Source organism: Callospermophilus lateralis, chromosome 3 (genome assembly GCF_048772815.1).
Source record: "Callospermophilus lateralis isolate mCalLat2 chromosome 3, mCalLat2.hap1, whole genome shotgun sequence".
NCBI lineage: Eukaryota > Metazoa > Chordata > Mammalia > Rodentia > Sciuridae > Callospermophilus > Callospermophilus lateralis.
This window is the reverse complement of record NC_135307.1, coordinates 121,420,589-121,539,864: the sequence shown is the minus strand read 5'-3', so window position 1 is coordinate 121,539,864 and position 119,276 is coordinate 121,420,589. Positions and strand designations below refer to the sequence as shown.

General features: G+C 38.8%; 1 protein-coding gene across 2 annotated transcripts; it reads left to right on the top strand.

Annotated features, from left to right (window-relative positions):
• Window positions 1-18,667: 18,667 nt before the first annotated feature.
• On the top strand, window positions 18,668-72,524 carry Mthfs (methenyltetrahydrofolate synthetase). Of its 2 annotated transcripts, XM_076848730.1 has the most exons (4): window positions 19,156-19,180; window positions 19,859-19,916; window positions 24,565-24,826; window positions 71,771-72,524. In XM_076848730.1, exons 2-4 carry the CDS (start codon window positions 19,911-19,913, stop codon window positions 72,001-72,003), a joined length of 501 nt encoding a protein of 166 aa, XP_076704845.1. In that variant the 5' UTR covers window positions 19,156-19,180; window positions 19,859-19,910; the 3' UTR covers window positions 72,004-72,524. The 2 variants fall into 2 exon arrangements, with proteins under 2 accessions (XP_076704844.1, XP_076704845.1); XM_076848729.1 differs by lacking the exons at window positions 19,156-19,180; window positions 19,859-19,916 and adding an exon at window positions 18,668-18,910.
• Window positions 72,525-119,276: the final 46,752 nt, after the last annotated feature.

The window sequence follows — 119,276 nt, the reverse complement described above, 5'->3', positions numbered from 1 at the left end:
AACCCAGCCCTCCTAGACAGTTACATAAATTCTCTGACTGATCTTGTCTGATTGTAAGTCATAAGACTTATATAAGCCAGGTAGGCTCCTGCCATAACTGGAAGGAAGGATACTACTCAGGCCAACAAGAACCTGAATAGACAGCCTTTACTGCCCACCCACGAGACCATTAATATTAGATCATACTCTTGTTTCATCAGATCTGTGTGTGACTGTACCCATTTTGTTGAACCTAAGCATAAAAATGGACAGTTCACCTTGAGTCTTTGGATCTTCAACCTGAGGTTTCCCATGTCATGTACAACTATGACACATTTGTTATCTTTTTCTCTTGTTAACCTGTCTTTTGTTGGGTGTTGGCTGTGATCCTTCCCAATAGGAAGCAAAAGATCCCCCTCTCCTTTGCCCCTACAGTAGGAAACTCTGGATGGTTTGAACAAAGACAATGAGGTAAATGATTCAGTACTGGGCCATTGTTAAACATTTTTTTTTCTTGTAAAAATTCACAAATTAGTAATCTTTATCTTTTGTTAGAACCTGTGTTCAATTTTTTTTTTCAAGAAAACCAGTGGGGCTGGGGTTATATAGCTCAGTGATAGAGCATTTGCTTAGCACACATGAGGGCTATCCTCAGTACCACATAAAAAATAAATGAATAAATAAAGTTAGGAAAAAAAAAAAAGAATACCAGTGATTGTTTGTGTTCTAACTTTTAGGCCAGCAAAACCAATTGCAATATGGCAACCCTATATCTTGTCCTCGACCCACCCCACCCTCAATCTCTACCGGTTGGGGCTTGCATTACCTTTCCTAGGAAACTGTCGGTAGATCTAATAAAGAAACTAGATCCCCTCTCTCCCAAGCTTCATGGGGAATTTCAGTTAATGCTTTACTCCCATGGTGGGATTCCTAACGGTGGAGAAGTGGAGATAGTGAGGTGAGGACGGGAAGGATGAGTCACGGGGGGCAAGTCAGTAGGGAAGTCTTTGTGGCCAAGGTACCTTTGGCTTACTTATGAAATCTGAGACGCAGCTACTTATGCCGTCTGGGGCTTGTGTCTACTGAGGGCAGGATAAGATTCCACATTTTCTTTTATTTCTTCCTGTTAAGGGTCTCACCCACTCCTGGAACTGCTTTTGTTTTAATTCATTTTTGTATTAATGAAAGCTATGTGGTGGGAATGAACATCAGGAGTGGACATAACAGGAAGTATGCATACTACTACCTGGAATACGCTTACACAAGAAGCCCTAAAATCTGACTTTTACACAACAATTACCTCTTTAGCAATGTGACATTGGGAAATCAGTGACCCTTTTGATTTGGTCTATGGCCTGATCTTGTAAAATACACCTCACTGTGCATTTGTTTATTAAATTAACTTTAAAAAAATGGTTTTATGAACCTCAACTCTTACTGCATACCCAAAAATTAAATTGAAACAGATCATAGACCTTAATGTTTGTTAAAACTGTACTTTTAGAAGTAAATATAGGAGAAAATCTTCCCAATCTTGGAGTAGGCAGAGATTGTTTAGAACACAGAGAACCTCTACCAGATTCTAAATGGGTAATTTAGAAGTCACTGAAATTTAAATATTCTACTTTTAGCCCAGTGAGGGGGCCCACGCCTAGAGTCTGAGCATTGGGGATGCTGAGGTGCAAGGATCCCTCAAGCTCACAGTTCCAGGCCCATCTGGGCAACATAGTGAGAATCTGTTTCTAAACAAACAAACAAAACCAGGACTGAAGCAACAACAACAGCAGGCAAACCCCAAAATTTTACTCTTAAAATGACACCATTAAGAACTGAAATGGGCCCAAGTATGGCGGCACACGCCTGTGTTCCCTGACACTTGGGAGGCTGAGGCGGGAGGATGGTCAGACTGAGCAACTAAGTCTGTCTCAAAATAAAAAATAAAAAGAACTGGCGATGCAGCGCAGTGGCAAAGTGCCCCTAAATTCAATCCCAGCTACTAAATGGTGGGGGAGGGGAAAGAACTCAAATGGGGCATCTGAATTATATTTCAATAAAGCTATAAAAAACCCCAAACAAACAAAAAATAAAACCTCTCAAAAGGCAAGCCACAGAATAGGAGACAATTTATATCACATTAATCTCTAAGGACTTGTATCCAGAATATCTGCAATGATCTTATAACTCAATAGTAAGAAGACCATCAACCTAATTTTAAAAATGAGCAAAAGATTTGGACACTTTACTAAAGCAGATATACAGATGAACAATGAACAGAGAAAAGATGCTTAATGCCATTAGTCACCAAGGGAAGCAAACTAAAACCACAGTGAAAGTTGGGATGAGTGGCTTGATCCTGTGGTCCCAGTTACTCAAGCGACTGAGGCAAGGGGATCACTTGAGCCCAGGAATTAGAGACCAGCCCTGCTAATGTGGTGAGACTCTATCTCAAAAAACAAAACAAAACCAAAGTACCACAACTTGAGACCACTATATATCCTCTAGTACAGCTAAAATGAAACTATTCAGTTTTGGAAAAATGCGGAGCAAATGAAACTTTTACAGACCATGGTGACAATGTCTACTTTGGAAACAGGTTGGAAATTTTGTATAAAGTTAAACATAAGGGGCTGGGTTTGTGGCTCAGTAGAGCGCTTGCCTAGCATGTGGGAGGCACTGGGTTCAATTCTTAGCACCGGATATAAATAAATAAAACTCCATTGACAACTAAAAAGTATTGTTTAAAAAAGTTAAATATACTTACGCTAGGATCCAGGATTTCTACTTCTATACCAGTCATAGCAGCTATATTCCAAACAGGGAATAACCTAAATGTTTATCAATAGGTGAGTAGAAAAAGCAATTTCAGAATCTCCATAAAATAAATTTTTTAAGCAATAAAAAGGAAAATTACTGATACATGCAAAGGAATTATAAATCTCAAATACATGGTGAGCAAAAGGAGCCAGGTGCCAAAGGGTACCTAGCATATTAGTTCATTCACATGAAGCTAGAGCAAATCTAATACAGTGTTGCAGAAAGTAGATCAGTTGTTGGTTGGGCTGGGTCGGGAGTTACCTGGGAGAGGACTTTTCAGGATGATAAAATGTCTACATCTGGTGGTAGTTCCATGGGTGTGATTTGTCAAAATTCAGAGAGATGTACACTTAAAACTGGTGCATTTTATTGTAGATAAAAAAATGTCTTCATGAAGTTGATTTAGAAAAGAATCTTTGTTTTTGTGGAAAATCATCAACCCTCATCATCAGCAATGTAAACAATACAGAAAAGTACAAGAGAAATAAAAATCACTAGAATATTAAGGTGGAATGTTATTAATGGCCAGAGTAAAATCATGGAAACATTATTATTTTTTTTTTATCATCCAAAAGGACCATCACCTTGTCATGGTGAATTAAATCCCTGCTGACACTCCAGTAGACCTTCCTCTCCCCATGGTTTGCTCCCGACTTTACTTGTCCCTTTTCCTTTCAATTCTGTCCTTCTTGGTGGTCTGTCTCTTCTGTAGCTCTCCTGGGCTGCTTTCAACCTTCGCCACAGACTTTGGCACCTTATTGCCTCTGCCTGGACTGCTTTCCTGCCTCCTCACCTGGTTAATGTCTACTTGTCCTTCAGCTCTCAGTCCACAGGTTGCCTCTTCAAGAATGCTTTCCCTGATGAGATTCAATTCTCCAGTGACAATCTCTCAAAACCTCAGCTACAAAACAAGCCCACTGTTACAGCTGTAGGATTTTAAACTCAGTTTAGCTGTTTCTCCAACAGCTAGTTCCACATGGGCAGGAACCATGGCTATTTTGACTTACCATTTTATCTCAGAGTCTAGTTCAGAGCCTGGCAAGAGTTCAATAAATACATGCTTAAAAAATATATGAGAATAAAAATTAACTTGTTTGGGCAGAGGTAACTGTTAAACTATGACGCAAAGAAAAGACCACCGACTCCATTTAAATCAAAATTATTCTGACCGGCTGGGACTGTCCCTCTCCTGAAATCTGTGGGAATAGAAGACAGTATCCTGGCTCTCTAGGAGCGCAGTTTTATAGCACAAAAAATTGCAAAAGGGGGGTGTCTTGAGAACTTGCAGATAACAGGATTTTGACAAGCATAATACAAAGGCAGGTAGTAGGTTGATGGTCTAAATGGTTCAGCACTTAGGGAGTAAATTTAGATTCCAACATCATAATTTATGAGGCGCCACTAAGGTTTCAGAGAGGGTTGTTATCTGGTCAGGGAAAACCAGGCCTGGGTGAGTTCAAGGCACGGGCAGGCATTCAAGCAAGTTTAGAAATCTCAGTAATTTATAGTAAAGCCGAAATGAACTTTTCATGCCTTTGTGATGAGATGGCTCCTAATCTTAAGAGGGAATTAGGCTGGGTTTATCAAACACACGAGGCTGGGGTGAGTTGGAACATTATGTTCTCCGCAATAGTATGGAAGAGAGGAATGGCTGTTCACTGGTTATTTTTCATGTGCTAGGAACTTTATTGTTTTGGTGCTTGATGAACTTTGGGGATTGATGAACTTGGATAGAATTCGGTTAATAAAAAAAAAATTATTAAAATTACAAGTGAATAAATCTTCACAAATTGAACCCAGGCCTTTACACTTGCTAAGGAACTTTAGATAATAATGTCTTTTAATACCCCCTGTGAGGATGGCCTTAGGCCTGAGCCTAAGCAACTCCATTTTAAAACTCCATTTTGAAACCTCCAGTCTCACGGAGCCCTCCAGTGTGGCCCTCAGGCACAAAAAGTCACTTCTCCCCACCCTGATAAACTCAGGGTGACCTCACCTGGTAAGAGGGAAAGTCGCTGGATTAGAGGGAAAGGCGTAGATGTTTTAACCCGGGGGTAAATGATGTCACTGAGAAATACGACGGCAGCTGATAAGGACTGAAAGGGGGGTCAAAAGCCCCCAAATTTGCTATAAATAATAGAACAACTGAACAGACATTCAGCCAGCCCACAATGATGCCCTCCCACTGAGAGCCTGGTGAGGACCTGGACTGACATCCCAACCCTTTTCATGGTTTGCTGATCCTCTGCGTCTTCCTCACCACTCTCAAACTCTATAGCCATACCGTGACACCTTCTTCTGGACTGGCCATCAGCTCCAACCCAGGAGAAGCCTCCCATGGTCTGAGTGAGTGTGCATCTGCTGGACTTAAAGCCTAAGGCTTGAGACTTTTGATCTGACAAACTTAGCACGCAGAGGGAATGTCTGTCATTAGCCTGTCATGATTAAGTGTATTTTGCAGTGCTTAGAATTAATCTAGAATTATTTGCTGTGAATTAATTAATCTAGAATTGTCTGCTGTGAATTGATTATGTCTATTGCAGTGCCTAGCATTAAGGATTGTGGTTTTCTTGACTAAGAACCTATAGAGTGCAATTGTATTCAGTGATTTGAGTGAATAAAGCATTGACTAGGGCAGAAGCGCGTAGACATTTTTTATTTCTCCCCCTGAACTGCATAAGCCTCACTTTTTGCCCATTTTGACACCCCCCACCCCCACCCCACCCCACCCCTGCCCAGTACTGGGAATATAACTCAGGGCCACGTGCATGTTAGGCAAGCACTTTACCACCGAGAGTAACATCCATGACCCCTTTGATGTTATTTTGAGATAGGGTCAGGATGGTTTTGAACTTGCAATCCTCCCGACTCATCTTCTCAATTAGCTGAGATTTCAGGTGCATGCCACGGTGCCTATCTTAACTCTTTTAATCTTCACGACAGTCATTTGAAGTAGATAACATCCCCATTTTACTGTTGAAAAAAAAACAGGCTTAAAACAAGTAAGAAACTTGCCCAAGTTTATAGAATTGGGTGAGTGTGTCAGAGGTGACTCTGGGCCTCAGGGAGGGCTCCAAAGCTCAGGCTGGTCCTCCCTTCCTGGACCTCCTCCTATTGCTCTACTTACTCTGATCTCATGGAGCTGCCCAGTCACTCTCCTACTTCCCCACCCCTTTCACAAGTTGAAACTGCGTGAAGGCCAGCTGGGTGGAACTGGCTTCCCCACCAGTGGGGAGGACCTTTGGTGGCCAGCTGGGTGTCTTCACACTCACTCATCATCACCCCCCAACTTTTTTTTTTTTTTGATCCTCCCTATGGGATCACCCCCAACTTGAACTGACTGCCACTATTTTAGACCTAGAAACTTTTTGCAAAGGGTGCAAAGTTGCTGACAGGGAAACGTTGCTTTGTAACTTCCCACAGAATGTGAAAATAAAACAAGCTTTCTCATTGGGAGTTCTCTGTGGCTATTTCTGCGGGATGATGCTGTTTAGGGTCACATCATCAGGAAGGGGCATGGCCAAATCATTTTTCCATGGTGTCGGTGGGTTTTCTCTGGTTCATCTGCCATAAGACCACGGGCAGCATTTTTAAGAGAGCTGACGGAGCGCAGGGCTATGATTTATCGCTTTAGCAGAGTGAATTAAACCAGCTCACGCAAGATCCAAACCCATGACCAATGTTTAAGCTGTTTTAAAGTAGAAGGTGGATGACTCTGCTGTTTGAGCCATAGAATAATGTATATATAGAGTCTAGTGTTCTAAACACTTGCAACACAACAATTTCGAAACAATTTCATGGTCATTGAGCTTGCTTCCTATTTTATTAACAACTTCCATATATCCTCTCCGCCATATCTACTCACCTACTCTGCATCTGTATTTTCCTTTCTTGCTGCTATTGCCAATCAGTTATTCCAGGGCCAACCTCTACCCTTGGGTATCAGACCTCGTTCCTTATTCCCTCTGCAGGACGCCTCTTCATTCTTACTCTTCTGCATCACACAGTTTCCCTTCTATACCACATCAGTCCTGCTGGCACACAAACGTAATGTGATTTCTCCTATGGTAGAAACGAACAAGACACAAGAAGACAAAACAAAGGCCAGGCACAGAGGCAAGTGCTTGTAGTCCCAGCTACTCAGGAGGCTCGGGTGGAAGGGTTACTTGAGCCCACAAGTTGGAGACGAGCCTGGGCAACATAGTGAGGCCCTGTCTCAAAACAAACAAGCGAGCAACAAATTAACCTAAAAGAAAAAAAAAAAAAAAGGCAAAACAAAACAAAGCACATAGTCTCTTAGCAGATATTCCATTTTTTCTGCTTTTTTTCATAGAAAAACTGCTCAGTGATAGAGCACTTGCCTAGCATGCAAAAGGCCCTGGGTTCAGTTCCCAGTACCTCACTCCAGTCAGAATGGTCATTATCAACAATACAAGTAATAATAAATGTTGGTGAAGATGTGGGGAAAAGGGTACCCTCATATACTGCTGGCAGGGCTGCAAATTGGTGCAACCACTATGGAAAGCAGTTTATTTTATTTATTTATTTTATTTATTTATTCCTCAATAAACTGGGAATGGAACAACCATTTGAAGCAGTTATCCCACTCCTTGGTATATATTCAAAGGACTTAAAAATCAGCATACTGCAGCAACACAGCCACATCATGTTTATGGCAGTATATTTATAATAGCTAAGCTATAAAACCAACATAGATGCCCATTAAAGATGAATGGATAAAAAAATGTAGTTTATATACACAATGGAATATTACTCAGCCATGAAGAAGAATAACTTGATGACATTCACTGGTAAATGGATGGATCTGGAGACTGCCATGCTAAGTGAGATAAGCCAATCCCCAAAGACCAAAGATTCAATGTTCTCTCTGATATGTGGATGCTAACCCACAACAAAGGGAGTAGGGAGGAAAGAATAGAAGTTCTGTGGGTTAAAAAGGGGGAATAAAGGGAAAGGAGAGGATGCAATAGGGAAGATAGTGGAATGAAACTGACAGAACTTTCCTGTGTACATGTATGAATATACCACAGTGATGATACAGTGAATCTCAACATTTTATACATCCACAAGACTGGGATCCTAACTAGAATAAGATATATTCCATGTTTGTATAACTATTTCAAAATAGAGTCTACTGTCATGTATAACTAAAAAGAGTATATAAGAAAAATTCTCAGTACCACAAAACAAAAAACAGAAAAAAGACATCTATACTTGCTGTAATTCCTCTCTTCTTATTGTGTTGTGGACATTTTACATTCAGACTTTTATCCTCACTACCAAGTTCAAGGGTGAATTCTCAGTTCTGGGTGTGGTGGCCATGCCTGTAACCCCAGTGGCTCAGGAGGCTGAGGCAGGAGGATTGCAAGTTCAAAGCTGGCCTTAGCAATTTAGTGAGGCCCTAAGCAACTCAGTGAGACCCTATCTCTAGATAAAATATAAAACAGGGCTGGGGATGTGGCTCAGTGTTAAAGTGCCCCTGGGTTTAAACCTTGACGTTTCTGTATTTGGATGATTAGCAAGCATATCAAATCTGCTATGTCCAAAACATAGTGATTTTCATCAATTCCCACTTCAAACCTATAACCCCGGAGTCCCTCCCCATCCTAGTTGATAGGATCTCCATTTTTCCACCCGCTGAAAGTGGAAATCCTTTAGACTCTGGTTATTTTCTTTATTTCCCTATACACATCCAATCATCAGCAAATAGTTCTATCATCGAAACATACCCAGTATTCCACTGTTACTATCTTCACTATTGCCATACTTATGTGAGCTACCCAAATCTCTTGTACAGATTTTGTAGTGACCTCCTCTTCTTTCTTATTCCTTTGACTCTCTACAGTTTATTCCCAGCATGCAGTCAGAAGGAACCTCTAATATAAGACCATACTGACATTAGGGATTATGCATTCTTGATAAGCGCTCTATCAATGAGCTACACCCTCACTCCAGCTGATCATTGTTAGAGGCCTCTGATCACGGTAGAGAGCCATCCACTGTAGCCATGAGCACCCAGAAAAACAATGCCTCCAGAATTTAGCAGAGGCATCTGACCCATGGCACTATTTCTCTATTACTCTGGTGTTTCCTCCTTCAGGAGCCCTCAGATTTCTCTGCTTGCTTATTTACTATGTCCTTTTGCTTTCTATCTTAGTAATATCTAACCAGCTGCTGGAACCAGAAACATTTTTTTTTCTGGGATCATCCTTGAATATTCCTTTGATTCTCCAAAAATTGATAGAATCTTGGCAATAATTCTTCTTCTTCACCCAAAACCTTTATTTTATTTGTTTATTTTTTATGTGGTGCTGGGGATTGAAACCAATGCCTCAAGCATACTAGGCAAGTATTCTACACTAAGCCACAACCCAGGCCCAATTTTACTTTTTTTTTTTAAAGAGAGGTGGGGGGGGGGGGAGAGAGAGAGAGAGAGAGAGAGAGAGAGAGAGAGAGAGAGAGAGATAAGAATTTTTTAATATTTGTTTTTTAGTTTACAGTGGACACACATCTTTATTTTATTGTATGTGGTGCTGAGGATAGAACCCAGCACCCCGCGCATACCAGGTGAGCGCACTACCGCTTGAACCACATCCCCAGCTGCAATTTTACTTCTTAATATCTCTTCATCTACTCACTTCCTTACTTCTCCCTAACTCCTTTGTTAGTCCAAGCCTTTGTTAGTACCATTGCTTCCTGCCTGGATCACTGCAGCAGACTTTTCCCTGGTGTGAGACATTTTTAGCCCTCTCTGATAACATTCAGCATATTAACCTTAGAATGTAAATTTGATGTCACCCCTTTGCTTAAAATCAGTCAATGACTTTCCGTTATTCTTAGGAACTCAACTTCTTCCCCCAAATTGTGTCATCCTCCCACCTCCACTACAGCTTGAGTTGGACTTAATGACGTCCTTCCAAAGAAAAGAGCATACAAAGGGGAAGCAAAGTGACTCTGCCGGGGAGAAGCCTGGTAGACCAACTCTGGTCAAGTGATCAAGGTTATCACCACCAAGATGGATCGATAGCACCCCCCTGTTACATCATGTGATGAGAGGGGCATTTAATATATGTGCTATTGTTCCTCCAAACTTCAACCCCAAGGAAAGCATCAAACACAAATTGAGAGACATTTTACAGAATACCTGGCCTAAACTTTTCAAAACTGCCAAGATAATGTAAAACAAGGAAAGTCTGAAAAATTATCCCATTCCAGAGTTGTCATGGAGACATGACAACTAAACACAGTGTGAGATCCTGGATCCAAAAAGAGATATCAGTGGAAAAACTAGTGAGATCTGAATCAAGCCTAGACTTTAGTGAATAGTAACACACCAGAGTTGGATTCTTAGTGTGACAATGTTCAATGGTAATGAAAGATATTAACATTAACATCTGAAGAAACTGCATGAGGGATATGTGGAAACTCTGTATTACCTTTGTGTGACCCCCAAATTATTCTGAAATGAATTTAGTAAAAATAAGCTCATGCTGGGAGTGGTAGCACATGCCTATAATCCCAGTGGCTTGGAGGCTGAGGCAGGAGGATTGCAGGTTTGAAGTCAGCCTTAGCATTTTAGTGAGGCTCTAAGAAACTTAGTGAGATCCTATCTTAAAACAAAAAAATAAAAGGGCTGGGGATGTGGTTCAGTAGTTAAGCACTCATGAGTTCAATCCCTGATTCCAAAAAACCAAACAAAATCAAAACATAAAAAGAAGCTCATGTCATCCAGACACTGATTTTTCAGACACTGATTTTTCAGTCTCATCTGCCTGTCTCCTCCTTGCTCTGTGTTGATTAGCCATTCTGGCTATCTTGGAATTCCTCTAAAACATCATGCTTAGTTAGGACCTTTGTACATACAGTTGTTTCTTCCTGGAAAACTCTCCAACATTCGCTTCCTCTGCTATCTCTACTCATCCTCCCACCTAGTGAATACTCACAAAACCTTGAGATTTCAGCTGAAAAGTCCCTTCTTGAGATGGGAGTGGGGGAACAATGGGGTTCACCAGGCAAACTACTGATCTGTTGAAATGGAGAGAATGCTAACTCTGTTAGGGCTTCTATTTCTTTATACAAATCTGTACTTGCTGTATACACTGAGCTATGGTAGTGCTTCTCAAATTTTAATATGGATACAAATCACCTAGGACTTGTGTTAAAATACTGATTTGGACTCTGTCAATCTGGGGAGGGTCTAAGATTCTGCATGTCTAACCATCTTCCAGGTGACACTGATTCTTGTTGGTACATGGACCACAATCAAGTAACAAGTATTGGTAAACAAATCCTGTTTTGGACATAGGTCTATAAATTTAAGAATGGTCCAGACCATGAATGAATTCAGGGCTTGTTTAACCTTTGACAATAAGAACTCTGTCTATTCATCTTCTCCTTCTGCCAACTTGCCCTGTCTCCATGCACTTAACTTTCAAGTGGAAATAAATTAACTAGTGACTACCTTATGGTAGTGGGTTATTGGCTCTCCCTGATGATCCTAGCTTTTCTTCTAAATTTCCAAAATGGCTACTACAACTCCTTTGCTTGACCTTGAAGTGTCATACAGTAAGTACTCCAGCTGTGGTTCTATCAGTGAAAAAGACAATGATGTTCCTTTTCTTTCTTTATTTCTTCTTCTTCTTTTTTTTTTTTTAAATTTTTTTAGTTGTCAATGAACCTTTATTTTATTTATTTATATGTGGTGCTCGGAATTGAACCCAGTGCCTCACACATGCCAGGTAAATGCTCTGCCTCTGAGCCACTATCCCATCCCCCAGAGTTCCTTTTCTTGACCTGGACTTTCACCAGCAGCTTGAGATAATTATTGGCATAATCAATTGCTCTCCTGCCTGATTGGCTCAGAACACACCCTTCACTCACTGACGCAACAGATATTTGCCAAATACCCATCGATCCCAGACCTCATTCTGGGAACTGAAACAGAATTATAAAACACAGTTCCAGTTGCATTCTCTACAGGGAGAACAAGAGCAGAGTTTATGAAACACTTCTGTGACAAGAGAGGAGGTGGTTTAGTGCTGCCGTTGGAGATCTTGGGTTAGAATCTGATTACTTCCATGTGGTAGCTAGGTGAGACGGGTGTGCCACGAACCTGGATAGCAAGGGCACTGGGGTGGGCAGTCTGCCTGCTTCCATCCCTAAGACAGCACTGCCTCTTACCCTGATAGGAGGAGTTTGGGGTTACAATCTACACGTTTCACTAATTTTAAAATTGGGGTGGGCAAAGGGAAGAGCTAGAATTACAATGACTGTAAGTGGATCTTTACATCCCAATTAAGGCTAAATACTATATTCTGAAAATGGACCATTTCTATTTCTCACAGTATGGTTTGTTTTGAGGAACATATGGAACATGTAAAGAAATTAGCTTAGTATCTACCATATAGAAAGCTCAGTAAATGGTACGTGTCATCATTACTAGTAGTGTTGTCTAATCCAGATATTGGCTCTCCCATCCCCCAGATATTGTTCATACCACTATAATCAGCATTACATTCACATACAACTGTGCAATAGGGACCACTGAATATTCTGGGGAGGGAGGTTTACATCATATTCAATAGTATACACTGGAAAAAATTCTTCTTAGACATTTTTGTTCTTCCAAGTTCCTCTTCTGGCTATGTTGCTTCCAGGGACTTTCCACCTGCTTCCATGCTTTTCCCGCCAATATAGGGAAAACCAGCCTCATGAGCTCTACAAGTCTTTATTTCTATTTGAATCACTACCCTCCTCTCTGCCCTTTGAAGAACACATCACTTTGGGGACCACCCTTTTATCACTTTGGCTGTCCTTTTCTACCCAAGTGGCTTATGAAGTAGTTCTTCAAAACAAAACAAAACACATGGTACTTTTTCCTGGGAGAAATTTTGATGAAAAAAGGGTTTCTTCATATCAACACATCATGATACCACTGAAATCAGCTATACACAGGGGCCTATGGAAGGGTGGGAGTGACAAGTAAGAGGTGGAGCTGCAAAGGTAGTCTATATCTTGGCTGAGGGGAGTCTCATGGCCCATAAGAAGTATTTTTTTCTGGGTGTGGTGGCCATGCCTGTAACCCCAGTGGCTCAGGAGGCTGAGGCAGGAGGATTGCAAGTTCAAAGCTGGCCTTAGCAATTTAGTGAGGCCCTAAGCAACTCAGTGAGACCCTATCTCTAGATAAAATATAAAACAGGGCTGGGGATGTGGCTCAGTGTTTAAGTGCCCCTGGGTTTAAACCTTGGTAATTTCCCTCCCCCATACATGCACACAAAAAGAAGTTCTTACTGAAGGCCTTTTCCCCCACCTTTTTTTTTTTTTTTTTTTTTTTTTTTTTGGTACTGGGGATTGAATCCAGGGGCACTTCATCACTGAATTACATCCCCTGCCAATTTATTTAATTTATGCTAAGACACAGTCTTACTAAATTCCTGAAGCTGGCTTAGAACTTATGATCCTCCTGCTTCAGCTTCCAGAGTTGTTAGGATAACAGGTGTGGGCCACCACACCAGGTGTTACTAAAGGCAATTTTCAGAGAGATAAGTTAGATTAGAATATTCTCTAAGGATGCCAAGTTCAGGAGTGGTGCGACCAAGTAGTAGAAGAGTTTAATAGTGAGAGACTGATTAGCAGTCTAGTAAGGAGAGTTAGTACATTTATTAATTTGCACTTGAGGTCAACTAAAACTTCCAGAGTTTTCACAGGATGAGCCCTCCTATTGCATGCTTTCATAAGTTTATTTGTTACCTCTGCTTTTATTTTTTGACTTTTTATTTTGAACAAATTTTAGATTTACAGGAAAAATTGCAACAAGAGTAGAGATTGCATACATCTATCATCTAACTTCCATTAACATTAACATCTTATGTAATTATGATTATCCAAACAAGAAAATTAACAATGATATGATACTATTAACTAATCTACAAACCTTATTTGAATTTCAACAGTTTTGTCACTTATGTCCCTTTTCTGGTACAGGGCTTAATCCAGGACAGTGAAATTGAATTTGGTTGTCATGTCTCCTTAGGCTCGGTAAATCTGTGACACTTCTTCAAGAGTCTTTGTTTCTCATGACTTTGAGACTTTTGAAGAGTACTGGTCAGGAATTTGTAGAAGGTACTTCAACTTGAGTTTGATAGTTTTTCATTATTAGATTGAGGTTCTATATTTCTGGTAAGATTACCATAGATATGAAGTCATGGCTTATTCAGGGAATGGTATCAGGGATCACATTTGTTTTATGATTGGTGATGTGAACACTGATTACTAAGTTTCTTCATGATTAAGTATCTTGTGGGGAGATATTTTTGAGACTACAAAAAAGGTCCTATTTCTCTTTCTCATCATTCTTCCTCCCACTAATTTTAGCATGTCCCATCTCTCTTATTTATTCATTCATATAAATGGATACCCATTTTATTCCATGGACTATAAGATTATTGTAATTTTGTTCACCACATTGTCCCAGTATTGGGCATTGGGAACTCCAATTTGGATCCTGGCTGCCTTTTAACATGCTCCCTTCCATTTTTGAACACATTCTTACTTTGTGGTACCACAAAATGTACAATTTAGTGGTTTTAGAATATTCAGAATATTGTGCAATTATCACCACAGTCTAACTTTAGAATGCTTTCCACCTCAAAAGAAAACATGTATCCTATTCCTTTCTGCCTCTCAGCCTCAAACATCCACTTATCTCCCTTCTATTTCTAAGGATTTGCCTGTTCTGGAAATGTCATGTAAGTGAGATCATAAAATATAGCCTTCCCTGTCTGGCTTCATTTGCTTAGTATATCACTTTCAAGGCCAATCCTTGTTATATCAATGTTTTATTTTTATGGTTGAATAATACTCCAATATATGGACATACCACATTTCATTTGTACATTCATCATTTGGTAAAAATCTGGGTTGTTTCTGCAATTAGATTGTAAATAATGCTGCTATGAACATTCAGGTACATGTTTTTGTGTGACCATTCTTCAGTTCTCTAAGGTTTAGAAGTAGGAGTGGAATGAATATGTTGTATGACAACTCTATGTTCAACAATTTTTCCAAAGTGGCTGCATCATTTGACATTCCATGGGTATGAGTGTTTCAATTTTGCACATCTTTACCAATACTTGTATTCTCCATTTAAAAAAATTCTAGCCATCTCAGTAGGTGTGAAGTGGTATCTCTTTGTGGTTTTGGTTTGCATTTCTTGAATGACTAATGATGTTCGGCATCTTTCATGTGCTTTTTGGCTATTTATATAACTTGTATGGAGACATGTCTAATCAAGATCTTTGACCACTTGAAAATTAGATTTTTTTAAATTGATCAGTCCTAATAGTTCTGTACATATTCTGGATACTATTCTTTATATATCCTTCTCAGATATATGATTTGCAAACATTTTCTCCCCTTCTGTAAGTTTTCCTTTCATTCTCTGGTTTTGTCCTTCAATATTTAAAAAAAAATTTTCACTTTGATGAACTCCAACTTACCTATTTTTTTCTTTTGTTGCTTATATTTTGAGTGCTATTGGCCAACACAAGATAATGAAGATTTATGCCTGTTTTCTTCTAAGAGTTTTATTGTCTTAGTTCTTATATTTGGGCTTTTGCTATATATTTGCTATATATTAATATTTGAATATGATTTTAGGTAGAGGCCCATCTTTCTTCTTTGGCATGTGGACACTCAGATGTCCCAGCACCATTTGTTGAAAAAGACTATTCTTTCCTTATACAGTTATCCTGAGCACTCTTTTTTTTTAATTGGTTGTTCAAAACATTACAAAGCTCTTGACATATCATATTTCATACATTTGATTCAAGTGGGTTATGAACTCCCATTTTTACCCCGTATACAGATTGCAGAATCACATCAGTTACACATCCACGTTTTTACATATTGCCATACTAGTGTCTGTTGTATTCTGCTACCTTTCCTATCCTCTACTATCCCCCCATCCCCTCCCCTCCCATCTTCTCTCTCTACCCCATCTACTGTAATTCATTTCTCTCCCTTGTTTTTTTATTTTTTCCCTTTCCCCTCACATCCTCTTATATGTAATTTTTATAACAATGAGGGTCTCCTTCCATTTCCATGCAATTTCCCTTCTTTCTCCCTTTCCCTCCCACTTCTCGTCCCTGTTTAACGTTAATCTTTTTCTCATGCTCTTCCTCCCTCTGAGCACTCTTCTTAAAACACCAGTTAACCATAATTGTAGGGAAAGATCCCTTAACCTTAGATTTCCCAATCCCCAGAACTGTAGACTGATGAATTTCTGTTCATTATAAATTACTCAATCTCAGGTATTGTTAGAATAGCAAAATAAGAGTAAGACATTTAGTATTAGGGAAAGTGGTCCTTTGTCTATAGCACATGTTGCAAATATTTTCTCCCTGTTTGTCAGTTGTCTTTTTGCTTACTTTTTATGCCACCCCAATTTAAAATACTTTTGTCATCAAATTTATCAAACTTTTTTATCTTTTATTGCCTCTGGATTTTGGGTCACAGTGATAAAACCTTTCCCTATTTTGAGGTTAAAGAGGAATTATCCTATGTTCTTTTAGTAATTGTATAGTCTCAGCTTTTACCCAAGACTCCCAAAACAATGTGGATTTTTTGTATGCATAGTGTGAGCAATGGATGTAATTTTATTTTTCTTTTAAAAATATAGCTATTTAGTTGTCCCAGCACCATTTATTAACAAGTTCAAGTGTGCCCCAGTGATTTAAGATGCCATCATTATCAACTATTAAATTGCCATGTAGCAGTGGAATGGTCTATTTCTGTACATTCCATTCCATTTCACTGGTTTCTTTGGACATTCAACTCTTTCAATTACAGAGGCTTTATGGTATGTTTTAATGTCTGGAATGGCTAGCTCCCATTACAGTCTTTCAATTACAATGTTAACTTTTTTTTTTTGGTGGTCCTGGGACATTTTACTAATGAGCTATGCCCCTGGCCCATTTTATTTTTCATTTTGAGACAGTTGTCGAGACTGACATTGAACTTGCAATCCTCCTTGTCTCAGACCATGGATTAGCTGGAACAACAGGTATGTTTCAGGTTTCACTACACTCAGCTCCTTTTTTTTTTTTTTTTTTTTTGGTACCAGGGATTGATCCTTCTAAAACTTATTCATTGGATTACTGGTGTCAACATGTGATGGGGGTATAAATCTGATGCACATGGACTCTTCTGTATGTCCACTTTTTCCATTGTTACCATATTATTTCCTCTCAACTGGGGTCAAATACCCACTTGGTTTCTCCATTTTCTTATCATCTGATTCTGGAGAGCTCTTATGGTAGGAGCAAGTTCCAATTTTTCTACAATGACAGTATTGTTGAAGTCTAGACTAGAATGAACAGGGTAACTTATTGAAGTCCTGAGTTTTTCAGAGGTGATGAGACATCCTGGTCTAAGAAGGGCAAGTCACTTGCGGCATCAATGTCCTATCCAGTCCATAGAAACAAACCCACTGACTGAAAAAAAAAAGAGAGAGAGAGAGAGAGAGAGAGGGGGGGGGAAGGCACTGCAAGTGTGTTTAACCTCCTTTAACCAGTAGAAGTTAAGTTTCCAATTGGTACCATATATATTTTTCAATCTGGCCTGCTAATGGACAGTAGGCTGTGCCTTGCTCTGAGGTACTCTGTGGTGTATATAACAGTAGTTTTCAGGTTGTGTCCAGCCCTTAGTCACTCCATTTTATAAAACAGCAGATTGTCATGAGCTACTCCATATTGAATACAAAGTAGAAAGATTCTAAAACTTGTTTGTACAAGTAAACAATCACCAGCTGCAAGCACAATAATAAGGCACAAACTGATAAGTAAATTGTGCTAATAAAAAATAACCACCTGTGAATTTACTGAACTACATCCAAAGCACATGGACACATGGACATATCAAACCCATATCAGAAAAACCAGGCCTGTGAGCTTATCAATCTTACCAGATGCAACTCCCTCACATAAAAAGAGAGGCACCTAAGACAGTGGTGTGGAATCACATCCATCAGACAATCTACTGAACACATCAGGAGGTTGACAGGCATTGAAAACCCAACTCCACCCCCAGGACTTCAGCTTAGCTTGATTGTCCTGCTTGATATGGCTGGCCCACTTTGAAACTGCCTGTTGTCTGCCCCCGTGAAGAATAAGTTCTATCCCCTGAAAGCTCTGCACCCAGAACTAGTTCTTAGGCTGGTTCATAAGCCACCTGCAGTGATTTTTTTGAATGAGTATATGCTCTGCCTCTGTTCTTCAAAGGCCTCTTGCAACCCTGGGGTCACCTAACCCTTTCATAGCCTTTCTTGTAACACACACACACACACACACACATAATTTGGTAGAATATGATGTAATTAAGACTGAAATGGAATAAGAGAATTTGTGATTGTTTCAGTCATAACACCAAGAGAATCAGGAGATTTTTTTTTTTTTTTTTGGGTGAATTAAAGCCCATGAAAATGATGTGGCTTTTCACTTTGTATTCAATAAACTCTGACACTGTGGAAAGACACAAATATGTCTGGTTTACATTAATGGCATAGCCTACCGAGAACACCGGCCTTAGCCTTGTTTTTAACTCCCTTCATTGCAGTAATGCACTACAACAGGTGAGTACCAAATCGGGGTGTATTGTGAGCTGCCTGTGGAGCACCCCTCGCAGTTGTATTACCATCTCTGAAGGGGTGAAGAGTTAGGCCGCGTCGGGCTACACAACACCATCCTGGCAGGGCCAACAGAGCATACTGCCATTCGCTATCAAGGGCCCCGAGAGGGGCGGGGTCTGTCCATCAGGCAGCGCCGAGGCTGGGAGGCGCGCAGGGGGCGTGGTACCGGCCTGCGATCCGCAGGCAGGGGGCGCGCCTCGCAGGGTCCTGCTGCCCACAGGTAGGCGGATCCAGCTGTGCTCGACCAGGGGCGGGAGCCGAACCAGAGGACGCCAGCGGGCTGACTTCGGCGGGATGGCGGCGGCAGCCGTGAGCGGTGCCAAACGGAGCCTACGGGCCGAGCTGAAGCAGCGGCTGCGGGCAATCAGCGCCGAGGAACGGCTGCGCCAGTCCCGCCTACTGACCCAGAAGGTGCGAAGCCCCGGGGTTGCTCACGCTACCGCGGACTCACTGGCCGAATTCCGCTTTGCCCGGGCTTGCGGGTCCACGCAGGCGCAGCACCTTGAGCCCGCGCACGTCCCCTCGGGTGCACGCACGTTCCCCGGCGCGCGCACGCGACACTCACTTCTCGTGCCGTGGAGGCGCTGTAGGCTCAGTGGCTACAGTATGAGAGGAGCCCATGGTGTGGTGTGGAGTCGTGGAACTAATGAGGAAGAGGGAGGAGGCGTAGTTCTTAGGATGGTGAATGAGAACTTCTGAATGGGGATAGTGGAGATACTGAGGTGAAACCAGGGCCAGAACACGAAGTTCCGGTGAAGGAGATGGGTGGACGATCCCAGCGCTGAGGTTCCTTGAGTCTTAAGGAAAATGAGCCGCGGCCTGAGAGGCCAGGCATGTCAGTAACAGGATCAGAGAAAGATGCGTTTAGTTCAGTCCAAGGCACACCCCAAGAGGGTGCGGAGGTGCCAAAGGACGGAAGACAAGGTGAATTCTCCCCTGTCACCACGTGGACGTCTGGGGCTGTCTAGAGCCTCCAGGCCTACTGTTTTCCTGTCGCAGAGTGGGTGAACAGTCCTTTTTTTGAATTCATGAGGAAGTGATTATCCTACTCAGGCTTCTCAAGAAGGTAGGAAGCAGAAGAGAGGCATAGGAAAAATGAGGTTCCCCTTTTGTTTTATGACTTTGTCTAATTGACTTGCTGTACATTTTCAGTTTGCTATGAAAAACTTAATAAAGTGACATTCCCACTGTCGTGAAAGCATGCTTTAAAGATGTTTGGGAGGCTAGTTTTTGTTGTATGCAGGAGGGGGGCATCAATGCCCAATGAATAAGTATATATTAGTAATTCCAAGTTAAACTAATGATTTTTGCCCCTTCCCCAGTACCCTATCTTATGATCCGTTATTTTCTCAAATTCAGGTTTCCTATGGGGTAAAGCCTTAAAACAAGTACACACATTTCATCTTAATAAATGAAGGTATGCATGAGGGAGTCTGTAGATGTTAGTTCATTCAAATGGAATGATTTTAGCTAATATTACGAAGGCATATCTAGGTGCTTTAGTAGATATTGAGAATACCGAATCTTGTCCTTATATTAGTTGCTTAAAATTTAGCCAATTTATTCACATATTGAACACCACTATACACTTTGCTATGTACTGGGTTGTAGGAAAGAGAAAGATAATTGTTGCTTTAAAGCAATAGAGAATATGAGAGGAAACATGAATTGAAAATTATAATGCAGTTAGAATACGCTGAAGGTAAATGTCAGTGTTGTGGAAACAAGCCTTTGACAGGGGATTTGGAAACTTGAGATGAACTTTGAAGTATAGATGAAGTTTGTTAAGTGAAGGAAGGGAAAGATGGGGTGGGGAAACATTTGCTGAGATATGTAGGCAAGAGAGGGCAGGGCATATTTAAAATAAGCTTTGGAACTACACAGATCTGGATTTAATCTGGCGCCACTCCTTTTTAAAAAAAAAAAAACTGCTTATATATTAGACAAGTCCCCTAATCTCTCTGAATATGCTTGAAGTTCTGTTGTGAGATTGAAGTGGTGTATAAGGAATGTATTCAATATTTTTTAATAGCTCCTATAGGAGAATATGTTGGTAGCATTTGGATAATGGGTTGGGGAGGGAAGACAGAAAAAAAAAATATGGAGACCAGGAAGGGGCTGTTTTGATAATTTAGGTGAGAGATAATAAAGACATAATCCAGAGGATGGGCAGTGAAAAATGGGGGAAAGGAGATAAGTGGGAGATTGTGTAGTGAGAATGGGCAGAATTTGGCAGCTGACTGGATAGAGGTTAGACAGTACTGAAAGGAGAGGGTCACCATTCCAAAGTTTAACATTACTGAATTTATAAGGAATGTAGGAGTTAGAGTAGATTCTGGAGAGGCATAGGGAAAATAAATTCAGTTTTTTTGTGTGTGTGTCCACAGAAGTTTTTTTTTTTTTTTTTTTTTTTAAATAGGGTCTTGCTGTGTTGCCTAGATTAGCCTTAAATTTCTGGGCTCAAGCAGTTTTTCCTCCTCAGCCTCCTGAGTAATGTCTGTAAATTATAATTCATAAACTCTATTTGGAAATAGTAGATTTATAGAGGGAGAACTACTGGCAGCAACAGAGTGACAACTAAGAACTGGCATCAAAGAAGGAGAGAGAAAAATTTAAAAAACCATATAAGCACATGTACACATACAAGGACTTTGTTTCATGACTCTTATTATATGCAGTGAACTTTAATATTTTCCTTTATATGTCATTTAAAAACACTGATTATAACTCACTAATTATTTCATGGCCAACCAATGGATCATGTCCTGAAACATTGGTGTACTGTGACTAGAACAGTGTTTTGCCTTAGTGAATTCTCAGTAAAGGTATTATTAAGTGATGTCTTTATCTGAATCATAAAAAAAATTATTAGCATAGCACCTTTTTTATAATTTAAAAATTTTATAAGGAAAGTAATGTATGGTAAAGAAATTCAACTTTATGTTTTATTTTGACTTTCTAAAATGAGAAAATTAGTACCTCTTTTTCGCTTTGTTTTTAATATTATTTGCCAATTTCTTTGACCTATTTGATATTGTCAAGTTTTAGATGTAAACTATTTTCTGTAACTGTAATGAGTCTACTGAGTGATAATTGTGGCTTATTTCCAAACTTGAAATTTTGGTGAATAGTACTTAAGAGTATTTTTGTTTTATAGATTATATTCACAGTAGAACCAAGTTGTATAATTGAATATATAAAAAAAAAGAATATATAGTTTTAGCTCACTAGATATGTGTGGTTAAGAGGATTATTTCAAATGTTGATACCCAGTATATTCTCTTTTACTCTGCTCAAAACCATGCCACATTTTAACTTTGTTCCTATTTGGAACCCGTATCTAATTTAGCTCTGTATATTTCCAGGATTTAAAAATTGCCTTTATTTTTACTTTTTGACAAACAAGAGTATGCCTTTGTCTTATCCATAGATTGTTTTTCATTTTGCCTGTTAGAATATAGATCCACTTTCTTTTTCAAGGCATCCTAGCCCCTGTTTCTTTGTGATCTGGTTGTACAGCCGTTGCCTTGGAATTTCTGCTTACTTTTCTGCTGAATTAGGGCTATTTTCTGAGTTTAAATTTTTTTTCCTTCTTATTACAGTATATCCTCAGGAAAAAAATCTATGGGGGTGGGTAAACTTTTTATTGATTTTTGCATTACAATGTTTTACCCTCATTGATAATTTGAATTTAAAATTTAAAATTATTTTCCATGTCATGTTCAATGCTTATAGCCTCCATTCAATCTAGATTGGCATCTTTATTCAATTTCTTTTTCACCTTTGTGGAATTCTTTTTAATTATTTTTATTTGTAGATGAACATAATACCTTAATTAATTAATTAATTAATTAATTTTTATATGGTGCTGAAGATTGAACTCAGTGTCTCACATGTGCTAGGCAAGTGCTCTACCACTGAGCTACAACCCCAGCCCCACCTTTGTGGAATTCTTGTTAATCAGATAATAACCTTAGGTTGGTTTTCTGTGTCTCTTTACATTTTTCTCATTTTTCCTATTTTTGCTTATATCCCCTTCTCCAGTACTCTCTCCTAAATTGTTTTTATTTTGCTAATCATAATTTTAATTTCCAATGATTATTTCATAAATCTCTGATTGCTTTCTTCCTACAGCAGTCTCTTGATAGTTTACAAATGCAGTTATCTTTTTTAGTTTGAGAAAACTAAGTAGAGTTAAAAAGAACAACAACAACCACAACTCTGTTCTTTAACATATCTCAGTTTTCCATTGGGCTATCCCCACTCACTCCCCTTTTATTCTTCTACTTTGTATTTTGGCTTCCAAAAGATTTGTTGATCCTTTGTAGTGTGTACTTATTTATGGATGAAGTTGTATTAGCTTATGGGATTTCCTCTGTCTTTAGTAGTCACTTTGGTGGAGAGCTTAAGGGAGGAATATCTTCTCTCTCACCTGTATCCCTGTTTTCAGTGTTGTGATCTGCTGTTTTGTTTGTAAATACTGTCCCATCCACTCTCTGTCTTACAGGAATTATTCAATCCTCTATTCTCTTATTCTCAGTTCTATAATGGATTGTTTTCATGCTTCTTTGCAAAGGGATTTGAGGAAGAAGATTATATGCAAAGTCTCACACTGCATTTTTTTTTTCACACTGCGTTTTAACTGATCTTTCTTACTGCTTATTCAGCTCTTGCTTTTCTATATTCTGCATTTTAGAGAACAAGAAAGATAAATTCTGTTCATTCATTCTTTTTTTTTTTTTTTTTTTTTTTTTGGTGATATTTGGGACTTTATGCATGCTAGGCAAGTGGTCTACCAGTTTTTTTTTTTTTCTTCTTCTAATTTTGAGACAGAGTCTTGCTAAATTGCCCAGGTTATTATTTTTAATGAGTTTTCATTCTTACAGGAGTGGTGTGCCAGAAAAGGTAAAAGAATCAGTGATCCTTCTGCCTCAGCCACCTGGCAGCCAAGACACACAACTTTCTCTTATAGCACCTGAATGCCAAAAGCCTCAGGCTTGCCTAAAGTCTGAGTTTCACATTTCCATTTTTCTTTGCCTGTGTCAGGTCTCAGCAACTGTGCAACTTTTCAGAAACCAGGAGTTAACTTACTTCCTCAGCAGTAGCTGGCGTTTTGTATCTACTTAATTTTCCTTTTCCTCTTTTTAATAGCAATAACTTGACTTTCTATGCTTGTGTATTTTTGCCAGTCATATTTATAAGAGGCTTTTGCAATGTTTTTCTTGGCTTGAAGGACAGGGGAAAGTAGAAAAAGAAAGGAGAAAAAAAAGAGAGCTAAGGGCCAACATCTGAGTCCAAGTTCCTTAGATTGTTGACTTTTTTATGATTAACAAAGCTCAGCCCCCTTCTCCTGCTTGATGAATGATTCAGCTGAATATGGATTCTTTTACAATGACCCCCACTGCCATCTTTATTGACAATTTAACATTCCGTAAAATGGAATGTTGTGGGGGTAGAGGGGCTGAGAGAGAATTATAAGGCGTGACCTTGGGGAGCTTATGAACTGGTTCAGAATACTACATTTGGAACTAATAGATAATTAGTGATCAACTCATGACAATACAGAATTAAGTGTTAAGTTACCTATCAACAGTAGATGCAGTGAGGCTCTGCAGAAGTTAGGAAAAGTTAGGGCTTGATCTGTGCTTTAGTTTAGAATTTAGAAGAAGAGAAATTGACAATACAGGGAGTGAAGTTTTGGGGAGCCAAGGCTCAGAAATAGAATAAAACAAAGACTTTAGGGGAAGCATGTGATATGACTGGAGATCACTAAAATGGGTAAGTGGGGTCAAAACTGAAATTCTCAAGAGATGATGACTTTTTAATGAGTTTTCATTCTTACAAGAGTGGTGTGCCAGAAAGGGTAAAAGAATCAGAAGTCTTGGTCCTGAACTAAAAGTCAAGTTTCAGGGCTTAGCATTGTCTAGCTTATTATACATTCTGCTTTCTTTTGGAAAGTTAAAAGAAGTTGGAAAAGGCTGAGAGAGAAGGGAGAAACTCTTAAAAGTCTCTAGTTTTTTAAAGTATAAACTTAGAAATTATAATTGCTGTCATTTCCTGTTTAGGTGATGGCCCACAGTCAGTATCAGAATTCCAAAAGAATTTCCATCTTTCTGAGCATGCAAGATGAAATTGAGACAGAAGAGATCATCAAGGACATTTTCCAACAAGGCAAAATCTGTTTTATACCTCGATACCAGTTCCAGAGCAACCACATGGATATGGTAAAATTAGAATCCCCTGAGGAAATTTCTTTACTTCCCAAAACATCCTGGAATATTCATCAACCTGGTGAGGATGATGTTCGTGAGGAGGCTTTGTCGACAGGTGAGTCTTTTGGTGTTAGAATGGATGTCTTAGGATGTTGTCAGCTGTGATGAGATTTTAGATCTCAGATCCACCTGTTATGTTTGGGTCAGGGGAATTGTTTTTCATCTATGGATGAATTTGTATTTCACTTATATTTCAAAACACCCATATTACCTGGGTTAGGATATGGTACCTTCTGTAAGTTATGAAGTATCAACTATAATAGTAAGGTATCAAGCAAGGTATTGTTTTCTCATAGGTGCTTGCCCTAGATTTATGGGTTGAGTAATTTTACCCTTTCTCAAGTTTCAATTATAGTCTGTAGGCTAGTAAGTGTATTATTATTAATGCTAGTGCCTTTATATATCCTATCAACTACCCTCTGGGCATTTCTACTTGTATGTCATGTGGGTATCTCAAATGCATCATATTCCAAACTGAATCATCTTCCTTTCAATCCTGACTACCACATACCAATCTCAGTTCATGGTACCATCAGCCATCCATTTGGCTATGCCAGAAATCTTAAGTTCTTGATTCTTCTTTCTTTTGTGCCCTACATGCATTCTGTTGCTAAGTTTAAGATGCCATAGTCTCTTGCCTGGGTTACTGTAACACCCTCTAACTGTTCATGTCTACTTCTTGCATCCTTTCCTCCCTCTCAGTCCACTATCTCTACATAGTAATTTATTTATTTTGGGGGGTGTGGTTGGTACTGGGGATTGAGCCTAGAGCTTTACACATGCTAGGCAAGCACCCTGCCACTCAGCTACATCCCCATAGTAATTGAAACAAGATATCTAAACATCAGTGTGATCTCTTCTCTTGCCAGTTCATAGTCTTTTGGTGACTGCCTGCTGCCTTTAGGTGAATAAACACTCCTTTAACGAGGCTCTTCCTGATCTTGGTCCTCCTTATCTTCCATTTTCATGTTTTTCAACACTTGGACTTCATAGTGTTAATTTCACCCACTCTGAGTATACTCAGTTTCTCAATTCAACTCTGCTTTCTCTACTGCTGGCTCTTTTGGTAGCAAGCTTTTTTGTTTATTTACTTATTTTAAGGAAAACCCACGAAAGGCACAAGGAACAGACTGAAAGAAAAGTTATGCACATTGTCATTGTTACTGCAAAAAAGAAGCCCTATCTTTTGCAGTAATTTAAATTTACTTTTTTAAATAAGTAAATTTATTTTTAAAATTTTGTTATATATGGAAGCAGAATACATTACAATTTATATTATACATATAGAGCACAGTTTTTCATACCTCTGGTTGTACACAAAGTAGAGTAACATCATTCATGTCTTCATACGTGTACTTAGGGTAGTGATGTTCATCTCATTCCACCGTCTTTCCTATCCCTATGCCCTCTCCCTTCCTATCCCTCCTCTTTGCCCTATCTAGAGTTAATCTAATCCTCCTATATTCCATTGTGTGTAAATGCCACATTTTCCTATCCATTCATTTACTGAAGGGCTTCTAGGTTGGTTCCACAGTTTAGCTATTGTGAATTGTGCTGCTATGAACATTGATGTGGCTGTGTCCCTGTAGTATGCTGTTTTTCAGTCCTTTGCATATAGACCGAGGAGATGGATAGTTGGGTTAAATGATGGTTCCATTCCCAGTTTTCCAAGGAAACTCTATACTGCTTTCCATATTGGCTGCACCAACTTGTGGTCCCACTGTATGAGTGTACCTTTTCCCCTACATCCTTGCCAACACTTATTGTTGATTGTGTTCTTAATAGCTGCCATTCTGACTGGAGTGAGATGAAATCTTAGAATAGTTTTGATTTGCATTTCTCTATTTACTAGAGATGTTGAACATTTTTTCATATATTTGTTGATTGTATATCATCTTCTTAGAAGTGTCTGTTCAGTTCCTTGGACCATTTATTGATTGGGTTATTTGTTTTTTAGGTGTTTAGCTTTTTGAGTTCTTTATATATCCTAGAGATTAGTGCTCTGTCTGATGTGTGTGTGGTAAAAATTTGCTCCCAAAATGTAGGCTCTGTATTCACCTCACTGATTGTTTATTTTGCTGAGAAGAAAGCTTTTTAGTTTGAATCTATCCCATTTATTGATTCTTGATATGAATTCTTGCACTATAGGAGTCTTATTAAGGAAGTTGGGGCCTAATCCAACACAATGGAGATTTGGGCCTACTTTTTCTTCTGTCTCTAGTTGTATTCCTAGGTTCTTTATCCACTTTAAGTTGGATTTTGTGCATGGTGAGAGAAAGGGGTTTAATTTCATTTGGTTGCATATGGATTTCCAGTTTTCCCAGCACCATTTGTTGGAGATGCTATCTTTTCTCCAATGTATGGTTTTGGAGCCTTTGTCTAATATAACTGTAGTTATATGGGTTAGTCTCTGTGTCCTCTATTTTGAACCATTGGTCTACAGGTCTATTTTGGTGCCAATACTATGCTGTTTTTGTTACTATTGCTCTGTAGTATAGTATAAGGTCTGGAATAGTGATGTTACCTGCTTCATTCTTCTTGCTAAGGATTGCTTTAGCTATTCTGGGTGTCTTATTTTTCCAGATGAATTTCGTGACTGCTTTTTTGATTTCTATGAGGAATGTCATTGTGATTTTGATTGGAATTGCATTAAATCTGTATAGTGCTTTTGGAAGTATGGTCATTTTTATAATATTAATTCTGCCTATCCAAGAGCAAGGTAGATCTTTCCATCTTTTAAGGTCTTCTTTGATTTCTTTGTTTAGGTTTCATTGTATATATCTTTCACCTCTTTCGTTAAATTGATTCTCAAGGTTTTTTTTTTGAGGCTATTGTAAATAGCATAGTTTTCCTCATTTCCCTTTCAGAGGATTTGTCACTGATGTACAGAAATGCCTTTGATTTATGGGTGTTGATTTTATATCCTGCTACTTTGCTGAATTCATTTACTAGTTCTAGAAGTTCTCTGGTGGAACTTTTTGGGTCTTCTAGTTATAAAATCATATCATTGGCAAATAGTGCTAATTTCTTCTGGTTCTTTATGCATACTGTTTTTAGTCCATGGCTGCTTAGGAGATTTTATTGTTATTAAGCAGTCAAAGAGCTGCAAGTAAAATAAGCTAAAGGTGCCTGTTTGTATTATAAAGCCTCAAACTCATCATAGAAGTGTATATTCTGATTAAGACTTAAAAGAAATTTCATCACAACTTTATGCAGTCTTATACTAATATCTGTTTCATTCAATATAACGCTATGCCTTATAAAATCAAAATGGTAGAGCTGGAGGTGATAGGGTTAAGGACTTATCAATTTTGTTACTTTAACTTCTCCTGTATTTTCCAGTCTTGAGGTTTGCTAATTCTGAGGCATGAAAAGCATATTCAGATCTACATCCTTCATGTCTTTTATCATTAGACCAGATGAATGTCAGCATTATAAAACTCTTTTGTGTCTTCAGGGGGAAAGATTGTAAGCAATTTGATTACAGTGAGACAATAAGGGAATATAGCATATCTTGCAGGGGATGGGGGGAGCCCAAGTTTATAAGATAAGGAAATACAGGAAGTTTTAGGCCTTGACATTGCTCAAACTTAAGCTACTTCTCTAGACTCCCAGGTTCTAGGACAGAGCTCAGAGTATGTTCCCAATCTGGCTGACTATGTAAACTGCTCCTCTGGTGCTTGCATTATTTCTGTAATGTACTTGCTAAATGAAATTTTGCATGGTTTTCTCCAATAACCAGTTCCTCCAAAGGCAGCTCGTTCCTGTTAGAATAGCTCTGTCCTTTCTACACTGTCTTCCTTGGGTTAAACTAAAATATGTTCTTTTGAACTTTTATACATTTGTTCATTCCATTCAAGTCCAACAGTGGGAAGAGCTTTAACTTAATTTTTAAGAGATTGGAATAAACTCAGTTCAAGTCAGTGAGCTAAATTATCCATATATATATGTTTTTTAGCATATAGGAGCTGTTCAGTAAATGATAACTACTATTTTTTAAGGAAAGCAAAATTTTGCTAGCCAAGGATTTCATGTTTTAATAAATTTCCATCAGATATTTTCTGAGCATGTGTTTTGTGTCAGGTGCTATTTCAGATTTAAGGTTCTGGACCTCAAGGGACTCACAGTCTACTGGGATACAGAAATTGTATATTAAAAGAATAAGTATCCCAACCTGTAGTATATGTCAAATATAAGTGTCAAATGAAAAGTCACTGAATATTAAAAACACAGAAGTTTGGAGATTGATCCTGAATTTAAAAAAGGCTACACCCAAAACTGGTTGTTAATTTTTTTCTCTTCCATGGTGTTTATCCATGCTGTATGTGTGATAGCTATGCTATATTTGTGATATCAGTGGCTTTATTCCCATGCACTTTTCTTTGTAGATACTTGCAAGCTGGGTTGCAGAGGATGGGGATTATACTGAAGTTTCTTGCCATTGCAGTCTGGGGGCCTAAGGTCCCCAATGTTGTTTATAGAAACGTTGAGTAGGCAGTTCTCTGCTGTTTGTTATCTCCTGGCATCACACTCTGCACTGTGGATTTTTACTAGCATCAGCAGCTTAGAATGTGGCAACTTCAGTGCTAAAGCATAAATCTAACTTCACAGTGTTTGGGACAAGCTGATCAGAGCTCAGATTGTTCTCGGTGTAGCCTTTGTAGTCTGTTTATCTTTTTTGTTTGCTCATGTTATCTCAGCTTAGAAAAGAGTGAGCTTTGGTGTTCTCAGTTGCAATTTTAAGTTTCTAAGTAAAAAATTTATTTTGTATATAGCAAAATAAGCCAATTAGCAAATGAAGTAGAGGGACTGCCTCTGTACTGAAGTATCTTCAAAATGAGGGATGCTTGGGCAATTAGAGTAATCAGGTATCGTTCCATTGAGAGTATATAATCTGATTCAACCTGGCTTATGCAAAAAATGGGATTTTATTGGTCCAGAAACTGAAGAATCCTAGAGTTGTGTCATTAGAAGTCAGTCTTTCTCTTTTGTCTCTGCTTCCACCTATGTTGTCTTCATGTTGTAAGGCCACATGGTAGTCCGTGGAGACTCAGGTTTCTACAGCATCTTTATTGCTAGCAGTCCTAGCAGAATAAAAGCAAGTCTGTTTTCTAATAGTTCCAATAAATCCTCATCCTAACTCTGATTGAACCAAGTGATCATCCCCAAATTAATCACTTATGGCCAGGGATATGGAATAGACTGATGGGCTTATGCTTGAATCTCACATGCCCATCCCTGACCTGTTCTCTAGGACCAGGGAGAAAGGGCTTGTTGATGGACTTATACTGGGTTGTATGTCCCCATTTCTGCAGCCTTGCTCAAACCGTGGAGCTAAGGGTCGAGTGAGAGTGATTCACCACCTGAAAATCCCATGCTATTTCCAGAACAAACAGGGATGGATACTAGAGAATAAAAAATCAAGTTCACCTATGCTTCCATTCATTTTTGAAATGATATACTCTAGCAGACCCTTGTAGTCATAGCTTTGTCAGTAATGATTTTAAGTTTCTGATCTTTCTGGAGGCTTTATGGGAATTCATATCTATGTGTGGATATATAAAACTTAACCTAAATAGATGATCATTATGTGCACTTTGTCATTTTCTACCATAATAGTTTAAAGTAATTAAATGGGACAGCATCAAGGACAGTTTTTGAATATACCCTTCTAGGCTGATTATGATCAGTACTTTTGGGAAGGTTAGGATTGGTTGACTTCATTTCTTTCTTTACTAGGGCTCCATGACATCTGTAAGAATTAAAGTTAATGTGTATAGATTCCATCAAAACTTTTGACATAGTCATGATTTCCTTAAGGATAGACAGAAGACATTTGGATTACACAATAACACTTTATTCAGAAAATATTTCCTGAGCATCTAGTCTGTGAGAGGTATGATGGAATACAGCAGGGAATGAAATGGAGTTGGTCCCCAGTGTTCTGGAATTAACTAACTGGTCATCTTCATTGAGGCAGGGTTGTATACTAGCACCGTCATAGGTCTCTTTCCTCATGCTGTCCTGTTCAACTTCTGAGATATCCCACTGTCCCTTAATTTCAATACGTTGGATTCATTCTTATCATTCTCTTCATGTTTTTTATATTTCTGTTACTAGTCAGTGTGTGAATATAGGATTATCCTCACCCCTTTTTTACCCATCCAGGTATCAAGTATTGCTAGATTTTTCTTTGTGGTGTTTTTATCACCTGTGTCTCTCTAATTCCAGCCATCCTTCTTCAACAGTTTTGATTCTTCATATCTGTTCCATTGGAATAAACTTCATATTGGTTTCCTGGCCAAATTAATTTCACACAAATACCTTTCTGTGCAGGTTACCTACACTGTTCTGAAAATTTGGGATAATGACAGGCCCCATTCACTGTGTTGATGAGAGGATGAAGTATAATGATGTGTGTAAAGTGTGCAGCACAGTCTGATTTGTTAGGGATCAGTGAGTTATTATTAATACTAAGCAGTAAGTATTTTCCCTGGCTGCCTCCAATACGCTAAACCCTTGCTTTTTTAATCCTAACATACTTGGCACTCATCCTCATGATTTATTAATACTCCTTGGGAGCATTTCCTTTTCTTTGCAGATAGATTTAGTATCTTTAGGACTTCTTCTAAGTCATTGTATCATGGGGATCTAGTATTACATGGTTTGCACTGTAGTCGTTCAGTAAAAGTTTTCTGAAGTGAAGCTAACATTTATTATGAATTCCAAGAATATTTATACAAATGCATATACTTTATAGCTGTGAAAGAAAACCAGGATTTAAAAAATTATAAGCAGAGAGGGAAACTTCAAAAAGTATAGCAGATGCCATGACATTTTTATTTGGTATTTGTGAGTAAAACATTAACATCAATCCAGGTCTGAGCCAGGCTTGCCTGGGGAAATAGCCTTGATATTTTTCTTCCTGTAGTGTGGTTTTGGGAAAGCCTTAGAGTTAAGATGAATGTGGAGTGTTGTATTTGGCTGGCTGTTGGTGCTGCCACATCTGTGTTGGGAGTTGGCATGTGAGCTTTGGATCTGTGAGACTAGAGCTATATGAAAGATCAGTGGGAAACAGAGGCTATAGCTTGTGTCAAGGTGACTCTGCTTTGGCTCTTGCTGCACAGTGGGGAGCAAAATATGCCATGTACTCAGGTAGTTGCTGGACCCTGGGTGGGATGAAGACGGCGTACCTGCTGTACTTCCTGCTTTGTATTCTTCTATAAGGCTAAGTACCTCTGGTGTCACCCAAGATTCAAACACCACTGCTACACAAAGGACTTGTCACATGTTCATTAGAATTTTTCTGTTTAATTTTTACTAAGCCAAGAAATGAGTAGTTATAGATCTTACATGGTTTGATATTTTGATATGATTACAGCACCAGCTCATGCTGTTACTGGAACTGGAGTTTCTAAACCTTGAACATGTGTGTCTTTTGCTCATCAGAAATCCTCCTCATTGATTTTATTTGAACTTTTGAAATAAATTATCCTAACTAAAAAATAAATTAAAGCAGTTTGGAATGTGTTTTTGCACATTACATCTGCCATGGCAGGAGTTTTGGGTGACTTCCCTCTCTGGACAATTGAGAAAATTGCCTTCAGATTTAGGCACTGTGGGAGGCAGAGCCTTACTGTCCTTGCAACATCTTCACTGTTCAGATGGGATAACTGCACTGCAGGGAGGTCAAGTGACTTCCCCAAGTTAATGAGAGTGTGAGGTCACTCATTTCTCCTGTTTTCCATCCCAGTGCCCTCTGAAGTGCTATCTCTTTTCTTTACACCTCATTCATTAAGGTTGCTTTTCTGCCTGAATTTTCCTTCTCTTTCCTGATAGCACACTGCATTAGAATCATCATTCATGGAACAGGTACCCTTGATAGTTGTATACATGGGAATATTATTATATTTTCTCAAGGAAGAACATGTATTGAGCCAGATGTGTCTAAATACACTGGTCATGAAGTTAAGCTTCCCCCCCCCCCCCCAGTCATTTTGTACTCAACAAAATACACAGGAAAAACAACTATGGCTTTCATTTATAAAGGGCCTTTCATTTGAATGCTAAGTGTACCCATGATAGGCTTCCTTGGACCTGATCCAAAATTGTCTATTTTATCTTTTGCAGCAGGAACTTAAGAATATATTCTCATTTCAGAGAGTGGTAATTTACTTCTTGTTAACTCCCAGCCCATTAAGATTAAAAGATACTTCCTTGGGGTTATGGCCTATTATTCTTGCCAAAATGGGTTATCCTGCTAAATGTTCTATTCAAGCATAATGATTCGTTGACTGTGCTATTGAACCCTTAAATATCTTTAAAAGAACTAACCCAGGTGACTTAAACTCCCTTCATATAGAACTTCATTCATTTAAACTGCTTTTCCAAATCAATTTTTATTTTATTACCTTTAATTGAAACATTAAATTTTCTATTAGGTTTATGTAGGTTTTTGTACACATTCAATTCAGAGAAGTGGCAGAATTTTTAAGAGAATTCTGAATTAGAAAAAAAAAATTGAATAAAATGAGTTATAATGTTCTTTTTTTCCAGAAAAGTGAGCTAGGGATTTTTTTCCATTGAAGTATCAGGACAAGATATGATTTCAAGGATTTTGTCTCCATAAATGAAATTTTACCTTTGCCTCCATTGACCTGTGCAAACATAGGGGTCAAGTTCTTTGTTGTAGGTTATTGCAGTGTTTGCCTAACTGGCCACATTTTTTCAAATTCCTGCTGAAGTGACCTCAGTTCAACTAGATTGAGTTACTCCACCACTTGAAAATGCCTTCATTGCCTAGAAAATAAGTCCAGGTTCTATTGAAAGATTCAAGGATGAGGAAAAGAGGTGCTTTAAAAATTTTCCTTTCTGTTTTTGGGAAGGTCACTTTGCCTTTGCTCACCCATCTTTTTTCTCTGCCTGTTGTACTCTTAATCATCCTCAAGGTTCAGCATGAGTATTGCTTCCTTCAGAGGACTTCCTAGATTCCTTCATCAGATTTAGGTACTTCTTCCATTGTATTTTTCTCTGTGTTATTATCCAAAGTCCCATGTGTTGGAGGCTTGGTCCTTAGCTCATGGCACTATTGAGAGGTGATGAAGCCTTAAGGAGTTGGGGCCTAGTGAGAGGTCTTAGGTCAATGGGGGTGTGCCTTTGGGACCCTGCTTTCCTTTTTCTTTTTCCTTCTCATATCCTGGCGTCCTCACCATGAGGTGAATTGCTTTGCTCTGCTACACACTCTCTACCCTGGTGTGCTTCTTTACTGCAGAACCAAAAGAAGTGGGTCCACGAAACCATGGACTGAAACTTCCAAAACTGTGTGCCAATAAATCTTTCTGCTTTATAAGTTCATTATCTCAGGTATTTTGTTACAGTGGCAAAAGCTAATATATAAAGCATATGCTTAGTAATTATATGTTAAATGAAATAGCTGTTTGCAATTGAAAAGAAATTCAAACATAATAACATATAATCATCAATGTTTATTTTTTGTGCTAATTGTTATCTACAAGCCACATAGGTATTGGTTATTTATATAAAAAAATGAGAACATGCTAATACTAGTCTCCTCTTATCATTGGTTTTATTTTCTGTGGTTTTATTTGCCCTTGGTCAACTGTGGTCCTAAAATATTAAGTGGACAGTTTTTGAAATAAACATTTCACAAGTCTTAAAATGTACATCGGGACTGGGGTTGTGGCTCAGTGGTAGAGTGCTTGCCTCACATGTGTGATGCACTGGCTTTAATTCTCAGCATCACATATAAATAAATGAATAAAATAAAGGTCCGTCAACACTAAAAAAATATTTTAAAAATGTACATAATTCTGAGCAGCATAATGAAATCTTCTGACTTAGTTTCTGTCCCACCTAGGATGTAAATCATCCTTTTGTCTAGGTTATACATGTTGTATACACCGCTTGCCCATTAGTCCCTTAGTAGCTGATATGTTTTCCCACTGTCTGTTCAGTACTTATGTTCAAGTGACCCTTATTTTACTTAATACTGGTCTAAATGCACAGAAGTGGTAATGCTTTGGCAATTCAGATAAGCCAAAGAGAAGCCCTAAAGTGCTTTTTTTTTAAGTAAAAAGGCAAAAGTTCTTAAGGAAAAGGAAAACAAAACAAAGCAAAAACCGACATATATTATGATTGCAGAGATCTGTAGTTCAATAAGATTTTGATAGAGAGCATGTTCATATAACTTTTTATACTATATTATTATTATATATTAATGTTAGTCATTATTAAATTCTTGCTATGTATAAATTATAAGTTAAACTTTATCATAGGACTTTATGTATAAGAAAAACCACAGTATATGTTTGGTTTGGTACTATCTGAGATTTTGTATATCCACTAGGGGTTCTTTAAATGTTTCCCCCACTGATGAGGGGGACTATTATATTACTGTTGGAGGATGTAAGCAGCAAACTGTGATATAGGAATTGAACAGAAACAAAAAGTACCTTTTTGACTGCCCATGTCATTCCTTTGGGTTAAAACACTCAGATTCTCTATAAAATTTTAAGTGCTCTTTGGGTATAGTGATACAGGCAGCCATAAGAAGTCCTTAGCTGAAATAGTTTATCAGATTGTCTAAATGAATGTTTTCAAACTGAGCCATGAATCATTAGTAACTTTTAAAATTCAATTCAGTAGCATTAAAACAAACTAAATGAAAAATAAAACGAGAAAGAAATAGGAAGGAAACTTTTAGTTGAGGGTGGGGCGGGATGATAGTGGTAGTGGTGGTGGTGGTGGTGGTGGTGGTGGTGGTGGGTGGGTGGGCAGGGTGGGAAGAGAGTGTATCAAACAGATTGTGGTGTTTTTCTTGCAGTAGGTTCCAAAATGTTTTAAAGCCACCTCCTCCAAAGGACATGAATCTCTTAGGGGCCCTAGCAGTGGGCACACATGGAGCAAAAGGACAATCCTGGAACATTTTCAAGTGTAATTTTGGTGAAAAAAACCCCACACAAACCAAGTCCCACGTTATTTATAAAACAACATAATCACATATATAATACGTAGTAGAAGATAAATAAAACTCATGAATTTTAAGGACTAAACATTTGAAGGTAAAGCACATTATTAAAACAAAACCAACTTGGGCTTTGTGGGGAAGCTTATACAGAACCTCCAGGGATTTCAGCCTTCTCTGCAGTTATGTGAGCAGGAAAGTTTGGGAATTATTGTTCATTTCAAAAACAATATTCACTTGAGAGAGGAAATTTTTTGTGTTAAAATTTTTAATACACCGTTTTAATTCCTCTGTTGATTTTAAGTTCTATTTTATTTATTTTTAATCGTTCTTTAAGGGATTGCATTTTATAATTTAGCACATTCTGCTTCAGATCAGTATTCACCTATTTCCAGTAAAATATAGCAATTTTGCTCTTATGTAATTCCATTCCCCTGCTACTATTTGTGTTATTCTTTAGTAATGTGAATTACATCTACATATACTATGATACTATAATACAAGATAGTATTATAATTATTGCTTTAAAAAGGTCATATGTTTTGAAAAGAGAAAAAAATAATCTTTTTTTTTTTTTTTCTTTTTCTTGAAGTGCTAGGGATCAAACCCAGGACATCACACATGCTAGGCAAGTGCTCTACCACTGAGCTAATCCTTGGCTAAAAATATGGTCTTTTTATCTTTACTTTTCCAGCTGGGAATGTAGCTCAGTGGTAGAACACTTGCCTAGCATGTGTGAGGCCCTGGGTTCCAGCTCTAGCAACACACACACACACACACACACACACACACAGAAAAGAGAGAAGTCAACTGGTCATTTTTTGTTGTTGTTTCTTTCTGTTATCCTGAATGATTTTTCTCTTTGTCTTTTAGCAGTTTGACTATGATGTATATGGCTGTGGATTTCTTTCTTTTTTTAATCCTATGTGGGATTTATTGAGCTTCTTAGTTCTGTAAGTTTAATGTTTTTCATCAAATACAAGAAGTTCTAAGCTAGTATTTCTTCAAATTTTTGTTTTTTTGTGATGCTGGAGAAAAAAATTTTTTCTCCTGTTCATTTGCTCTTTTCCTTCTAGAACAAAATTTCCATGTGTATTGATTTGCTTGATGTTGTTCTATAAGTCTGTGAAGCTCTGTTCAGTTTTCTTAATTCTTTTTTGAGTCAGGGTCTTGCTATGTTGACCAGGCAGAATGATGGGACTCTCAAGTAGCTGGGATTACATACATGCACCACCATGCCTGACACTATTGTACATAGTTGCATCATTTTTTTTTATATTCTTCAGAATGGGTTATCTCAACTTATCTATCTTCAAGTTTACTGATTCTTTTCTTTTTTAAATGTTTAATTTTTAGTTATAGTTGGACACAGTATCTTTATTTTATTTTATGTGGTGCTGAGGATCAAACCCAGTGTCACACGCATGCTAGGCGAGGCTCTACCTCTGAGCCACAACCCCAGCCCAAGTTTACTGATACTTTCTTCCTACTTTTAAGTGCCTCTAGTGAACTGTTTATTTTGCTTATTATACTTTTCAATTCTAGAACATCTATTTGGTGGTTCTTCTTCCTTGTCTTCTATTTCCTCCTCCTTCATATCACTGTAAGGAAATGTTTAAGAGAGGAACTTTTGAATTTGCAAACAAGTGGTATGTGGAAGAGATGCATAATATAGTAATAGTAATAGTGCACTTTTTTTCATTGTTTACTATTGCCAGGAACTGTGCTAAACAAGTTTTCTTCATTACCTTATTTAATTCTTCTATATCCTGCAGAGACATTGGTGCTGTTAATTCCTAGCTTCTTTATTTTATAGATCAGAAAAAAGACTCAGATAAAGTATTATCCTTGGTCACTCAACTCATGATTGGCATAAAAGAGATTAAGACCCAGGTCATTTTGACATAAGGCTGAGTTCTCAACCACCACATCATATACCTAAAGCTGGAGTCTGGCACCAGAAGATATTACAATGGACTAAGATAGTATGATGAGGACTGAAATTTGGAGGGTCCTAAAGTCTGGTCCTCTTCTGCTGTTTTTTACCCCCCTCTTTGTTTCCTGGAGGATGTACTACATACCCTTCAATATTGACTGCATCCTATTACTCAGCCAGCTCTGGTTTCACTGAGAGAATGGACTGGGCCTCCATGGCTGATTTTTCCCCAGTGTTCATTCCCATGGTAAAAAGGCATCCTTCCCCACATGACATTTCCCTGTTTAAATAGGCATGGTCTCTGAGCCCTATAATACCAGAGAGTTCTACGGGCTCCACAGCATTACCCAATTACAGAATTAGATCAGAGAAAATGGAATTTCTTTATTATAGAATTCTTAATGATCTCTGTAGAGATTAAAGCATAAAAAAGCTGTGTTTAGTTCAGAGAATTATTTTTATTAAATTGCAGAATTTCTGTTTGGGATGCCTATTAAAATGAAATGAACTACTTGTAATTTAAACATTTTTAAATTCTAAATTTAAAACATTTTAAATTTTATTTTATTTTTATTTATTTATTTTTTTTTGTGTTACTGGGAATTGAACCTAGGGTGCTCTACCACTGAGCTATATCCCCAGCCTTTTTATTTTGCGACAGGGTCTTGCTAAGTTATATAGACTGACCTGAAATTGTGATCCATCCATCCATCCATACATGCACTACCACTCCTGGCTTAAATTTTAATTTTCAATAGCATTTGAAGTCAAGATTTAATTTTTCTTTCTTTTTTTGACCAAGAATTTTAAACTGTCACTTCAAACATTATACAGATTTTCCTGGAGCTTACTATTTCTGGCCTTTTTTTTTTTTTTTTTGCAGTCAGTGTAGCATTAATATTATCTTTGAGAATATCCATGGTAATTAATTGTTATCATTCAGCAAGACTAAAAATGAATGATTAATTACCAAAGAGGTAATGAAAGAGGATAATATGGAAATTGCATAGTGATTTAATATTTTTACTTTTTACTTTGAAAAGTGTTTTTTTTTTTTTTTTGGGGGGGGGTGGGGTGGGGTGCGGTATTAAACCAGTGTTTAACCACTGAGCCACATCCCAGCTTTTTATTTTTTGAGACAGGGTCTTGCTAAGTTGCAAAGGGCCTCCTAAATTGCTGGGCTGGTCTCCAACTTGGGATCCTCCTGCCTCAGCCTCCTGAGTCACTGTACCTGTCTAAGAAGATTTTGTTTTCTATAGCAAGTTAGTTGTTATCATAAAGTACTGGATGAGTGTGGTGTGTATTTTTTCAATCAGGAACTTGCTCTGTTGCCCAGGCTGACCTCAAATTCTTGAGTTCAGACTGTTATTAAGTGGGGTCTGAGAAGGTTCCCCAGAAGGGAGAAGGGGACTTCAACTCAACCCTGGCAGGTTCTTGATTTATTCCACAGAAAGGAATTTCAGAATGTACCAAAAGAGGCACAAGCAGAGATTGATTTGGGAAAGCAAGCAATAGAGCAGGAGGCCAACTCAAAGGAGAGGGAGTGCAAGTGCTTGAGACTGGGCGATATGCATCTGGGGGAACTTTGTAAATGGTGTGCACGAGAGGTACTTGGGGTCACATCAGCTTAAATGAACTCATTTCTCAATTCTTCTGATCATGGAGCACAGAGCTGGTCACAGTGGTCTGGTTGTTTGTAGAATCTTTAGGTTGATGTTATCTAGTTAATAGCGCTTGGACTGTACTCATATCATGGGTCTCTAACAATATATCTTTCTAGGCTTTATTAAATTGGTCTAAAAATACATGTGTAAGCTAACAAGATGTGTAGGTGCTAATTAACTTACTTCACAATTTGTTTATTTTTGGTTCTTATAAGAATTCTGGCCTGTTGAAAATAGGCTTGGGGACCTAGTGTTGAAGATAAGGGTGCTCCTTGAGTCTTTAGATTTAAAGCTACAATTCTTTTTCCTTGCCTGTTTGTCTCCTTTCTGCCTATCCTTATTTCTTCTGTCCTTCCTCAAAGCCATCTTCCTACCTCAGCCTCCTGGTGCCTGGCTCCCTATTTGCTGTTTTAGTCAATGTTCTCTTCTTCCAGAAAAGTTACAGGAGTATTATATTCCTAATGTTTTATAACTGGCAAGTAATCTAGCCTGGTGACTCCTGGCTTTAGAGTTCACTGAAACATTTGCAGATTTTTCAACTGCCTTGTTTTCTTCCTAACTTCCAGCTGAGATTAGCTATACTAAGGGATTGGGGATTATAAGGGCTGAGTATAGCCAGGTGGGCAGAAGTTGCAGTGGGCTGTTGGTGTTGATAGGGTAGTGGTGGTAGAGGCAAGGACAGGTCAGGGCTGTGGGAGACATGTAGACCTTGAACATTTGAATGAAGACCAGGAAGACAAGAAAGTATGTGGAAAGGGATTTAGAAGGATGCAGAGATCAAGTCTAACTCTTCCTCCTCTCCCTGATGACCTTGCTTTCCTTTCCCATCTCTCCCTCCTGCCCCATTTTTTTTTTTTTTTTTTTTGGTACTGGGGATTGAACCCAGGGCCACTTAACCACTGAGCCACATCCTCAGCCCTTTTTTTGTATTTTATTTAGAGATAGGGTCTCGCTGAGTTGCTGAGGCTGGCTTTGAACTCATAATCCTCCTGCCTCAGCCTCCTGAGCTGCTGGGATTAGAGGTGTGTGCCACTTTGCTTGGCCCCACTGCCCCATTCTTTGTCTTTCCTTCATCTTCTCTTTCTTTCTTTCTCTTCCTATCATCCCTGACCTATTTTTTTTTTAACATTTAAGCAATTAATGTTTTTATCTTTGTTGATTATTGCCTTCCTGCTGTCCTATGATTTGTTTTTTCCCCTGACTTCTTATTCATTTATTTTCATTCTTTTCTGTTTATTAACAAAATTTCATTGTATTATATATATATATGTATATATATGTATGTGTATATATATGTATATATATGTATGTATATGTATGTGCATATATATATGTATATATATATGTGTGTGTGTGTGTATACACACACACACACACACACATATACACACACACGTATGTGTGTACTACTGGACATTGAAGGGGTTCAGTCCCAGAATCATCTACCATGGTTACATCCCCACCCCTTTGTATTTTTTATTTTGAGACAGGATCTTGCTTAATTGCTGAGGCTAGAACTTTTGATTTTCTTGCCTTAGTCTCTGGGATCACTGGGATTACAGGTGTGAGGCACTGTGTCTAGTTCTTCTATTTTATATTAATAGTATTGGATGCTTTGTTGCCTCAAGAGATACTTAGAATAATTTAAAAATTTACTAAAATGTTTTGACCACTTTATTTTGTGGCCTTGGAATAAGAGATTGATACATACAATTTATCACTTTTGGAAATGATTGAAATTTTCTTTGTGGATTGATATATTTTGGTTATTTCAGTTCATTAGGAATTACATAGGACTGTAAGAAGCAGAAATACAGTGAAATAGAGGCTTAAACAAGGAAGGAGATTATTTATAATTTCTTTTCATGCAATAAGAATTTCAGTGCCAGGTGTTGGCATTGGTCTCTTAGCTCAAGCATGATACCAGTGTGATCCGTGCAGTTTTTGGCTTTTCTTTCACAGTTGAATTGACTGGAGACCTTAGCAGTCATTTTATATCCGTAGTGGGCAAGGAGAAGGAAGAATGGGCTGATGACAGTGGTCTAATGTCAATTGTGCCCACTTTAAGGAACTTTCCTAGACACCCTTGCATCTCATTAGCTTGCACAATAATAGAGCCTATCAATAAGGGAGATTGGGAAGTTAGTTAATTTTAAACAAATCATAAGTTTGTTAATAAGGAAGAGCAGATGGAGTGGGTATTGGGTTAGTAATTAACAATTCCTGCCGGTCAGTGTTCTATAAGCTTTGAAAGAATCTCTATTTGTCTAGAGGACAAAGAAAGATCAGTATTTGTATTTTCAGGTCAATTTCATTCCCAGGCTTATAAATTTTGTGGTCTAAACCGATTACTGAATAGTTTTAATTGTATTTATAGATACATGTAAAAATTTGGGGAAGTGTTATAATCTCCCACTGTCTTTAAAGTTTTATTAAGTTTTGTTAATTTCTAATATGTAATTTTTAAAATTATGTGTTTCAACACTATGTTTCTCAGCATGGGCTTCCTAATTATTATATTTAATTGTGGATTAATGTATATATGTATGGATTGATTGATTGATTACAGTACTAGGTATCAAACCCAGGGCTTCAAGCATGCTAGGCAAGATCTCTACCACTGAGCTAAGCCCCATCCTTAGTTATGAAATTTGTATTGGTTATAAGCCAAAATTCTTTTTCCATTTAAAACCCTTGTCTTGAATTCTACCATATCCATTTAGGCACATCTCTGTTTTTGTTTGGATTTACCCTTGGCCCTGTGCTTCTGATTAAACTTTGGATGTCATTTTCTGTGAGTCATGCTTCTTGTAAATGTCTTACAAATGTTTTTTGATTTTTTGCATCCACCTGTGAGTCTTTTTTTTTTTTAAATTAGGGGAGTTCCATCTGTCCTCCTTTTTGTGATAACTGGTATGTTTGTCCTTCTTTGTATTAATTTTATTATAGTTTTTTGGGGAAACAATTGTTTTTTGTCATTTCTGTTTATTTATATCCTTTTTCTCCCTCTAGTACTAGATAGTAATGCATTCATTTCTGGTATTGGTTACATTACAATATTTTTTGAATCTCAAATTCTCACTAGCATTATCAATATAGTATCTATTGACTTTATAACTCCTGTGAAAGATAAAAAATTTAGCTTTTTCTTTCAACTTTTTATCTATATGAACTGGGGTTTTAAACTAGTAATAATAAAGATGTGTATCTATTCTTCTTTTTTAATTTTTTTTACTTTTAGATGAACACAATACCTTTATTTTTATTTTTATGTGGTGCTGAGGATCGAATCTGCTGCCTTCTACATGCGAGGCGAGCACTTTATCACTGAGCTTCGATCCCAGCCCAAGATGTGTATCTTTAAGGAATGATTTTACTTTATTAATAAAGAACAATCACTTAACAATTCTGCATATTCCTGGTTTATGACTTTCTGCTTCTGTTTTTATTATACTATATGCCTTCCTCTTTCTTGATTAATGTTTTTTGATTACTTTCTTGGTCAGAGTTCCTTTAAGTAATTTTTTTCAGGGTGATCTATGTAGGATATATTCTCAGAATGCTTGTATTTTTGATGTCTTTATATACATCCCTGGATTCTTGAATGGGGTAGAATACTTGCTTCATACTTTCTTGTCTTTTTACTCAAGATTATAGTTCAGGAGTTGACAAATATTTTCTGTCAAGTGCCTCTGACAAATTCCTCCTTCCTTCATATTTTGTTCTTTGTAGGCTCTCAATGGATTGGATGATGCCCAGCCACATTGGGAGGGCATTCGCTCAGTCCACCAATTCAAATGTTAATTTTTTTCTAGAGACATCCAGAAATAATATTTAATCTAGGCACTCCATGGGGCAGTGTAGTTGACACATAAAATTAAACATCACATCAAAAAATTACTCTCCTTTTCCAGAACTCTTTAAAATACAACTTATCATATTTCACTTTGACTCTGAGATTACCTTCTGTTCCACACAGAAACTTTATATAGAGTTCCTTCAATGATGACTCATTTTCAGTAGCATAAAACTATATTTGAAGTTGCACAAAATTGACTATTGTATATTGAACACTATGTTAAAGTAGGAGCAGAAAGATTGATATAAGACAAAAACAAGTACATATTTTGCCCTTTTTTCTAATCTCCTTTAGTAGACATTCCTAATTATACTTAATTATACTCCTTAAAACAAGCTAGATACTTGATTCCTAGGTACAATGCCTTGGTTATTGCTTTTACTATCTCCTAGCTCTGCTGCAAATTGCAAAGCATTTAGAAATCATCCCGGCCTCACTTGAATCATAAATCAAAAATGCCAGAGTAGTCTATAGCAACCCTGATTGTTGAACTCCATCCTTCTCTTCCCCTCCCTAAACCTTCAATTATATTCTTCTGTTATCCTAGTTAATTATAGTTCTCTGTTAATTGGAGATATGCTTCCAAGTTACATATTTTAAAAAATTGTGTGGACTTTGAACTTTAGATCCTTAGTGCTGATTCTTCATGTTTGTTTTTAGAAAGTTATAATTTTTAGATTAGAAAAATTACAGATTTAATAGTTCTGATAGCAACTTTCACTGGAAAATTTTCTTAGAATTTTAGAGATTTGTGCTCCACATACACCAGCTCTAGGAATTCATTAGTGACTAAAGCATCGTTTCAGTCAGTTTTTTTTTTTTGCTGCTGTAACTAAAAGATCTGACTAGAGCAGTTGTAGAGGAGAAAAAGTTTATTTGGGGGCTCATAATTTCAGAGGTCTTAGTGCAGAGAATGCTGGCTCCATTCCTCAGGGCTTGAGGTGAAGCTGAACATAATGGCAGCAAAGTGTGGCAGAGGGAAGCAGCTCATATGTTGACTGGGAAACAGAGGGAGAGAAAAACTCTACTCTCCAGATACAAAATATATACCGCCAAATGACACCCCCAATTCCCTAAAAGGGATTAACTGATTGGTATAAGACTCTTACAACCCAATCATTTCTCCTCAGAACCTTCTTGCAGTGTCTCACATGTGAGCTTTTAGGAGACACCTCACATCCAAACCATAACAGGCATCTTTAATAAATGAAGTTGGGAAACTTTTGTTGGTTTTTATGACTATCCTGGCATTTCCCCACTCTTTGTTTCACTTTTCATTTATTTACATTTAAAAATATTTGGAAATGTTTCTGAATTTGATGGGTATAACAAGTTATAAGAAAAAAACAATTTAGTTAGATTACAAGAAAAGTAGTCTTAAATAATAATGAGTACAGATGATATCAGAAAAATTTCATATATGACATGGAAATACATGTAAAGCATTCAGAAAACTTTAATACCTATTTATTATGCCACAAATTTGATTTCTTTTGAAAGAGCATATTGATTTTATTCCACAGAGTTTGGCTTTAATTACCTCAGCAGTTAATTGATGATGGTAATCAACCAAGAATTATACTTCATTTGTGTGATTTGCTAACTTTCAAGTTTCTATTGAATTGTGAAAGGTATTATAATAGCTTTTATAATAAATCTGAAACTCCTTGAAACAGGAATATTTAAAAGATGTCTTAATCTGTTTTTTTTTTCCTGTGGAAAGTATATTTCATAAGAGAGGTGAATTAGTTGGAGGTTGGGGTGCAGGGAAACTGTGAAGAAATTGTTGACATATGCTTTTGCAGATTTTCCTTTTGATATTTGAAGAGTTATGTTTCTATCATTTTCAGTTCTTTTTTAAAGAAGCATTTATTTACTTTTATAGTTGTAGATGGAAAGAATGCCTTTATTTTATTTGTTTATTTTTATGTGGTGCTGAGAATTGAACCCAGTGCCTCACACTTGCTAGGCAAGCGAAGCACTCTGCCACTGAGCTACAGGCCCAGCCCTCACTTTCAGTTCTTGAGGGAAAATGTCTTGGAGGTTGTATGTTGGTACTTATGGTCCTGTATGTGCATGCTCACTAAACAGATTGTAGCCCCGGGGTTTGGCCCACTGAATAAATCTGCACATATAGGTTCTTTTCTGTGGTCTGCTTTACTGTTTTGTAAAGCTACTGTCTGTTATTCAGCTAATATTGTATAGGTGTATACCTCAACTTTCTTTTTGTTAGTGGTTTCTGCCCAAATCTTAACTACTGACAAGAAGTTTTTCTTTAAGTTCTATCCAGGACTCTCTCTTAGTACTATTTTTGAGGGCCGTTAGGCTGCCTCTGAGAAGAATGGACTCAAACTTTCCATCAGGATAACATAGGTAAACCTAATATTTGGAAGATGATCAAGGGGAAACTTAGGATAAAAGGAAAACCTTGAACTCAAAACAGTGATCTTCGGACCTGTAATTAGAGCTTCTCATGGAAATAAACAAAAAACCAAAGCAAAACAAAACACAAATCATTTTAGTTTTGAGGACTGTCCATGTTCTTTCTGCTGTATTTGTTCTTAGCCACTAGTCTATCAAAATGCTGTTGTAACTATCCCACAGGCAAAAAGGCGCTTCAGTTCTTTTTTTAAAAAAATTTATTTATAAGGCGTTAAACTGTAGTGATTTTTCTCTCTTTGTTTACCTAAGATAAATTTAGGTTTGTTCCATATTGGTTCTTCTGATATTAGATATCAGAAGTTATCTTTTAGGTATTATGTGTGGTTGTGTTCAAACCCAGCTTGAGAAAAAAGGGAAAAAGTTTTTTATTTAAAAAAATTTTTTAATTTATTTTTATTTGTTGTTTTTAGATAAATACATGAAAGTAGAATGTATTTTTGATACACTATACATAAATGACATACATAGAGTATAACTTATTCTAATTAGGATCCCATTCTTTTTTTTTTTTTTTCATTGTTTTTGTAGTAGTGCATAGACAGAATGCCTTTATTTTTATGCCGTGCTAAGGATTGAACCTAATGCCTCACATGTGCTAGGCAGCGTTCTGCCACTGAGCTACAGTTCCAGCTCCTGGATCCCATTCTTGTAGTTGCACGTGATGTGGAATTTCCCTGGTTGTATATTTATATATGAACATAGGAAACCAATTCATCATGCTGGAGTAGAAGAGAAAAATTTTAATTTGTCAGTTTATTTTGCCTGAGTGGAGATTCTGAGGGGAGAATGGAGTAAGTTATTATTATAGGACCTGCTAGAGGGAGCTTTGCTACTGTATAAAGTGTTTGTTTTCTGCATAAAATCAGATATTTTGGGGTAGAAGCTCTAGAGCCTGGTGCCTTTGTTAGGAGTCATGGCCATACTCACCTTTTGCTTAGCACATGACATTGAGGGTAAGCTAGGATGGGGCTAAATGTGATTAAATTAACTTTGCACCAGGTGTCTAGTGTCCTAAAAGGGTCAAGATTTGCTTTTTTACTGCTTGCTACACTTAGATCCATCCTTAAGTACATGCCTGCTCCTTTGACTTGGAACTTAATTGAAAGTTCTGAGGTGGCTTTCTGCCAGTTGTTCCCAAAGCAGGGAGCCTTTTCTTTAACATGAGATTCATTATTACTTTTCTTTTTTCTTAAAGTATGTCTTGCATAAATACCTCAAAGTGTCTGACATAGTTATGGCAACCTTCCCTGGTTTCTAACAGTAATAGATATACTTCTCAAGTTTATTTTTTCGCTGGTAAAGTAGAAAGTCAAATATGTGTGCTGAGGTCCTTATCTTGAATGTATTTTAAAATTTTTTGAAATTTACCATGGTACTGGGGATTGAACCCAGGGGCTTTCTACCACTGAGTTATATCCTCAGCCCTTAATTTTTTCATTTTACTTTTTTATTTTTAGATAGGATCTTGCTAAGTGGCAGAGGCTGACCTTGAACTCCTGCCTCAGCCTCCAGAGTCACTGGGATTACAGATGTGTGCAATATTTATTTACTAACAATGACAGTTTCACATGTTGAGGTGTCTTTCTATTTTGTCTCCTCAGGATGAAAATTATATCTTTTACAAATCAAGGTTTTCTTTGTGAACAGTGGGAGTTATATGATTGATACCATTTTTGATTTATCTGCAAAAGGTTACTGAATATTTTCTTTCATTATGAAACTCCTTCCCCTGAAACAAACAGAAAACACATTATAGTATTTGGAAATTTGCCTGGAGTGAACAGTCAATCTTTTTGGCTGTTTTTTTTTTTTTCTTGCTTTAAGAAACTAAGTGGTGAATTTGGTGTCAACATAACCTTATATACAAACAGAGATATGATAAATTGTGGTATAAAGGTGTATTAAGAATTGTGATGCAAAAAATAAGAGAGCTCATATAAAGTGGCAAAATCTGGCGTGAACATACTCTATATACTGAGTTAGGAAAAACTGTGCTGTGAATGGATAATTATGAAATTATTGTCATGTATGTAAGAAAAAAAGGAATTAGATAAATGAAAGTCAGGATCTGAGTCCCATAATCAGTTATGCACACTGTGTATTTTTTTATTTCTTCCTAAAATGTTTTCTCTGTTCACTCATTGTGAGCCTTACCATATGTAGCACTGTGCCAACATGGAGGTACTAAGTTAGCATAAGACCCTGGGCCCTGCTTAGAACAGTAGTTTCTTACCCTTTATTGATGGAAGAACCATGAAGTGTGTAAAGATTTGTGAAAACTCGGTTTCTGTTAATTTAATCCTAGTGGGCAGAGAAAGTGAAGTAATTGTCTCCTAAAGAACTTTTGTGTAGAGGTGGTCATCTGGATAAATTATTAGTACTTACCTTTTGAGTGTCAAGTTCTAAGGATTATGCTAAGTGCTTCTACATATGTAATGGCAGTATTCATCACATTATTACATCAGTTTTGCAGATAAAGAAAGTAAGTCTTACAGATTTCCAATTTTCCCAGCACCATTTGTTGAAGAGGCTATCGTTTCTCCAATGTACGTTTTTGGCGCTCTTGTCAAATATAAGATAACTATAATTATGTGGGTTAGTCTCTGTGTCCTTTATTCTGTACCATTTTAAAGCCCTATCTCTCACCATGCACACAACTCAACTCAAAGTGGATAAAGGACCTAGGAATTAAACCAGAGACACTGTTAGAAGAAAAAGTAGGCCCAAATCTCTATTGTGTTGAATTAGTCCCCAACTTCCTTAATAAGACTCCAGTAGCGCAAGAGTTAATATCAAGAATCAATAAATGAGATTGATTCAAACTAAACAGCTTCTCCTCAGCAAAAGAAACAGTCAGTGAGGTGAACAGAGAGCCTACATTTTGGGAGCAAATTTTTACCACACGCACATCAGACAGAGCACTAATCTCTAGGATATATAAAGAACTCAAAAAGCTAAACACCTAAAAAACAAATAACCCGATCAACAAATGGTCCAAGGAACTGAACAGATACTTCTCAGAAGATGATATACAATCAATCAACAAATAAATGAAAAAATGTTCAATATCTCTAGCAATTAGAGAAATGCAAATCAAAACTCCTCTAAGATTTCATATCACTCCAGTCAGAAAGGCAGCTATTAAGAACACAAACAAAAATAAGTGTTGACGAGGAAATGGGGTAAAAGGCACACCCATACATTGCTGGTGGGACTGCAAATTAGTGCAGCCAATATGGAAAGCAGTATGGAGAATCCTTGTAAAACTGGGAATGGAACCACCATTTGACCCAGCTATCCCTCTCCTCGGTCTATACCCCAAAGACTGAAAACAGCATACTACAGGGATACAGCCACATCAATGTTTATAGCAGTACAATTCACAATAGCTAAACTAAACTAGTGGAACCAACCTAGATGCCCTTCAGTGGATGCATGGATAAAGAAAATGTGGTATATGTATACACAATGGAATATTATTCAGCATTAAAAGAGAATAAAGTCATGGCATTTGCAGGTAAATGGATGAAGCTGGAGAATATAATGCTAAGTGAAATTAGCCAATCCCCAAAACCAAATGCTGAATGATTTCTCTGATTTAAGAATGCTGATCCATAATATGCTGTGGTAGGGGGATGGGAGGATAAAATGAACTCTAACTAGGGCAAAGGGGAAAAGGGGAGGAAGGGGAGGGGAGGGGGCATAGGGATAGGAAAGGCGATGGAATGCAGTGGTCATCATTACCCTGAGTACATATATGAAGACACGAAGGATGTGACTCTACTTTGTGTACAACCAGAGATATATGAAAAATTGTGCTCTATATGTGAAATAAGAATTGTAATGCATTCTGTTGTCATATGTAACAAATTAAAATTTTAAAAAAGTTCATAATAACAAGAAAGTAAGTCTTAGTGCATTATTGATGAACATGCTGCAAAAGGGTTTCCTGCCAGGTCTGCTTTATCCAAAGACATGTTCTTTGTGGGATAGTATTCTCTGCCTTTTGATGCTGCCATTGTGTGCCTTGGATTTGGGTAAAGGGAGAACATGCCTAGCCTATCAGTTAGAATTAGAGTTGGCTACAAATGTCATAAAACCCCATAATAGCAGTGAGATACTTGGAAAAGAAGTCTGGGAGTACTAGTAATAGTCTATGGCTGTCTTGGAGGTCTTGTAGTCATGTGGGACAGATCTTGTCGCATATACTGTGTGGCCCAGCATAGCATTTCAAGCTTCAGTTTTTAATTTTGATTCCAGACAACAGGAGGAAACAGAAGGTGATGGGGACAAAAAGAACATCCCTTATCATGTAAGTCCTATTTGTCAGAACTTTGATATAAGGCCATCCATAGCTGCCAAGGAAGCTGAGAAATGTAGTCTTGCAGTGGGATTCATGGCCTTCTTACTAACGTCCTGATCTACTATTGAGGAAAAAAGGGAGAGTGCAACCAGCAGCTCTTATTACACTCAGCTCCAGGCAGTTTGTGATTCAGTGTATGATCCTGGAGGCCCACATCATGAAATGTATCACATGCCATGCATGAAGGTCTTGAACTTTATTATGCATGTGAGTTATTGAAAGACTTTAATCAGGGGAGTGATGTGATTATTTCTGTGTCTGGGAAGCTTGTTTTTCTGGCACTAAGGAGGTCAGACTGGACGAGATGAATGAAGCCTAAAGAGATTAGGAAATTTGATAGAATGGAATGGATTTTGATACATGCAGAATATTGAGTATCCAGGCCATGGAACTGACCATTTGAGACTGTTTAGAAATAGCCTGGCTTTGCCATCTATGATGCTCTTTAGTGGGGTTGAGAATGCTGGAGGGAGACCAGTTTGGTGGGGGGTGGGGAGCAGATCATGAATACCATTTCAGGTGGCTTGGGGCCTCTGGAGATGTTGATATGTAACTTGTTGGGTGTATACATCTGGAGGTCAGGAAATAGTACATACTGACTCAGGATTTTCTGAGAATGGTAAAGGGGCAAGACCTGAAATTAAACAGGGAGCCTGGTAGCTAGTATGACAAATATAGGGCAGACCAACATTAATCCCTTCTAGATGAGGTTTCTAGAGCATGAAATGTTTTTGAAATTATTTTCTAGACTAACATAACTTATGAATATAAAGGCATTTAGCTTTTTTTCCCCCTGGTATTGCTGTTGAAAGTGAGAAAGGGATGCCTGAATAAGGAATGGTGTCTTTAGATAAGACACCATTTATTAGGGCTGATGTGATTGATGAGAATGGGAAATGAGAAATACAAGAACTGCCCTGCCATTCACCCATCAGCTTTTCCAGTGTCTCCTTCTGAGAGGAATTATTAGCTTTGTACATTTAGCTGCATGTTCAGTTTGTGATAAACCACAAGTAAAAGCAGATTTTACTAGTTGCTTACAGGTAAGATTTGCTTCTTTTGTTTTCTTTGTAGATTTAGCAGGTAAAATGAAAAAAAATGCTGAGTGAAAGGATGATTTTACTTATATTGTATGTAAGTTCAATTTTTTTTTTTTTTGGTGGCAGGAAGAAGCTCCAAATCTTAAAATGAGAATATAGTCTTTGAATATCAAAACTGGATTTAATGCACAGTTAGCCATTTTGGCCAACCTTAAGTTAACCATAATTCATTTTAGTCTGTTTTGATGTTTAAAAAACAAACAAACCCCAAACAAACAAAAAATAAAAGCTCTCAACAATAGGACATTCATTCATTCATTCATTCATTCATAAAAGTAATTATGTGCCCATGGTAAAGAATTTAAATGGCTTAGAAGGGTATGAAATGAGTAAGTCTCACCTCTTGTCTCTCTACCCTATTCTTCAAAGTCATCTATTGTTAACATACTTTTATATCCCTCTAGATCTAATGTATTCTGTAGATATGACAGGTAAGTCATCTATATTTTGTTTCGTATCTTGCTTTTTTATAGTTAATAAACCTTAGAATTCTTTTAACAGCAGCATCTGTAGATCTAGCATAGAAATTTTTTCTTTTTTTGTGTGTGTAGTGCTAGGGATTGAACCCAGGATCTTGTACATGCCAGATGAGTGCTCTACCACTGAATTATATCCTCAACCCTAGCATAGGGCTCTAAATGTTTCCATAGTATTGATATGCACTGATTTATTTAAGCAATCTTCTGTTGATAGACATGTAGATTGCCTTTGTTTTTAAAATATTAAAATAATAGTAAATAATAACAAAACAACAACAACAACAACATCCAGGTAGATTTTTTTGCATACTTATGCAAGTAAGACCATAGGACTGATTGCTATACTAGGGTGGCTTAATTACTATTATTATTATTTTTTAGTTATAGATGGACTTACTATCTTTATTTATTTATTTTTTTGTGGTGCTGAGGATTGAACCCAGTGCCTCACATGTGCGAGGCAGGAGCTCAACCACTGAGCTACAGCCGTAGCCCCCTCTTAATTTTTGATAGATGTTTCCATTTTGTTTTTCAAAAAAGGCAACTCTACTTGATATACCTGTCACCAACACATGGGTGTGTAGACTTTTCCTTGAGTGAATGTACAATTGAAATAACAAATAAAGAAACACTAATGACTATTTACTGTGTGCCAGGCCCCTGTGATGCCCTGAAAACAAAAAGATGAATAAGGGACAGTGGTCTCTGATCACAAGGAGCTTAGTGTTTTGAGAAAGAACAGATGTATGGAGAGAGGATGTAGAGTGGATTAAGGTGCAGGTTTTGGTTTCAGACAAAGCTGGGTTTACTTACTGATTATGTTGTATGCTAGCTTAGTAGTCACGAGTAAGTGCCTGACTCTAAACCTCTGGCCCTTCATTTGAAAATCAAGACAATATCTGCTTCATTGGATTGTTTTGAAAACTAAATAAGAAATTTGCATAAAGCTTTCAGTATAGTGTCTGTTACATAATAAGTGCTGACGGTAATGATGATGTGATATTGATGACTTAATACACATGAACTAGTGATTTCAGTCCTGGTGCTAAGGATTGAAGTGGTGATGTGCCCAGAGTGCTCTAGGGACCTAGGATGGAGAGTTCTTTTTGCCTAGAAGTACTTTGGAAGGCTTCAAAAGGGCAGTCATTTCTGAGCTAAATCTAATTGTGAATAAAGATTGAGTATCCCTTATGTGAAGTGCTTGGGACCAAAAATATTTAGGAAATTTTGAATTTTGGAATATTTGCAAATTCATAATGAGATATCTTGGGGGTGGGACCCAAGTATAAAACACAAAATTCACTGTGACCATATGTATCTTATACACACAGAGTGAAAGTAATTTTACATAATATTTTAGTGTGCCTGTAATCAATACTTGAGGTCAGGTGTGGAATATTTCACATGCAGCAATCAAAAAGTTGCAGATTTTGGAGGATTTCAGATTTCAGGTTTTTGAGTTAGGTACATTCTACCTGTAGTAGTTTGCCAGGAGATTATATCAGGAAGAAGCATGCCCCTTTTAATAAAATTTTTAAGTAAGTATGTTGTAGCACCAGGAAGCTTCACTAATATATTGAAAAAGTTTGCTAATATTCTCAGAAGAAATTTATTTAGGGTGTCTTATGACCCCTGCTGCTTGATTTTCAGCCCTAGAAGAAGCTTAGTTTTGTTGTTGCTGCAGTCCGGCTGCAGCAAAATAACCGTGGGGGGGGGGGGTGACGAACAACTTGTGTAGATTGATACAGCAGGAGTGGAAGCTTTTTATTGTAGGACAGGAGCGGTATTTATACATTCCACACAGCTTATCTAACAGATACAGCAGTCATCCAATAAGGAATCTCCACACTTAATGGCTCGCTGAAGTTACCTCACAAACCACTCCCTCTGGCATTTTGCCAGGCGCCATCCAGACTTGTTTACAGACTATAACATTGTTGTTATTGTTTCTAGTTTTGTTTTGAAGAATTGATCAAAAGGATTAAGTTTTGCCTTAATTTCCTCCTCATTTCTTTTTAAAATTACAATAGTCAGAATATGATTGTTATGGAAAAAGATAAAATATGTAGGGCTTTTGTTTATTTTATAACCTTTCTTCTTGACTTTTTAAGAATGTTTTCATTAGTGAATTATTGTTATACATCATAGTAGGTATTCATTTTGACAAATTCATAGTTGCATATAGCATATATGGTTTGCTCCATATTTCAGTCCCTAGTATGTCTCTTTTCCCTCCTCTCCTTTCCCAACTTCCTTCCTCTGTTCCATTGGTCTTCTTTCTATTTATTTATTTCTTCAATTTGGGCATTATAATATCATGCATTGTGATATATTCATAAATGTACAGATCATAATTTAGTTAACTTCCCCTAGTACTTCCCATTCACCTTCTCTTTTCCTTCCCCCTTTCCTGTCTTTATTGCCTTTTCTCCCTTCTATTTTTGTGATATCCCCTTGTTTAAATTCCCCTTTTCTCTCTAGCTTTCATGTATTAGAGAAAAAATTCAATCCTTGACTCAGTTTGGCTTATTTACCTTAGCGTGATGTTCTCCAGTTTCTTCCACTTAACTGCATTTCCTCTTCACTTCTTCAAATGACACAACTTAACAAGTGACATAATTTTATTCTTTTTTTGTGACCGAGTAGAATTCCATTGTGTATATATGCCAGATTTTTGTTATGCATTCATCTACTGATGGGCACTAGACTGGTTCCATAATATAGCTATTGTGAATTGTGCTGCTATAAAAATTGATATGCACGTATCACAGATAGTATGCTGATTTTAGTCCTTTTGGATAAATACCAAGGAGTGGGATAGCTGGGTCATATGGTAGTTCCATTCCTAGTCTTTTGAGGAGTCTCAGTACGGCTTTCCATAGTGGTCGTCCTAATTTGTAGTCCCACCAACAATGTATAAGTGTGCCTTTTCCCCCACATCCTCACCAGCAATTGTTGTTATTTTTGTTCTTGATGATTGCCATTTCAACTGGGGTAAGATGAAATTTCAGTGTACTTTTGATTGCATCTCCCTCATTGGTATGGATGTTGAATGTTTTTTTCATTTTTTTTTTTTGCCATTTGAATTTTTTGTTTTGTGAAATATCTCTTTAGAGCTTTCATCCATTTATTGAGTGGGTTATTATTATATTTTTTGGTGTTAAGTATTTTTAATTCTGGTTATTAATTCCATCAGAAGAGTAGAAGAGTAGCTGGCAAAGATTTTCTCCCATTTTGTAGGCTCTCTTTTCATGCTCTTGTTTTTCTTTGCTGTGCAGAAGCTTTTAATTTAATGCTATCCCATTTATTGATTCTTGATTTTATTTCTTGAGCTTTAAGAGTCTTGGAAGTTAGTGCCTGTGCCAGTGTTAAGTGTGTTGTCCCTATATTTATATTTTGTGCTAGCAGTTTCACTATTTCTGGTCTAATTCCTTGAACTTTGATCCACTTAGTGTTGATTTTTGTGCCGGGTAAGAAGTAGGGATCTAGTTTCATTTTTCAACATATGGATATACAGTTTCCCCAACACCATTTGTTAAGAAGGCTATCTTTTGGGCTGGGGACATGGCTCAGTGATAGAACACTTGCTTGGCATGTCTGAGGCCCTGGGTTTGATCCCCAGCATGGGGACAGGGAAGGAAAGAGTATCTTTTTTCCCAACATGTTTTTGGCACCTTTGTCAAGAATCACATGACTGTGTTTATGTGGGTTTCTCTCTGTGTCTTCTATTCTGTTTCATTGGTCTTCCCTTCTGTTTTTATCCCAACAGGTACTGTTTTTGTTACTATAGCTCTGTAGTATAACTTAATTTGAAGTCAGGTATTGTGATATCTCCAGTGTTGTTCTTACTGCTCAGGATTGCTTTGGCTATTCTAAACCTTTTATTCTTCCATATAAATTGTAGAACGTTTTTTTCTAGTTCTGTGAAGAATGTCTTTGGTATTTTGTTGGAAGATTGCATTGATTCTATAGATCACTTTTGGTATATTGCCATTTTGATAATATTAATTTTGCCTATCCATGAAAATGGTATGTATCTTCTAAGGTCTTATTCAATTTCCTCAGTGCTTTATAGTGTTCATTGTAGAATCTTTCACCTCCTTAGTTAGATTTATTCCTAAATATTTTATTTTTTGGAGGCTATTGTGAATGAAGTAATTGCTTGATTTCTTCCTCAGCATATTCACTATTGGAATATAAGAAAGCTATTGATTTTTTTAAAGAGAGAGAGAATTTTTAATATTCATTTTTTAGCTTTTGGCAGACACAAAAGTATGTGGTGCTGAGGATCGAACCCAGGCCACACGCATGCCAGGTGAGCGCGCTACCGCTTGAGCCACATCCCCAGCCCCGCTATTCATTTTTATATGTTGATCTTGTAGGCTTCTACTTTACTGAGGTTGTTTATCATATCTAGATGCCATTTGGTAGAGTTTTTTGGGTCCTGTAGTTATACAATCCTGTCTCCAGCAAATAGACATAGTTTGATTTCTTCTTTTCTCCTTTGTACTCCCTTTAATTTCCTTCTTTTGCCTGTTGCTCTGGCTAGAGTTGAAATATATTGGATGGGAGTGGTGAGAGTATTCCTGGTTTTAGAGGAAACACTTTCAGTTTTTCTCCTCGCAGTAAGATGTTAGCTTTAGATTTGTCATATGTAGCTTTTACAATGTTGAGGTAAGTTCTTTCTGTCCCTAATTCCTTCAGTGAATGGGTGCTGAATTTTGTTGAAGGCCTTTTCTGCATCTTTTGAGATGATCATGTGATTTTTGCCCTTCTTTCTATTTATGTGATGAGTTACATTTATTGAATTTACATATATTGAACCAATCTTGAATCCTTGGGAAGAATTCTACTTGATCATCATGTACAGTCTTTTTTGTCATTTATAAAGCATTGTTTTTTTACCCCATTGCTCTTGGGAATTTTTTCTTTCTTTCTTTTTTTTTGGCATTCATTATTTTCTGAATGGTAAGAATTTCTTATGTTTTAAAATATTAACAATTAGTCTGTCACATGGTTAATATGTCATGGTTAATGTGATGGTCATTTTGTGAACAGTTACTATTCATTTAAAAATTTCTTCTTAATTTTGTATGTGGTTTGTTTTGGGGGAGATAGAAATGTTTACAATTTTATGAGTAAAGTCCATTAATCTTTTTTGTAGAATTTTTTTTTTTGCCTTTGTTTTCATTTTTAGGAGATCTTTCTTTCTTTCTTCTTGAGATTTTGGAAGTCTCCACTCCCTAGTATTTTATTTCTTTACTATTGAAATGTTAATTCCTTTTGAATTTGGGTTGATATGTTCAGGGAGAGAATGTAACTTTTAAAAATGATAGCCTGGTGTTCCAGCACCATTTATTCAATTATCTATCTTTTTTTTCTCTTTGATTTGAATGTTACCATTTTTATTTTATGAACTAAATTCTTGTATATGTTGGGGTCTGGTTTGAAAAATCTAGCTAGCTATTCTTTTGTCTTGATACTGGGTATTGAATCCAGGGCCTCCTATTTGCTAAGGAAGTACTCTACCACTGAGCTTCGTCTCCAGCCCCATACTATACTTACATACTCACTTTACAAATGAGCTTGAAAATAATTTTGTTATTTCTCCCTCAAGGTCTGCTTGAGATCTTGACTGGGAGTAGTATTAAATTTGTAGATTAATTTGGGAAAAATGGATTTCTTTATAATATTCCTCCTTCTTTAGGAATATGATACATTTCTTCATTTATTCAAGACCTGTTCTGTTTCTTTGTAAATGTTTTTGCTTTTAGTCATGTTGTTTCTGTTTATTTCCTTTAAGTGTATTGTTATTTGTTAAGTGTATTCTTAATTAATTTATATTTGTTGTTATTATAAATGGATATTTTCCATTATATTTTAAAGCTGAGCTGTTTTTTTTTTTGTGGTGTTGGGAATTGAACCCAGGGCCTTGTGCATGTTAGGCAAGCACTCTACCAACTGAGCTATATCCCCAGCACCTGAAGCTGGTTATTTGTTTTGTAAAGGAAAACATAGGAGCATACACTCAAATTTCCAAAGGGAACCAGGAGTCTCTGAAGTAATTTTAAGGTTATTTTCCTCAAAATTTTCTTAAGCTTGATAAAATCAAATATTAAAAAATTGATTTCATAAGAAACATACATCCTTGATAACATGTTTTCAAAATGAGAAAAATGAGGTTTTTAAAGGCTATTTCTTAGATGGATTAAGTAGTGTTCTCAATTTCCAGTAGATGTCACTGTTTCACAAATTTATTAGTCTGAATGTAGTGGTTTGCCTACAGTCTCCAGCATTTATATATCCTCAGTCATTTACTCAGCATTCTGGGGATCATTTGAACTGGAAGGCATTTGTAGGTAGGAGAACAGGTCTAGATGGCAAATGACTTGTCCAAAGTCACACATTCAACAGTGAAGCTAAACCCTAGGTGTTCTTATTTTCAAGACCTTCTCCAAAAGAATGATGAAATATAGTCACCAAAATCATTGAAAACAAAAATGCAGCTTTTAGTCCGATGCATAAGTTATATTTTGGAGGAGGGGAAGCAGATGCTTTTCAATTTTGGGGGGTAGGCATACTCTCTAGGAATAAGAGGCTAGATTCTTGGATTATAATAATAATAATTGGGTGAAACTAACTGAAAACAGCTGGCTGAAAATAGTTACTTGAATGTAGAATTACTAAATGTGAAATTGATCTTTGATATAATGACCTGATCTTCATAACAACCATGGGACTTGTGGTGTGTGTGTGTGTGTGTGTGTGTGTGTGTGTTATACATACCTGTATAATATCAATAGAATAACTCCCACCCACTCTCTGCCTATAGCTCTGCTAGTTGAATTTGAGAAAAATGATATAAATTATTCAGTTCTGTCTGTATTGAAAAATACTAGCAAGGAATCTATAATTTTTTTTCAATGAATATATCAAATAATAGAAAAACTTTGTTTTATGGTCATTAGACAAATCATGGCAAAGAAGTCAGGAGAACACTTAGGGGAAGCTTTAAACAAAGTTATAAAATAGTATGTCCATTTCAAAAAAGCCTCCTTCTGATAGTTCAGATAAATCAGCTGACTCCACTCTATCAAAATCTGCTTCTGGAAAAGGATGTAGGACATTTGATCATTAGCGAGGAGGAGGGAACCTACCAGAGTGCATTAGTAAGTACCTACAAACAGCTCTGATGCCATTGCTCACTGGAATTTAGAGTAGCCAAAGCCTGTGGGAAGGTGAAGGAAGCAACTGTGAGTTGAGTGTAAAGGAAGGGCAGGATTACAAAAGCAGAGACTCTAAAGGTGGGACACACATATAGAAGGCTGGAAACAGCTTGGCTCCCTGTAGCCAATGTTGTCTACTTCATTTTCCTCTCAGAGGTTGACCAAGAGATACATTGGTTCCACCTGCAGGGTTAAGTAGATTTCTTACTCTGCCACTGGAAGCATTTCTCAGTATGGTTTCAGTGCATCCTTCTAGGCATCTTGCTTTAGTTTCAATAAGTCCTTCCAAAGGGAGCCAGTTACTGGCTCTGAACACATGCCACACTTCTCTAAATCTGTACTTTTGTTCACTCTGTTTTTATTATGCCTCATGTGCTATCCCTGCCTCATCCTGATTTTCAGGATCCTACTCATTTTTTCATCATTCACATCACACAATTGCCACCTCCTTAGTGGTTATTTCTCTCTCCTTGAAGAGATATAACTTTCTTCCTTTTTACTTATTTCCTGGCACTTACATTACTCTACCCATTAATTCAGTTACTTAATTATCTCTTTACATCAACTTACTAGGCAAATTTTTAGTTGGGCAAATTGTTAGGTCTTTTTTTTTTCCCTTTGAAAATTTTTTTTAGTTGTAGGTGGACATAATACCTTTTAATTTTATTTATTTATTATTTTATTTTATTATTTATTTTATTTTATTTATTTTTATTATTTATTATTTTATTTATTTATGTGGTGCTGAGGATCGAACCCAGGGCCTCACACATGCCAGACGAGTGCTCTACCACTGGGCCCCAGCCCCAGCCCCCTTGTTAGGTCTTTATTGATAATTACTTGTCTCTACCGTCTATGTATTTCTATGGACAGGGCCTTCTATGTATCTAGTTATTGGTCTTGGCTATTTATTGACCTGATTTCATTGGTTATTTCCCTTTGTAAATTGGTGCATTATAATTATACATAATAGTGGGATTTGTTGTTACATATTCACACATGTATATAACATAATTTGGTTAATTTTATTCCCTAGTACTCCCCTTTTTCTACCCCCCTCTCTCCGCCTGGTCCCTTTCCTCTACTCTACTGGTCCTTCCTTCTATTTTCATGATCCATTGAATTTTGATTGAGGGAAAAGCCTTCAGAATTTTTTTCCTCCTTCCTCTTTTCTGTCAAGCTGCTCTTGCAGGTTTTAGGGAACATTAAGGGTTTCAAGAGCAAGTTTCTTACCTACCAGAAAAAGACTTATTGAAGCAGATAATAAGGCTAGCTGGAGTGAAAAAAGCACTTGGAATTCACTGGAAAAGGACATTATATAAAATCCAGGTGCTATTATTTTAAAGCAATAGGTTACTTTATCTTAGACTTGCAGTAATAGAATTTTTGTAGGTGGTACAAGGCTCATACTAGTTGAGCTGTGAGTCCTCCTAGATTTGGAGGAAGAGAGCAAGCAGAAGAAATATAATGGACCATGTAATTTTGTTTTAGTGAAATGTATGGATCCAGAGAGGTTACAGGACTTTCAAGTGCCTATTTAACATTTTGGTAAAACAAATGGTGGAAGCCAGGGGGAAGTTTCCATTTTGGTAAGTTCCTAAGACATAGAAATTACACAGTGCTATAATTATTTAGAATAATGACTTTGAGAACTTGTCTTCTAAAAAGTGAGAAAAATAGCAAGATCTCCCAAAGACCATTATATTTCAGTATCTGAAGAAATTGTTCTTCACTGCTCTCAAGAGAAAACCAGGCTTTTCTTTTCTTTCTTGAGTGCAACCTCATGTAAACTTGTGCCACAGGATAGGCTGCCCTTCAGTCTTCCCCCAATGTCTCATTCTTTTCCTTTCTTTATTTCTTTGTTTTATTATTGCAGTAAAGAAACACATAGCATAAAATTCACCATCTTAACCATTTTTAAGTTTACAGTACAGTAGTGGTAAGTAAGTACATTCACATTATTGTGGGAGAGGTCTAGAAATTTTCATCTTACAGATCCCAAACTCTTACCCCATTACCCATTAGACAACTGTTCTGTTTCCTCTCCCCTCCAATCCCTGGCAAGCACCATCACTTTCTGTTTCTGTGAATTTGACTGCTTTAGACACCTCATGTAAATGGAAACTTTGTGACTTATTTCTTAATTGTGTCACATGCAAGTGAGAAATTTTTCTTAAAATTTTTAGAATCATTAAGCTTTGATTTAAAGAGATCTGAGGATCTGAAGAGTTCTATCTGCCCATTTTTTCCATCAGTTTCTCCAGTTTTTTTCTTTCAAACTAATCTCTTCTCAGTTTTCCTGTTTATTTTAAGTCTATTTTATTAAAAGTATCCTAAACTCAGAGCCAAAATAGATGTCACATTTAGATACTGTTATTGGGATTAGACTGATGCTGCCAAGGATCTTACTTGCTGTGTTTTTGCCTATCTGCAGCAAAGATAGTTTAATTGTTTTTTTCAATAAGATTTATTTTGGTCAATATATGTTAAGACAGGATAAGCTGAAGTATTGACTCCTGCTCCCCACCCAGAACCTTATGGTAGATGCCCTAAAGCAGGGGTTGGCAAAGCCTTCTCTCTAAAGGGCCAGATAGTAAATATTTGGGGCTTTGTGGCCTGTGCTATGTCGGTTGCAGTGATTCGATTCTGCTGTCATAGTGTGAAAGCACTATTCAGCAGTGTTCCAGTGAAACTTTATTTGGAGCCAGATTTGGCTGCCAGGCTGTAGTTGCAAATCCCTGTAGTTGAAGTATTGGGACACTCCATCCCACTTCTTTGGTCCTTAGCACCTATCTTGGCATCTTTCATGTACAGTTGTAGTCGCTGTTTATGGTGATGGTGATGATGATGGTGATGAAAATAAGGTAAATCAAATTATTTTTACCTATTGAAATTAGGACATATTTTCTAAACAACACACTGGTCAAGATATAATAAAAAACACAAATTTAAGAAAATTGCTAACATGTTTTACATGTATCTTCTAAAGAAGACTGAAAATTTTTCTTGGTATTCATAAAAATTATTTCTTTTTTGAAAGAAGAATAACTTTTTTTCTGATTACAAAGATATGACATAAATAAGAAATTAAAAATGGGGGGGGATAAAAAATAAATTAAAAACAAGCCACCTCATCAAACCCAGGAGTAACACTGATATGTTTAAATCTTGCTGAATCCCTTCAGTAGGCCTCCTTTAATCCCAGAGTCTGTCTTTTCACTTGCTGAGTACTCAGAATGTCAATTTGTGTGTGTGTGTACCCTACTATACCAGGAGGCACCAGTAGAGACTGGAGTGTGCCAGAGAGTGAGGTAGGTGTTAATCTTTCCCACCCCAATGCATTGTCCACATTGCTGTCCTGTAGTTCCTCTAATTGCAGCTGTTTTGGGACCATAGCCATGCTCACCCTAGCCCAACCCCTTGCACTTTCAGGCTTAAGGGTAGTCAAGGCTTCCTAGTAGTTACTCTGAAAGTCCTGTTCACGTTTAAGTCATTCTTTTATCAAACTCCTCTCATATCCTCAGTTTGTGTGCCATCTGTTCCTTGTCATGGCCCTGACCTGACTGGTATAGATGCTGTGATCAGTCTGTGTGAGCATATCTCTAAGGCAGGTAAGTAGAATTTTCCTGTCTGTGTTACTCTCCAGGCAGGGAACAAGGAACTCCTGTACTTCCCTAGAGCTAGAGTGCCAGAGCTCCAATTCCAACTCTGACATTACTACCATATGACTTGAGCACATTGCATCACCTCTTTGGTTTTCCCATTTGGAAAAAGTGGATCGTAATGTCTGCTTGGGACTGCTGGACAGTTCAAATGAGGATTTGTCTGTGAAGTTGTTAGAGCAGTGTCTGGCACTTGGTGAAAACGCTGAGACAGTGTAAAAGAGCAATTCCATTGTTCTTGGTTTGTAAAAAGATACTCCTCAGAGGATTCTCTGTAAAGGGAAAGGCCATTTGTAACAGATGAATGCTTTCCCATTTCACCTGTGTCAGAGTCTACATTTCAGAGAGCCATTATGGCTCCTGCTTTCCTCTGGGCTTTAGTAGTCTCTTGTGGATGTCTCTAACTGACAGAAGGTGGCAGTAGAGAGCCAGGCCTGCTGACAGGAGGTGGTTTGAGTCTACATAACTTTTGGAAGGGTGTTATGATTCGAAAGAAAAGAATTTTCAGTGTCAGAAAAAAGAGAATAGATATTACTCATATCTCTAAGTATAATATAAGTTAGCATTTACTAGAGTTTTTGCATACTTTATTTACTTACTCACTCCAAAAAGCAGGTGGTATTATCATTCCCATCTTAAGGAAAGATTCAGTACCTTGACTATTTCTTAGCTAATAGTGGTACTTGTAGGATTTGGATCCAGACAGTCTCTCTAGAAGCCCAAACCTCAACTTCTGGGCTAAACTGTCTCCAGGGCTCTTGTCCTTGACAGACTAGAAGGTTGACATTTAGAGGGTATTTAAAAGTATTTTGTTTTATGTGCACATGGTAAAAACTTTTATACAGAAGTAGTGTGAAAGTATAAAGTACCCTTTTCATCCAAGTCTTTACTCTAGAGATGGTCATTCTTCTGTTGTATCCTTCCTGATATATTCTTGTGGAAGTGTACTGACATTATAGGGAGAAGTGTGATTGGTCCTCATAGTTCATCTTAGTTCAACTTCTATCTTGTTGACCTTGCTGTTTTTCTAGGCTGTCTGCACTAGGTTGGAGACCTCTCAGCTGTTGGTGTAGATACTCAGCAGTTAAGTTACCACATTGCCATTCAGCCTTCTTTTTTCTTTGCTTTCAGCTTTACCCAGAAGAGTCTAAACTCTAGCACCTCCTACTTTCTTTATTTAAACACATAGTGTTCATAGGGTTGAGTAAAAACCTCAGACTCATAATGCTCTTAGGTTTTAAATGTAAGGTTCTGTATGCTTTAAATGTAAATCTCCGTATGATTGTCTTATATTCTGAATATCTCATTAGCTGATGAACAGAAGGACCTGTCATACCCAGGAATATTAGGAGAAGGTTACCTTACATGGTGTTCGGTACTTGTCCCCAGTGCTCTTGTGACAAATGCAGTCCCTGTATTTTGATGCAAACCTGGGTGCCTGTGCTAAAAGAAAGAATTTTATAATACCAATGCAGACATGATCAGTTGTGAAAAATCATGTCTTTAATAGATGATTCTTGCTATAGCATGCTTGATTCTACATGGAGATTCCTAAATGACAAAAATATATTGTGACCAAATATGGCAGAAAAAGTGAAGGTACATTTACAATGTAATTTAAAAAAAATTGCCAGTCCACATTAGGTGTTAGTTAGTGTTTAGTTGGCTCTTCTTTAAGTGCATTATAGATTTATAGGCAAGCATGTTTTTTCAAAATAAGATTTTTATACATAATCAGAGGTTGAATATGTTTTATTAATTGTAGTCTCTTAATGGTTTTGTTTATTGCCTTTGTATGCTCTGCACTTTTACTATGAAGAGCTAGTGATTCAAGGGGGTCATGCTTCAGTCTGTTATTTATTTATTTATTTTAAAGAGAGAGAGAGAGAGAGAGAGAGAGAATTCTTTAATATTCATTTTCTAGTTTTCTAGTTTTCATCTTTGTTTTATATGTGGTGCTGAGGATCGAACCCGGGCCGCACGCATGCCAGGCGAGCGTGCTACCGCTTGAGCCACATCCCCAGCCCCTCAGTCTGTTATTTCTAAGGCAACCATAATGAGTTCAAAGTATATTGTATTGATTTTTGAGAGTTCTGCCACAAGAGCTATCATGAATTATTAGTCCTGTATTTTATTTTAGGATTTCACCTTCTTCATGTTTTGGAAGCATGTTTGATGGAAGTGCATATGTCTCAGTAGTAACGTGCATGGCCTAAGAAGGCATGCAGAAATTTATTAACTTGATGTTTGGTGTTAATAGCTCAGGGACTATATCATAATATGCCTATTTATTCTAGGTTTAGGTGAAGGCAGTTTTGACTATTGTTTTGTAGCTAATACATGGTGGTGCTGAGATTGAGACCCACACATCCTGCCTAGAAGCCTGTGTACTCCACCTCTCCTCTCTTCTGATTCTTTTTTTTCTTTTTTTAATTGGTTATTCAAAACATTACAAAGCTCATGACATATCATCTTTCATACATTTGAACTCTCTTCTGATTCTTAAGGTACTTGGCCTTATTATGTTCCCTCCATCTCTTTGCTTAATCTCACCTGTATCTTTTGTCAGTAAGAACAGTGTGTATTGTTGAATCATTACTCACTTGGGAGAGCCTCATCTCTTAGGAGCTGAATAACCATAAGGAGAAAGTTGACCTCTGAGCATCTGTGAAATGGATATAATAATCTCTGCCCCCCATTGCCTTACTAGTAGATGTCCTTACCAGCTGGTTTTATTCATCCTTGAAACCTAGGGTTGCCTGTCACCTTGTAGGCACTTCCAAAATGCTAATTTCAGTGCTCTTCTAGAAGCAGCACTTTGGTTTAGAGTTAGATGTCTTGTGGGATGGTCTGAATAGGTGACTACTTGGGTATAGTCAGGACACTAAGATAAATATGGTGAAATAATCACTCGTTGTAACCCTTACTCTTATTCTTTGTTTTAACACCTCTTTGGGGGAAAGACAAAACCTCTGTTCCTGGAGTGAAGGGAGAAGGATTTCTACTTCTTTGTGGATTGTACGCATTGTGCAGTGTGGGATAAGAGCTGGTTACACTTAAGTAAGTGGAAAGGAAGACTTGGTGGAAATTGAACTGAGGTTAACATGATGATTGTTATGATAAGAAAAAGAGTGGAAGGACCCCAGGAATGGAGAACAGTTTAGCAGGAGTTAAGGTACATGGACAGGAAATTATGAGGTGAGTTTGAGGGACAATGAATCAGTCCATTTAATGGGCATTACCCGAGTGCAGTGAGAGATGGTGTGGGAAGGTAATGCGAATGAGATTGCAGTGGGTTCTACATACCTGGTAAGAGGGTTTGGATGTTATCTTTAAGAGGTTGTGATTGGCTAAATATTTTGAGCAAAGAGGAACCAGGATGAATTCTGCATTTTAGGTTGGATTTGGACCAGAAGTGACTAGAGGTGGGATAACCAGGTGAACTTTCAAGAGAATTGGTACATTCAGAATTAAAGAGTAGGAGAGAGAACTCTGACCATATTGCAGAAGGTTAATTTTGGAGAATGTCCTAAGTCATGAAGTTCCTATGAAATGTACGTTAAAAAAAATTAGAAGGAGAAAGGGAAGTATAAAAATTGTACTGTTATACCTGTTGAAAATAGAAAGCTGCATGCATATCCTGGGCTGTAACACTTGTTATTTTTGGCTTTCTCTTAAGTATTATGGCATAGATAGTCTGCTGGCCAAACCTACATTCTGAAGATCTCAGGACAGGGAGTCTGAGCTTAGGGCATCCGAGGAGGTGTCAGTAGCCTAGCTGCTGCCTCAGTAACAGAGTTAAAAAGAAGGTTTTGTGAAAGTGAACTGAATCCTCAGAGCCTAGTGCTTCAGAACTAGAAATAAGGAAAAGCATTTATAAAATTCTTTTTCATTTCTTTTCAAGGCCTACTTTCTATGTCTTTTTTTTCTTTTTTCAACGAAGATCTTGCAGCTTGGTGTCTATTCCCATCTCCCCAGTTAAAGTATCCTTACCCCAGTGATTGCCAAATCTAATAGATACTTTTATGTCCTCTGCTTACTTGTCCATTCTGCCACTTGTGACACTATCTCCACATCTCTGTTTCTGAAACTCTCTTCCTTTACATTCTATGGTGGGGTTTAGCAAACTGCAGCCCCAAAGGTCACATCTGGCCCTCTACCTGTTTTTGTAAGTAAAATTTGATTGGAACACAGCTACAGTTATTCATTTATATATTATCTATGACTGGGTTCACAGTGCACAGCAGAGTTAAGAAGTTGTGACATAGACCTATGGCCTGCAAATTATATATATATATAATAATTTATATAATAATAATTAAATAATTATTAATTTAAAAGTTAAAATTATTATTCTTGGACCTTCACAGGAAAAAACTGCTGATTCCTATTTAATAACCTCACTCTCCTCTGGTTTTCTTGCTCCTCTTTTCTTGATGTGTTGAATCCTAGAGCTGGGAGCCAGTTCTAATGTAAGACTGTGAAAGCTCAGGTTAAAAATTGACTTAAAGTACTAGGGCTGGGTTTGTGGCTCAGCGGTAGAGCGTTCCCCTAGCACGGGCGGAACCCGGGTTCGATTCTTAGCACCATATAAAAATAAAGGCATTGTGTTGTGTCCATCTACACCTAAAAAAAAAAAAAACAACTGACTTGAAGTACTGAAGGAGCACTACTCTTTTCCTTGCCAGTTGGTTCAAGTAATAGTGCCTGATATTTATTCATATAAAAAAGAAAAACTAGGGCTGGGTTGTAGCTCAGTGGTGGAGCACTTGCCTGGCAGATGTGAGGCACTGGGTTCAATCCTCAACACCACATAAAAATAAACAAATAAAATAAAGGTATTATGTCTTCTGCAGCTAAAAAAAAATTGAAATAAAAAGAAAGAAAAAAGTATCATAGTAAATATAAAGATCATAAAAGGCACCTTGCTGGGGAGTTTCTTAGCATTATCTAATTTAATTTCCAGGATCAGTTCTGTTTTGCAGATGAAAATATTAAAGCAAAATTGGGCAGTGTTCTTGACCACACAACTAAGATAGCCCTGTGGCCCTTTCTCCTAACCACCACTCCAGCCTGCCTTCAGAGGACACCACTGTCTTAGAGCAAATATAGTATGTGGGACTGGGTCAGTTTTCCAAGGTTAGTTTGCAGTTTTGGAGTACAAAGCCACATTAGAAAACTAGAAATACAGGAGGAAAAGGGTTTTTCTCCTTTCCTTTCCTGAGTTTTAACTTTGTGATAATTTACAGTGGGTCTAGGACCTTTCTTTATTAGTGGGCATGGCCCAGGGTGGGACCAGCTTGTGCACAGGAAGCTCATTGAGCCAGTATGTTGAACCTGTGCATCATTATCATGCCACACTGATTCTTCACCTTTGCAGGTGGGTTGCAGAAGCATTCTACATAGTGTTATGAATATGTGAAGAGCTCCAGGTGTGTGTGGTGAGTGTGTGTGTGTGTGTGTGTGTGTGTGTGTGTGTGTAATGAAGTAATGCATGTGATGATGGTGCTAAGGCATAGGGAGAACTTCAGGGGTAACAACAAATGAATGAAATCAAGCAAAAAATGCCATATGTGTTTTAGGAAAATGCTTGAATTCACCAAGTAGCAGAAGCAGCAGACCAGGAAGGGCATTCCAAAGAAGTGAAGCCAGGGGCAACAATAGGTGCCCCTATGGTTGAATGGAGAAATTAGCAATCCTGTGGGCAGGAGGTCCAACAGCCAACATCCCAAATAGGATGTCAGGACCCCCATCTGCCTATGAAGGGCCATTTCAGAGTCTTGAGTGACCTAAGACTCCAAAGGCTATTCTTTTTCTTGCTTAACAGTTGCAGAGCTCTCTTTGAACTGGCAGCCATGCAAGGATGTACTTATATCATTTTGTTTTTCCCTAATGTTGCCACCTTGATCTGAATCTATATGCCTTGGAGTTATTAAAGTATGGGATGTCATGCCAGGATCGATCCATTTGCAGATAATACACTCATCTTTCAGGATTCCTTTGGCCTAGAATTCTATTAAAATTCAAGCATGAAGGATGAGTTGGAAAAAATTATGGCCTACAAGGAAATTTGCTGTCCAGGAGGGTAGACAAAGACATATACAACCAGCTGTAGGACAAGGTAGACTTCAGAGTTGTAATTGGAGTACAGGGAGTAACAAGAATAGAGGGAACAAGATTAATTATAACTTGAGGGAACTAGAATTTTGTTTTCTTACCTTTATGTTTCTTTTCTTTATTCTCTCTTTTTTTTCCAATAGCTTAAAGGTGGCTGCTCCAAAAATTTGCCCTTTTTTTCTTGTGTATTGAGTTAACTGGAAATCTTAACCATTCTGTTGGCTTCCCTTTTGCTCTGCCTTTAAAAAAAAATTGTGTTAAATAGCATATGAGATCTACCCTTATAAAAATTTTAATTGCATAATAAAGTTGTATTAATTATAAATGCAATGTTATAGAGCAGATTTCTAGAGTATTTTCTTTTTGTATGACTAAATCTCTGTACCTATTGAACAGTAGCTCCCCATTTCCATCTTCTTCCAGCGTATGGCAACTGACATTCTACTTTCTGTTTCTAAAAGTTTGATTACTCTAAATACTTCATAGAATTAGAATCATATTGTATTTGTTATTTATTTATTTTGGTGCTGGGGATTAAACCTCATGTATGCTAGACAGGCACTCTACACCTGAGCCACATCCCTAGCTCCAGTGCATGTCTTTTTGTGTCTTACTTCTTTCACTTACTGTAATATCCTCAGAGTTCATTCATGTTGTCCCATATTATAGAATTTCCATCTTTTTCGTGGCTGAATAATATTTCATTGTATGTGTGTACAACAGTTTATTTATACATTTATGCCACAGTGGACACATAGGCTATTTCTACTTATTAAATATTGTGAATAATGTTGCAGTGAGGTTGGAAGAACAGAAGTTTTCCTGAGACTCTGATTTCAATTATTTGGATGAATATTCAGAAGTGGAGTAACTGGATAATATGGTAGCTCTGTTTTAAAATTTTTTAATATATTTTTTTAGTTATAGATGGACACAGTATCTACGTATCTATCTATCTATCTATCTATCTATCTATCTATTGTGGTGTTGAGGATCAAACCCAGGGCTTTACATGTATGAGGCCAGTGCTCTACCACTGAGCTACAACCCCAGCCCTCTGTTTTTAATTTTCAAAGGAACTTATATACTGTTTTCCATTGCAGCTCTTCCATTTTATACTTCTGCTAACAGTGCACAAGGGAACTGCACACTCATTTCTTCTGTTGCTCTTCAGCCTGATTCTTCTGTCCTAGCAAATAAACTGCCTTCCACTCTCTTCTCATCACTCTGCACCTGCCACCTTTCTTTCGGTTTCTGAAACATATTCGGTTATGACTCTGGCATGTCCTTGAAAGTCCAGGTCAGGTCAACATTCTCCATGCCTCCTTCCCTGACCACCTAGCTAGAATTACTTTTCTTCTGCTGAAGACAACTGGCAGAGATTGCTGCTTTACACTGGAATGGATATTACATGTGTATGTTTTATGTTAACTGAACTGCCATCTCCTTACGAGCAGAGATTGTGTGCCCCCACCTGTCAATCCCTCAGAGTATTTTACAAAACACCTTTCCATACTGTAAAGAGGCCAGGAGTCCTAGGAAGGTGTGTGAGTGTGTGTTCTAGGAGCTGAACTTTAATCCTGAGTAGGCTCTGCTAACAGACAAGGCACAGGTCAGTGTCAATCCTTAGAGAAAATGAGCTGGACAGGAACACAGATCAGTGACCAGGGCCCTTTAGTAAGTGGGGATTAGAATGGACAGGCAGGTTTACACAGGAAGGTCATGACTGTAACCTGAGATCTGCTCTGCTGGATTTTGGCAAGCAGGGTTGACAGGTGTTTGCTGGGAGCCAGAGAGAAGCTGTGTTAACCTCACAGTTTTGCAGGAAGTCAGAACAGCTGCTGAAAGCAGGGGCCGACCTAGCTGGCAGTCTGACCATATCCAGTAATATCCTGTTCTGGAGAGTTCTTGTCTTCCAGCCCAGTGTAAGACAACAAAGTTGTCTGAGTGGTTAGTCCATGACTAATCTGTAGGTCATCTAGAAGCCCCCACGAAAGCTTTTAGGAGGCCAAGGTCCAATACAGGAAGGCCTCAGGGGAAAGCACTGGGCTAGACAGCTCACTTGGTTCTTGCACTAGTCCTTGTCCTCTCTGCCAGAGGTTCATAATATCCACAGAGGTCTTCCACCTAGTGACCATTATTACCTATTTTCATAGACTCCCACTCTAAGAACCTGCCCTTTACCCTGAGCTCCAGCAGCCTGCTGTATCCTGATGATGCCATGCCAATTTCTGGTCCCTGTGTTACCTGGGAAGATTCCTGCCAGGTGACTGGTTATGGGACCTCATTTTGTACTTATGCAGTGTCCCAGAGTAGCCCAAAATCTGCCTCATGTGCATCTGTGGAAGCTTGAGAACCTGGCCTCACCTCTCCAGGGGGATGGGAAGTGAAGAGAGGTAGGTTGTCTGAGCTGCATGGTACCTCTTCTGCTCGCTGTCCTTTTCAGCTTCTCCCTCACCCTTTCCCACTCCTCCAGCTGTTATTATCCTGGGGCAATGGTTCCTAAACCTGACAGATATGTAGAATTATCTGTATGTTAGAAAAAAGGAAGAAGTTCTTAGGCTGTATCCTCAGAGAGTCTCTTTAGGGCATGGGAATCTGGCATTTTTACATAAGATATACATGAAAGAACTGTGAAAGGATGGATGAAGGACTTACTGAGTTGCTGAGTAATTATTTCTTTCTTTTCCAGCTCTTCCCCCTGCTCCCCGGACTTTCTACAGTGATCATATATTTCTTTAGGAATCAGAGAAAGAATAGATGTCATTGAAAATAAAAATCAGGGGCTGAAGTTGTGGCTTAGCAGTAGAGTGCTCGCCTAGTCACGTGCAAGGTCCTGGGTTTGATCCTCAGCACCACATAAAACTAAATAAATAAAATAAAGGTATTGTGTCCAACTACAACTAAAAATAATAAATAAATAAATAAAAGGAAAGAAAGAAAGAAAACCAGGGGCTGGTGTTGTGGCTCAGTGGTAGAGCATTTGCCTCACAAATGTGAGGCACTGGGTTCGCTCTTCAGTACCATATAAAAATAAATAAATAAATAAAATAAAGATATTGCGTCCATCTACAACTTAAAAAAAAAAAAAAGAAAACCACATTTCATTCCAAAGTGATCTTGTAGAAACTGCTAATCCTCTCAAATTTATTCTTTTTTTTCCACAGGGGGACTTGATCTCATCTTCATGCCAGGTCTTGGGTTTGACAAACATGGCAACCGGCTGGGGAGGGGCAAAGGCTATTATGACACCTACCTGAAGCGCTGTCTGCAGTGTCAGGAAGTGAAACCCTACACCTTGGCCTTGGCTTTCAAAGAGCAGATTTGCCTGCAGGTTCCAGTGGATGAACATGACATGAAAGTAGATGAAGTTCTTTACGAAGACTCTTCACCATCTTAAGACCAGATGACTACAGCCAAATAATCAGTGTTTTGTATCAGAGTTAGGAATATATGTATATTTTTTCCTGTGTCAAAAATTAATTGAAATTTCACATTAAATTGAATATGGACTCAGATAATTTTTAGTGTAAATATGAAATACCTAATATTAAATTGTCTTTTGAAATCAATATAAATGTGAATACTAGAATATTGATTAAAATGGAGGCTATCACCATATGATTTTCAACATAATTTCCTGGTGTTAATGTGACAAGTTGATCTCTTGGTTTTGCAGTTTAAGTTAAATATTTATGAGGAACTGTGTTCTAACTCAGAGTGTGAGAGGAAGGTAAACACATGGTGGATGGACACTGTGTTTCATTTGGCCTGTCATGGGCCTGGCCAGACATACAGAGACTTGGAGCTTATTAATTGATTTGTCGGTGTTTGTTTTAGGTACCAATAATAATATTGTACTACTTCATCATGATTTCATTTACTCACCCTGAAATCTGATCTTTGGCACTTTGTAGTTGTTGGTGGTTAATGTATGAAAATTTTTGATGATTTAAATATTTTCATTTAACTGATTGGTTTCTCTTGCTGTTTTGTGTGTCACTTTAAGATCTGATATAAGTTAGGAATTGTGTCTATTTGCTCATAGGTTCTGTTTTGGAAAATGAAAGTTGCTGTGAGCTGAAGGTTGGCAGATGGCCTCACAGCTAGACCGTGGTAATTTTGTTGGTGGGGGAGGATTTGGTTATCACCAGAAAACCCAGGAGTCTTCCTGGACTCCACTCTCCTCTCATTTCCCACCTCCTGCCTGTCACCAGCTCCTGTTGATCTTGCCTCCAAAATGTGTCTTACATCTGCTCTCCTCTCCATTGTCCTGCTGCTGTTTTTGTCCAATGCATGCAGTGGTTTTTATGCAGAGGGTTTTAGAAGGGAGAACCCTTTCCTCCCATGATGCAGGTAATAAGGGCACTGTCACCTGATTAGGACATAAACAGAGGATGAGAACAAGACCTTTGACTCTAGGAGGTACAGGTCAACAAGAAGCAAGAATGATGAGGCTTTCAGGAAAGGGACAATCCAGGTAGAAGGGAGAGAAATAGCAACTAGGACTGAACAAAAATAATTCTTAGTCTTGGGAATTGGAAACATCTCAGCCCCAAATAAGTTTGTGGTATATATTCTGCAGAGTTGTGCTTACTTAGAAAGTGAACTGTATGAAGTTGTGGATAAGAACAATATATGTGGGGCTGGAGTTGTGGCTCAGCGGTAGAGCACTTGCCTTGCACTTGCAAGGCGCTGGGTTCCATCCTCAGCACCACATAAAAATAAATAAATAAATAAAATAAAGTAATTGTGTCCATCTACAACTGCAAAAAATAAATATTAAAAAAGAATAATACATGTTTAATCACAATGGCCTTCTAAGAGATTGATAAATATGTTGAGGCATGGATGGCTTATTGCAGAAGCTTAGTTCCTGGCCTCAGTTGTTTGGTTTTTCTTTTAGAGGTCATTGAATTCAGTTACTCTCATTGCATTTTTAAAATATTTTTTTAGTTGTCAATGGATCTTTATTTATGCAGTGCTGAGATTGAAACTCGTGCCTCACACATGCTGGGCAAGTGCTCTACCACTGAGCCACAACCCCAGTCACTCTCATTGCATTTTAATCTTTTTTTTTTTTTGTGGTCTGAGGATTGAACCCAGGGGTGCTTAACCATTGAGTCATATCGCCAACCCTTTTTAATATTTTATTTAGAGATAGGGCCTCGCCAAGTTGTTCAGGCTGGCTTCAAACTTATAATCCTTCTGCCTCAGTTTCTTCTAATGCTGGGATTACAGGCATGGGGCTGTGCCTGGCTAATCATATATTTATATACTTTCTCCACTAGACTACAGCTCCTTAAAGACACCTTCCCTGCCAAATTTGTGTTTTGCTTCAGAACCTACCTCAGACCTCAGCACAATGTAAATACCCAATAAATTCTTATTCTTTATTTTTTGTGGTACTGGGCATTGAACCCCATTGCAGGGTGCATTACTACTGAGCTACATCTCAAACCTTGATTTTTTATTTTGATACAGGATCTAAGTTTTAGAGGCTGACCTTGAACTTGTGATCTTCCTGCCTCAGCTTTTTACATTGCTGGGATTATAGGCATATGCCACCATGCCCGGCCCCAGTAAATTCAATGAAAGAATGAACCAGTTTGAATGTTGCCCTCCATAAAAACCCAGTTTTTTTTTTTCCTTCAGTCTCTGTGGGCACCAGTCCTAAATATATGTTTTCTTCTATGCTTAAAAATAAATAACAGATTTTTCTAAATAATAATGTGCATGTTATAAAACACACAAGAAGGATGAGATAAAGTTGAAATAGGATATATTAGATATAATTTATATTCATTTTTAAGAACAACATGATTTAAAAACTTATTTTTTATTTATTCCTTCTTTCTTCCCTTCCTCATTTTTCTCTCTTTCTTGCCTGCCTGCCTCCCTCCCTTCCTTCCTTCCTAGGGCCTTGTGCATGCTAGGCAAGTAATCTACCACTGAGCCACACATCCAATCCCCAAATTCTTCTTCTTCTTCTTCTTTTTTTTTTTTTTTTTTTTTTTTTTTTTGGTACTAGGTATTGAACCCAGGGGCACTTATCCATTGAGCCACATCTTCAGCCCTTTTTTGATTTTATTTAGAGACAGGGTCTTGCTGAGTTGCTGAGGCTGGCTTTAATTTGGGATTCTTCTCACTTAGCCTCCCAAGCCACTGGGATTACAGGCGTGTGCCACCGTGCCTGGCTCATTATTTTTTGAAAACCTTATTTTAACACATTTTTAATGACTCAGAAGTCTGGTTTTAATTTCAGTAATTGGTCTTAAAGGCTTTTTAGCTGAAAAAAATACTTTCAGAGATAAGCAGATGCAGTTGTATATAGTACTGTAGTTACTAAAATTTTTAATTTTATCTACTAATTTCACAGTGATATTTTAAATAGAAATATGACTAGTCAATATACATTTTCTTGATGTGGATCTGTCAGTCTTACATATTAAAACGCCACCCATTTACTTTGTTGACAGATGGGTTCAAAACTTATTGAACTTCTTAGAAAGATTTTAAACCAAGTTAGAAAAATTCTGCTTCCAATTTAGTTGTGTAGATATGAAAGCATTTATAGATGTCATGGTTTTTGGCAACATAATCATATAATGATGAAAACATTTTCATTTTTAGTATGCTCCCTTTTTGTCTGTCTTCCTTTCTTTCTTCTTTCCCTCCCTCCCTCCTTCCCTTCCTTCCTTATTTCCTTTCACTGGGAATTGAACCCAGGTTCTCAGGCATGCCAGGCAAGTGCTTTCTGAAAGTAGTTCACGTCTGACTCATTGATGGAACATGACTTTTACCCTGAAGATTCAAATTAGATGCATTTATTTTTTTAAAAAATGTCTGCTTAGTTAGCAATTTACTGGTGGCCATTTGTAATCTCAGAAAAGTTAGAAAAATTGGTATCTTTGCTTTGGGGTTAAAAGTATAAGCAAAACTCATCTTCAAGTTTAACAGCTTTTTAAAAAATTATTTTTAAATATTATTGGGTATTTTACCTTGAGATAACCAGAGAAATTGCAGGTGTATCAAAATGTGTACTCATGTGTACTTCTTATTACATCACAAAGAGTTGTAAATTTTCTCTCTCTCTCTCTCTCTCTCTCTCTCTCTCTATATATATATATATATATATATATATATATATATATATATATGAATGTATGTATTTTTTTGCAGTGCTGGAGATTAAACCTGAGGCCTTGTGCATGTGAGGCAAACATTTTATCTCTAAAGCTACATCTCTAGCCCTCTACTATTTTTTAAAGATCCTAATTTTATAAAATTCACATCAGTGAAACCTACCACATGTGGGATATATCTTATCTGTGAATTAGTGGTGGTGATGCTATTGCTAAATATTTAATGTAGAATTCACCACTTTACCTTTAAAAGAAAACCCAAAGTAGCCATTCTGTAGGGAATGGAAACTTTGTTTACCTATAAGACTTTTTTTTTTAAGTTTTTTTTTTGGGGGGGCGGGGGGCTACCAGGGATTGAACTCAGGGGTACTTGACCACTGAGCTACATCCTTATCCCTATTTTGTATTTTATTAGAGACAGGGTCTCATTGAGTTGCTTAGTGCCTCGCCAAATTGCTGAAGTTGGCTTTGAACTTGTGATCCTCCTGCCTCTGCCTCTCGAGCCGCTGGGTGTGTGTGTGCCACCACACTAAGGTGAATTAATTTTGAGAAATACATCTTATCCATTTCATCTCTCCTTTAACATCTTTCTTCTTGTAGTGGAACTGCAAGAGGAGATATGTTGGACGCATCTGTCCTTTGACTCAGCCTCCCACCATGAAGGATTTATTCCTGTCCTCATGTCTTCAGATTGCAAGCCATGTTTTCTATATGCCATCCAATAGTGCTTCTTGACAGAAAGATGCATCAGGTTTCTCGACATTGTCTTATTAGCAATTCATCCGTATTTCCACAGTGTAAAGAATCAGTATTTTTTTAAAATGGCATGGTATAAATTTAAAATATACATTTAAATTATCTTTCACTATTAAGTGAGAAGGCTTTTAAAAGACTGCAAACCTTTGTGATTCTGTTTAGTAAACTCTGACCAGTGAGTGTTGGAGTAGGTAGCTTAGGTTATTAAATATTGTTGAACATGTTGTGGAAAGTTTGTCTTCATTTTCTTGGTCTGTAGCTTCTGCTAGTCATGATGGTATCATGCTTTTCACTGTGCATGTGAAAACTGATTCGTCATTAACCATGTGGGACACAAATCCCTACTTCAAAAAGGCTTTGAGATAATTTCAAAATTTTTGTTGATTTCTTGGCAAATCTTAGTGTTTTTCCTTGTGTGGCTCATGGATAGCTTATACAAGGAATGTAAGTATTAGCTATTGTTACTCATTTGGGCTAGCATTTTTAGAGTTATCTTTGATTTACTATTTCTTTTTAAGAATCTTTTAAAGCCATTTGTCCATTTTAAGAGGGTTGGTTTAGTGGAACCGCATTAGGAAATAGGTAAAATCCTGTGCTTCAGAAACTGCAGTATGTCTCAGTATGCTGAAAGTAACCAAATTCCCCCTCCCACATTGTCCAACTGTTCTTTCTCCCCAAACACACTTGCTTATCCTGACATGGGATATGCTGATGCAGTTTGTAACTTTTAGCAAAACTGAATTTCTTGTCTTTCAAAGATGAGTAAATACAAATAGAGATTCTAATATCTTCCAAAACCCTAGTGGATCGTCTTGCTTTTTGGGGCAGTCATCCTGTTTGGTGATCATTGCTCTAAGGGTAGGTAGAAGGACAGGTTTACTGGACAAGAGAGATTCTGGTTGAGCCACAGAGCTGTTGACTTCCTCAGTCCTGCCTCTCCCTTGTCTGTGTTGACTGAGTGTGGTATTGCTGGTGCTGGCCTCCCTATGATCCTTTTGTCTTTCTTTTGTCACAATGTTTTAATACAGCCCCCTTGCCTTCTGCCCATGTGCTTTGGTTGGAGCTGCTATCTTGATTGTTGGGTTTATTGTCTGTGTTTGAATAGGAGGAATAACTTCTTTAAGTTATTTCTGTAGAAACAGAGCACCTTTAAAAACCTTGTCACCTGGAAAATAATGGAACCCTTTCTTTTTTTCTTTTTTCCTTTTTAAAGAGAGAGTGAGAGAGAGAGAGAGAGAGAGAGAGAATTTTTTTAATATTTATTTTTTAGTTATCGGCAGACACAACATCTTTGTTTTGTATGTGGTGCTGAGGATCGAACCCGGGTCCCACGCATGCCAGGCGAGCGCGCTACCACTTGAGCCACATCCCCAGCCCCGGAACCCTTTCTTTTGGGTCTTTTCCTTTCAGACTTTTCCCTGACTGACCAGGACCTACCCTCTGAGTACATGAAAGGATTCCCAAGACTAGATAAAAAGCTAGAAACACTTTTTAAGTCTCCCACTTTTTCCTTTCCATCATCTCGCTCTTCTCTACCAATTGCAGCTCCTTTTCATTTTTAACATTTGTAGCTCGTTATGAGAACAGACCACATCAATACCAATGAATGAGGCATCTGCACAAAAATCCATTTGGTTTAATTGTTTTGATTATTATATGTCCCATGAATGTCTTACATATACTTTTAGTCTTAAAATGATTCATTTAAAAAATATACTTTCAAAGCAAACAGTTGTTTCAATGTTGAGTGAGATCCCAGAGTTTACTACTATAAATGACAAACATTTGATTTTATCACTGAGAAATAATCTCTTCAGAATTGAAATGCAAAAAGTGTTTGTTATTTCCTCCCAATCTTAGAGATAAAGAATACTGTATTATTCTGAAGATCTGGGTTGGGATACTGTGGATCTTGACCATGTAGAATAGATATATTGCTATAAGTCTAAAATATTTGCTGTTCCTCCAATCTAGGGATAAGATAAATCCTATTCCCAGTAGGTATACTTAATACAAGAACCAGTGAACAGTGAAGATTACTTATCTGTGTGGCCATCTCCTCTAGGCCATCCTCTATCCTTCTATGCATTATCTCCATAAAACACAACTCTGCTTGTGCTACCTACCTGCTTAATAGTTTTTGATGGTTATCTATTGCCCAAAGAATAAATTCCTCAGCTTGCATATAGGACCCTTTCCAACCTGGCACTATGTTCCTTCATTTCTCCCCTCTCTATCTCTGTCTCTGTCTCTCTTTCTCTCTCCTCTCTCTCTCTCTTTCTTCCTCTCCCCCCCCCCCCACACCTCTTTTGCCCTCCAGACCGAAATGCTAATTACATCAGAATCCAGTATGCTGAGTAAGAACCAGATTTATACAATTGAACATGAGATCAGTCTATATAAATGTTAACAGGTAGTGGATGGTTCAGTGGGAGTGGAAGACTTCAGTGAGGCACCAAGATATTCTAGAAAGTGAATATCAACCTTTATTGACATATAGATCACTTGGGGATATTTTAAAAATGTGGTAGGTAGGTCTAGAGTAGGACCCAGAATGCTTCATTTCTAACAATCTCTTAGGTAATGCTGCTGGTTTCCTGCCCTGTTGAGTAGCAGTGTTCTGAGCTGCACCGCCCAATATGGTAGCCCTAGTGATTAGTGGCTATTTAAAGTTAAAGTGATAAAAATTAAATAAAATTTAACAGACACTTCCATGGCTGCACTAGCCACACTTTAACTGCTCTGTAGCCCCATGTGGCTAGTGCTTACTCTGTAAAATAGCACAAATATAAGACATTTCCATCATTGCAGAAAGTTCTATTGCACAGCACTATTTTCTAGAGCATGATTTTCAAACTGTTTTCTACAGACTACCTATTAAATCAGAATCTGTAGGAATAGAGGACTAGAAATTTACATTTTGAACAAATGCCTCAGGGTATTTTTATGCTTGCTGAAGTTAGAGGAACACTTCTGCCGGGATCCAAATCTAATGTCCAGAGGTAAGTGTAATGTGGGAATAGGCAAATGTTAGAGACAGACAGGAACCCATCAGCTTAACTACCTTGCTTGCCAGCCATGAAAATCATACCTCTTTGTCCTCAGGTGCAGCTTGTGGAGCTGATCTCTGACACCAGAGCTTCATAGCATGGAAGAGGTACAAGCCCTTAAGCCAGTGGCATTCTAAAGATGTGGCTGGTCCTAGGTGTATTCTCTGGTCCCACATGCCTTCTGGTTTCTACATGCTAATAGAGGTGAGAACCAGGGCCTGCATTCAGTTTCAGGGATGAATCCCAATCCCAAAAGGAGCAATCAAGAAATAACTGTCTTCTTCTTCACACTATTTGGATCTCCCTCTCCTTCCCAGGAGCATATTTTGGCAAGATCCTATTTTTTTTTTTATATACTGGGGATTAAACCCCAGGGCTCAACAACTGAGCCACATCCCAAACCCTGTTTTTTATTTTATTTAGAGACAGGGTCTCACTGAATTTCTTAGTGTGCCTCGCTTTTGCTGAGGCTGGCTTTGAACTTGCTATCCTCCTGCCTCAGCCTCCCGAACCACTGGGCTCACAGGTGTGCACCACTGTGTCCAGCTAGATCCTATTATTTTTTGATCATCTTTCAGATATAAAAAATGAGTTCTATTGAGGGGATTAAAAAATTCAGTTCAATCTTAAATCAAATTTTTGTTTGTTGTTTCTTCTGCGTCCCTTACCCTCCAACTCATCAGTGGGGAGGGGTCTCCATATAATATTTCATTTTCTTCCATCCACCTCCTTTCTTCTGGTTCTAAAGGTTCTGACAGTCAAGGAAAGTAGCATAGCTGGCTTGGAATCAGTCACCTGACCTCAGACCTCATTTACCATATACCCAGCTGATTTTCATAGAGCTGCTTTGTGGGTTTTTGGGAGAACCTCTGCTGGGACTGCATGTACTGCACTATGCTTGAGCTGACCTTTAGTTCCCACTTAGTGCCTGCCCTCTAGATGCACACCCCTAAGATCCCCCGGCTCCAGCTGGCAGCCCCCTTGGCCAAGGAAGGCTTGAGTCTAATTTCTAATTGAGACTGCCACTTTGTTAAATAGGTAACTGGTTATATGCATGGTCCATCAAAGTACAAATGTCACTAGCTCGCAGACTACCCACAGGATGCAGTGGATCAGTTAAGATCACACATTGATAAAGAATAGGATGGGGGTGCTGGGGTTGTGGCTCAGTGGTAGAGTGCTTGGGTTCAATCCTCAGCACCACATAAAAATAAATAAAGGTATTGTATCCATCTACAACTAAAAAATAAATATTAAAAAAAAAAGAAGAGGATGGGATGGAGGCAAGTTGAAAACAAACCATAAACATTTTCCCCAACATCCATCTGGGTGCATAAATGAAGTGGAAGACTTTGGTTGCTGACTTATTTTCACTGGCTTGGAATTGCTTTATCTAGGGGGATAAGTGTTTTCTCAAGAGGAAGCTCTGCCCCAGTTGGTACCTCTGAGGGTTGCATATGTAGCAGGTTTAATGAGTGCTTTCTGTGTAATAGGAGCACTAAATATCACTCTTTCTCCTCTAAGTTCAGAACCATCTGAGAGATAGAAATGGAGTCAAATGTGGAGTCAGAAGATCAATTTGGTTAATGGATTGGTGGATTTAGCTGAGTTGTGCAGTCTTCTTATAGGAGACTCCTTCGTCATACACACCCATTTTCTAGCTAGTCAGGGACACAACTGGCCAGATACCTGTTGGTAGTAGAACAGGACGTGGCAGAGAATTTTCTTCCTGTGGACAGTCACATCCAAATGAAACAAACTAGAGCAAGCATATCCCACAAGTTTGGTTTCTTCTGCAAAACTTACAGGCTGGGGTGCGGAGGTGTGAGGGAAGGAGGAGAGAGAGGACAGGAGTGTACTCTGGCTAAAGTCCTTCCATGTGAGCACATGGTTGTGGGCATGCAGAACAACTGCTTTGCATAGATCTGCATATATTAGCATATCCCATTTTTGTAACACTGGTATCATTACCCATTTTATAGAAAACCAAGGCTAAGATGATATTCCACATGCATGGTAAATCAGGGTCTGAACCAAGTCTGATTTTAAGTCCATGTTCTTTCACTACCTTGTATCTTGCACCTCATTTGGAGTGCTGGGAAGGGAGGGCTTCTGTTTTTCTTCTGAAACCCTCTTTTGGGCTCTTTTATATCCTGGGGCCACTAGGTCAACTTGAACCTCGTAACTTGAGTTCCTTAAAGCACCTGAGCCCACAAAATCTTCAGCGAGTCTGTGGCAGATCTGAAGAGGCCCATGATGGGAAGGCTGGGAGAACTCCCTGTGGAGTTGGGCTTTGGTTTCCCATTCAGGACCTATGTCTGCTTGCCACGCTGCCCTCACAAGGCCAAAGAGGCTGCCATGGAGATCTCACCAGGCCTCATATCAGGGTGATTGGTAGTTGCTTTAGCTTTTAGTCCTTGGTCAGGTCTGCAGGAATTATCAATGAGATAACTGGGCCAGCCTGGACTTCTCTCTTAGCTCAGGAATGCCCTTTAATTATAATTCTCTGTGGTTACAAAGATGCATGTAGTCTCTAGCTGGTTAGTCTATTCTGTTGGGCTCTGATTCCTTCCCTAAACCTGGGTTTCCTATTGATCTTATAAGCCTTTCTGACACTCTGCACGTGGTTATGCGCTTGCTTTTCAGTCTCTGCAGAAGGTTGAACTACTGTACATACCCATTCTCCTCCTCTTTCCCTTTACTCTTTCTCTTTCCTTCTTCTTACTCCCTCATCTTTCTTTTCTACCTGTTTTCCTCTCTTTTTCTTTCTCTCCCTCTTTGCCTCCCATTAGCCTTGAATCTCAGCGGGGGATAGGACTATCTGCAAAGAAAGAATCTTTGCCACAGGATTATCAAATTCCAAAATGTAATCTAGTAGAAGGCAGCACTGTAGGAACATTCTGCAAGGAGCTAAGGGACTGTAAAGCATTCCTGGATATCACAGAAATCTCTTGAGGATGCTGGGCAAAAGGACAGCTGCTACAGAGGTGAAGGTGGGCTTCAACCCCCTTCCTCTAGCAAGAGGGAAGGTAACAAAGGGAGAGGGGAAGGGTTTTATGCCTCATTTTATTCTCTTGAAAGTTTCCCTAGTCAGTTCTGCCTGTATTATTATCACCTCTAAGAACATTTTTTTTCTACCATTTAATCCATCAGTCTTTTATTAAAGCTTAGATAAAAGTTTTTTTAAAAATCCCTTCAACACCCAGCCACCAGAAGGGAAATTTCAGAGAATGAGATGATCAGATTTCCAAGTTTATTGAAAAACCTATAGATAACTGCATGACTGTCATGCTGTTTTATAAAACAAGTGCAGCTAGGTGAGCCATTTAATATTGTGGGAACTGTCGGCTGTGTGGGTAGTGGAGAGGAGAGCACCCCTCCGGCAGGTGCTGGCTCTGGCAGCAATGAACACTGCGGCACACTGCACTGCAGCACAGGGTCACCCTGCAGGCTGAGCCACACTGCTTCTTAGGAACCATCCACAGCACGGCCTGTTATCTGGCAGACAGAGTGCCCAGGTCTTTCTAAGCACGGTGGAACCCAAACATATCCCCTCTATGTCAACCACATTCTGGGGCTTTTGAAGGTGTTTAATCCTTACCACAATCCTGAGATAGACATCATTGCCTCTGTTTGCCAGATGGAAAAATTGGAGGCTGCAGGAGGGAAGGAACCTATGTAAAATTATAGAATGGAGTGGTAGAGCCAGGGAAATAACCCAGGTTTTCCCATTCCTGTGCCTTTTTTGTTTTACCCTGTCACCAAAAACAGTCTATAGAGCAGGGAGTGTTAAAGAAACTGTCCTTTGGCATGCAGGGTAAGTATATTAGAGCTGGTGGGTGGGTAGAGATAGGGGAGTAATGCAGAGGTAGTAGAACCCTGAAGTTATAGATATACTCTGAAATCAGAATTTATGCTTTCAGATCCCACTATTCAATAAGTTAATTTCTCTGTGCCTCTTTATAAAATGAGGACTGATAATGGTATCTGCATCATAGGTTTGTGGTAAAGGTTAAAAGAGATAATAAAGTATGTAATACTGTGTCTAGCATATGAAAGGTTGGATAAATGATGTAGCCTTAGGCTCAATTTTAGAATTAAAGGAAATCTGAAAAAGGGCCTCATGCAGGGTCTGTCTTGTAGAGGTCATCAGGTATTTTCAATTTCTTTCTGCCATCTTATAAGTATACTTTGCTTGCCTTCCCTGCTTACTATGGTCTGGGATGCCTGCAGTTACCTCATCAGAAGTGCTGCTATTCAGAGTAGACCCCTGATTGCCAATGTGCCCTTTGTGGTCCTGCCACAACTCATAGTATCACCTTGGCTGACTTCAGACTTGCTTGGCTGGGCCTCAGTTTCCTTAGTTATAAGGGGATATAGACAGAACTAAGTTTGAAGAAGCAGGGTGTGTGAATTTTTACATCAGAATTATCTGGATGGATTGTTGAAAATTCTGATTCATGGGCCTTGCCTCTAGTTGACCAAAATCAGAATCTATAGCAGCGCTTGCTATGGTTCAAATATGGTTTGTTCCCTCTGAAACTCATATTGGAATTTAATCCCCATTGTGAGATATTAAAAGGTTGGAAATTTAATCTGACTATGGTATGCAGATGTAGGGCCTTTGGGAGATAATTAGAATTATATAAAGTCCTGGGGCAGGGAGGGCTATGACTGAATATAAGGAGGGAGAAAGACTAGAAGACACAGACATACTCATATACTCACCCCACATTTGCACTCTGTCTTTTACAATGTAACGTCCTGAGGCATTAGAAGACAGTCACCAGATGTGGCCCCTCAACCTTGGGCCTGAACCAGGAGCCAAAATAAACCTTCTCTTCATAACTTACTCATGTGGGATTGTGTTATTAGGAACAGAAAATGGGCTAATACAGTGCTCTAGGATGTACATTTGTAAAAAGCACCCTCCCCATGCTTCATGCCCTGGCCCAACTCTCAGAGAATCTGGTATGATTGGCCATTAATAAATAATGAAAGCAAATTAAATAATAAGTCAATTTAGAAAATTGATTTAGTTCTTAACTTTGGTTTTAAGATTTTCCTGTTTATTTATTTATTTTTGTAGCAGTTTTGCTACATGTGTGTAACTGTGGTTCTATGTATTTATTCTGTTTAGGGTTCATAACACTTCTAGAATATATGGTTTGTGGTCTTTTGCCAGGTTTGGAAAATTCTTGGTCATTATCTCTGTAAAAGTTATTTCTGCTCCATTTTCTCTTTCCTCTGTAGGATCCCAATTACATGTGTGTTGGACCTGTTTACCAAGTCCCATTAGGTCTTGTACACTCCCCTTTCATTCCCCTAATACTTTCCATTTTGTTCCTCCATTCTTTCAGTCTAAATATTCTCTATTACATATTTTTGAATTCCCTAATCTTTTCTTCAGCTTTGCCTACCCACCTGTTGAGTTCCTAGCTTAATTATTATATATTTCAGAACAGAACTTTCATCCGATTTTTAAAATGGACTTTAATTCTTTGTTAAAATTCAATTTTTAGAAATGTTGATTACACTGATCTTGTGTTATAATTTCAATATCAGGATCTCTCTGTATTTCTGTGTTTATTATCTTCTTCTTGGTTTCTGGCCTTTTCCCAATATGCTTTGTAATTTTTTTATTTAACTTTTTGTTGTTGTTGTATATTATGTCAGTTATATGTGAAAATTTGGAGAGAGAATTTGAGGTTCTGGATAGTGCATTTTTTTCTCCTGAGAAGATCTGCTATTGCTTTTGGAAGTTAGGGTCAGGGCAGATTGTCATAATCCCGTCTGGGATGGAGCAGATGGGAAGCTAGGCTTTTGTTTTCATAAATCCTGGTCTGTTCCTGATTTGTCCTCCTTTCTAGGACTCAGTAATTCTTTCTGAAAGTTTGGGGTGTATACCAAGTGCCTCCTTCTTGGTGAACCCTAAACTCTCATTTTTGCTCCCCCAGGATAGGTAGGTGGGACTAATTGAAACTCAGCTTCCTATCTGCTTGACTGGTGGTTTCTATTTCATTTCTTCTCTTGGCTTCTTCACTGATCAAAAATACAACTTCTTAGCTTTTAGTTTTTTTCTTGAGCATCAGCAAATGTTTCAAGGCAAAAAGCTGTGCCAAACATTAGGCTCATTTCTGTGCCTCCATTCTCTTTGAGATCTTGGTGCCTTTAGATCTCACCACATGTGATAGCTCTCTGATGCTTTCAGATGGAATTTGTTTTTTTAAAAATATTATTTTGTTTAGCATTTTTATTTGTTCTTGGAAGAAGAATTGATCTCAATAAATTAGTCTGTCACAGGCAGAAATGGAATTTCCTGATATATATTTTTTTAATCTCTTCAAGTGATTTTAAAATGAGATGTACTGGACAAAATCAGCTCCTTCCCACATCATAAGAAGGTCTCATCACCTAAGACCCATGTTTAATAATGTTGGTTTCCTGGTCCTACTTCAGATACATTGAACTACAATTTTATAAAAAAAAGACTTGTGGGGCTGTGACTGTGGCTCAGTGGTGGAGCACCTGCCTTGCACATGTGATGCACTGGGTTCAAACTACATAAAAATAAATAAATAAAGATATTGTATCCATCTACAACTAAAAAGTTATTTAAAAAAAAAAAAAAGACTTGTAATTTGTAGTTCTAGCAAGTGCTTCTAACAAAGGCACACTTGGGAAGCACTGAGCAAGTGGTTCATCAGGGTTCTCCTTGCTCTAGTTGCCTCTGGATATTCCAGTACCCCAGTGAGTCCCCTTACCCAAGGGACCCTGCAAATATTGACAGGAAAGAGTCTGGTTGTTCTGTGTGCAGGGAAGGAAGCATGATACTTGTACTAATATCTCTAGATTTATATTGTATTCTGCAATTCCATGAGAGGTAGCTCCTTTGCTGAATTATTTTTAATTTCGTCTATAGACATTTTAATCAGAGATGAAAAATGGTTGGTCTTTTGCCAAGAGTTCAGTCTAAGAGGAGGTTATTTGCCTTTTAGAGATACATTAATTTGCACTGACTTTTGTGTAGAAGGCAGAAGCTTGTAATAGAAAAGAACCTGGAATTTAGAGATCAAGGACGACTCTAGGATTCTTTGGTAGCCCAGGAGTTGGAGGAATTACATGCCACCTCTCTTCCCCCTTCCACTAATAGAAGTTTTGGTTTTGAGCTTCAATATATATCTGCTTGTCATCCTCCAACTTAGGCTCCATCTCATCTACCAGAGGTAGTAGGACTAGAGTTCAGTTCAGGATGTCACCCTACCCAAGTCCTCTTCCTACTCCCTTTCCCAGAGTCAGTAGTCCCTCTTATGTACCTTTCCTCTGCTACTTCCTGCCACAGCTAGCTGTCTCTAGGATAGTTTCTCAGCACAGGTGCTCAGACCCGAGGGCAAATCGAGCCACCTAGCAAGATGGTTTCCCTTAGTTCTCTCTGACTTCTGAGGACGCATTCTACTTTGGAGTTCTCTTGATTGTCTAGATTCATGGGCTTCTCAGGAAGTGCAACACAAATCAATAAGAAAATAATAAAATATGCCCAATTAAAAAAGGGCAAAGGACATGAATAGATAATTCATGAAAGAAGACATACAAGTAGGCATGAGAAATATTTCAAGCTTCATCAAAGAAATGCAAATTCAAACCAGGTGAGTGGTAAAAAATAATCAGAACAACAATGTCGAGTTTTGACTATGGAACAGGGAGATAGACACTCATATTCTGTTGTATGAATATAAATTTTGGCTTTTTGGAGGAAAAAAATACCAAAATGCAACAAAAATTTATTGTAACTTTCCATGACCTTTGACCCTGTAATTCTATTTTCAGGAATTTATCCCATTGAAATAATATAAGCTATTTGCAGAGTTTTACACAAAGATGTTCAGCATAGGCCTGTTTTAACAGAGATAACTGTTGCTCTCTAATAAAATGCAGTCATATGACAATAGGAGATTGGTCCACAAACCAATTGTATACCGTGTTGCCATCAAAAACATCAACAAATATTTAAAGAGGAGGAATGTTTGCACTCCAAGATTTTGTTTTTGATTTTTAAAAATAGGCTACAGAGCAGTATATCACAATAATTGCATAATGTGGGGGAAAAACAACATTCAAAAAAATCATCGGAAGAATATATGCCAAAATGTTAACATGGTAACTGTCTTATTATATATAGAAATGTGAGAAATGTGAATATTAAAAAAGATAAAAAGAAAACAAGAATACTGATCACTAGCATGTAGAAAGACTGGCCTGCTTCATAGTCCTAAATTTGCCTGCTTTGTAGTCCTAAATTTGTTCTCTGTGAGTCCTGGACTGATTGATTGCCTTGGCTCTTTGAGAGGTGGTTTCCTCATCTGTAAGACAGAAGTTGCTCTTGCCTTATTTAATAACGTTCATATCCGTTCAGTGCTTTACTGGTCACTTTTCTAACCATTGTTTTATTTTGTCCTCACAACTGTACCTTGGAGATTAGCACTTTGTAGATTGTTGGCTATTTTCTCACATTATTTTTGTTGATAGTGAGGCAAAGGAAAACTTCCTAAGGGCCATTGGAGAACAAAGAATTAAAGGAACCAGTATGGCGTGGCTAATGACCTGGCATATGGCTGAGTCAGAGCTGGGCAGGTGGTCCACAAGGTTGGGTCTGAAGTCAGTAATTGAGGATGGGAATTTTGGTAGCAGGCCAAGGCCAGCACTGAAACAGGCCTAAAAGAAGTGTTTGAAAAGCTGAAAGCAGCAACTGAAAGAATTCTTGGAGGGGATATCCTAGGAGTGGTGGCTTCCAGCTCAGAGTCCTGGTGGTTGGATTCTAGGACTTGGAGGCTCCAAGAAAAAAGCAAGAGTCATTCCAGTTGGGCAAAGGAGACACTTGGATTTTTTTTTTTTTTTTTTTCCTAATCTCAAGACTGGAAGCAGATGTGACAGGCATTATAAAGAGCCCAGAAACAAAGATTGGGCACATGCAGACTTGTATGCAAGTTGCAAGTTTGCATTTATGCAAAACAGGCAGTGATGAAGAATGTGTGATAGATGAACCAATCTAGAGATAACCTGGAAAAATGAGCTCATTAAATAAAAACTCAAGCATTTCACTCCTGTTCACTAACAAGTCGAAGCCTTATCTCCCTTATCTCAGAGCTCCCCAGGTGATAATATGAGTTCTCACTGACATGTTATATCTTCTCCATAAATAGGTTTTCCTCTAACAAAAAAACAGTTTGCCTGCCACAGGGCTGTGTTGTGTATGTGTATGTGTTTTTTACTCTTGGTGTGCCCTGCACTGAACTTCTTGGTTTATGAAAGAGGCTCAATATGAAACTGCAGATTGACTCTTTTATCGCAATCCTTTTAATTACTGTGCGTACCCAGTTTTATTATCCAATTATGGGTAAGATTAAAGTTCATCAAACTACTTGTTTTATGTGAAATTCCTTCATTTCCAAAAGATCAGTGGAACATTAATGAACAAATGAAACAGTCAGTTGCAGATTATACAGGTTGATTTATCATTGATCTTCTATAAACAGCAAAACTGGCTCTGATATTTTCCCTGGCATAATAGGTCTATGTATACAGTGTACTGTATATCTTTTCATTTCAGCCTTAAAAAAAATACAATATATCCCCAGTGGGAGTCATAATTTCTCTGAACATATAGTGCTTAAGGCTCCACAGCTCCCAGCCAGTTTGTTACAGCAGATGGATGAGAGGCCACTGTTTCATGAAATTGCTTTTGAATATTTGCAGAATGACCTTTTCCCACTCTATCCCACCAAAATGCATTAACTCCTTCTGTATAAGACATAAAAAATGCTGTGCTGACCTGAGCTCCTGCAAAACCCAGTTGAAATATCACATCCTTTAATATGAAGCCTTTCCTGACATGTTCCTCGCCATCAAAACCAGTCTCTCTTTCCCCTGAAGTTCCCTTCCAGAGAGGAAAGTATAAGAAGCTAAGTCAACTCTGAGTGATATTACCAAGGCCACACAACTGTTAGGTCCTAGATTATAATTCAGGTCTGTCTCTCTGCAAAGCCTTTGCTACTTAATATGCCCAAGAGCACATTGTTTATGCTTCTGTTGTGCCCTCCATCCTCTTTTTTCTTCTATTTGAGCCTTTTTCCTCTGTTGTAATGTGAGCTCCAGACAGAGTTTTATTTCATCCCACCCCTGTACTACTTCAAGCATACCTTGCATTTAGTAGATATTTGGTATATGAGTCAGGGTCCAGTCAGAAGAGCAGAACCACAAGGAGATCTTGCCCACATATATCTGGTTTTGTTACAGAATTTGTTAGAGGAATTTGACTTCTTGGTGCTATTGGTAGAAGTTCACAGATCAGGTGGTTGGGAAGGGAAAGTGGGTGTAAAGGAGAAGAAAACAAGAACAAGTAATAACCACAAGCTCAACCTAGGAACCACACAGATGGCCTGAACTTACGACCTTGATGGTGTGGGTCTTCTGAAGGATCCAGGGCCCTTCAACTGGAACTAACCACACATACCTGGCCCAAGAATTGGAGAAGCTGAGTCAGAGCTTGGGGAGATGGAGTATTTGCAGGTCCAGCTGCGAGTCAAATCACTGGCAAAGTGCAGGTGCCAATGGCTGCTGCTCTCCTCTGCTTCCCAGATCTGCCATGATGCTCTCTCATGTGTAATGCCCGGACCAGAAACCTCCAGGAATGGGAATTATGGGACATGCCATTTAGCTTAATCAAGTTATCACAAGTCACTTAGGTCCACTTCTGTCAACCTGGCACTCACACCTTAAATCATACTTATTTTCCAAATGAAGACAGTAACAGTCACCGTTCTACCTAACAGGATATAAGCAACCCCCACACAATAAACACTTAACTGTTATGGTTTGGATATGAGTTGTCCCTCTCTCTGCCAAAACTCCTTTATTAATATAGGTGGTGAAATTATTGGATTATGAGAGCTGTACCTAGTGGGTTAATGCATTCAGTGGATAAATAATTTTGAATGGACTGGCTGGGTGGTAACTGTATGCAGGTGGGGAATCACAGGAAGAAATTTGGTCACTGGGAGAGTGCTCTTGGGGTTTATATTTTATCCCTGCCTCTTTGTCCTCTCTCAATTTCTGCTTCCTGCTGCCCTAAGCTGAGCTGCTTTCCTCTGCCAGGCCCTGCCACTGTGATGTTCTGCCTCGCCTTGGGCCTAGAGGGATGGAGTTGGCCAACCTGAGCCCAAATGAACTTTTCCTCCTCTAACTTGTTCTTGTCAGATATTTTGGTTACAGCAACAAAAACCTAACACACAGAAGAGGGTATATTGTCCCTTTTTTCCCTTGGGTAGTGTTCACTTTTCTCTTAGTTGATTCTCATTTCCCATTTAATATATATAGTTTAAACACTGAGATATAAAGTTAATTGCTATTAGCACATCTTACATAGATCATGAAGGGATGATAGAGGGGGAAAACAAACGTGTTGTTTATATATACAAGCATTAATAACAAAATAATAAAGACATATATTTTATAAGTCATTTATGCAGCTGGTCATATGGTTGTAGCTGGTTATTTATAACACCTCCATCCATGACTTTGTTGACTATTTCCTTTGCCTTCAGCGGGCACTCCAGGTAGTATGTCTAGGTCAGGTGAAGGGTCAGATAGCAAAACTTAGGCTTAGAGGGTTGTACAATCTCTGTCTTAGCTACTCAAGTTGATGTTGCTATGTTATAATAAAACTTTATTGCACAAATAGGTGGAGGGCCAGGTTTGGCCCATAGTTTACCGCTCTTGGGCTTAGGCCATTAGCAGTCCTGCCCCTATTGGTTTGTTGTAAATTTTTATCAACTTCAATCACCGGACATGAGGGGCTCACCCCAGAGGATCTCCCGTATTCTAGGCATGCTCTCTCTCACCCTATTGTGTCATACCAATCCCTTGCTTGTCAGGAGTGATTGTTCTAGCCAGTACAGGAAACTCCAATGCTCAATGGTAAGAGGAGGCCAGAGGATTGGGTGGCAACCTCAACTTCCAGGTGAGTAGAATCACTGCTGTATCCCCTGGTGGAAGCATTCTTCCTTTTTGAACTAACCTCTAGACCACAGGCCTAAAATTATTGGGATGAGAAGCACAAGTTTTCCTGGTGGCTAAGGGCAACAGAGAGAGGAGCCACTTTTTTCTGCTAGCCTCTGACTGAAATAAGAGAATTTAGCAATACTCATATGTTGATTCAGCCAGTAAACACTGAGTACCTTCTGTGTGCCAGGTATGGGTGACAGTAGTGACCAAGACAAAGATCTTGCTTCCTTTTTGGACTTCACAGTCCAGTGGGAGAAGCACACATTGAACAAGTCAGCAGACACATAGTCACAGGTGGATGCTGTGTTAGAGAATACTCATAGGAACCATTTCAGTTAGGGAGCTACAGAAAGCATCTCTGAGGGAATTTCAAGGTGAGCTGTAAAGGTTCAGAAACCTGCACTCATGCTAAGATCAGTGGAAGAACAGCATCAGTGGGAGATGATGATTGCTTATTCTAGTCCACTGGTGAGCCATAGGAAATACCATGTGTGGCTGGACAGAGAGTCAGAGGAGGGGTTATGCAAGTCTGTGGGCCAAACTTTTGGACTTTAGGTGCATTGGGCAGCCATGGACAGCCATCTGGGAGGTGGCATGTTCTGGTTGCTGGAAAAATGGATGGCAGAGGGCAGTAGAGGATGTGGGGTCTCAGGAGGATGCCTCACATTCATCCCAGTGAGACATACCACCCACAGCTTGGAGCTGAGGGTGATAGTGAAAAGGTGTGTGGGTATGGACATGTGGTTTGAAGGCAGCATCAAAGGGATTGTTGATGGGAGATGGAAGGGGAGGAATCTGGATTACTTCCAGGTTGCAGGATGCTTCAGCTATGTGTGTACATAGAGAAAACTGGCATAAGAAAGGGAAGATTAAATGAACATTTAAAAAATTATGGTGAAGTGTATAGAAGATACAATAGTCAACCGGTTTTTGGGGGAAAGAGGTGTTGGAGATTGAACCCAGGGATGCTCTACCATTGAGCTACATGCTATATCCTTAGCCTTTTTTGCTTAATTTTTTTTGAGACAGGGTTGCCCACGGTGGCCTTGAATTTAGAACTCCCTGTAGGGGAGGGGCAATCCCTGGGACAGGTTACCTTAGCAACAGGTTGGAGCAGGGCAGGTTATCTTGATAAGGGTGGAGGAAGGGCTCTGAAGGCATTTCAGTTCCCCAGGGGGCAGTCTCCAACTTCCTAGACTTAAACTGGTCTTGATCAGACCTGACTCAATTTACCTGTCTATATTGACTGTCTGTCTGATTCTGGCGTCACAGGCATTTCTCCCATCTTCCAAGCAGGAAGAAGTTAAAAAGGAAAAGGCACAGAGGCATATATCACCTGAGGAAGCAGTTTGTTTCCCATATTTTCCCACATAGTACACTTTGTTTTCTCCTCATCGGCCAGGAGGGCTTTCCTGGTCATGTTTTGTTGCAGTGAAATTGGGAGGTTTTTCTTTTTTCGTACCAGGGATTGATACCAGGAAGGTTCAACCACTGAGCTACGTCCCCAGCCCTTTTTATATTTTATATTTTGAGACAGGGTCTCACTAAATTGCTTAGGCCTTGCTAAGTTGCTGGCCTTGAATTTGTGATCTTCCTGCCTCAGCTTCCTGAGCAGCTGGGAGTATAGACGTGTACCATCACGCCTGGATTGTGAGTTTTGTTTTTATTATTATTCTTTTCTTTTTTTTTAGTTGTAGATGGACACAATATTTTAACTGAATTATTTATTTATATGTGGTGCTGAGGATCCAACCCAGTGCCTCATACATTCTAGGTAAGCACTCTCTACCACTGAGCTTCAACCCCAGCTCTGAGAAGTGTGTGTGTGTGTGTGTGTGTGTGTGTGTGTGTGTGTGTATATTTCAATATTTATTTTTTAGTTGTAGTTGAACATGATACCTTTATTTTATTCATTTTTATGTGGTGCTGAGGTTGCTGAGGTTCAAACCCAGGGCCTCTCACATGCTAGGTGAATGCTCTACCGGTGAGCCACAACCCTGGCCCCTGGGAAGGTATTTTTGGTTGGTCCTATTGCCATACTGAATGAACTGGGGTTCTATTGTTGGTGTAGAATAGCAAGAGGAGCAGAGAATGGATATTTGCTAAGCCACGAGCGCAATGTCTACTGCAGGACTATGGTGGGGAGGTGGGAGGAAGAGCTGGGGAAGGAGCAAGGCCACCAATACCTCAGCAGTGCACGTTGCAAAGCTGGGGTGTCACGTCAGGAGTTTCTAAACAGTGCTCAAACTATTTTTACTTCTTTCTAAATGGGGCTTTCTTGACTCAGCAAATACCCAAAATGTTTCCTGCTCCTCTCATTTGTACCCTCACTTGAATCTCCTTTACAGATGCCCAACTCATGAGACCATACCATTTTCCTTTATTTATACACAATTCTCTCTGGCTGTTTAGGGGGGAAAGAAAGAGAGGGATAATTAAAAAATACCTAATTACTCCAGATTGCATTAGTTCTACTTTGATGTCCCAGCAGGGAATTCTATCCTGGAAAACTCATGAATGCCTGACCTGGAGAATAGTAATGAAAAAAATGTCGCAGGAGACCAGCGGTTTGAATTATTGATCAGAAAGGGGTTTTCCAGGCTCCTCTGGCTTAATTACACACTCTGAGAGGCGAAGCAGATGGAGGGGGAGACAGACAATTCTGTGGATTTACAGTGGCTGAGAGATTGGGACTGCTGTATTGCATCCTCCTTTTCATGAAGCTGGAACTATGCAGCTCAGGGACAGTGGTACCCCCCCAGAAGGGAGCTCTGTGGAGGAATTCAATGAATGGATAATCAGAATCCCTGCTGGTTCTTTGACAAGGAGATGTCTAGGATTCTAGGAATAAATACCAAGCTCCCTCCATCCCCTTGAGTGAGCAGGGAGGGTGGGTGCAGGGCAGTGGGGTGGTGAGGTGCCTCCCTTGACTGCAGCCTCTCTTTGAGAACCCCAGCTTCTTGGCACAGACTCGCTGGATCCCTGTTGTCCTGAGGGTGGGCTGGGTTTCTCAGGAGAAATAGTAGAGAGGCCTCTTGGGGCTAGTGCCCCATTTGGGAGCAACAAAGGGGTCCAGATTTGGGAACTAAGAGGGTAGATAAAGACTGTGCTATGCTTTTGGGGGGAATGTCTGGGTAATCTAAAAACCATCCTTGAGAAGATGCAGTTGCTGGGACTGGCTTTTGGCTGGGGTGTCCTTTTGCAAGCGATGCTGGGGCTGCCATTCTGATGACTGCTAAGCCAGCCCTGAATGCTCCTTACAACTTCCTGTCAGGCCAAGAGTGCCTTCTGGGATCTTGCTCCTGCCTGCACTCTATTCCTTCGCTCAGGCTCTGCACCAGCACAGCCACACATGTGCTTGCTCTCCTGGAATGCTCTCCTTTCCTTCCCAGACTTGCCCAGGCATGGAGGATGCCCCTCTTCATCCACCAGAAGCCTGCTTATTGTTGTCTCCCCGGGAAGATCCCTGGTACTCCCCTTTCTACACTAGGACAAGGCCTCCCTTGCCAGATCTCTAGCTTCTGATGCTTTTCATTCTAGAATTTATTTCAGTGTGATAAAAATGAGTCATTAATGTCCACCTCTCCCACTGGTTCATAAGCCCTACAATGAAAGAGTCATGCCTCGCTTTGCTCAAGATTATATCATCAGAGGCTTGTCTACTGCTTGGCACACAGGAGGCTCTCAACTCTGTGAGGCAGAGTTTAAATTCTCACTTCAGTTGTGGAGGCTCAGAGAAGTTCAGTGACTTAGCTGAGGTTACACAGCTGGTAAGGGTTGACCTATAATTCACATCCCACCTCCTCAGTTATGAGCCTTTCTTTTTCCGCTTATGTTCCCAGTAGCAGCTACATCTTGGGGAGAATCCCATACTGAACCTGACCTAGTGCAGATCCAGCACCTAGTTCCAGCACCAAGGGATTTATTGCAGTTGAGCAGTACTATGGCTTCCCATATCCTTCATTTGTGTTGGCTTTGCTCCTAGTCTGGGTGATATTTCCTGTGTCCCCTTGTGTTAACTCAGACCCGTGGTCCTCACCCTGGTTGGTACGTGAGGACATATATTAGGCCCCTTTCTCTAGCTGTAATGGTTTATATTTGGAATGTCCCCTAAAGGCTCAAGTACTAAAGACTTGGTTCTCAGTGCAGCTATATTCAGAGATGGGGATTTTGGAAAATGAGTGGATCATGAGGGCTCTGGTCTCATCAGTGGATTAATCCATTTGGTGGATTCATAGCTGAATGGACTTTGGGAGGTGATGGAAGCTATAGAAGGTAAGACCTAATTGAGTTCCTGGGATCTCCTTCCTCCCTCTCTCTTCTTGGCTGCTATGAGGTAAGCAGCTTTGTTCTACCACACCCTCCCTGTACTGATGTTCTGCCTTACCACAGGCTCAGAACAGATCCAAGTGACCATGAACTGAAACTGTGAGCCAAAGTAAAATTTTTCTCTTTTAAGTTGTTTTTCTTGGGTATTTTATCACAGCAATGGAAGGCTGACTAACATGCTAGCCAAGCTGGCCCTTAGGATGCTGACCCAGACTCCTCACTTTGTCTTGACTATGTTCTTTCCTCAATTTTATCTCCCAGATTCAGGACATTCACAGTGCCAGCAACACATCATTCCTTATTGCTATGGGGCAGTTTTCACTTTAGGGCAAATTAACTCAGAATTGACTTGCTTTCCCATCGTGACTTCCATGGAGACTCTCATCTTGTCTCCTATGTCTTCCATGGGACCAAGCAGCTGGGACCATGTCCCTGACCCAGATCATTGTGTTTGGCTTCTGCCCATCTACCTACTATAGGTGCTGGTTCCGTGGTGGCATAGGAACCCCTGCTGCCAAGAGGGCCCCTGTAGCCAGGGGAGTCTGGCATGCTGTGCACAAGCAGATGGTGCTGGAATGTGGAGAGGCTCCCTCTGTGGCAGAGAGAGGAGGGCTGGACACATGGACAGGGTATTATTTGGAGTCACTTTGTCACTGGAAACGTACCAGGTGCATCCTTAAAGCCCTGGCAGAGTGACTGTGCCCCAGCAGATGGGCTCTGAAGTTCCCAGCATGGGTCTGTAACTCTGTCTGGGGAAGGACACAGGATGGGGATGGGGGGTGGGTCCCACAGCATGGTGAAGGAGAGCCAATGTAAGCATCTGGTTGCATTCTCTCTCTCTTTGCTGTCACCATTCTTCTAGTGCCTTCCCTCTTGCACTATATTTCAAATCCCTTTTTAAAAAAAGTTTTGTGACTAATATTACTGAGTGCCTGTTAGTCTCCATTCCAGGTGCTTGACTGTGGGACTCTGGGGATGTGGAACTTTCAGTTTAACAGGGGGAGAGGGGGCTAAGTCAGGGAGCTGGAAGCAGTCTTCCTTTGGGGGGGTGTGACAGTGCAGCCACCTGAAGATGTGCAGGGAGTAGCTGGGAGGAGAGCAGGGAAGGGAGTCCAGGCTGGGAATGAGTGTGCTGGGCCCCAGAATGGGAGGGAGAATGGCAAATGTGAGGAAGTCGGGAAGCCACAGTCGCAAGAATGGAGGGTGCAAGGGACAGGGTGAGAGATGAGACGATGTGGATTTACAAGATGGAGCACAGGGTCCTCAGGAGCTCTTCGTACTGTGGGAACAAACGGGGGAAGCGCCGATGGTGGTGGTTTTGATGACAATGGCGACCACTGTGGCCATCACACAGATGCTAACACTTTATGGTGCTCACTAGGTGCCAGGTGCTGCTCCCAGGGCTCCAATAATACCCCTTAGGAAAGAAGGGCAAAGGATAGGGGGTGAGATGCACTTATTCAAACTTTCCCAGTTTGTTTGGAGTCAGCACAAAGGAAATGCCAGCAGCTTTACACACACACACACACACACACACACACACACACACGCACAGCATTTTATATGTCAGTTTGGATTATGAAAAGCTGGACATGAAGCTAAAATGATTTAAGTGACTGGAAAGCCAAGATGATTTGAATGCTTTGTCTTTTACCTTTTTTAATGTGCTAGAAACCCCAAAATGATATTCTTTATGAGCAAATTAAATTTTACTTGTTTGTTTTTTAAAGAGTTATTAAATCAGACAGTGGATTTGGAACAGATGTCTGCTGAGATCAGGTTCATCATTTGCTTTATTAGAGAGCAGAGGGATCATCGAATGCTACACTGTGCTAGAGTATTTTTCTTTTTCCTAATATTGTGACTGATACAGACTACATTAAAAAGTTATGCTTCTATCCCAGAGCCAATTTTCATTGAGTTTTTGGAAGGGCTTTATAGGACAGAAATGAGTTCTTGTCTCTGCCCATGTGACCTTGAGAAAAGGTGACAATCTCTCTCTGGAGTCCATGTGTGATCTAGGAACAAACAAGCATTCTGCACACAGATGTGCATGTAACTCACACCCCACAATGGCGACCATTGAAGCTATTCCAACATACAGTTTCCTTGTCTGTAAAGTGAGGTGACAATGTTTCAGGGCTCCTCTGGGGATTGAATAAGGCGATCCAGAACTTAGAGCATAATGCCAGCACCCAGGAATGTGAGCTGTTGGCATTCATATGCATGTTGACATGGGAGCCCATTCATGGATATTTCCAGGTGTGTATTTACATCAACGTGTGTGTGTGTGTGTGTGTGTGTGTGTGTGCATGTGCATGAACACATACATGCATACCCTGATATACTCAAGTTCCCAAATGGAAAACTAGTCTTAGGTGGGTTTTTGTTTGTTTGCAGGGTAAGTTGGACTGGAAGGTGGACCCCACCCCCACCCACCTGACCAATGCCCATCTCCACCCCTAGTGGCTTCCTGCTGACACCCCAGGTATCTGATCACCAGCTCAGCCTGGGTGACCCTCTAGCCCCCATAGCACTTAGGATGAAATCTGTTGTTTTTCTTGGGACTCTAGATGCCTGGTCTGACGCCTCCCTAGTTCTCCAGCCTTATTTTCCCACATGCTTCTTCTCACTGGGCTCCAGCCCCATTCACTCGGGTGTGGAGAGTGCCAAGCTCTTTCCTGCCTCAGGGCCCTTGCACATGTTAAGCCATCTGCTTGGAGTTTCCCTCCCCTTCACCTGGCCATCCCTCCCCAGCCTTGAGGTCTGAGCTTGAATGTCACTCAGAAAGTCTTCCCTGCTGTCCTCTCACCCTTGTTCACTTTCAACTTAAATTCAGATTACTGTTTATAATCACATATTTGTCCCAGTGATGTTTTAAGTTGGGCGTCCCTGCTAGAGCTCCTGGCAGGCAGGGCCCAATCTGTCTTGTTCATCACCAAACCTGCAGCATTAAGTATGAGGTCTGCAAAGAACAGGTGCTTAAATATTTTTGTAACTAAATGGAAGAGAGACAGATATGAATGCAGCTAGACCTGAGAGATCTCCCCTTTTGGCTCACTTTCCTCCTGAAATTGCCCTTTGTGCACTCCCTATTTTGGAATCCAAGCCTGCCCAGAATGTAGACCTTTCCTTGAGAAACACTGCTTTGCAGTGTTGTCAATCTTAGCCCCAAGCAGCTGCTGCCAGGATCCGTTCCTACTTCTCAGGTCTTGGGCCTGGTGGGGAGTGGGCACATTTTAAACAGCAGGGTCTGTAATCCTTGGCCCTTGTCCATAGCAGGCTGAGAATCTAACTGCCCACCCCAGATGCTCACCAGAGGCTGGAAGAGTTGGTGTGTGATTCCATAAGATCCCTCAGGCCTGAGTGGGGCAACCCCACAACGTATTCTACCTCGTTTTCCCAATGTCCCTGCAGGGTCCAGCTCTTGTAATCCACAGTGGTCACTGGTTGATAATGCACCTTTTAATACCTGGGCTCTCTTCCTTGTCTTCTTTCCCATTCTTCTTCACACCCCAAATTTTTGTCAGAGTCTACTGCTGGGGGAATGCAAACGTGTACAAGCATCACTGCTACATAATACAGTCATGTGCTGAACAGTGGACCATATATAGTATAGTGGTTCCCTAAGATTGCAATGGAGCTGAGAAATTCCTGCCACCTAGTGATATTGTAGTGTGAAACATTACTCACTTCTTTATGGCAATGCTGGTATAAACAAACTTATTTTGCTACCATCATATAAAAGTATAGCATAGGCTGGACATGATGGTGCATGCCTATAATCACAGCAACTTGAAGGGCTGAGGCAGGGGGATTGCAAGTTTGAGACCGGCCTTGGTAACTTAGTGAGATCCTGTCTAAAAATAAAAAGTAGGAAGGGCTGGGTTATAGCTCAGTGGTAGAGTTTCCCTGGTTTAATCCCCAGTAAAAAAACAAAACAAAACAAAACAAAAAAACCAAAACAACAACAAAAACCCAAAAAGGTATAGCACATATGATTATGTACTGTACATAATACTTGATAATGGCAATAAATGACTGTTACTGTTTTATGTATTTGCTATGCTATACTCTTTATCATTATATTACTTATTAAAAAAGTGTACTGTTCAACAGTATGCCATGTAAATCCAACAGCAGCCTCATACATCTTGTGTTTACCATGTCTCCTGATTGCATATTTTTTCCCTGTACTTGATTTAATCCAATATTGTTTTATTCAACATGGTGCTAAGATAATGCCATATAGATATACTGGGTAGCCTAGGAGTGTAGTAGGCTCTACCATCAAGGTCTGTGCAAGTGCCCCGTAGTTAAGTTCATGCAGTGGTGAAATTGCCTAATGACATATTCCTCAGAACATATGCCCCTCTTTAAGAGACATGTGACTATACTACACCATTCCATGAGCATTATTGTTATATAATAAACTCACAAAAGGCCTACACACATGTTTGCTCATCAAATCCTTCTATGAGCCCTGTGAATTAGATGTTCTTAGCTTCATTTTTACAGAGAAGGAAGTGGAGATAGTGAGATAAAACAATTTGCCTAAACAGAACAACTAATCAGTTTTTGGTCCAGGACACTTAACATTGCCAGGACCCACAAGACTGCTTATACCAGACAGACAATTTGAGAGTGAAAGTCTGTGCTCAAGCCTCGAGATCATCTACACTTACAGAAAAGCATCCAGATGGTGGAGCACATACATAGGAATGTCTCCGAGACTTGTGCAGACCCACAATGACAGTGTGTGTACACTCAGACCCACATATACAGAAACATGTACACCCGTTAGTGGCATTTGCAATATCCTATTTAAAAACAAATAATAAATAAGGCATTGGGCTGGGGATGTGGCTCAAGCGGTAGCGCGCTCGCCTGGCATGCGTGCGTCCTGGGTTCAATCCTCAGCACCACATACAAACAAAGATGTTGTGTCCGCCAAAAACTAAAAAATAAATATTAAAAAAAAAAGGCATGTTCTATTCCAGCATCACACTCTCAAGCTTAGAGAACCGGGGACTTCATCAGGTTGTCTGGCTTAGTCTCTTGCATCTGAACCACCAGACACTGGACCAGTACAGAAGGAAGCCTTGCCAGCTAGAGACGGCCACTTAACCAGTGAGCTATTGTGGACCTTGGAATAATGACAGTCTTCTCAAAATGAAAAGGAGTTTTTATTTATTTATTTATTTTAATAGTTTGAAGTTTAAAATTACATGGTAAAACTAATAGGCTCTTTCTGTCTCATAATCATGTTTGTCATGATACAAGCACTTAAACGTTTGGCTGCTGGTCTTCTTGGATGAGACTCCCAGAGTTGGATGGAATTGTGAAGCCACGACAAGCCATTATTCCGTGGCCAGTGGAACCCCTCTGCAGTGCTGGCTGCCAAGCTGTGCTGATCTGCTCAGCACATACAACATGGCCTGGAAACTGGAAAGGGTGGTGTGCTCCATGGGGCTGTCCCATGGGCCCACCTACTGGAAGGTAGGAGCCACAGGCTCAGGAGTCCTGGGAGTGGGGTGGTTGCTGGGACTCAGCTGCTCCTCCTTGGCTGGAAACACACAGACCTGTCAGGATGCTACAGTCCAAGCAAGGGCAGCTCAGGGATGACTTGCTCTTTCTGTGGAGTAATCACAGAAAACTGAACTTTAAATTGTGCTATCTGTAAAAAGAATAAATGTTGAGACCATTCTGCCAGGAACATCTTAATTTGGGGGATCATTACAGAAAGATGAGTTCAGTCCTTGAATGGACTTGGTGGAAGTTAGGTGGTGATTTGTGCTCATTATGCATGCAGTGATATTAAGAGGATGGCAAGATGAAAGTTAGCATTCCAGAAGGGATAAGGCCATCTGAATACAGTATTAGATTTTATGACATTATGATTCTAGGTAGTTTGGGCTTCCTAAGTTACTTGAGAAATTTAATTTTTCTTAAATCAAAAATATCTTCATCAGAGCTCTTTTGGTTACAGGTTTGAGAAATCAAGGTGAACCTACTAAGGTAAGGGCAATGTTTTCTAAGTGAGGCAGGATAAGCTGGTAGAGAAATCAATTGTTTTCTTGTTTCACAGAGCTAGCAAAAGGTTATATCATCCATTTTATTTTTTTCCATATTTTTATTGGTGCATTATAGCTACAGATCCCCTCTATTTTGGAGGCCTGGTATATCCTTTGCACTGGTGGAAAAGAGGATTTTTTAAAAAATAATTTTATCTGGTTATTTACATTTGATAAATTTTATCAAAATGAAAAGTACAATTTAGCCTAAGGCATGCCTGTAATCCTAGCTACTTAGAAGACTGAGGCAGTGGGATTGTAAATTGAAATCTGGGTAATTTCGGGAGACCCTTTCTCAAAATAGATTAAAAGGGCTGAGAATGTAGCTCAGTGGAAGAGCACCCCTGGGCTCAATCCCCCAGAGCACACACACACACACACACACACAAAAAAAAAAAAAAAAAAAAAAAAAAACAAGACAAAAAGTACAACCTAATGAGCTTTGAAAAAATATACATTCCTGGGCTGGGACTGTAGCTTAGTGGCAGAGCGCTTGCCTAGCATGCATGAGGCACTGAATTCCATCCTCAGCACCACATAAAAACAAACAAATAAAATAAAGGCATTGTGTCCACTACAACTACAAAAAGTAAAAAATAAAATAAAAAAGTATACATTCCTGTAACCCCCGTCACAACCATGATACAGAACACTTCTGTCACCCCCATAACACCCTTATGCCCCTTTATCACCAGTCTCCTTCCCTCATTGGGCTTTGGGTGTCACTGATCTGCTTTCTGTTATTGTTTTGCTTGTGTAGATTTCATGTCAATGGATTCTACACTGTCCATCTGTTGGTGTCTGGTTTCCTTCACATAGCATGATGCTTTCAGGAGCTAGCCATGTTCTTCCAAACATCAGTAGTTCTCCTTTTTATTGCTGAGTAGTATTCTATTCTATAGAAGTGACACAATTTATTTATTTATTTACCACTTTATAGATATTGGGGCTCGATTTCTGAATAAAGTACAAGCCTTGTGTGAAATTATGTTTCAATATTTCATGAGTAGGGGCTGGGGTTGTGGCTCAGGGGTAGAGTGCTTGCTTAGAATGTGTGAAGCATTGAGTTTGATTCTTAGCACTTCATATAAATAAAATAAAGGTCCATTGACAACTAATACACATACACACACACACACACATTTATATATATACAACTTGAAAAAAATGTCATGAGTAAATACCCAGGAGCAGCATTGCTGGATCAGAGAGTAAATGCATGTTTAATTCTATAAGGAACTATTGAACTTTCCTAAAGAGGATGTACCATTTTGCCTTAGCAATGTTTGAGAGTTTTAGTTGTTTCCTATACTTACCAACACTTGGTATTAACAGTTTTTAATTTAAGTCATTCTAGTTAGCGTGCGGGGGCATTTCAATGTCATTTTAACTTACATTTCCAGGATCACTAAAGGTATCGATAATCTTCATGTACTTACAAATTTGTCCTCTTTGGTGAGGTGATTATTCAAATTATTTTTGCATTAAAAAATTAGAGTTAACTTATTATTTAGAAATTAGTTATTTGAATACTTTTGAATATAAATCCTTTACCGGATAAATGTTTTGAAAATGTTTTCTTCTAGTCTGCACTTACCTGAATTTCAGAGAGGTATTTAAAAAAATTTATTTTTGTGTTGTAATTGTACATAGTAGTAGGATTCATTTTGCCATATTCATATATGCACACACTATAATTTGAGCAATTTCATTCCCCAGTACTTCCCTTTCTCTCTCTTTCTCCCTCCCTGCTCTGTCTGCTCTATTCTACTGATCTTCCCTCTATTATTATTATTATTTTAATTAGTACATTTTAATCATATAACTATTGAGTTTTATCTTTCATGTTATGCTACATCTATGATTCATTGTGGTATATTCCTACAAGAACACAGCATAACTTGATAGATTTCATTCCCTAGTACTTTCCCATGCTCTCCCCTTCACCTTCCCTCTTAATCCCTCTTCTCTATTCTATTGGTTTTCCTTCTATTTTCATGAGATTCCTTTTGATTCTCTTTCTCTCTCTAGCTTCCGCATATGAAAGAAAACATAACACTTGGATTTCTGAGTCCCACTTATTTCACTAAGCATGATGTTCTCCTGTTCCATTCACTTACTAGCAAATGGCACAATTTCATTCTCCTTTATGAGTGAGTAAAACTCCATTATATATTACACACACACACACACACACACACACACACACACACCACATTTTCTTTATCCATTTGTCTATTGAAGGGTATGTAGACTCATTCCAGAACTTGTGGATTGTGCTCATGCTGATGGAGACATTGGTATGATGATTTTAGTTCTTTCGGATAAATACCAAGCAGTGGGGCAGTGGGATAGCTGGGTCATGTGGTGGTTCTATTCCTAGTCTTTTAAGGAATCTCCATACTGCTTTCCAAAGTGATTGTAATAATTTGCAGGTCCACCAACAATGCATTAAGTGTAACTTTTCCCCATATCCTTGCCATAAATTATTGGTATTTGTAGTCTTGATGATTGTCCTTCTAACTGGAGTAAGATGAAATCTCAGTGTATTTTTGCATTTTCCTGATTGTTAAGAATGTTGATCATTTCTTCATAAATTTGTTGGCCATTTGTACTTCTTTTGAGAAATGTCTGCTATCTCATTTGTTCATTTATTGATTGGGTTATTATTATTATTATTTTGGTGTCAAGCTTTTTGAGTTCTTTATATGTTCTGGATATCAATCCCCTGTTACAAGAGTAGCTGGCAAAGATTTTTCTCGCATTCTTGTTTCCTTTGGTGTGAAGAAGCCAATTTATTCTCCCCATACTTTTATTGTTCCGTTTTATAACTATATATAATGGTGGGATTTATTGTTACATATTTGTATGTGCACACAATATAACAGTGTAATTTGGTTGATATTTTTCCCCAGTATTTCCTCTTTTCCTCTCCTCCTCCATCCCCCTTGTCCCTTTCCTCTATTCTACTGATCTCCGTTCTATGTTCATGAGAGCTAACCCACTCCCAACCCCCTTATTTTCTCTCTAACTTTCACATGTGAGAGGAAAAGTGTGACCTCTGACTTTCTGCATTTGATTTATTTCATTTAATGTAATGCTCTCAAGTTCCAACCATTTTCCTGTAAATGACATAATTTCATTCTTTTTTACAGCTGAATAAAATTCCATTGTGTATCATTGTGTATCTATACTACATTTTCTTTATCAATTTATCTACTGACATACACCTAGGCTGATTCCATAATTTGGCTATTATGATTTGGGCTGCTATTGATAGAATTATGCGTGTATAACAGGAGTATGCTGACTTTAATTCTTTAAGATAAATACTGAGGAGTGGTACAGCTGAGGCTTGTGGCAGTTCAATTCTTAGTTTTTCGAGGAACTTCCATACTGATTTCCATAGTGGTCGACTAATTTACAATCCCACCAACAGTGTCAAAGTGTTCCTTTCCCCTGATATCCTTTTCAGCATTTATTATTGTTTGTGTTCTTGATGGTTGACATTCTAACTAGAGTGAGATGAAATCCCTGTGTAGTTTTGATTTAATTTCCCTAATTTGTGCAAAGTTTTTTAATTTGATACCATCCCACTTATTGATTCTTGGCTTTATTTCTTGGGCTTTAGGAAACATATTGAGGAGGTTGGTGCTTGTATCAATATGTTGGAATATTGCCCCTATGTTTTCTTCTAGTAGTTTCACTGTTTCTGTTCTCATTCCTAGGTCTTTGATTTACTTTGAGTTGATTTTGGGGCAGGGTTAGAGAAGTAGGGATCTAGTTTCATTCTTATACATGTGGATGTTCAGATTTCCCAGCACCATTTGTTTAAAATACTCTCTTTTCTCCAACATATGTTTTTGGCTCCTTTGTCAAGGATCAGATGACTGTATCTCTGTGGATTTGTCCCTGGATCTTCTATTCCATTGGTCTTCATGTCTGTTTTGATACCAACACCATGTTGTTTGTTACTATAGCTCTATAGTAAATTTGAGATCAGGTATTGTGATAGCTCTGAACTTGCTCTTCTTGCTCAGGATGGCTTTGGCTATTCTGATTCTTATGTTCTTCCATATGAATTTTAAGACTGTATTTTTCTAGTTCTGTGAAGAAAATCATTGGCATTTAGATGGAGATTGTAGTATTTATATTGTTTATACTATTTTCTCACCCTAGATTCTATAGAGATTTTCTGATTTGCCTTACTTTGGCCATATGTCCACTTCTGGGGCCAAATACACAGGCAGGAGGATAAGGTAGCAAGAATGTCCACCTGAACTCAGGAATTGGAAGAGGTACACATGGTAGGGATGGGGAGAATATGTTCCTCTACAGAGAAGGATGACTAAACTACAAGAAGACAGATGTGCTCTCTGCCCATCCCTGGTCCCCAGGCCTAACCAGCTTTTGCTCCAAATGACGGCTCCAAATCAATTCCATCCTTTGAGGGCAAAGCCTTGACTGCAATGAGAATGTTCAGACGATTGTGCTTGAGGTTCAGCAAACTTTCTAAGGTGGTCTCTAGGGGGCATATTTGAGTGGAGCAAACTCACTTGCCTAGGTCAGATTTGATATTTCTGTTGTAAATGTTCTTTTGTGGTTAGAAGAAAGATCTGAGTTTATGTTCAGATGCTGCATATGCTAGCTTGGTGACCTCTCTGAAATTCAGTATTCTCATCTGTAGAATGGAGATAATAATACATTTCTAGGGATTGTTGAAAGGATTAAAAAAGATGATTTATGTAAAACCTAGCATTATGTAAATAAAGTATGCAAAGCTTAGCACAGTTGTTCAATAAAGGATTGCTATATTTATTTTGTTCTATATATACAGAGATCTGAAATTGGTTTGTGAAAGTCACATGGAACTGGGAATGGAGTTGAGTTGTTAAAGCTCTATGTTTTAGTGCATGGATTACCATATGCAGAATGGTAAAATTTATCATACCACAATGTGTATACATAGTGTTTTTTGTGGTCAGAAGAAAGATATGAGTTTATATTCAGATTCTGGATGTGCTAGCTTGGTGACCTCTCTGAAATTCAGTATTCTCATCTTAACATTTCTTTGTTCCCCTGCTCTTCTGATGCCTGCTCCATTTGCTGCTTTTGGTTTTAACCTGTTATGCAGAATCTGAGTGTTAGCTCAATAGAAGTTACTGTGAAAAGTCATAAGGGAAGATTTAAAGCTACCACTTGCCCAGCTGCAACCTACAAGCCTGGTGTATTGGGAGCCACCATGGGGAGCTTGATGGCTCCCCAGGGGAATCCAGCATCCGTGTGTGTTTCTTCCTTAGCCATACTCTGTAATGTACCAGGCTCCTCTGTCCTGCTCATGCCTAGACTAGGTCTCCTCTCTTCCTGGGCCTTCCCTTTGCCTTAGTGTTCTCACTCCTGTTACTCACTTCTGTGGAGTCTGACTTACCACCTGCCTGGGTCACCAGCCTTATTCTGACTTCTTGGCTCAGAAATCTCTTGCGGGAGCTCTCACATGTACTATATTCTCCAAATTTTGCTTCTTCTGTGGTTCTTTTGTTGGAGGGCTGGAGGTGATGCTGATACCCATTCCCTAAGCTCTTCATCTGGGCAGATGGGGGTTGTATCCTAAAGTGAACACAGCCTGGAAGCCAAAAGATGGAAACATAATCATGGAATGTGAATGGTCAGAGGCATGCAAAGATTGTACAGGAAAGAAAACTCAGGTTGAGAGGGAGGGGAAAGCATTTAGCTGAGGGCCTAGAATCCAGAAGAGTTTCCATTCACTCAGGATTCACACCATGTTGGCTTCTGGAGTGGGGGCTTTTGGTGTCTTGCTCAGATCTCCTTACAGGGCTGGTGTGCCCATACTCCAGCTGTTGGGAGTGTCGTTTGCTAAGGGATCATAGCTGCCCCCTCTCTGGAAAACTGCCCTTTGTCAACACGAAGTACTTTCCTTGGCAGTTATGTGTCCCTTAGTCCACAGCCAATGACTGGCTTATGTAGGAGCCAGTACAAAAGGCCAATGCTCCCATTTCAAGGGGCACCAACTCTGGCGTAATTGCCTTCCCAAGCTGGCCACAGGGTCAGGTTGAAGCTAGCCTCCAGCTGAGACTACAAAGTGATTTGGCTTTTCTCTAACCCCCTTCTTCTGAAAGCATTCTCTCAATAAATCACATGTACTGGAATCCCTATCTCAGGCTCTGTGTCTGGGGAGGGACCTAAGACACCTTTGCTCTTCCTTCTTCCTGAAATCACACTGCTCTTCTTCATACTGACCATCAGGTGAATACCCACCCATCACAGCAACCATTGCTTCCCCAGGGCCAGCTTCCTTGACTTCCTTGACTGAGTCAAATTCCTTCAGACAGACTTCCTTGGCTGTGCCACATCCCTCTCCAGTGAATCAGGTATGTACAGCCGAGAGTTGATAGCTATTTGGAGAACACGTGACTTTCCCAATAGACAGCAGCTTCCATCAGAACTGGAAACGGGCCCGCTCTGCTCACCACTGTATCCCCAGTGCTTCAGTCAGTGCCTGCCTGGGACAGGGTAGGTCAACAAAACAAAAACAAAAAGAAGACTTGCGAGAAGGCAAAGAAGGAGAGTGGATGGAGTGGCTGGTACCACCAGATGCTGATGAAAGGCCAAGAGCAAGCTCCCTAGGTCACAGGGATGGGCTTTCACTCTGAGCACAGATCGCCTCCTTTCCTACTTGATGTTCCCCTCAGTGTCAAACCAGTGACTCCTCTGAATTCCCAGGGGACATGGAGTGCCAGCTTTTGTGGCCTTCCCAATGTTTTGTGTGTCCAAAACCTCCACACTGCCCTGTGCCCCCTTTTCTAGCATCGTGACAACCCTCTGCTGGTGCCAGGAACAGCAGCCTTAGTCTTGAGCACAGATGCACTTGGGGAGCATGGGAAACCAAGGGCTCTGAAGGCAGCTCAGCACTAGTGTTATCTCATAAAGATGGCCAGTGTCCAGTCCCTCAGCCAATACCCCTGGAAAGGACAGAACTGGGGTCTAGCTGGTCACCCAGGGCATCTTTCAAGGTCTAGAATAGGAGGAATCCAAGTAATAGTTGAGATACACTCACCATTTCCATAGAATTAAAATGGACATTTTAGAGGCAGGACTCAGTATTGTTCTAACTCTAAGATATTGAAGTGTCCAGGCCTGTGTTTGTGTTGAAATGAATGACTTCTAGAATCCTAGATTTTACAGGTTACCAAGTTCAGTACCACCTGCATATCATGTGATGCAAATCTCTGTGGAGAAGCTTTAATCCCCTGACTCTATGCTCCAGTGACAGGGACCTCCCTGCTCCTATGACAGTCAACGTCATCTATAGACAGCTCTTCAGCTGATGTTTCTGTCAAGCTGTATTTTTTAAAAATAGATCCCCTCCACATTAAACATGTCCCCTTTCTATTCTTTATTCTCTGTCACTTTTTTTTTTTGGAATGTGAATGGTCAGAGGCATGCAAAGATTGTACAGGAAAGAAAACCATGGAGTGTGGTAGGGGTGGGAGGGAAAGGGGTTGAAGGGATGGAGATACTGAGAGCTTGGAACTGAGTTCCAAAGGTTTGTCCCAAGTTCAAGGTCCTACTTTATTTAACTCAGAAGAGAGCCTTTTTCATTTATGTCTTGTGGGATAGAGATCCTGCTCTGCCTGTTGGGTACCACAAAGCAAAAGGTTGTTCCCAGTCACATCCGGCTAAAGACCCACAAAGTATCAGGAAACTAACAAAAACAGAAAATAGAATAAAGGCCTCCCAATTCCAACTTTGATAATCATCATCATCATCATCATCATCATCATCATCATCATCATCACTATTATAGTAGTAACTAGCATTTTCTTTCTATGACAGCTTACAAAGCATCATATATGTAAATTACCTTATTTCATTTACTTTCTTACTTACTTGCAGCACCACAAATGAACCTGTAGAGATAAGAGTCTGCAAACTCAGCACTACGTTCTTAATTTTACTTGATTACTATGTATGGAATATGCAAAGCTTAGATCTAGTCCCTGAAGGATGAATCCACAAAGATTACATTTATTTTCTTGGTTGAACCTGGATTTTGACTATTCATAGAGACAGCTTCCATGTGAAGTTCACCAGAAAGGAAAAATAAGTTTATTTAAGGTAAAGTTATTCCATTATTAGGACATTGATGGGAGAATAGTTTTCTATCCGATGCATTTGAATATACTGTCTATTAATTCACCAAGAAACAGCTGAGATTTTTGTGTTTAAATTTAATCAGACTAAGGCATACTCTATTATGTATTTGCTGGGGGGAAAGAAGTTAAGGGATGATAGTCTAATTTGCATATGCAAATCTTGCCTATGTAGTATGTATTCCTAGTTCATAATAGTTTCTGTACAATCAGAAGCCAATCTTTGCATTTAAAAGAAGCCTACAGCTGAGCATTCATTTTTTTTTTTTTTTTTTTTTTTTTTGGCCAGGCTCCTCATGAAAACTATTATCAAAAGAAGGAAAAGATACTTAAAAAAATACACACATGATTGGGCTTATCAAGAAGTTTAAATTATTTGCAGGGCAATTTGGAAGCTGTCTTGTGTGTTGAGTGGGTGGGGGGAGGGAGGGGAAAGAGAGAGAGAGAGAGAGAGAGAGAGAGAGAGAGAGAGAGAGAAGAAACATATCCAAAGTTTATAACTTAGTGACAGGGCTGATTTATGTCTGTGTCTGGCCTCAGAATATTGATTGCAATACTCAGATAGGGTTTCTCATTTCTAAGAATATTTGGAGTGGGAGTCAGAAGATGATTTTTGTGTCTGCTTCCAGGCCTTCTGCTCCTTAGTAGTGGTAGCTTGTGAGCTCGTGGGGTGACACAGGAAGTCACACTGGCTTGGCTCATTGGCAATCCAGCACTTTATGGATTTCAGGGCATCTATTGGCTTTGCAGGAGCAAACAACACAATGTCTTCAGCTAAATGGAGTACATTTGGATAAAGGTGTTCATAAATCCAAATCCCATCACTGAAATCAATAAGGGGGATAGGGAAAAATAGAAGTACTTTGTATTAGACAAAGGGGAATGAAGGGAAGGGAAGGGATTGGGAGTAGGAGAGTTAGTACAATGAATCAGATATTAATTTTCTATATTCATACAGTGAATGCACAACCAGTGTAATTGCACATCATGTACAACTAGAAGTTGTATTCCATATATGAGTAATATGTCAAAATGCCATTCTACTGTCATGTATTAAAAAAAAAGAACAAATAAATAAATGGGTGAAGGAAAAAAAACCCAAATAAAGAAAAATAAGGATTATAAAAAGTAGGGGAAAAAAGGTGATTCTTTTCAAAGTTCCAACCACCATTTTTTCAGAAATTGATAAATGATAAACTGATTCTAAAATTTGCATAGAAATGTAAACAATACAGAATAAAATGAGAGAGAGAGAGAGAGAGAGAGAGAGAGAGAGAGAGAGATTTGAAAATTTTTATTTTCTAACAGATTGGAAAATTTGTACTTTCTAAGTTTAAAACATACTATAAACTTCAAAAATGAAGCCTTATATTTATAGTCAATTGATTTTTGACAAGGATGCAAAGACAATTAAATGTAGAAAGAATTATCTTTTTGCACTGTGCTGGGACAATTGTATATCCATATGCAAAAGAGTGAGGTTGGACTCCTACCTCATAGCATATGCAAAAATGTACTTTAAAAAAATAAAATTCCTAAAGGGGCTAAAATGACAAAACTCTTAGAATAAAACAGGATTAGATCTCCCTGACCTTGTGTTAGGCAATGGTTTCTTAGATATTAAATCAAAAGCAAATGTGACAAAAAAATAAAGTCCAATATGCATATTGAATTTTATTGAAACTAAAATTTTTGTGTTTCAAAGGATATCACTAAGAACGTGAAAAGATAAATTATGTGATGAAGAAAAATATTTACAGGTCATTTATCTGATTAGGGACTAGAATTCAGAATTCTAACAACTCAGTAGTATAGATAAATACCTAATTAAAATGGGCCAAGAATCTGAATAAACATTTCTTCAAATAACACATATACAATTGGCCAATAGGCATAAGAAAAGATGTTCTACCAATTAATCATCAGGGAAATGCAGATCCATAACAATGAGATGCCACTTCATAATCACTAGCATGACTAAATTAAAAAAAAAAAGAAAATAAATGTTGAAGAGGTGCAGAAATTGTAACTCTCCTATACTGGTAGAGGTGGTGTAAAATATAGCAACTTTGCAAAAATAATTGGCAGTTCTTCAAAATGTTAACAAAGAATTATCCTTTGATCCAGCAAATAAAAGATATGAAAATACATATCTACACAAAAACTTGTCTATGAATATACATAGCCAAATATGTAAATGTGAATAGCCCAAATTTGGAAACAATCCTTATATCCATCAATACAAACAAAATATTGTATATCCATACAAAGGATAATTAGTCAGCCATGAAAAATGCTATAGCTTGGGTGAACCTAAGTGAAAGAAGCCAGACACAAAAGACCACAATGCATTATGTGATTTAATTTATAGGAAAGGTTCAGAATAGATACATCTACAGAGGCTGTTTAGGGTTGGCTTGTTGAAAGGAAAGAAGAACGACTCTTAATGTGTGTGGTATTTCTTTTTAGAGTGGTAAACATGTTCTAAAATTGCTGTGGTGATGGTTGCACAAATCTGTGAATAAACTAATAATTGCACACTTTAAATTAACTAATTAATTATGTGGTACATGTTATAGTTTAGATGAGTGTCCCCAAAAAACTCTTGTGTGAGGCAATGCAAGAATTTTTCAGAGGTGAAATAATTAGATTATGAGATCTTTAGCCAAATCAGTGAATTAATCCACTGATATGGATTAACTGGGTGGTAACTGTAGGCTGGTAGGTTGGGCTGGATGATGTAGGTCCCTAGGGGTGAATCTTTGAGGTCTATATGTTGTGCTGGTGAGCAAAGCTCCCTCTGCTAGCTTTCTGCTGCCACGTCCTATCTCCTGGCCCTGCCCCTCCGCCCTGATATCCTGCCTCATCTTGGACCGGAGTTGGCCAACTGTGGACTGAACTTCTGAAATTTGTGAGCCAAAATAAACTTTCCCTTAACTACATTGTTCTTGTCAGGTCTTTGGTCACAGTGATGAAATATCTGACTAAAATAGTATGCAAATTATTATCTTAATAAAACTGTTGACAAACATTGAAAAAATAGATAGCAAAGGCTCCTTGCATTTATTCCCTGCCTCCATGTCATCTCTTCTGTCGAAATAACAGTATAAATGGTATCAAGTCTGGTTTATGTTATATAAATATAATTATTAGGCTGTGATCAAAATCTTCTCTCTTTTGGTCATTTTTATTCCTAGGAATGTAGGCAGTACGCTTGGGAAGCATGCCCTGTCTGATCTTGAGGGGAAAAGATGGAGAACTACTGAAGATTGGTGTAAATTTGGAGATGTGTCTTCTGACCGGTTGGTCAGAGTTGACATTTCAGGAATGGACTTGAGATGGTCCTTGTTCTTCTATCTGGACAGTTTGATTTCCCAGACTGAATTCTTTTTTTTTTTTTTTGATTTTAAAAAAATTTAATTGATTTTTAAAAAAATAAATGACAGCGGAATGCATTACAATTCTTATTACACATATACAGCACAATTTTCCATATCTCTGGTTCTATTTAAAGTATGTTGACACCAATTCGTGTCTTCATTCATGTACTTTGGATAATGATGTCCATCACATTCCACCATCCTTGCTAACATCCCCTCCCTTCCCCTCCCACCCCTCTGCCCTGTCTAGAATTCATCTATTCCTCTCATGCTCCCCCTCCCTACCCCACTATGAGTCAGCCTCCTTATATCAAAGAAAACATTCAGCATTTTTTGGGGGGGGATTGGCTAACTTCACTTAGCATTATCTTCTCCAGTGCCATCCATTTACCTGCAAATGCCATGATTTTATTCTCTTTTATTGTTGAGTAAAATTCCATTGTGTATATATGCCACATTTTTTTATCCATTCATTCACTGAAGGGTGTCTAGGTTGGCTCCACAGTTTATAGTTAAACATTGATGTGGCTGTGTCCCTGTAGTATGCTGTTTTTAAGTCTTTTGGGTATACCAAGGAGTGGTATAGCTGGGGCAAATGGTGATTCCATTCCCAGTTTTCCAAGGAATCTCCATACTGCTTTCCATATTGGCTGTACCAATTTATAGTCCTACCAGCAACATATGAGTGTGCCTTTCCCCCCCACATCCTTGCCAACACTTAATTGTTGTTTGTCTTCATAATAACTGCCACTTTGACTGGAGTGAGATGGTATCTTAGAGTAGTTTTGGTTTGCATTTCTCTAATTGCTAGAGATGATGAACGTTTTTTCATATATTTGTTGATTGACTGTATATCCTCTTCTGAGAAGTGTCTGTTCAGGTCCTTGGCCCATTTGTTGATTGGGTTATTTGTTTTTTTTGGTGCTTAGCTTTTTGAGTTCTTTATATACCCTAGAAGATTAGTGCTGTATCTATGTGTGAGGAGTAAAAAATTTGCTCCCAGGATGTAAGCTCTCTGTTCACCTCACAGATTGTTTCTTTTGCTGAGGAGAAACTTTTTAGTTTGATTCTATCCCATTTACTTATTCTTGGTTTTAATTCTTGCACTATAGGAATCTTATTAAGGAAGTGGGGGGTCTAATCCTACATGATGAATATTAGGGCCTACTTTTTCTTCTGTTGGATGCAGAGTCTCTGGTTTAATTCCTAGGTCCTTGATCTACTTGAGTTGAGTTTTGTGCATGGTGAGAGATAGGGGTTTAATTTCATTTTGTTGCATATGGATTTCCAGTTTTCCCAGCACCATTTGTTGAAGAGGCTATCTTTTCTCCAAAGCATGTTTTTGGCACCTTTGTCTAATATAAGATAATTGTAATTTTGCAGGTTAGTCTCTGTGTCCTCTATTCTGTACCATTGGTCTACCAGTCTGTTTTGGTGCCAAATTCATGCTGTTTTTGTTACTATTGCTCTGAGGTATAGTTTAAGGTCTGGTATAGTGATGCCACCTGCTTCACTCTTCCTGCTAAGGATTGCTTTAGCTATTCTGGGTCCCTTATTTTTCCAGATGAGTTTCATGATTGCTTTTTCTATTTCTATGAGGAATGTCATTGGGATTTTGATCATAATTGCATTAAATCTATACAGTGCTTTTGGGAGTAAGGTCATTTTGGTAACATTAATTCTGCTTATCCAAGAGCAAGGTAGATCTTTCCATCAACTTACAAAAGAGGTGAAAGATCTATACAATGAAAACTACAGAACCCTAAAGAAAAAAATCAAAGAAGACCTTAGAAGATGGAAAGATCCCAGACTGAGTTCTGTCAGGGGCAGTTGGGATGGATTCAGTGATTCTGAAAGATGGTGTTCATCTGGGAGCAGATAACTATGGGAAAGGGAAATGGATAAATGCTGCCAGAACCATCTCACATATGGACTCTCCACTTGTCTGCAGTGTGCTTGTCCCCAAGATATCCCTCGACTGGCCAAAACATCTGAAGGATGAGGGAAGCTCCCTGCTGGAAGGCAGAGAAGCCACTTCAATAGGAATGTGCCACCCTCCAAACACTTCCTGCCCATTGACTGAAGGATGTCCTACGTACAGAGAAGAAAGGCCAGGAATCTGTCAGCAATCAAGCTGACCTGACATGACCTGTCTTGGTAGAATAGATATTGTTGGATGCTGTTCTGTTACTGATCCAACCAGTTTGGTTGCTGTTTTAAGAAATACCAAGTCAAGGGAGATTACTTTCAGATCCTGCATTCACCTGGGGCCCAGGGAATTATCCTGGACTCAGAAGCTTCTTCGAAGTTGGACAACCATTCAGCCATCTCAATGGGACCCTCAGGTTTTTTTCTCAATACGGCAAATAGATGTCTAGCTCAATTCCCACAGTTCTCTCTGAGGAGTGATTTGGCAGGTGGTTGGAATGAAGTCAGAGCACCGGGCCCCTCTATATAGCCCGAGGATCTGATGGGAGCTGTCTGACTGGCCTCATTCATCTGCTGGCCAGCTCAGTCTAGAAATTTGAATAAAAATGAAAGGAAGTGCTTTAGACCAAGGACAAAGAAAATGATAAATAGGCTCATTTAATTTATCCAATTTCTTTTTTAGTTTTTCATCTAATTTCAAATTATTTCATGGAGAATGCACATTTTATTAATAAATCATTATTTTGGAAATGACAGAAAATGCAATTTGGCAAAGGGATCTTGCCTTCATATATAATCTACCTTGGAACCTAAGAGTGGCTACCCTGGGCTCCTTCTTGTATGTGAGCATTGGGAGGTGCACCATGTCTCACTCATCTATGCAATCTCCTCTCCTTCTAGTTTTCCCAGGAACCCAATATGATGGGTTTGGCCTTTGAATAATCTTCAAAGTTGGAAGACTAAGAACACTGGAATTGCTGGGCCATCAACCACTACTCTGATTTTGGGTGATTCACCCGTCCAACTAAAGCTGGGTATGGCAACATAGTCTCAGGATATGGAAGACCTTTATTTCTATCAATTTTTGCCGGAGCTGAGACTAGTGACCCTGTGATTGCAAGACTGAGAGTGAGTGCTGTGTTTAATTTTGCACCCTAGGCCCTTCACTTGCCTCACCCCAATCCTGACTCTGGGTATTTACAAACCCAATGCATGAATGAATTTCCCTCAAGGAGATCATGGAGGAGTGGGCAGATAATCCATGTATCAGCAGCTCCAGCCAAAACAGACATCAACAAAGTCCACAGGGGCGATTCATGTTCTGGGTTGCTGGGGTTCAGAGAAAGGGGGCACTATTTCCTGCTAAGGGAATCCTGGAAGACTTCATGAGTATGGATTCGATGAGACAGTTGAATGATTTAAATAGTGGCAAAACCATGGGAAAAAAAGCATGTTCAAGATTTAACTTTGCCATTAACAGACCTTTAATGTGTCACTTGGCAAGTAAGAGACCCAATTTCCTGAGGCTTTTTAAGGTTCCCTAGTGATTGCTTCTGTGGATTGTGGCACAGGAGCATCAGAAAAACCCAGTGCTTCTGCAAATTGGGCGAAGATAGCGAGTCCCTCTCCTAGAGTTTCCTGTGGACCAGAGGCCACCCAAAGAAGAGGCTAATCAGGTTGGTGGAAATTGATTCCAGTGGAGCCGGTGGCACATGTTTGGGGACTGATTTTAGAGGTGATTAGTTCATTGTTAATATATATTTTTTTTAATAAAAAGGATTTCTGACTTCTCCATAACCAGTCAACTGATTTGTTCACTTCATAGATAATGATGAATTCCTATGTGTATATGCAATTTTAGAAAGAGATGGGATTGTATTAATATGCTTCTAAGACTCTCCCCAACCCATCACTTCATAATGTATCCTGGAAAGTTTTCAAAATCAATGTATATAGAATAAATCTATAATCTGGCACAGTGGCACATGCCTATAACCCTAGCTACTTGGGAGGCTGAGACAGGAGAATTTCAAGTTCAACCTCAGCAACTTAGCCAGATTGAAAAAAAAAATGGCTGGGAGATGTAGAGTGTCCTATAGAGATCTACTAAATTTCCTTAAAAACAAAAACAAAAACAAAAAAACCACAAAACATTTATTTTTTGTTACAGAAACAAAAATAAATTCAAGCAGATAATGAAATAAACATATTTTTAAAGTATCTGCTACTGAGTCTGTCCTAGATTTAGCATACAGTTTAAGGTTGGGCACTTCAGCATCTTTCCTGGATGCTGTGAAGTCTCCATGTTATAACTGTATTTCTGGCCCAGCCAGACCGGAGCAGGAAGCCGCGACAGCCGCCCAGCCAGACCGGAGGAGGAAGTCCGGTCCCGCCCCGAGCGCTAGTCTCCAGGAAGCCCATCAACCCTTAAAACCCATCAAAGTGGGTGTGGCTACCAGCACAGTTGCGGCTGATCCAGGTACCCGGTTTCCAACTCCCCCACCCTTAGCTGCGATAACTCAAAATATTTCCCACAAGCTTTTGGGGATTGTAGCTATCAACACAAAACAACAACTGTAGAGGCACCTGGTTTCTACCTCAGAGACTAGAGTAGGGAAGATACAGGTGGAAGCTCATTTCCCTTCACACTGGCTATACCCACCACCCTGAATACAGAGGCTCAAACTAGGAATAGACAACGCCACCTACTGGAAGCAAGGAAAACAGTGTTCTGAGAGACTTTTTTTTTTTTCCTCTCTTTCTCTTTTCTTCTCTCTCTTCCACAACTTCAGCATATGTGAAACCAAGAACTGAGCATGAACAACTGAATTACCAAAGTAATATAATATAGAGGAATTGCATATACCCCACCTCCCCCCTATTTTTTTTCTGTATTTCTATCTTACTTCCCTTTCCCTTCTCTTATTTCTCTTTTCTTCCTTGTTATTTCTTTTCTTTTCTTTTTTTTAAAATTCATATTCTCTCTATACCACTTTCAATCTCCTAACTTTTGCTATCTATACATAGGGTAACTATCTAAATAGGAGGTTGAGTCTATACATTCTTCCATAAATTACCAGTCGAGTGGTTAGAGTTCTCCAAAGGTGCTAAGTTAGTTTAACCTCATTCCCTCACTCCTTTCTCTTTAAGTATAACATCCTTCGTCTGAAATTAAGTTTTCTATATGCCACCAGATATGGTACGCCTTTTATGAAACTAAGGAATATATTCTTAAGTAATAATTAAATCCAACATCTATAGTCTTAGAATCTAACTATAAATGTATTAATAATGAAAACTTGTCCTTAGATAATGTACTGTTGATATTGGGATCTGTTAACATTGTCTTTCTCCGAAAAAGAGGGATATTGGAGCTATTCAAGAACAATACAAATATATAAGGGGAAAAACATTAGCTCAACAGTTTCACAAAGCTAGAAAGAATCATGAGCAGTATGAAAAGACAAGGAAAGAAAGGACCACAAACAATACAGGTCAATTCAACATTAGATGAGGTAATATCTGCAGCTGATGGAATGTCAGACAAAGAGTTCAGGATATACATGCTTCAGATGATCTGGAGTCTCAAGGAAGACATTATTCATCAAATTCAGACAATGAAAAATCACTTTGACAATGAATTACATAAACAAATCCAAGAAGCAAAAGATCAACTCTATAGGGAGATAGAGGATATAAAAAACAAACAAACAGAAATCCTGGAAATGCAGGAAACAATAAACCAAATTAAAAACTCAAATGAGAGTATTACCAGCAGA

What these genes read in the sequence shown, in the direction of transcription:
- Mthfs (XM_076848729.1), top strand. Translation starts at nt 18,794, where the DNA reads ATGGCGGCGGCAGCCGTGAGCGGTGCCAAACGGAGCCTACGGGCCGAG. An exon ending in CCCGCCTACTGACCCAGAAG is followed by an intron (nt 18,911 to 24,564) that starts GTGCGAAGCCCC and finishes TTTCCTGTTTAG; the next exon opens with GTGATGGCCCACAGTCAGTA. An exon ending in TGAGGAGGCTTTGTCGACAG is followed by an intron (nt 24,827 to 71,770) that starts GTGAGTCTTTTG and finishes TTTTTTCCACAG; the next exon opens with GGGGACTTGATCTCATCTTC.